General features: G+C 48.2%; 2 protein-coding genes across 2 annotated transcripts; one reads left to right on the forward strand and one right to left on the reverse strand.

The window, feature by feature from the left end:
• Positions 1–6188: 6188 nt before the first annotated feature.
• Positions 6189–100570, reverse strand: Shc4 (SHC adaptor protein 4). Its single transcript, XM_013154740.3, has 12 exons — positions 99581–100570; positions 81668–81738; positions 61080–61143; positions 55740–55859; positions 44742–44795; positions 40667–40718; positions 31725–31848; positions 29963–30134; positions 28247–28307; positions 25920–26102; positions 17295–17548; positions 6189–6897 (listed from the first exon to the last, which is right to left on the reverse strand). Exons 1-12 carry the CDS (start codon positions 100163–100165, stop codon positions 6742–6744), a joined length of 1896 nt encoding a protein of 631 aa, XP_013010194.1. The 5' UTR covers positions 100166–100570; the 3' UTR covers positions 6189–6741.
• Positions 47852–49580, forward strand: Eid1 (EP300 interacting inhibitor of differentiation 1). The gene has a single exon (XM_005008699.3). It carries the CDS (start codon positions 47943–47945, stop codon positions 48522–48524), a length of 582 nt encoding a protein of 193 aa, XP_005008756.2. The 5' UTR covers positions 47852–47942; the 3' UTR covers positions 48525–49580.
• Positions 100571–121343: the final 20773 nt, after the last annotated feature.

Raw genomic sequence — 121343 nt, forward strand, 5'->3', positions numbered from 1 at the left:
GGAAATTAGGGCATGGCAATGCTGCTGGACAAATGGGCGTGGCCTGTCAGTCTCGGAGACCTGATGCCAGCTGGGGATTGCTGACTTCAGTTTTTCTGACGTGACAGCAAGCCAAGCCCTGAATCTGAAACCAATCTTCTGGCATGAGATTGAGCGGCCTAAATCTGACATCAGAAAGGATGGTGGTCACTAAGCTGCTGACTGCTGTGAACCTTTCCACCTGTCCACCTTGCATTCCACAAGGCATAGCAGTTCTGTTTTCGACTTTACCAGGCCACACTCACTTCGCAGAGCCTTTCTTTGCAAGGCACTTTTTCTTCATGACCACTTCTTTTGCATTTTTTTCTTTTCCTTTTCTTCTCCTGTTGCCCTAAGTAAATGTTACACTTTCACATGCATCAGTAGTCCCTTCCAGTTCTCTGAACAGGGACAGTAAGAGCCTCACAAGGACCACTGGTAACTACAGTTCCCTGTAACAGGTCAGATGCCTGAGCTGCTCAAGCCCCTCCTCATGGAACCGGCCCTGTTCACAGCCATTGTGACCACGCTGCCAGCAATGCCCACCCAACACCTCATCTCAGTGATACTTGGTTAGATCAGGGGTGCACACCTGACCCAATCCAAGCCGCTCATATTCCCCACCCAGGTAACCAAAACAGAGCTCTGTGGAACCATGAAAGCTGCGGGCCACAGGGAAGAGAAACAGGCTCTCACGATGTGTTTCATGGGACCCACACAGCCACTGTGGCCATGCTGTGCACAGGCAGGGCTGGGTAAACATTGTGAGCTACTGCCTCTGCAGGCCAGGAATCTGCCTGGTTCCTGTGCTTTGAGAAGCCTAGCACTTCAGCCTAGCACTTTTCCTTGGATTCAGTCATATCTGAGCCTTAAAATAGCTTTTAAAGTGAGCTGATTTCGGTCAAGTAGAAGGTGAACACTGGTTCCCCCAAATTCATGTGCACGTGGAATCCAAGAACATCACCTTGTTTAGAAAAAGGGTCTCTGCAGATGTAAGTAATTAACATGAGGTCATACTGATTAGAGTGGACCTACATCCTTGGAAGAGGACACAGACCCACAGGGACAGTGCTCTGAGTTGTGTTGCCACAAGCCAAGGAACACCTTGGCTGTGCGATGCTGGAGAAGGCAGAGACTGCTCCCCAGAACTCTGGACAGAGCAAGGCTCTGCAACACCCTGATTTCCCACTTCAGCGTCCTCAACTAAGAGAGTAAGACTGCACTGTCTTAAAGTACTTTGTGATACTTGGTTCCAGGGCCGAAGAAATTAACACAGCAGGGTTACATTTCTCACAGGCAACACACAACTAAGATGCAATTATAGTGATGGATTCTACATGAGCAGTCTAGACAGTGAGCTCCAAATAGGTCCACAGCTCAGGAGTGGACCCAAGAATCTTTCTGATGGGCCGATAAATGCCACAAATGCCCACGCCATTTCTTCAGTTATGAGAAAATACCATGCAAATTTATAGGTTTTTACTTTTACATACAACTAGGAATCCACCAACCAAGATATTAGGGCTTACTAAGGTTTAGAAAAAAAATTTTTTTTTTTGAGACGGTCTCGCTATTTAGTTCAGGTTAACCTCGAACTCACTTATGTAGCCCAGGCTGGCCTTGAACGCTCAAGTGCAAAGCAGCTCCTCATCCACACTTAAAGCTGACTGGATTCTCACTGTGGGATGACGATATTAATAGTGGCATTGCCCAGGAGGTCGTGGCTTTTAACTGCTGTTATTTCTTAATTATTAACTCTCTGTGCTTGGCTTCATAGCCACACAGTAGGCCGATTATTGTTTATGGAAAAATATTAACAGTGCAATGGTACAATAAATAAAAGGGCTTTGAGTAGCAGCTAGTAAGAAAGTGAGAAAGAGGGTCAGGGAAGAGGGAGGAACCAAGCAAGGGGGTGACTCCAGGAGGAGCGCTGGGCCCAGCTTGATCTCACAGCAACCTCTGAAAAGTCCTCCAAACAGAGACCAGAGAGCTGAGCTTTTACACTTTTGCACCAGCTGTGGCGGTGGGGAAGGGCGAGGAGTGAAGTACACAGACACCTGCTGGTTTCGGAGACCCAGGGAAAACCCAAGTCCATCCTCAGAAAGAAACCATGGCAGTGCAGAGTGAAGACATTCTTTCAGAGGAGTCAGTACATCATCCTTCTCATGGGCCTGTCCAGTCTCCTGCGTCTTCCCCCAGCTCCCACTCTGGGTCCTCTTCCATTTGCAAAAAGCCCCCCATCTCCCTGCTTCCTGTGTGGGCCTCTTTTCCGAGGGCTTTTGGTTAATCACACCCACAACCCTAACCCTAACCCTAACCCTAACCCTAACCCGTCCGCTGCTAATACCATCACAGGGTGTCAGGTGTCTGCATGTAAATGTGGAAACGACACAATCAGATCATAGAACCCTCCACCTGTTCTCCACCTCTGAACTTTTATTATTTCAAGAATGTTCCATAAATATAGTTCTATAATATGTAAGCTTTGGGGGCTGGCCTTTCCCCCACTCTGCAATTCCTGAGAGCCTGGCCCAAGTGTGTCTCTCACCAGTTCTTTGTACTGCTGAGTAGTATTCTGTAACACAGATGTACTATGGCTTCTTTAACTCTTTATTTATGAAAGGGCATCTGGGTTTCCAGCTTGGGGTTGTTCTAAACAGAGCTGTTATGAATATTCCTGTACAATTTTTCTCTTCCTCTTGCTCTTTGTCTTCCTCCTCCTCCTGTTTTTCTTCTTTTTTGTGATCAATTCCCAACAGTGCAATTGCTGGGCTCACTGCTAGTTGCATGCTTTATTTTTAAATAAACTGTCAAACTGTCTTCCATAAGGACTCCACTACTTTACATTCCCATCTGAAATATGTGCTCTACTTTCTCTCCCTTGTGGAATTCTGAGAGTGGGTAGTGATGCCTGCCATGGTTTCAATGTTCATTTTGCAACTACATAATAATGTTGAACGTATTTTTATGGACCTATTTGCCATCTGTTTATCTTCTTCAGTGAAATGTCTGCTGGTTTTGCTATTTTTTAGATTTCACTGTTGAGCTGTACATATTCTAGATATTTCTGTGCCTGATTCATGGTTTGAAATTCCTGTAGCACTGTATCTTCTCCCCGTTTGCAACTTACCTCATCTTTTAATCAGTGTCACAGAGAAAAAACTCATAATTCTGATCAAGTTCAGTGTATGTTTTCCCTCAATAGATCATGCTATATACAAATTCCTTCTTAGACATGATTGTCTATGTGCAAAACATCAATCAACCAAGAAAACCACCAAAGCAAAACAAAAAGAAATACTAAACTCCCCCCTCCAAAACAAAAAAATTAGCTAGTAGAATTGAGGAGCAGGTTGATCAAAGTCCAGAGGACACAAAATAAATATTCGTTAATATTTCTATATACTATGTCAAATATTTTCTTCCATGTTTTTTTCTGCAAGTTCGACAGTTTTACACCTTACACTGATGTTCGTAATTCATATAATTTGATGTTTCTGTTAGGTGTGCAGGTCATTCTCTTGCTTTAACTACTCCCATATCCTTTGTTGAAAAGCTCCGTGCTCCAGCTGCTGAGTCACGTTTGAGTCTTTGTACCTATCTGTTGGATACCACTGGGGAGTCCTGACATCTCTATTCTGTCCCATTGACACGTGTGCTTTTCTCCAGCAAAGCTACTGTCCTGATTACTGCAACTGTGAAAGTCTTGATATCAGGTAGGCTGATTGCTCTGGTTCCTCTGCTTGCTACACAAAGTCCTGCTGGAATTTTGATGAGATGCGCACTAAGTGTGGGTATCAGTTTGGGAAGAACTGACATCTTTATCACGTTGACTCTTCAAGAACATTCGGGTCTCTACGTTTATTCAGATCTTGTACTTCATTAACCAGCACTCTAAGCTTTCTGCATATACTGTTAGATTTATATAGAGTACCTTTTGTGAGCAACTGTAAGTCATATTGCTTTTGAAGTTTTGGGTTCTGTTCTTTGGGGTCTTGTGTCCATTGTTAGTATGTAGAAATACAAATGAATGTTTATCTCATGTCCTCTGAACTTTGATAAACTTGCTTATTAATTCTAGGAGCACCCCTGCATGTTTCTTTTCATTTTGGGGTGTTTTTTTTTAAGATTCCTTTGATATTTTGTACAGACAGTCCTGTCATGCAAGTAGCATGGCTTTATTTCTTCCTTTCTAATCGGCATGCCCTTGTTTATCTTCGTTGTCTTCCTGCATGGGCTGTGACTTCCAGTACCATAGTGACCAGGAAAACAGGCAGCGGACATCCTCGTGCTATACTGTGTGTGCTCGCTTCCTCTTCCAGACTCTCACCTATGCTTTCCCACCCTCTCCTGGCCCCAGGAGGCTGGTGATCAAGGAGCACCTTGCTTGGTCTTCAAGTTCCCTGAGCCACAGCAGGTCCAAGAGATCAGAAAAAGCCATCTCTGTCACACCCATATACAGCTCCCTCTCCAGACTCTGAGCGCGATTCCTGGGGGGAGGAGAGGCGGCAGGCACTCACCACCTTCTCCCTTGGGGTTTCCCGGTACTCTGCCCACACCTTAAGCTCTTCCTTTATTAAAGTCTCCCCAAATTACCCAATTTCAGTGGCCATCTGTTTCCTGCCAGGACTTTGACACCCTACAAATGGTAAAATTTCCAAATCTCAGACACCAGACACAGATGGTCAATTGTCACAAAGACATAATTATGTATTTGTTCTCTGAAAAAGTCATTTACAGGCATTTATAGGCAAATGGATTTCCACTGGAAAACAGAAGATAAGAAGCTGCGGTTAAAACAGCAGGCAGACCGTTCTGTGTCGTTTCACTGTACCTGTGGTGTTTGTGAGGACAGTATTTACCACCCACCTGCACACCACGGACAGGAGGACAGGATGGACAGGACGGACAGGACGGACAGGACGGACAGCCGCCTCTGCATCCAGGCCTCCTGCTGCCCAGTCAACCCAAGCCCACTGCCCACCCCGTCTCTGCTCCCACAGCTTCATTACACACATTTCTCATATCCCTACTCTTGCTGAGTCCCTTTATGAGCAAAAATGATCAAGAGCTCAGTGTTGGGAAACTGGTAATAAAGACACTATTTTCTAGTTGTGTACAAGGAAACAAAACCAGCTAAGGTCTATGGCAGGAGAAAACATCTGGAAGCCTTTCCCCAAAATATTAAGAGTTCAGTGTGCTTAGCGCAGATACGATAACCATAAAGGTTAAGCTGCACTGCTTAGCCCAGTGAAACGGAGTTAAGGCATTTATCCAGATTCCTCAGGATAAAACAAATAAGCAGACAAACATGGCCCTACAGTGACGGCCGCATCTCCGTACACAACAGCAAGGACACGTGTATTAATCTACAGTTTCTGAGAGGCTTGGGAGGTCAGCTACGTGACTTTTGATCCATTTATCCTCAGAGGATAAACACAGACTAAAGAAGAAAACAATGTTTAACTAACTGTACAGGCTGCTTAGCAGTCCGATGTTGAACAAATGACCAACTGGCTTATCGTAGGCAGGCACAGACGACATTAAGACGCAAGTGAACCTCGGGACCCACCCACTCCAGCTCTCTCATTTTAAACAAGAAAAGTGTAACCCGGAGTGGCTTAACAACTTGCTGAAGGTCACAGAGCTGGACCCCGCCTGGTGGACACTTACTCTGTTATCAGTAACAGAGTTGGTCTTCCTGTAGGGACCTTTCCAACAGCTCATGCAATGTGTTTCCTCTCTCCTGCAGTTTGTCTGATCATATCTAGAAAAGGTGCTAGGGCACATGTAGATATCAAGACTGTCATTTGGTGGTATTCAATCCCAAGCAAAGTTCCCTACACTTTTACCTAAATTCTGTGCTTCTGATGAGGACAGATCCAGTTTGATACTGAGTCTGAAGAACCCTGGTTTGGCCTGGCATCTTTTATAAACCCAGGCCCTCAGGGCCTTGAGGCAAGGACAGTGGGAGAAGATGATGAGAACAGAAATGGCTCGTAGGTCCGGCCAGGTCCATGTATCACGGGCTCTGTGCAAACATCCACATAGCAAAGACTGAGAAACAGCAGGCCAAAGAATACGGGCCCCAGCCCTTCACCAGAAAGTGGGGCAGACCAAGGAACAGACTAACACATTCAGCAGCTTCCATTCCACTGGCACACAGACAGTCTGAATTAAATGTCGTATTTATTTTAACACTGCAGTCAAAATGCTACTAAACAGAAAATGTAATAAAGTCAACAACTATCAAGGAGATTGCTTTTTTTTTTTTAGCCAGGAAAAAATCTGTTTTTGGCAAATGGTTCTGTAGTTATAGAACATGAAGACACCTGGAACTCACCTCCCCCCTAGGAAAATGCCCCCAAATTATCAGGGTGAAAGGCACATACCACTGCCCCAGCAGCTCAAGTTGTCTTTAGCATGTGAAATTTTAATTGTGCTTTTTAGCTTGTTATCGATACAATGTGACTTTAGAAAGTGACATCCGTGCATATGTAGTTTCTTTTCAAATGTGTCAGTCCTCTTCCTTTTTTTCTCATCTTCACCTCCTGAAGATTTGTTAGTTCTTTGTTTTATAAAAGATCTAGTTATTAGAGTCTCAGAAAAATGCACTTCACAGTTTGTGCTCTATTGAATTTAGAAACAAAGTTTGAGTTATCTTTCTGTCATCACATAAAACAGAGCTTCTTGAAATAGCACCAGAACGGTGCTCCAACGCTGTCATTTCTTGGAATGCAAAAGTGCGGGATTATTTTCTTTTCTCACTGGTTGCTTAAGGGTTACTTCGCTTCCGGAAGACATGATTGGCAAACTGTTATCCATATGGTATCTGATAAGGTGCCCCACATTATCAAATACGTGGTCCTTGGTCCTCACCTTGAAAAGGAAGTAGAAATACACTTAAGTTAAAGAATAGTAGTTCTTGTTAAAGATGTAAATAATCAGGAAAACCACACATATCCAGAAAGCAGGTATTTTGATGACTAAAGGAAGGTTTCTTTTCAACACTATATTCCTTAATAAGTAATTTTCTCATTCTCCAGTCTCGTCCTAAAGCAACCATCCTGACAGGCTGGGATAATGATTATCTCTTGTCAGTCAGCCCACATTTGCAATCTGCCTCTTTGCAGCATCAATGTTTAATATGTAGCACCATGTTACCATTTCTGTGCATATTTAACATCTTCCTGCATGAGTCTGAATTCCAGGATCACAGTGTTCTTCCCCCCCCCCCCTTTGTCTATGGGAAGCACCGCCTTCTGGAGAAGCCCCACTTCTCCCTGGAGGCTTAATACAATCATGTCTCCTCCAAGACCCAACCCTGGACCTCTCTAGTGGGGGAGTCCGTGTCTCCTTCCCACTGGCCTCACATACTCCCTAAAGATCTGTCACATGGACTGACTGCATGCTGAAGGAACTCACCTGTCCCATGCCAACCTTCCACTGCCAACTTCCTCCCCGGAGTCCCTGTATCCCCACCCTGTGCAAGGGCAGAGACATATCCTGCTCTCCCTCTTGGCTCTGGCTTGGAAGCCTTTTGGAGGGAAGCCGGGGACCACGCTGCAGATGGACAGTGGGCAGCCAGGAGGCGCCCTGGGGTATAATTCCGTTCCCCCCCTCACAAGGAATCTCTGAGTTCTGCCTAGACATGGGGTCTTGGATGCTAAAACTCTATACACTTACTGGAATAAATAACAGAATTTTAATACAAACTCGGAACTAGATAATGGTATGGCAGTGGCACAGAATTTCTTGTCTTCCACTATTGTACTGTAGCTTTAAGAGAACACCCCTAGTCCTGGTGAATCCATGGTCTCCGATTGAGAAGGGCAGAGAGGCTTCAATTACAAATGGTGCCAAACCTTGTGGGACCTTAAAGATGTAAGGTCCCCAATGCACCCCAGTTCTGCTGATCAATGCTGCCAGACTGTCCTTAACTCCAATTCATTCTGAGCCTCCTCTATATTTCTCCTGCCTCCACTCTGTGTGTGGGTGAGCACAGAGATAGGGGATTAACGAGGATTGAATGTAAGCCTTCACACTGAGCTACACCCATGGCCCTTTGTATATTGATTGACTGGCTGATGGATGGATTTAGTTGGGGTCTCACTAAGTCACTAAGTTTGCCAAGCCTGGGTTCAAACTTGCCATCCTCCTGCCTCAGTCTCCTGGACTGCATGTGCCCCGGGCCTCCTGCCTCTGTTCTCATTTAAGCTTTCACTGCTCTTGATCCGGAAGCCCCTAACTACTTTCTCTGTCTCTGGTCTCCCCTACCCTACTCAACCCAGATACAAATATCAGATTAACCTTCCTGGTAGAGGCTGTAAGCAGGCTGCTCTCTGGCCAAATACACTGATGTTATAGTTAGGGATTAGTTCGGGCCGGCCATATAGGGCCCTAAGTGTTTTTGAATTGGAAATGAGAAGAGTTCGTATAATACTTTAATTCTGCATGGTTTCTTTGGAAGAATCAGCCCTGGCCCCAGAGGTCTCCCCTGGGTGTGGCGGCCACAGGACACACCTGGGGCAGAGGGACCAAGCCCACCCACCCCAGCACCTGCACGGGCCAGGCCTGCAGACAGTGTCCCCATAACTGCCCTTACAAGCTTTTTAAAAATTATGATAAAAAACCAAGCAGGACTCAGCATGTGGGGCAGTACTGCTAACGAAGGCCGCAGGCACAGCTCTGGAACTGCCCTAGCACCGCTCAGACTCTGTGCCCGCTGGTCAGCACTTCCTGCTCTCCCCGCCCCACGCCTGGTACCCACCACACCACTTCCTGTCCCTGCGGGTCTCACTGCTGCAGGTACAGAAGTGCAGTAACACAGTCTTTGCCCCTCTGTGACCGGCTTAGGTGGCTTCACAAATGCTCTCAGGTCCTTGAGAACATGGTAGCACATGACAAAATTCCCTTCTTCCTGTGTCTGAATAGCATTCCGCTGCATGCACACGCTGTGTTTTCTTTCTCTGGTCATTAGGTGATGGACCCTCACGTCCCACTTCTCTTGGTTGCTTTTATGGCATCTACTTTGGGGATCTAAGAAATCACAGCCAAGGGCTGGGGATTTAGCTCAGCAGCATAAGTGCCTGCTGCCAAGCATGAGATTGTGAGTTTGATCCCCGGTTCCAAAAAAAAAAAAAAAAAAAGAAATCTCAGCCAAGTCCAGTGTTACAAAGCTTGTCCTCAGGTTCTTCCTAGGAGTGAGCATGAAATAAGGGTCCAGTTTCATCCTTTTGCATCCATTTGTTGAAGCCTTTACTCTTCCTATGGCACTTTGTTGAAGATCATCTCTAGGCTGGTTACACAGCCCCAATGGTCTAGATGTCTGTCTTCCTGCCAGTACCATGTTGTTTTGATTAATACAGCTTGCAATATGTTTGGAAATTGGAAACGTAAGGTCTCAAGCTTCCTTCTTGAGACTGTTTTGGCTACTCAGGGGTTTTTTTGTTTGTGTGTTTGGTTCTACACATACGAATTTTAGAATTTTTTTCTAAGTATATAATATGCCATTAGGAATTTGATAAGGACCTCAAAGAATTGCTATGTTTAGTATGGACATTTTAACCATACATCTTCCAGTCCATGAGCATGAGATGTCTTCTTTCTATTTATTTTTGTCTTCTTTGGTTCTTTTACCAATATTTTGTAGTTCTTAGTCTAAAGTACTTCAATTCCTTAGGTAAGTTTGTTCCTAAGTATTCTATTCTTCTGAGTGCCATTGTAAATGAAATGATTTTCTTCATTTCTTTTTTTGGATAGTTTATGATTGGTCTATAGAAACCTAATGAACTGTTGTATATTGGTTTTGTATTTTGTGTAATTTTATTGGCTTCATTTGTCAGTGCTGACAATTTTTTTGTTTAGTCTTTAGGATTTTCTAAACATACAGTCACGTCATTGTCAGGGAAACAGTTAATGTGATGAGAGTCATCTAGATTGTGTGGGTTCACTGGGTTAATTTGGCCACACGCCATTTCTTACAAGGTGACAGCTGGCTGGCCCCCACGTTGGGAGAGCCTTGTGTGCTCGACAAGAGTGTCCTTGGTCCTAGCTTGACCCAAGTCACTTGCAATACATACCAAGGCCAGCATGGCACGGAGCCTCCTTAGTGTGAGCTCTGCACACACCGCTGGAAAGACCAGAGTGCAATGTGGTGTTTTCCCTCTCACTGGCTGAAGGTTCCATCTCCCCAAAGGATTCCCCTTCATCTTTGGGGCTGTCCCCTGCCTCACTCTATGGCAGCATTTGACTGTTTATATCTGTAGTACTTTTATAATAAACTCACCTTCATCATTTTTAAATGGTTACGTGGCTCTTCTCTGTTCATGTGGATCGAAACTCAAATTTCTGCAGCAATGTATCTATGGCTCCTTGCTGTCCCAGCCATCTGCAAACCAATACTTATACTTTTCTTTCTTGCGGATTTGCATTTTTTTTTCTCACCACAATAGCTTTGGATAATTCTCCTAATACCATGGCTACTAGAAGTGGTGAGAATGGGTATTACTGTCTTATTCTTAATGCCAGAGAAAAAGCTTTCAGAGTTTACCAGGGAGTATGCTGTCAGCTGTGACATTTTGATATACACCTTTATTCTGTCAGTTAATTTCTTTCTATTTCTAGAGGGGTTTTTTTTTGTCTTTCTAAAGTGAAAATACTAGATTTTGTCAGATGCTTTTTCTGTATCTATTAAGAGGAGTATGTGCTTTTACACTGCATTCCATTCATATGGAATCTCACATCAAGTGATTTTTGTGTGCTGAATCAGCCTCACATCCCAGTAATATGTGGTCACGGTGTTTGATTCCTGCAGTGTAGTGTGTAATTCCACTGTCTTTGTCATAGTGCCTTTCTCCGGGTTTGGACTCAGGGATTATACTGGCCTCCTGCAATGAGGGAAGGCATTCCTTTCTCCAGTTTTTTGGAAGTGCTTGTAAAGGACTGATGTTAATTCTTTAAGTATTTGATACAATTCATCAATGAGCTCTCCCTTTTTGGCATATATTTTATTACTGGCTCACTTGCCTTACAAATTTAAGAATTTTTCTCATCATCTGATCTTGTTTTGTTGTATCTTTTTAGGAATTTATTCATTTCTTCTAGGTTATCCAATTTGTGGGCATCTACTTGCATATAGCAGTCTCATAATTCTTTATTATGTAACATCCATTGTAAGCTATTTCCTTTCATTTTCAATTTCATTTGTGTCTTCTGCTTTTTCTTAGTTATCTTAGCCAACAAGTTGCCAATTTTCATGATGTTTAAAAAACAACCAGTAATACTGATTTTCTTTACTTCTTTTCTTCATTTCATTTACCCTTCCCTGTTATGACTCACCTATGGTCCAAGTGACCCTCAAGGATCCCTTATGACTAACGGCCTGGTGCCCAGGGTACATGACTGGGAGGTGTTGTAGAACCCCTGGGAGGCAGCTGTACTACAAAGCCCCTAAGTCACACTGGCAGCTCACCTTCAGAGGCTATTCTCAGAAGACTCTTTGACAGTTCTCACAAGGACTGCCCAAAAGCCTGGCTTTGGCCCCACAACTCTTCTCTGCTTCTGGACGAGATGTGATTATTGCTTTGTCCCTGCATGGACAGCCACCATGTGCCATGAAGTGACAGAGTCAAGGGACAGTCACAATTATATTCTGTCAACCTTCAGCCTCCACCCTGTGCTAAACGAAATTTTCTCTGTATAAAGTTAGCTGCATTGTGTCTTTATTCCTAGTAATGCAAAACTAATACATTTCCCAATCTTAAGTATTTCCTTCCTTTTGCTAAATTTGTGCTTAATTAATTCTTGTTTTGGGGTACTAATTTCAGTTGTTTGAAATCCTCTTTCTTTTTTATGTAGACATTTACCACTATGAACCTTCTTTTCATTAGAGCTTTTGTGAGCATCTCATGAATTTTGCTATATGTTTTCACTGACCTTAAGATATCCTATAACTTTCCTTTTAGCTCCTTCTTTGAGCTACTGCATATTCAAGTGTTACTGAAATCCAAACCATTTGTGAAAATACTAATTTTGCTTCTGCCATTAGTCTTAGTTCCAGTCCACTGTATTTGGTATGATTTCAATCTTCAATTTGTTAAACTTATTTTGTGATCTACCCTGGGGAAGGCCCTGTGTCCCTTTGAGTAGAATGTGCGTTCTGCTGTTGTTCTGAACACGGCCGCTGGAGCCATCTGAGCTGTGGTTTTATTCAAGTTCTCTGTCTTCCCATTGGTCTTCTGCCTGACAACCTATCCTTCACTAATAGGATACCGAAATCCTCTGTATTGTGCTGTTTTCTATTTTCCCCTTTAGTCTTAAGAATGTTTGCTTCAGGGCTGGGGATTTAGCTCAGCGGCATAAGCACCTGCCTTGCAAGCAGGCGGTCGTGAGTTCGATCCCCGGTACCGATAAAAATGAAAAAGACAAAAAAAAAAAAAAAAAAAAAAAGAATGTTTGCTTCATATATTTGGGTGCTCTGCTGTTGGCCTTCATGTACATTTATAAACATCTTATCTTCCTGATGAATTCATCCTTTTACCATTATATCATGTCCTTGTCTGCTCTGGGGGGAACTTTTTCCCTTGGAAGCCTACTCTGTCTGATGTAAGTATGGTCACCCCTGCTATCTTTTCACCATCTTTATATGGAATATCTTTTTCTGTCTTTTCAGTTGCAGCCACATATTTGGTTCCTTCCATGTAAAGCTGGTCACCTGAATAGCAGCACATAGTTGGATCTTTAAAAAAATCCACTCCAACTGGGGATTTTAGCTCAGTGGTATAAGCGTCTGCCTGGTAAGCATGAGGTCATGAGTTCAATCCCCGGTACCAAAAACAAAAACAAAAACAACAAAAAAAACCACCACCAGTGTCTCCTGTGGTCCGAGCCATGTTGGAACTTAGGACCCTGGGAAGCCAAGCAAGCAGCTCGCCTCCCTTGTAAGTGGCTGTGGTATGGCAGACTACGGCCCCTCCAGGGGGAGAACCACCAATGTCTTCTGAGATCCACACCATGTTGGAACTTAGGACACTGGGAAGCCAAGCAACTAGCCTGCTTCCCTGTGAAGCAATAGTGAGCCTACTGGTGCACAGCCTAGAGTCAAACATCCCACTTCCCCTACCCCGCTTCCCCTGTCCTCCCATTAGCAAATGGGAACCAGAAATCTGAGCATCTCCTGGGAAGTTGACCATAGCAAATAAGGGGGATTTCCTTCTACCATCTCTTTGAAGGCAAAAATTTTTATTACTGTTTTGCTTTATTCTGGTTAATGGTACTGCTCTATTCAACATTCTATTTTGATAAGTTTTATAATGTTCTGTATTTCATTTTATTTTGATACAAGTGATTGAAAGAACAACTATTGTGAAGATAACGAGATATACTGTGATACCTATTGTGGTTATCCCAGTAACCTGCTGATAAGTTCTGTATCAATTTCACTACATGGTCTCAATTGGCTTTGTTCTGTCTTGTTCTGTTGTATTTTACTATTTTTAAACTTTTAAAAAATGGTTGAACGGTTAAAAAAATCCACTCCATCCTTTGATTTGCAGAACTTAATCTATTTACATTTAAAGTAGTAATTGCTAGGGAAGAATTTATTTTCTTCCATTTTGTTAACTGTTTTCTGTGTATAACAGATTTTTTCTCTCTCTCTCTTTTTTTTTTTTTTTTTCTTTTTTCCAGTACCCAGGATCGAACTCACAACTGCCTGCTTGCAAGGCAGGTGCTTATGCCACTGAGCTAAATCTCTAGCCCAGGTTTTTTCTCTCTTGATGTCTCAGTGTTTCATTGGTTTTTGGGGTTGGGGGTGGTGGTGATAAGCTTTGATTCCTTTGTGAATCTTCTACAGTTATTTCATGTGTAGTTACCATGTGGCTAACGTAAAACATTGTATAACAATGCACTTTAAGCTGATAACAAATTAACTTTAATGCCATGCAAATAGTCTATGTTTTTACCACACACATGCATTATGCTGTTGATTTTACAAATTATATCTTCTCTTATTGACTATCCATGAACCTATCTTATAATTTTTTATACTTTTTTCTTTTAACATCTACACCAGAATTAAGTCACTTATACAGCATCATCACAGTATTCGTTTTCTTTATTTGTCTGTATATTTACCTTTATCAATGAGCTGTCTGCTTTCATGTGCATTCATGCTGCTGTTTATCCTCTTTTTTATTTTATCTTGAAAGTCTACTTAGCATTTCTGTAAAGCAGCAGGTCTAGTGGCTGTGAATCCCTTCAGATTTTGGTTATCTCAGAAAGTATTTCTCCTTCATTTTTAAAGGCTACCCTTGATTTTTGGGGACTCGGTGACAATGTGCCTTGTTCCAGTTGCTTTGGATTCCTCACACTTGGTGTCTGCTGGGCGTCTTGAATCGTGTGCATTTCTTTCTCCAGGTTTGAGAGTTTTCAGCAATTATTTTTTAAATAAACTTCTGCCTCTTCCCCTCACATGTCTTCCTTTTTAGATTCCTATAGTACATTGGGTTCTTTAGATTTTCTTCATTTTTTTTTCTCTTTTTGTTCCACTGTGTGGAGTCAACTTGAGTGACTCCCCTTGAATGCAGAACAATTGCTGCAACTTTGATTATACTGAGACTTATTTCCTTATACTGATATGTAGAGAGCTGGCTATGGTATTTCCTTCTCTCTTCAACTGGCTCTAAGCATTGCAAATAAGGCTAGCAGAGGTACTGATGTGTAATCTCCACAACCATCAGACAGTCTCCTGTTTCCTCACATTATGCTCTCTCTAAAATATATAAACACAGCGGGATGGTAGAGTCATCAGCTCTTGGAATGTAAACTGGATATGAGCCTCAAGGTAAAGAGGCTATGAGTCCCCAGGGCATAAAAGTTTACATATCGGAAACTGAAGCAACAGCCACCAAAAACAATTCAATTGCTGCCTTAATTGAATTATGGAAATTGATCCTTCTGCATATCCTTTTATCTGTACATTTTGCAGAGATGCTTTTCTCCCTACCTGGCCAGCCAGCTCAAGTTACTGACATAATTCCCACCATCCTCACTGTCACTCATCCCCGAGCCACTCCCTTCTTCACAAGGTAACAAATTCTGGGAGAGGGCTAGGATCAAGGCCCTTGTCCACCCATCCTCAAAGGGACTGGACTTAGGACCCCTTCACTGCCCTTAATTTGGAACATGTCTTGGTGTCTTTACTCTCGCCGTGTGTTGCATTGGAGGTGGTAGATTGGAATTAACTTGCTGGGATTCCAATGATGTCTCAATGGGATTACAAGTGTAACTTTTTGGATTGTGTGGTAAACTGGAAAGGGGATTATGATACTTGGATAACTGTACTCAATATTTGGGATTACAATACCTCTGGACAATTTCAGAAGAATTACCTTTGAGTTCACTGATTGTTCCTTCTGTTTGATCAAGTCTACTACTGAACTCCTCTAGTAATTTTTCAGTTCAGTTACTACGTTCTAGCAGCTCCAGAGTTTTTGCTCTGCTCCTTTTTCTACTGTCTTTCGCATTGTTGATTTCTCTATCTGTCCATGGATTGTGTTCTTGAACTCATACAATATCTCGGTGATAACTGCTTCAAATTCTGTATCAGGTACTCACATACCTCCATTCTGTAGGAAGAGTTCCTAGACATTTATCTAGTTCCTTCCTCTGGGTCCCTCTTCCCTGGCCCTGGGTGAGTCTCACAGCTTGTATTGGGATGTAGCCAACTCTCTCACCCCAGCACCCCAGTTTCACACATGGAAACACCTTCTCAAAGCAGCTCCACTGCGACCCTGGAGTCCTCTGATCGCTGATGGGGGAGGTGACTTCCCTGGGCCTGTGTTCAGCCTCACAATCAGAGCCAGCCAGGCCCAGAGGAGCTGTAGTCCCTCCTCTCCCCAGTATCTTTCTGTGGCACCTAAGTTCTCGGCCTCTGGAGCAGCAGTTTAGTCACTGGACATCCAAGCTATGCTGACCTCCCACCAGCGCCGCAGTCAGGCAAGTCAGAGTCCAGGCCACTGGGAAGCACCCTAAGAAGCTAGGATGCTGGACGCACACCTCACTCCTCTTGTCCTGGGAGAGAAGCCACACACGGTTCACCTCCCCAAGGCACCGAGCTAGGTTAGCTGCAACACACTATTCCAGCGCCCTTCTTCCCTCTCAACAGCTTCCAGCACCCCAGTGATGATGGTTCTGTGAGCGCTCCACGTGAGCCAAGACAAAGCAGTGCCCCCAGCAGCAATGCTTTGAAAAAGTGGAGCCCGGGGACCCACTCTCCACTCTGCTCCGCCCCCTCTAGGAAAAGGGCCCTGAGCCAGAAGGTCCTTTCTGTGTGGCTGGGTAAAGTGAAACTGCTCTCCTTAGCAAATTCCCCATGAGAGTTCTGGGCTGTAGGCCCCCTGGGGTGATCTTAACTGGGCTCTAGAATTCTCATAAAGATCTGTGGGTCCACAGAGAACCGGAAAGTTGGGGTTTCTGTTAGCCAAGGAGAGCTAGGATGTTCTCTTCTGATGATGGCCCTGGAACTTTCTCCTGCTGCTGTCACATTGCACATAAGGATTTTATCATTCTCCTGCTCCAAAACTGCCGAGATCACCAGGTCTGCAAATGAGACCTTCAGTCTCTATTCCCACCCCACATGACAGCTCCAACCGACCTTTCCAGGACTGTTATCTGTCAAAGGCATTCTCGGCTCTAGCCAAGTGTCTTCTATGGACTGAATACCATCCTATTATTTAGTCTGCTCCTATGGCTCCTTTCCTAGACTCCAAACTTGCTTTTGAAATTCTCTCTTCCAGGGTTTATCTTACATGACAGACCCTATGCAAAGCCTTCTCGGTTTGCCTCTACCAGAACAAACTCTATCCTGATAAACACTGCAATGCTTCAGATGAACCACCCTTATCTCGTTCTGCCTTACTATTTAGACACCTGCTCTATGGAATTCTAAGCATCCTATGAGCAGGAAATTCTAAGCCTTCTATGAGCAAGAACCATTTAAGTGGTAATGAGCAAGGCAGAAGTGAACACCCACGAGGTAGGTATCGCTTAATCGGAGGTATCGCGACTGGATTGAGAGGCAGAAAGGTCTCCATCTGCTACTCCGGGACCCTTCCCTTAGCTTTTGCTTAGCATTTCCTGCTCCAGCTGGAAGGTTCAAGAAAAAATAAATGCACAGCCTTGAGCATCACACAGTAGCAGATTTTGGACGCCATTCAGAGAAAGCCTAACAGACCCACATGCTGGGGAAGGGGTGTGGAAGAAGATGAGGGTACCTTGCCTTCGGGGTCCACCAGGAGGAGGTGCTTTGCCTGGCCACCCTGCAACCCGCTCAGCACATACTGGCCAGGGGATGTTGCGCTCTCTCGAACCAAAAAGTCCCCATCTTTCACCAGGAGGCTCTCGGCAGCCTTCCTGCTCAGCCGGCCGTGGTAGCAGTCTTCGCTCCACAGCTGCTGCCTGATGTGCAACAGAGGGTGGGAGCCGGCGGGCTGGGCTGTGGCACCTGGCTGCACGGTCTCCGGGGCCCCTGGAGTCAGAACACAAAGAGACATCACTGCCTGGCCACCTCACCCATCTGTCCCTGCAGTCATTCAGCAAACAGGACTGGAGGGCCTACTGCATGCCGGGCAATGCTGAAACAACGGCCCCATCTCCCTCTGATTTATCGAGAGACCCAAACACGGCCTTTCGCATCTGTCTGTCGCTCAGATGTAGCTCTCCTTTAGACCAGAGATGGAGCCAGCTCCCATTTTGTGACGGCAGAGTGAGAATCTATGTCCTCGAGGCTGCATGTGAGACAGGAAGAGGCTCACGCTGGCCCTGGACCACAGATCCCTTCCGCAAAATAGGAACAGGAACTTTGGACTGTGCCCGCTCCTTAACATTTAGCTTTTCTCTCCATTATGTGACTAGGATTGCATTCAGGGCCTTCAAATTGAGCTATATCCTCAGCTATATATATATATATATATATATTTAATTTTTTATTTTATTTTTATTTTTGGAGCCAGGATCTCACTAAATTGTCCAGAATAAGCATGAATTTATGATCCTCCTGCCTCAGCCTCCCAGAGCCCTGGATTATAGATGTGCGCCATCATGCCTGCCCTTCTCTGTTAAAACTAATTTACAAATTGCCAATGTGTTTTGACACATTCTTCAACCAAAAATTCTATAAAGCTATGCTAAACCTCCTAGCACTCCTATTAAAGGACCTTTCTGCTGCCTGTTAACCTACCTGGACAAAACAGAGCTGACCAGGTTAAAGGAAGTGTGCACCAGCCAATGAGGCCTGGCCACAGCAAGGCCCCGGGGCCCTGTGGAGTAAGCGTTGTTCAGCGTGAAGAGCTCTGGGAAGGAGGCAGTGTCGTTCATGAGCCCGCATCATTATCGGTTACTAATAGTTACTGTGCTAATAGTTACGGTGCTAATAGTTACTGTGTGACTCCTGTTTATTGTGACAGCACTGCGAAAACCCACGAGTACTCTGTGCCACCTTTCTTTCAAAACCCAAGGGGCTGAAGGATGATCTTCAGAAAGGTTAAGCGACACAGAGTCACCCTGCTAACACGCTGCAGGTCTGGGGTTAGAAAAAGGACCGTCTGACTGCAAAACCTACACTCTCACCTATACACTAAGATTTATACCCAAGGCTCTGGCCCTGGGTATGAAACTATTTCCATTTTTCAAAACCTGCCCCTGCCTTCTTCCTCTGGAGTAGCCACGACATCCCCAGCAGAGGGCCCAGCCATCAGAACGGTGTGCGGCATCTCCAGAGGAACAGCAGAGATTCTTACACTGAGTTCAGAGAAAACCCATCACATCTGATGGAATTTACCGGGAAATAACCATAATATGCAAAGGGCACTTTGTTTAGAAATTCACTCTACTTTATTAATGCAAAGGACTCTTTACAGCCTTATGCAATGATCTCAGCAACGAGAAATTCCTCTGACCTTTTAAGCTTTACCACCTGTACAGAGCCATTCTGCAAAGTCCTGCACAGGCCACCAGGGCCCTGTGGTCGCAACACCGTCCTCCTGTTAATGTGGTGCAGTTCTGTCCCTGCTGAGGGACTGCTTTCTGCATAACAGTTACATGCAGCAGCCTCAAATATCTTTTAAAAATATCTGTAAGTGTACTGACTGGAAACAATTTTCTTCTACAAATAATAAAGTGTTTCTACTGTTGCCAGAAAAAGCCTCATGAAATGTGTCCAGACTTGATGGATGATGTTGTGGTTGGCCACGGTGCCACCCACTCTCAAGCACAGTGGAGAGGTCTAAGGAAGAGCTCTGCGTGTGCATGGGTCACAACACGCATGCATGAGTGTGAGACTGTGCATGTGTGTGTGTGTTGACGCACACATGCTAGTACGCAGTGGATTCTGGTTCATCCTAGATGATGGTGAGGGGCTTTTGCACAAGGACAAAACAAACGAGAAGCAGACATTATATCATCTCGGAAAAAGGCAGCAGGTCCTGGGCCAGCCAGAGGACGAGTTCGCTGTCTTCCTGACATGGTTTCCCAGTTTAGCATGGGGACGAGACCCCACCGTGCTGGGAACGTTCACCGCTCCAACATCTGCTGAAAATCGAATCCTGCCAACAGCAGAATATGTGGCTTTTATTTTTCTCATCTTAAAAAATCATTTTGGCTAAATTTTTTACATCTAGGAAACAGAAAAACAAAGAAAATCACATATGGTGCCTTCACTAAATATAAACACTCTTAATACTATGGCACATTACCATTTCTTGCTACTGTTCTTAAACAGAGCCGACTTTGCAAACAGTAATCATAATCTAAATGTAGTTATTATATAGTTTCTACAGGGAATTTAATAAATTATTGGCTTTAGGTATTTTCCTAGAAGCATTGAAAGCTAAGGAGTACCACTCTAGATTTCAGTGAAACTTTCTACCCCACAAAGTTGACAGAAAGCATGGAAGAAAATCACCAGTCATCTCAGAGCTTCTATTAGCAACTAAAGACATAGTGTTTGCAATCACAACTTCGAGAAGGTGCAGGACGGACATGGTTATCAGCACCCACACCACTCTGATGGACAGAAAGTCCAAAAGGGAGAACACAGCTCTAAGATGCAAAAAATATATAGAATATGCAAAAATCTGGATTAAACATTGTAGGTAACTTCAATGAGAAAGGAAGAATGAGACATTCTCAAAGAAAACTAGTGTGATCTGGAACTATGGCACATGATAAATTCGGTTTTTAAAAAGCAGTATTGACCACTGTATTGATTACGATAGTGTTGATCATTATACTAAGAAAGAACTGGAAAAATTTAATCTCCACTCATAAGAGAATATAGTATCAATTATGATACATTGATAAAATGGAACCATGGAGCAGCTGACAGCAGTGAAGATCAGAAGCTAATACAGACAATGCTCTAGAACGGAAAATCAGAAGGAATGAAAGGGCCTTGTCATGGCTTTCATTTCATCTTTAAAGGAGATGGTGAGGTAGACAAGTAGTATCAACCACACATGACTATCCTGAAGGTGATCAGAAGAAAGTGGTAACAACCAGGGACTTGGATATAGTATCAGGGCATGGGAAGGAATATTTACTTATTTATGTTTGATACCAGAAATCAAACTCAGGACCTTGGGCTTGCCAGGCAGGCACTTATGCTGCTTATCTAGCTCCCTGGCCTGGGAAGGAATTTTTACTATTTTCCTTTTACATCATTTATTATAATAATTTCTGTTCTAAGCATATGTACTACTTTTGAATTGAAAACAAGAAAACTATCTATAAACCAGGCCTGAAGGAGCATGTCTGTAATCCCCGTACTCAGGGAATCCAAGGCAGGAAGAGAGTGAATTCAATCCAGTGACTTAGCAAGCCCCTGTCTTCAAATAAAAATAAAACCAGGCTGTGGGTGCAATTCAATGAAGACGTTCAATTCCCAGTATCACCAAAATGCAAAAGCATAACCTGCCCGTAGAATAGAATGTATACAAAAGTCATGATATCCACACAGTTAAAGAAACAATCAGAAAGACACAAAGCTGCCTTGGGGCTGGGGGACTCTCAGTTTTCCCGACAGCTGCCCTTTCTTCTCATGCTAGGATTCTCTTTCTTGTTGGAAGGAACCCTAAATACTGTCAACTGTGGTTTTTGCAGCAGTTACATTTTGTAAGTTGCCACAAACACTGAATTAGTGAAAACTATGGGATGCTTCCTAAGAGAAAGACAGGGTTGAAGTTCTTACAAACCTGAGTCAAAATGTTTTCACTGATCAGGCAGTTTTACTGCATACGGGTTTACATTTAAAGTCACCCTGTTCAGTACATACTGGTTAATGCTGAATTTATAGTCAGTCAATCGACTTTATGTGTAACTTGGATTTTCCTCTGTAACACACACCACAATCTCCCATGCAGGAGGATATTTTAACAGTGAACTCACCAGTAAGTGGCACAAAAGTGTAAAAAGCATGGTGCTAAGTGGACCACAAAAGGACATTTGTTGACAGGATGAGAACCGGAACAGGAAGGCAGAGCTTCTCCTTATCTGACCTTAGCTGGGTGGTGGGCATTGGAGGTCCTGAAACTTTTATTGCCCTGCGCATGTCTGCAGATGACGCAAAAGCTCTGGCAGCATTGGTTTTGGAGTTACACTGACATCTGAGAGAGGAAGCCAGTTCTCAAACGGAAATCTGTGACTACTGAGAACTGACTATACATTGTTCATGACCAAGGCTGACTGCGTGTGTGAAAATTGCACCACAGAAATTTTTGCACAAAAATGACAAAATATAAATTTCTTTCACCACTGAGAGGAGAAAATCAGTGTATCTTCATAAAGTGCCCAAAATTAATAGAAAAATCTTGACATAAAACATTAAAGGATGAGGCTCAGATGGTACCTAGAGAAACTGTTTATAATCTAAAGGAAGAATTTCTCATCTATGAGGACATGCTACCAAGACACAGCAATTGGTACGTCGTGGTTAGTATCCTGGTACAGAACAGGAAAGCAGCCCAGTGGAAACTTCTGAGGAGCAGCCTGGAAGTAGACTCACGTACACAGCAGGAGCCTAGCCTGCAGAGTGGTATCAGGGAAAAGATAGATTATTTACTCATAGGATTTGGAAAGTTGACTCCTGTGGATACAATTAAGCTGGACTCCCTATCTCATCTAAAATATGAAGGGGCAAGTGGAATACATATTTTATGGTGGAAATAAAATACAAAGCTGGTAGAATAAGATGGGTAAAGAAAAACATTAATCCACAGAGTACAATGCATAATAAAGATGAAAATGGAAATCAATGAAATAACAGAGCACATTAAATGAGTACTCTGGAAAAATAAAGTCAATAAACCTAAATGAGAATTGATCAAGTGAAAAAGAAGAAAACTGGTAATAATGACTTAAGAAAGAGCTCTTACTCCGTATCCTTTGAACAATGAGACCCAGGCATGGTGGTGCACACCTGTATTCTCAGCACTTGGGAGGCTGAGGCAGGAGGATCACCAAGGGTTTGAGGCCAGTCTGGGCTACATAGTGAGCTACCCTGAACTATATACCGAGACCCTGTCACAAAAAACACACGGGAGGACATTAAAGGAACACTATGTAACCCTTCATGTGGCTAGGTTCTAATCTAATAAAGTAGAAGCGCGCTGCTTTGGGTGCTCTCGAGGCCACGGCAACACCGAACTGGCTGCAAAAGAGGTGACACCTCCAAGAAAGGCGCCTTGTCCCCTGGCAGGGAGGAAGACCGAAGCCTGGAGGGACAGCCCGGCCCAGGCCCACAGGTGACAGCAGACACCCCTGTCCTCTCACGGAGCAGAGCCGGAGCTGAGCAAACCGCACCTCACTCCCAGCTAAAGGGTGACTGTCACCCCACGGACCTGCCGGTTCAGGCCTCCCTTCGGTGACCCTGAGCCCACCAGGTGCAGCCGCCTCCCTCCCATTCATCCCTCCACGAAGGGCGGGCGTACAGGGCACGGACGCCTGGGCAGATAACGGGACCCCATCTACCCCGAATAACGCATTTGTGTGGGGTGTTCGCAACAACCCCTCTCAGCAGAGGGCAGATGTGCTGAATGTGACAGGAAGAGCTGAGGGTGAGCTGAGGCGGGGAGGCCCTCGTAGCAGAGAGGCTGCCTATGGGGACCCAATGGCAAAGGCGAGTGACGGAAACCAACCGTGAGCAGGTGCAAAATATTAGCACAGCTACAGGAGCCCCTCTGCCGAGCCCACTCTGGTTCCGTTGGCAGGGAGACAGGACAGATCGAGGGACCTTGAGCACAGGCTGCAGAGACACTGGGCTTGCAGCTCTGGATCGGTTTTCTTTTGGTCTTTGTATTGGTTTGTCTATTTAATACTGCCTGGGTCAGTAAGCAGTTGTCTGGATTTAAAAAAAGCTAAGTGTGCTTGAAGAGACTAGAGGAGTCTTGGTGCTTTGAGACAGGGTCTTGGTATGTAGTTGGGGCTGGCCGGAAGAGGACTTTTTCCTTTTTCTTTTTTTTTCCTTTTGGTACCGGGGATCAAACTCATAACCTTGCGCTTTCCAGGCAGGTGCTTCTATCACTGAGCTAAATCTCTAGCACTTTAGAGGATTCTTAAGGAAGAAGGAAGGAGAGAGGAGAAACCATGATGAGGAAGAGATGTAAGATCCATGTAGAAAATTTACAGAAAAAATATGCATGAAGTTAATCATAACATTTTCTTAAGTCAACATTATTTATGCTTCTGGAGTTGGCTTTTTGGGGGCAGGTGTAAGGGAGTGAGGCTACCCTTCGCCTCCAGGGGGCAGCAAGGAGCCCAGAGGGACCACAGTACATTAACTCCTAAAAGGGCCCGAAGAGCAGGAGAGCACAGAGGCCTCAGCTGTGGGATGAATGCATGAAATGTGCTTCACCAAAGCCGGGAGAGGGAGAACGGGTGGAAGAAGGGAGCCGGAGTCGGGGGGCGGGGGGGAGGCAAGGAACACTGAGGTTGCAACGCTGGATGTGGCAGAAATACTTTACACCTAATCAACAGGAATTTTGCATGGATTAACCTTGCCTTTCCCTGTTAGTAAATTCTCTGTGACAAAAGGCAGTTTCTACACTTGAGTTATAAAGCTTTTTAATACTGAAGACCTGGTTATAAAAAGGCTGAAGTTGTGAGTGGAAGACACCTCAGATCAATCCGGGTTTTTCCCCTGCGCTGCTCTCTGGGAGCCCAGGAAACGGAAGGGGCTCCTATCGAGGCGGAGCTCTTACAGTTACTTCTACAACCACCCCTACATTTTCACGCAGAGGACACTTCACACTGGACACTCTTGAGAGGGCCTCCTGCAGAAATGCAAATTCACTCCCTGTCCCATCATCCCCCTTACAAGATGCCCTGGGTGGTGGACACAGAGACGCACAGATCACCCTCCAGAGGAGGACCAGTGGCCCCAAACATAGACGTCAACCTCCAGCCAACAAGCCATTCGGGGTCTGCCTCAGCAGCCCAAGAACTGATCCTCCCTGGAGTCCACAGATTTGTGGCACTGCAGAGCTCCCAGAGGGAGAGAACCTAGACACCAACAGGTGCTCTGCAGGGCTGGCCCAGGCTTCTGCATGCAGCCCCTATGGTCCCACCTCCCACTTCCTCTACTGCTTCCTGAGATGGACCCTCATGCAGCCTGCATCCCAGGCCACATCTCAGGGTCCACTTCTAGGGAAGCTGGTGGTCACTTGGCTGACGAGATAGGCTCTCCCACTCTAGTGAGTCGGGGCAGGGTGCTGGAGCCCAGGCCTGACACCATCTCCAGTTAGATTTCCTCCCCCCATGGCAGCCATGCTGGCTGGACAGTTGCCCTTGGCAGTCTGGAGAAACTTCCTGGGCTGGCGAAAGGCTTTTCTCTGGGACTGGCTTCCTGACTCTGCAACAAACCAAATTTGACAAGAAACCAATCTCTGCACCAGTGCAACAAGCTTCGATATTTTATGAAAAGCAGTTTTTGTTTTTATTTTTCAGTTGATTGTAGGCTTTCGGTTTCTTTTGCTTTTATTTATATTTATGCTCATGTTTATGTGTTTGCCCCAAAGCAATCTGGCAGGAGGGTGATGCTTGTCTTGCTGCATGTCGCCCACTGCACAGGCTGAAGGAGGAGGTGTCTTAGTTTGGTGCCATATGGACGACTTATCAAAGGGTTTCAAAATGAACAAAATTAGCGCCATCACTAAACAGAATAGAAATGGTGGTCATTGTGCCTGAAGCACACAGATTCAAAATTACCCTCGGCTTTGACAACCCTCCCTCCCTCCAGCAGAACACAGGACAGGAACCAAAAATGAGAGTAAATTCAAAGTATTTGAGGGAAATAGTCATAATCAGTGTGATAAAACCTTGAAACCCAAAATATCTCCATGAATTTGTGCTGTTATTAACTATAATGAGATAAAGAATCCTTTTACCTCCAGAAACCTGAAGCCAAGGAAATAATCGTTAAAGTGAGAGAAAGTCTAACAAGTTAAATACTGACACCCACAAAGGGATGTTCAAGTCCTAATCCCTGCGATTTAGGAATGTGACCTAAGTGACAAAAGTCTTCCCAGATATCACGAAATTAAGGACCTTGAGATGAGATAAGCCTGCCTATACCAGGTGACTGCTGTCCTAAAGGAGAACGTGGAGGGGCCCTGAGACCAGACACTTGGGAGGAGGGGGATATGAAGACCCATGTGGAGACCCAGGGGACCAATGCCTCTCCCTGGGAACTGCCGCAGCTACCAGAAGCCGGAAGCACTGTCCACCTCCAGAAGGACCCAATGCCACCGATCCCTGCTTTGGAACTTCTGGTTTGGTAACTGGGAGAGAACTGAGTTCTGTGGTGGAAGACACCCAGGAACCATCCTGGATGAGGAGGAGGTACTCACTTCCGTGGTGCCACGAGCTCTCAGGGGGCCGGGCTGTGCCCTGGCTGCGGGCTGAGCCAAGCGTGCTCTGCAGTGCCTGCGTGTTAATGTAGCAGGGGTCATCACAGAGTTCCAGGCGGCAGGACGACAGCTTCATGAGGGCAGCGTCTCGCTGGGCCTGGGCCCCTGGCTCGTGGGCATCACCTGCAGGGGTCGGCAGTGAGTAGTTCATTATAGTCTCGCTTTGTGGACAGCACGTCATGTTTGAGAGTGGACAGGAAGCTGGAAGTCATGCTCACCACCAGCAAGGACCGAACAGGACCCCTAAAGTCAAGGTAAGCAAGGCACCGGGCTTTGAGGCAGAACCCCACTCCTTGGGTTTTCTCTCCCTTCTCTGCTCCATCCTTCGGGGACCAACTGCTTCCAAAGCGGGCAGGAGCCTAGCGGCAGATCCAGAGGTGAGGAACCACTCATCCCAGCCCAGAGCTGGGGAACCCGGGGACCAGGAAAGTGCATCTGTCACACTAGGCTTGAAGATTAACTGTTCAACCCCTTTCCAAAAAAGCATCACTTAATTCAAGCTTCTCCCTGTGAATTAAGATCATTAAAAATAAATGAACAAATAGCATGCACTTCTCAGGAGCAGGAAGTCTGGCTTCTGTTGGTTCCGGCCTTGTCTCTTGCCAAGCTCAGCAGAGCACTGATGGCTGGTGTTTAAGTGTTTTTACTCAGTGGAAGGATTCTACCCTGAGTTGCCTCCTCTCCTAACCTCTGCTCTGTCCTATTCTACGCTCCGGGGCGGGGGTGTGCTTTAAATTGTACATCTGACCCTATTTCTCAGTGGCCTTTCCACGGCTTCCTGCCCCCAAAGGCCCAGCTCTCTCCCTCCTCCTCTCAGGAATGCAGCCAGGGGCCTCTGCTTTCCTGGCAGTTTACACTTAACCTTGGATATCCACGCTAAGAGACCCGGGCCACTTGTTTCCCTGAGGATTTGTTCAAGATTAACCCTGTGTCCAGGCTGTGCGTCCCATGCACAGGACTGTGGTCTGCTCCGTCACCAGGGCTGCCAGGTGTGTGAACCCAAGAACCTGGCATCACAATCTCCCCAGTCCCTGGAGGTTCGATCTCTGCACCTCACTCTACTTCCAGACAGACAGCTCCTTCCTGGGATGCCTGGGCTCGAACACTGATATTTCCAGCTCCGAGTGCTGCAGGACACCAAGAGGCCGCCCCCCACGCAGCGCCACCCCGCTGCCTTGCTGCAAGCTGCATTGGTCCTTTCTCTGCTTAGGTCTCCAAGCGCCTCTGACCTGGTCCGGGGAGGACAGGCCTCACCGGATGTCACGCCACGGTGAGCGGCGCCATGATTCTTGCACATCACAGAGTGGGAACCCAAGAGTGCCAAGCAGTCTGGAGACCACCAGCTGGAGGCTGCCTCCCATCAGGCTGCCTCTCAGTGGAGTGGCTCCTTCCTGTCCAGGGTGTGTGGCCATGTACAGGGAGGGGCTCGACAGGACGCCACATTATTTGGGTGTTTGGTGGCATGTTAGAGAAATCCTTTTCTAAGTGATTGGCTTTCACAAACGGAAGGAGGCTGAGCTACACATCAATGTTTTGCTTTTCGTTCGAGCTCTGCTTTTGCTGCAACATCACAACTGAGGTTCAAATGGATCTTTAAACCCCAGGTCTATTATATTGCTTTATTTATTTATTTGAGTTTTTTGAGACAGGGTCTCATTATGCAGTTCAGGCTGACCTTGAACTCACTGTGCAGCCCAGATTGGCCTCAACTCACAGCGATCCTCCTACCTCAGCTTCCCGAGTACTGGGATTGCAGGCATGTACCACCATGCCTGGCATGGTTTTTTAAAAAGACAGACATTCTCCATGTTCCTCCCCAAGGTGTGAACAGCCACACCCAGGCCTGACTAGGGCACAGGCTGACTCTGCAGGCCTGATCCAAGGCGTCTGCCCTGCTCATCATGACCCAGAACTTGCTGCCCCCTGCCTCCCTGGGAGGGGATGAGCTGCCCTCTCAGCCTTTTCCCAGCTGCAGTGACTCAGACTGCCAGGCCCAGGGTCACTCTTGGCCATGCCCTGGCTGATGACCGCACGTGACCCCATATAGCAAGGCAGGGGACACCAGTGTGGGGAAGAGCCCTGAGTCTCTGCTGTGCCTCAGTAACACCCCCATGACCTGAGCCTATGGGAAAGCCCACAGCGGAAGGAGTCTGGGTTTCATCCCCTGCACCTCTAGCTTTCCCAGGTGTCCAAGAGCCGGGGTCACACACATTCACAGCCCCAAAAAGACAGGGGAGGGTGACAGACGGGGACAGCGCTGCACCTACCTGCTGCCCTACTCTGCTCCAGACAGTTCTCGTACACACTGCTGCACTTGGAGCTCCCAGGCTGCAAGGAAAGCAAAAGGTGAGGCAATCACGAGGACAGGATACATTCAAGACGCTGAGAGAACACTGAATTCCCAGCGGGGTGGAGAAGACAGCTTCGCTCTCCTGTCGGCACAAGAAACTCAAACGCCACAGCACGGGGAGAGGGCTCCAGGCTTCCAGTCCTGCTTTGGGGCTGCAGAGGTGGCTGGACCGGGTGTGGGTTACAAGGACAGCCCCTGTCCTCCTTTCTCAGGGTTCTGCTTCTGCTTGGGAAGCCATAGTAGGGGCACACAGGGTCAGCCAGACAGTGATTTTCAGGACATTTTTATCAGCACTGCAGGGCTAGAGGGACGAGCATGATGCCGGAAATGGCATTCAGAATCTTCAGGTCTTGTAAGGACTGGAACTTGGAAAGGCATAGCAGAAATGGAAACATTTCAGTAAACTCCCATGATATGGTCATGGTGAACTCATAGGTCTCGAAGGCTGAGTTAATCAGAAGCCCCCAAATGGAGCCTGGGTTAGCAAAAGCCTGGCTGTGCCACATCTCCTGATGGTACCAGGAAACCATCAGGAGAGGAACGGGGTCTGGGGTCCGGGAGAGAAGGCTGAGCTCAGCCTTGCTGTACATAAGCGGCTGCCAGCCCGAGGGCCAGACCCAGGCTGCAGCGGCAGAGGCAGGGGTGTGGGTGCAGCAGGGACGAGACGGGTCCAGGCAGAGCACTGGGGCGGGTGTGGGTTATCAGGGAGGAGGTGGAGGAGCAGATGAGGATATAAAAAGAAAAGGCTGTGAAAATATTTCACAGCTTCCTGTAAGATGGATTGACAGATGACAAACGGCAACATATGTGATAGGGAAATAGAATAAAATGTTACTTTAGAATCTAGAGGGGGAGAATGTGAGGGTTTGTTGCAAAATTCAACTGTTCTGCACCTGTGAAAACATTCATGAAATGTTGGAGGAAGAGAGAGAGAGCACAAAAGAGAGAAAAAGAAGAAAAAAGGAAGAGGGGTAGAGTAAAAGAAAAAAGAGCAATAACTAGAGATTTGGGGAGACAGTGACAAGATGAAAATGCTTTGCCTGCTGACAGACGAGATCTCAGTTTAAAAAGGCAGCCAACGGATGTCAAATGGTGCAATGTGGGCTTTTCAAGCAGGGAAAGATTTAGCAACCCAACAACTGCTAGCCACAGTGAAAGCAATTTCTATCGAGCTGTCAAGCAGAGTGCAGATCCCAAAAGTATAGGGCAAAAAAATAGTACAGCGTAGCCATGAAAGCAAAGACCCAGGCTCCTGAAGTCTGTGAGTGAAAGGAACAGGAGGGGAGGCAGGCACGGTAATCGGGGCCGCAGGGGTCCACGATGATGTGCAGTCAACAGAGGGTGAGTCCCGGGCAGAAGTGAAGGGACATCAGAGGACACAGAGGTGGTGGGAGGGGAAGACAGCAGGCAGAAGGTGGGGCTGGGAAGTGGGGGGCCAAGGGGAAGGTATGGGGTCACCCTCCTCGGTCCAGGAAGGTGAGCTCTGAGTCGTCCACTGGCAGACTCTGGCCAGGCTGCACCCTCTGGCCACGCATGTAAGGTGGCTGCAGGTGGGGCATCCACAAGCCCAGCCTTTGGAGATGGGGGTGAGGGGGATCCCACTGCCGCTTCCCAACAGCAGGACCTTACTTACTAAATAGCACAGCTTTTCACAGCGAATGGGGCAGTAGGCCATCCGCTCTGGGGATTGCACTCTGACTCGGACATCAGACACCCCGCCGGCAGGTGGCTGCTTGCCTGGGACCTCATTGTAATATTCGTGATCTTCTCCCTCCGGAGTGTGGCCGTCGATCTGCACCTCCTCACTGCGAGGAGAAAGAGAATCCCTGAGAGACAGGCAGGGTTCAGGTGCCTCTAAGGGATCGGTAGTGATTGGATCACCCTGGAAAACCCTGCATTCGCGTATTAGGTTCACAGCTGAGCTCAAGTGACAGCAAACATCTGGGCGGAAGTAGCCATGGCATGGTTTAGATTTATGGAGGCAGAGGAGAGTAGGGCCACAGAGCTGTCCTCTGTGGCGCCCCAGTGACAACGACGATGATGATGGAGATGACAAATTCCCTGAATGCAAGGAGTTCTTGTCACATGATCATAAAAAAGCAAAATCTTCCTGGGCATCTCTTCAGTGGTCACATTTAGGAAATGTTTTACCCAAAGAAAACTGACACATTGTGCTTTGAGTAGGGGTCCTGGCCCAGTTTATTAAACTGAGAGAGAGTGGTGACCAGCTACCTGCTCTGCCTACTGCCAGATGTGGGGAGATTTTCATAAACACACAATGGGTTTGAAAATTGAAACAGGGTTTAAAAAAAATAAATGAACCTTTCTTCCAAATTAAAGAGTAATACATGTTTCTCATAAAAAGAATAAATCGAAGCATTTTGGAATAAGCTTACGTGTTCTGTTGGGCTCATGACAAAAAAACACAAAGATGGTACCAAGGGGCAGGTGTCCTGGGGGAACCTCCGCATGACCAATGCAAGTAGCTCCCTCCCCCTTCCTACCGAGACCACCTCCTGAGGGAGGTCTCAGGGCCACACAAGAGGACTACTTAGGGAAACAGGGTCTGGCCTCCAACTTACAGCGATTCTACTGCCTCAACCTCACACGTGCGGGGATAGTAGGTGTGCGTCCCCACGCCTGGCTGGAAAATGCATTTCAAGGCACCCAGGAGTTTCATTGCTCCGGGGTGAACTGTGCAAGCTGCAGGCCTCGCTGGAGCCCAGTGGTGGGGATGAGCAGCCAGCAGGGGCCCCTTTCATTGTGGACTTTCTGTGCTTAGACCCCTGAGTGGCTAGGTCACCCTGCTCGCCAAGCCCCCAGGTCTACCCAACACCAGTGAGTGGCAGGGGTTTCCACCAGGGACATTCGAGTCTTCTGACTTTGCTCTGTGTTTTTGGTTTAGCTTTTTTGCTTTTACTGATACACAAAACAAGTGTGGTTGAAGCCAATCTGAGATGTTTCTTACATTTGGTGCCTCAATCTGGGTCAACACCAGAGACACAGGGATGATCTCAGCTCACTTTTGGTGTCCCCTTTAATCCTGTTAGGAAGCAAGAGGCACTGCCTGGGCAAACATGGATGGAAGGCTGAGGCAAGGCGACTGCAAGTTTGAGGCCTGCCTGGATGACTCCGTCAAAATAAAAAAGGGCTGGGGATTCAGCTCAGTGTGAAGGCCCGGAGTTCAATCCCCAGTACCACATGTGCACATACATGCACAGACACACACACATGGAATGGAAGAAAAATAGTACATGTCACTATTGTTTTGAATTGAAGCTGTACCTATTAGGTAAAAAAAAAATTGCTCATTACATCGGTCTATTTTAAAACATAGTAATTTAAAGATACATATAGAAATCGCAAGTCAAGTAATTATCAAACGCTTGACTGACCTTTCACAAGACACATTCAGAGACGGATTTGTCAAGTACTGTCTGAATCGAAGTTCGAACGCCTGCCCGATGGTACCGATGACATCCTGGGCTGTCCCACTGTGACACTCCAGTATGTGGCACGCTGTGAGAGATGCACAAAGAATGCCACACAGTGTCAGCAAGAGAAGCCTGTGCCAAGTCACAGCGCTTCCAAATCTGACTAAAGGAAGCAAGTTGATGAACTCTGCTGAGTTTTGAAATGATATAAAGATGACCTCATTTTGCACGTGAACCAACGAGAAAAACACATTCCTAACTGGCACCTAAATACCTCCAAACACAAATGTCGGTCTTCAGGCAAAGTCCATTTTCTGCAAACGTGGCCTGGCTGATGGCGAATTAATAGCTACGTGGTCCCTCTGGAATTCCACGCAGGAGACCTGAGGGCCGAGGTCTGACGGGCAGATGGCTTGAGGTCTCATCTTTGCAATGTACATTGCACAAGACTGAAGCAAGAGAACTTTCCAAGCCTGTGCGCGGAATGAAGAACGAGGGACTGGTGAAGAAAGGGATTTGGGGATACACCTTCCTCTTGCCCCATATTGACCGCCAGTGATAAGTATGGTGTCCCCAGCTTTGAAATCCCACTAAAGCACCATCTCCAGTATCCATTTGGTGAAGATGCTTAAGTTTTCATTACATTCTTCTCTGAGAAGCAGCTATTAGAAAGAAGCTACTTTTCATAGATAAAATAAACAGATGGTAGGGGCAGCCAACAGAATCTCATAATCACATGAGGTGGACAGTCTGCTGCTATGTAAAAAGAAGAGCTTGTGTTTCATCTCTCCTCTCGTAACATCGCTCTTAAGTTTATAGGGGATGGTGTACACTGAGGGCCTTGTAATCAAAAGGTTTAACTGACTGAAATTTCATGACCTTAGAAAGAGTCCTAAAAATGACATAAAGATAGAGGCAAAAAGTCATAGAAGAAAAGTTTTTGAAAGAACCCTTATGCAGCCGAAGAATTGAGGGGTGGGGAAAAGCTTGGTAATGGTTCTTTAGAAATAAGAATTGCTGTGAAACTTTTTCAGCTGTACTTTCAGAAGAGTGAAGAGAAAGCAGATGATGAGCTTAAAGGAGTGCAGAGGAAATTAAATACCAGGGAAAGCATCTTGGATCTTGTCACTTCAAAACAAACAGTGGAACAGATTACTAAAAAGGAAATCCAAGGGAAGGCAAGCTTGCTGCCTTTCAGGGATGGTTTAACGTTGTTACCATGGAAGCATGATTTTATGCTTTGCATTGTCTTAGGCAGGATATTGTATTTATTTAAGGAAAGGACGATCTATTTGCAACTGATAGAATTTGTGGAGCTGGTCAAGAGGATGTTGTAGTGGAACCTGTAATCATGTTTCTTTTTTTTTTTTTTTTTTTTTTTTTTTTTTGGTCTTTTTCAGTTTTTATCGGTACCAGGGATCGAACTCACGACCGCCTGCTTGCAAGGCAGGTGCTTATGCCGCTGAGCTAAATCCCCAGCCCCCCTGTAATCATGTTTCACAGGCTTATGTTACAGTCATCTCAAAGGGTCTCAGATATTCTTATTTCAGAAGTAAGACAACCTTTTTAAAAAAGATTTATGTCTCAATACTTTTCAAAGGGATGAGCACTTGTATCTTGAAACAGACTTAGAGCTAATTCTAGTTTTGAAAATCTAATTAAGAATACTGCAAATATACATCCTTCTGGCAAAAAAAAATTTTTTTTGGTCCTATCTTTAGACTGTCATTTTATATTTTCCCTATATTTTTTGCTATAGTAGCTTTTCATAGTGACAAACCTACCTACAGTACTTTTAAAATATGTGTTAAATTAATATGTTTCCCTGAGTCACATCAGTATTTCTGTTTTAAAAAAATTGCCTTCTTATAGCCACTGAGTGACAAATGATTGTTTTGAGTCATTTATGGAAATAGAGTCTTTCCTTCAGGTGTGGCTTCATACTGAGACCTGCAAAAGCTGCGTGGAAATGTACCCTCTAACTGAAGCAGGAGAAGTCCTGTTAGCTTATCCAGAGAGGTTATTCACTTGGATCTCTTTGTCATCTCACATACTAGTTGCCCAATTAAAAATCAAATCAAAGCCAGAAATCCTACCAAAACAGACACAATCCAGGTGATTTCATTTTTTCTTAGGGTTAAGAAGATGTTGAGACATCAAGATGTGGGAGACCTTGAGTGAGAGAGGCAGGAGATCCAAACGTGAAGGAAAAAGTAAGAAAAAGCAAACTTCACTTCTACTGCAAGAGATAGGAGAATGTGGATGTTCAAAAGAACTCCATGCAAAGATCCAGAGCTGAGTTCAAGCTGCAACAGCGTCACCCTCTGTGTGGCCCCGGGGAGACACTCCACAGCCAAGATGACACATGGGTTACCGGTGAGGCCCCTTTGCTTTATGGAGACCCCAGACTTTTTCCATCTCAGCAGCTGCGATCCTCTGAGAAACAGGATGAGACACGTGGCCCCCAGGATGCATGGATCAACAAAACATGCCCTCCATCCTCTGTCACTTCTGTCACACTTCCAAATGTTCCAGGCACTCAGCTTCTCTGATTCTGATTCTGATTCTCTGACTCTGGTCCTGCCTATCTGAAGGCTGATTCTACCGGCACAGTTTTCCGTTTCGCTTTGCACACCTCTGTTACTGACACATCGCTTTGCGAGAAGACTGAACAGAAAGAACACAGGAAAAAAAGCAGTGGTGCCTATGTCCCCCTGTGAAAGAGGGGACACTGGACAGACAGTTGTCCCGGGACAGATTTCCCTGTTTCCTCACCTGCAGGGAAGACTTGGACTTGAACGGTGCCTTAGATGCCACTCGCAGCCACGCTGATCTGTGAAAATGGTCTTTGGTAGGGCGAAAGACCTCACAAAATCACACACAAGGCGTGAGTGAAAAACGAATGACTACTTAGAGCTTTCCCAATTAATTACAGTAAAAGGTGCATTGCCATGAGTCCTCCTCAAAACCCTGCTCCTCCCTGTGGACGCACTCCGGCCATCACCCTCGCCACGGTCTGGGCTCCTCTTTCGTGAGGGCTCTCTAGTTGCGCTGCCCTGGCTGCCTCGCCACCTGAACGGATTCCAATGTTCTCCTCTCTTGGGTATTCCAACTTCAAGGAGGAGCCGGAAGTCACACGGTGCCAGCCTGGTGATTGAGGGGAAGAACGCACCCGGACACTTTTAGGAGCCTGTCTTTCCGTGGATGGGCCTCTCCACAGTCACCAGGCTGTCTCATCACACCTTAAAAGTCACTCATGGAAGATGACTCCAGCAGTGCTTCAGAGAGTGGCTGAAGTGACGGGGTGTATCCGGCCAAGGGCGAGTACTGCGTGGGGGCGCTTCATGGCCATGTGTCCATTAAAACTTTAAGAATTTAAACATAAACCACGCATTCTGATCACTCTGTACAGTAAGTCACTTCCCAGTATCTCTAAGAACTCAGGAATTCCTGATCTCCAGCTGAAAAGAAGAAAAGTATCTAACAAGTCCCAAGTACCCCACGAAAACCACATGATTTCAGTGACCCGGTCACTTTGCCAAGGGGGTGTAAGCTTTGCCCTCCCTGACTATCTGGGTGCATTTTACCCTTGGAGCTGCCTCTGGGACCAGCTGTTACCTGAAGCAGTGTTTAAGAGAACCCTTGATTCAGTCTGTCTGTTTCATTTTCCTTTGGGCTCCTAGCTGGGTGTTCATGGATGAGAGGATGAGAATTATTCTTAGAGGTAATGGTCCTTGTTGCGAGTTTCATTTGTTTCCAAAAGGCCAATTTTTGGTTCTTATTATTAGAACTGAATTCAAATGGTCAGCTTCTCAGGTCAGCCAGCAGATGGCACTGAGGTACTGAACCGAGGCATCCACGCTGTAGACGGAGCAGAGGCAGAGTGGTGGCCGGAGAACCACAGTTACCTGTCCCTGGTTTGTAACCCTAAACATCAGTACTGATGGATGGCTCCTTAAACCAGTCTTCGGGGTTTTTAAAGCTTTCTTGGGAGACTCAGAACCATGGCTTTCTATATCTAGATAGCTCGGGGAAGCTGGGGCCTCTTTCTAGACTAAACTGAGAGAAAATATTAAAACCTGCCTCGCACCTGAAGAAGCGAGGCAGTCGTGTATTTCTTCATGTGCAGGGGAAGGTGGTGATGGTCACTGAGCAAACCCAAACATTCTTACTCAGACTTGCCTTTCCTACCCTAGAAGCCTTCGGGGCTAGGCTCCGAGCCATGAAGGAAGAAAGTGACAGCTGCTTTGCTTGGAAGGCATTAATGCAACAAAGGAGTCCAGCAGACGAGGGACAGGGGGACATCCAGGGTCATGGCACGCAGACACTCCACCCAGCTCCCCTTGGCGTTGGCCTCCTCCCCTCTGCTGGTGCACGAGCGTCAGCCTCCTAGGGTGAGCCGGTCTGTTGACCAGGGTCTGTGCTCCCTTCCCAGGGCGTGACTGTCCTATGCCCTGCCTCTTTCATCGGGCCTCCTTCAATTTTCTCTCTCCCTGGGATCCTGCTCCTTCTCTTTCCTTTCCCTCAAGACCTCCCCAAGGCTGTGTAACATCACCTTCTGGGCGTCATCATTTTTACTCAAGAATTCAGAACATTTTTTTCCTTAAATAGAATAATTATTCATTGCAAGACTTTTAGAAAATAAAAAGGCATTAAAGAGCAAAAAGTGACATGAAATCTCATTGTCCACAGACAACTACTGTTAACAATTTGGCGTGTGTTTTTCTATTCGTGTATCTATACCCAGCTATCATGCAAAATTATCCTACAGTCCTACTATATATGTATTGTTCCATGTCCTGCTTTTTGTACTTTAATAGGGTTGTAAACATTTTCTTCTCGACTAGCACTTATTTTTCTAAACTAGTCTTACTATGCTGAAGAGTAATACAACTATAGGTTCTCTTACACGATTTTCTTGTTATGGATATGGAATTAATTCTACTTGTCTTATTAGATGAACAAGTGACAATCTGTATTGTTTAATCTTTGTGTGTACTCTAATGCTGCCTCAGAAGAGAGATTGCCAGTTTAAAAAGTGTTTACATTTTTTTGTGTACCAGGAATTGAAGTCAGCACCTTGCACCTGCCAGACAGGTGCTGTACCACTGAGCTAAATCCCCGCCCTATGCTTACATTTTAAAGACTTTGATGCAAATTGTTAGCTTGCTCTGTGAAATCTCTTAATCTATGTTCTAATCAGCAGTGTTCAAAAAGTACTACTCGGGGCTGGGGGTTTAGCTCAGCGGCGTAAGCACCTGCCTTGCAAGCAGGCAGTCGTGAGTTCTATCCCTGGTACCGATAAAAACGAAAAAGACCAAAAAAAAAAAAAAAAGTACTACTCTAAACCACATCTCACCATTTTTTAATGTTTGGAACCTGTCCTTCTTACTTTTCTTTTTCTTTTTTTTTTTTTTTTTTTTTTTTGTACCAGTACCAGCACTGAACTTGTAATGTTTGGAATCTGGAGATAAAATATGATGTCTGATTATAACCTGTGTGTCCTGATTGCTGGTAAGGCTAAGCCTTTGATTTTTCTAGTTTCTCAGGCCCTTAGAAAGTCTTTCTGTAAAGCATCCACTCATTGGCCGGTGACATCCGGTCTGTAACGAAGGAATCCTATCGCTCTCCACCTCGAAGGCTTGCTGTGAGGATGACTGAGTACATGTGGCTGGGTGCTTCTCACAAGGCCCAGGATATGGCTCATGCATGACAACTGGCAGCTGTTTTCTCTTTGTCCTTTCTATCACATTCTTGTTTTTTCCTACTGTTAAGAATCTCTGCGTCTTCACTGGCAACACACTCCACAGTCACGAAGAACAGTTCTGCTAACAGCAGTAACAGACGCTGTCCACTGCGTATTTCCTATGAAGGTATCTGCTGTCTGTTCCCAAGCCAATTTTCATTTCTCTTCAGATAAGATCTTGCTAAATCACTGAGTCATCCGGACTGGGCTTGAACCTGTGATCCTTCTATCTCAGCCTCCAGAGTGAGGGGATGATGGATGTGTGCCACCTCTATCTGGCTTGATTCCACTTCCTCACCTGTCCTCAGGTCTAAGTAGCCATCAAACACCATCAGTCCCCAAACGTGGCTCACACGGTCTCTTCCTCCTCCAAGGCCATTTAGAACATTCCCACCTTGGCCCAGCACAAGGTTCTCTGGGTTGAACTCTGTTATTCCAGATTGCTTTTCAGACACAGGTGCCAGAAAGATGATCATAGTACAATATTCGTAGGATGACAGAAGCTACAATCAATTTCATAAGCTTCAAAATCATCGGTGGTGCCCGTTGCCCTGCTGGCTGGCCTGCGACGCCCTCCATACCCCTCTGGCTGCCTACGCCTGTTCTTTTCTTCTTCTGCAGTCCCAGCTCTACATGCACACTCACACCATGCACGCTCACACCATGCACGCTCACACCATGCACGCATGGGCTGGGGCTCTCTCTCCCCAGCCTCTATCCATCCTTTCCACAGATCCTGACTGAGAGTCTATCTCGTCCAACCTGCTGTTCATTTGTTCCCTCTCCTTCTCCATGGATGTCTTATCGGCTGGATTTACCTCTTTCATTAAATAATGTGTGTGGTGGCAGAATTATTTCTCTCCCATAAGGACCAGCTCAACCTTGCATGTTAGGATGGGATCATTAATTATCTGTGGCCTCAGAAGCCTCCTTGCAGGGCTTAGGAGTCCAGGGGCTCAGCCGGTGGGCGGGGGGATTTAACACCAGTGGACCGTGCAGGCAGGGGGCATGCTGAGAACACAGCAGCTTTGCACAGGGATTCCTAAAACAAAATGAATGGGTGGTAACAAAAGCACCAGAAAAAGAGGGATGCATGATGGGGAGAAAACTGACTTTAAAATCCAAGAAAATTATCCTACAGATCTAATTGTCTATCTCGTCAGAGAGACCCGTTTTCTTAAAGCAAGGGAGAAGAAACAAAGGAGGAAAGAAAATGATGCTTTCCGTATGTCAGCTCGGTTATTCAGCCCAGCAGTACTGGGACTGCCAGGGTGTCCTCACTCCTGTTTACAGGACAAAGAAGTCGAGGTTGGCAGATGGAAGTGATCAGCTGGATGGTGACAGTGAGCAGTGAGGTGGTGCAGAAATTATTATTCCAACCCAGGTTTTCTGTCTCCAGCATGGACAGTGTTTCCTCTTGCCTCTTTCGCTCAAGTGAGGAGGGAGATTTGCAAACACATGGGTCCTTCCCAAGCAGCCAGTTTTGATCTCTAACCCTGCCTCGCCACTGTGAACCTGAGGGCAGTGAGATGTCCCGAGATGTTCAGTGATGATGCCAGGGTCGCCCCTATCTAGACTTCCTGGTGCATTTTTTTCTTCTTTCCACTGCATCCTTCGCCATTCTGAGGGTTTCTCAAACCCAGCAAGTCCAGTGGGACCCTGAGAAGCCGCTCTCTGCTGCAATGTGCCCGGCACTGTCCCAGTTGCTCCTGTGCTGGTTCCTGTCCCTCCCGCTACTCCCTGACCACTGCCCACTCTTTGTTACTCAGCGTAGAGTGACCTGGCTGTGGTGCAGACTCTGGCGGTGGTTTTGATCTGCCTGTTCCTTTCCGCCTACCAGGTCCACATGCTCTGAAAGCTCTGCTTTGTAAACAGCTCTCTCCACCCATCCGCTGGCAGGATCAGTCCCTACTTACTGCTCCTTCCTGTCTGCCCTCTGGATGCCCTTCAGACCCACTTGCCTCCTGTTCATACATTCTGCACTTCAGTGCACTCTAGTCCTTTGCTTCTCAGTGTCCCTGTGTGCTTCCAGCTCTGTGACTTTGGCTCTTTCAACATCACGTCCCAGGCCACGTCCACATAATAAATGTTTGGGGGCAAACTCCATCCCTGAGGTGATAGAGGTTACCAACTAACAGGGCCAGTTAAGGAGGAGAACTGGCCCGTGTTCTGCTCCCTGAGACCAGCCTGAATGTTCCAGAGCTGCAGATGAGAAGCAATACTAACCAAGTCTGTCCAGAGAGACCCAACCATCTGAAAAACTTCAGGCAGTGACTAGGAACACGGCTGGGCAGGGGTGTCTTAAACAACCTTGCCAAGTCCCAGGATGAGGGCTGTAAGCAGTAATTCCATTCAATAAAACAAAACCGCTTCTGTGCACCACCTTGGTGCTAGGCATTGAGATGAGTGCTCGGGAAACAACGGTAAGAGAAATAGGTTATGTTTGGGGCTGGGTTGAGATTTTAGCCCAGTAGAAAAGGTGCACCAATCATATCAGCACACAAAATGAGCAGGAGGGCGAACATGTAAAACAATAGAATGTGAGGTTCACAAGAGGAGAAGTAAGCGTTGTGATGCAGCAGGGTGGGGCAGGCTAATGGAGACAGGAGATACAAAGGGTCGTCAGAGGAAGAGACACTTACAGGGAGATCCGGCAGACAGAAGCTGAACACTCAAAAGTGACATTTAGGGCCCTTGAACATCAAGTATGCAGATTCAACACACATGTGCATGGACGTGTGTGCGTGTGCACATGCACACACACACACACACACACACACACACACACACGAGGCCATCCCACACAGATAACCTCACTGGGTTGGGCCTGATGTGCAATTCATTTGTCCGCTGGAGACATGGCTGCCACCCTGGCTCTTATGAGCACCCTCTCTTGCAAGCACACAAAGACATGAGCCTTTTAGATGACAATTTGGTCCCTCAAATGGCCAGGATTTAAATCCCACCTCTACATTTTCTTCTACTTTGCTGAGCTGGCAGAGCTATTTATTTCTAAGTGACATTTACACAGCGTTTTTAGAATCCATTCTAGCACTCTAGTGACACTTCATGACTCTGTATTAAAAATAAATGCTTAGTATATTTTAAAGTTGGCATACCACAGCTCTTAAGAAATTCTAGAAGCTGTTTTCCGTACCTCGTTGATTAACTGGATCTTTAGCTACGTAGGCAACATAGTCTGTAGTATCCTATTTAAAAAAAAAAAAAAGGGAAAAGGATTGCATTTAAAATGAATGAACTGTACTGGAATATATTTAGAACATGATCCTGAAGCAAGGACTTAACTATGAGTATTTCTGCTTAAAGAGAAAAGCTCTGAGGAAGAGCACAGTTGATACTACGCAGTTTAACAATGGTAGCTTTCATATTCTCTGCCCTGTGGGGAAATAAACTTTAACATTAACAGTGCAGAAGCAGGGCCGGGGAGACAGCTCAGAGGTAGCTCACTTGCCCGGGTGTGGGGGTACCTGGTTTCAATCCACAGCACGTGGCACCTCAGTTCACAGACCTGATTCTTGGACAAGAAATCAAATCAAGCTCAATGGTTAGGTTCAGTGTTGACCTGACTGGGAAGTTTTACTTGGTATTTGTCCACTATGGTTTGCAACTTGGAATCGCACAGAGAACTGAGTTGGTGAACCGAGGTATCACTGTACCACACGAAAAACTGGAGGGGGCGCTGGGATGTAGCTCAGTGGTACACTGTGTATCTAGAATGTCGGAAATTGAAGTATTGGGGATTACACAGTCACCAAGCAGCCTTAAGTTAGGATGCGCCGTGATGACGTTTACTGTCCAAACAGACACCATGTAGAAAGTAAGCCGAATACGGGAATTGGTGGGCTCCAAGGTTGTTCACTTGCATGTCTGTGTGCAGCACCAGGTAACTTAAGGAATAATAAGGCAAAACACAATGCATTTATTTGATCAATATAGAGAAAAAATCGTTGTTTTTTTTTTTTTTTTTTTTTTTAAAAGAGGACTCATGAAAAACAAGCAGTTCAAAAAGAGATCTGCTGTGGCCTTGTTAAACAAACAGAACCTGGTTGGTAATTCCAGCTTTTACTGAAAACAGTAAGTTGATGAATTGTAAGGTTTTAATAATTCAAGATACTTTTTGTTATCTCAGTTCTCAAAAAAAAAAAAAAAAAAACACAACAAAGCAAAACAAAAAAAAACACGCCACTTTTAGATTGGAAAGAGGACTCTAGAGAGGGAAGACGCCATCAACAGGCAGGGAACAGAAGCCTGGCCCTGTAAGGCCCTCAGGAGCTCCGCTTAATAACCCGAGGGGAATTGCACAGGAAGCCGGAGCTTTCTGATTACACTGGTCTCAGGTTTTCTTTAAAAATAATGCACACCTGAGTAAATTTCTTATACAAAAAGGAACTTGGGAATTTTCTCAATAAATAAGGATGAGTTTATGAGCTTAGAAGCGAGGAGGCCACAACTGCTGCTGACTTGTGGACTCTTAAGAATGGTGCAGGCGGCCTGAGGACAGTAATTGGGTGCTGGGCAGGAAAGCGGCTGAGGGCCCTCTTTGGAGCTCGGTGTCCTAGTCCTTAAAGCAGTCACCACCACCCTACCAGCTTTACAATTCTGCGGCTGGGAGAAATAGCAGATGGAAAGAGTTTATGATGTACTTAATATTCGACGTGCTTGCAAATTTTGCGTTTTTGAACTAGAGAAGTAGTCAGAGTGACACAAGCCTTCCCAGGCTGTCTTCCAGGCCAACAGAAGGAAAACAAACTGTTAATGAGCAGAGAGTAAAGGTGCAGGTGAGCAGAGGCCACAGGTAAGGAGCTACCCTGAGCACCTAGGCAAGTGGGAGGCCATCTGGGCCGCAGGACCGTGACTAACTCAGCCTCCTGCCTGAGCCATGCCCCGGTATCTGTGAGGCTGTAAACAACCTCAGGGCGGCTCCTAAGTGAACATGGAGGCCTGCTGGTGACAGTCACCTTTGTGACTATGGGCCCGGCCTTGCACAAACACTGCACACACATGGTCTTGCTCCCGCAGACGGGGACAGTGAACGTCAGAGAGGTGCAATAAGTGAGGTGGACCTGAGCCCAGCACCGGGCAGTATGCAGATCTGTCTCCCCACCAGAGGTAAGACTTCACAGCGAGCATGTGTGTGTGTGTGTGTGTGTGTGTGTGTGTGTGTGAGAGAGATAGGGGATCTGACGCCAAGGCTTGGGATGGACCCAGATTACTATTTTAATGGGAATCAGTAGGCTTTCCCTCCAGAGGTAGAGAACCCAGAGGTTCCACTCAAGCCCCGCAAATAAAAATTTTCCCACAATGGTACAGATTCCGTACCGTCTGTGTCTGGTAGCTCAAGTGTTTGGGTGAACTGCAAGAACTAAAGCACTGAAGGTTCCTGAAGAGCGGGAAGAGCATTAGGGCTCTGGAGAACGTTATCACAAACCATTCAGGACGTGCTTAGAGTAAATATTTGTGCGCAAGTTCCAAAAGGACAGCAACCCTGGAAACTGACGCAAACACCATGATTTTTCAAACTACACTTACAGAGCATTACTCTAGGTCTCTTAGAAAAGTCTGCTGAGCTCCTTCACAGATGACCGAGCTATAATGGCTCAGGAGGAGGAAAGCAATGTTGGTGTTCTTCAGCTTGCACCCCCAGACCCTCCCTGATGCCCAGCCTTGGTGTCTCCATTGAGGCTGGAGGGAAGGCTGGGTGGATCAGACCTGACCCACAATCATCATCTGTGGATTCTGGGGTTTAAAAGGAATGCTCCTCACAATTTGGTTTACTTTTATTTGGTGACATCAAGGAACTAAGATAGTCCTTGGAAAATAACTGCATTCACGGCAGAATGGTGAGGAGCGGAGAACCCTTAAGGGAAAACACAGCATCCCATATAAGCAAGCAAATAAGTAAAAACAAAGATCTGAAATCTTGTAAAGGCTTTTTTTTCTCACAGTTCAGAAAGAAATTCCACAGGCAGATTGTCCTGGGTTGACAGGTTTGAATACTCTGAGACCCTGGCAGCCAAAATGAAAACAAGTGATCTCCGAAGTGCTTTTAACACTGGTCTAATTTAAGTGGCACTTAGCTATATATTTACACACAAAAAAGACACATTAACAGGCAAGTGAAAGAATTTGTTCCAGTTTTTCAGAAGCCAGCATAGAAGCAGTGATTACCTAGGATAACTTTGGAAATTTATTTCCCTCTGGGACACAGTTATTTTTTTTTTCATTTTAAATATTTCACATATAGTTTAAAATAACTTTAAGCTTTCTAGTGCCTTAAATCAAATGCCAGATTTAAGGATTTTTTTTTCCTACCCTTCATGCATGGTTTAGGCTTCTCTGTTATGTGTCTCATCATTTATGACTTTAAATTTTACTCATCAATAATAAGTGAGAAACTGAACACAGTGGAAAGAAAAAGATCAGTTATTAAACTGGGTGTGGTAGTTCATTTCTGAAGGGTATGACGGTGAATAGTATTTTGCAGAGACAAAGATAATACATTCTGTATAAAATAAGGTCTGCACACATTCTCCATATGTCTCCTGACATTACTGACGTTCAACCATTGTGAAAGTCACACTCTGCCCTGCCCTAGACTTCCATGTGTCTACAGGTACAAGCAAATGGCCTGTAATGTCACAGGTGAGAAAAATCATCCTTCTTGTCCCTTGGTTTAGACAGACTGAGCTGGTAATGTAGCTCAGTGGGCACAGTGCCTACCAGGCAAGTGAGTTGGAATCCTGATACCAAAAACTAAAGAAATAGATTTCTTTCTTCAGCCACAGGCTCCCTAGCATGACTGCCCCTCTCTGACACAATTCCGTGGGTCCAGCACTGTAGTATGGAGTCAAGGAGTGACATCCGATCTGCAGAGCAGGCAACAGGGACCTCCACAGCATCACACAGCCTCTTGGTAGAGAGGAACCCCAAGTTCCCTCTCCGCAGCTCCTTCTAGATTAAGCAGAGGTGCCTTGGCTGACAGGGTTCGATGACAAGTTGACGCCACCAAGTCCAATTAACCAGTGGCGTCTGTGCTGAGGATTCGAGGACTGCTGCCACCAGCACACAGATGGTCTTGCTTCTGGTGACCTGGACATTCATCATCAGTAAGAAGCTTAGTGCAATACTGTTGACTCCTCTACTAATCCAAATAGTTTTACATTCAGTCCTTTTAGCTCTTACACAAAGAACTCTTAGGAATGCATACTTACAGGATCCCCGCCAGAAGCAAAGGAAATAGATTGCATATGATGACTTGCAATTATCTGAAACACAGAAAACAAATCAAACATGCACGATGCCATCAGGTAGGAGCCCTGTAGTACACAGACTAACAGTAACGGACCTACATTTGCTTACTTTGGGAACCACCCACCCACATTCTGTAATAGTCCCTTTTGTTTTCCTTTTTTCCCGGAACCTTTCATCTCATTTAAAACCTAAAGTTCAGGAGGGTTTGCAGGCCTATCTCGCTGCCCCTCCCACCTTGTAAGTTCAGCCAATCAGAAAACACCATCTGCCTGGCTACAGAAGAGCCAATGAAGAGGGTGTGAGGGAGGAACCCAGATGGATGACAGGAGAGAAGGCATTTCTTTAGGCTGCCAAGGCCTATGGGAGCCCCAAGTTTCTGGGGATCATCTTTTGCTGCAATTAAAGCCTTTCTCCCCGGAGAAAGTCAAAGCTGAGAGTTAAAAACAGAAAAAACTGTGGTGGTAACATTTGTTCCACTGCTTTAACCAAAAGATTTCCCCCTTATATATTTATTTTTCTCTTTATGTGTATTTTTAAGGGATTCACCACCAAATATTCTAAGTCACTAACATTTATATTTCTAGAAGACCAGAAAATTGAATGGAATTATGGAGCCAAGAAGATTGTCTCTTTTATGGGAGAGTCTCATTTACTTATTTGGAAACCACAGTGTAATGTGGTTTGCAGAAATTATTTTTCATACTGTTTTAATAAGGGTTAATTAACAAGCATGCACCTATTAATTAGTCTTGTTTTCATAACTTTGTGGTGGAATCTACTAAAGCTGCATACATAAGATGACTAAGTGATTCTATTCCTCCATGCATATCCAACAGAGCTCAGTATGTGCAACAAAAGACAAGATAGACGGCAATTACCCTGTTCGTAACAGCCCGAAGCAGGAAACCATCCCATTTACGATCACTGTGATATCCCAACAGTGGGGTACCACACAGCAACACCATGTTTTGTCGAGCAAAAAAAGCCAAACACAATAGGTATGTTCTGCATCGTTTTATTTATTTACATTCAAAATCTGGCAAAAACTATTTCACTGTGTTTGAAATCAGGCTAGTGGTTACTTCTGGAGCACAGGAAGAAGAGGCTTTCTGGGATGCTGCAAATTATACTTCTTGATGAGGGCAGTGGACCCAAATATGTTCATTTTGTGATAATTCAGCTATTCATACATTTATGCATTTTCTATCTTCATATTTCAGTAAAACAAAATCAATATACAAAGATGAATGTCATTCTTATATGTCAACAATAGCCAATCAGACTCTTTATGGGGAGCATTTGTTAAGAATATACCTAAGTATGAAAATAAAAACAAGGCAAACCTTTTTTAGAAAACTTCAATGAAGGATATAAATAAGACCTATAAGTGGAAAGATATATATCACCTTAAGGATGAGAAAATACTATAAAAATGTCAATTCTCTCCTCTTAATCTATAAATTCCATGTACTTCTAATAAAAATGTTACAAATACCATTCATGGAACTTTTCAAACTGATTCTAAAATTAATGTACTAACTAAATGTACAAAACTAAATGTACAAAAACTTCAATAGTAATTTTTTAAAAGAACAAGCAGACAAGATTTCCTTTATCAGATACATTAAACTAATTCTAAAATTCAGGTTTAAATGTAAGTGTAAAAAAAGATATGGCGGGGCTGGGGATTTAGCTCAGCGGCATAAGCGCCTGCCTTGCAAGCAGGCAGTCGTGAGTTCGATCCCTGGTACCGATAAAAATGAAGAAAGACCAAAAAAAAAAAAGAGCTATGACAATTTTTAAAGACAAGGTTTTCCTTATCAGATATCAAGACACACTGAAGTAGAAAAATCGGTCTTAACAAAGTGACATACAGAAAAAAACCTTAAATATGATTAAATAAAAAATAACTTTAAAACTTTCAGATGACAACACTTAAGATAAACACCACGCAGGGAGAATGTATTTGTAAAATGTGCATGGGATTATAAAGAATACTTCAAAATCAGTAACAAAACACTCATCATAAGATCAGTTAATTCACAAAAGAAATACTAATGTTAGACATACTGAAAGATAATCTTTCAAGAAACTAACGCTATGGAAAATAAGATGTCATTGATTGATATGGTTGCTAGAATTCAATAAAATCACATGCAGTGAGGGTACCTTCAAGCACCCACTACAGCTAAAACTTCTACAGTAACTTTGGAGAGCAACTGGACAATATTTATTAAGCTAAAATATGTAAAACCTACAATTCTACGTTTCCACTCCTAAGTATTCTAGAAAAATACAGAAACATGCAGATGTTCATTTATTCATGGTTCATAATAATCAAAACTGTCCTTGGTTAGGTCGAATACAGTATATTTACACAAATGAAAAACCAAAAGCAAACTCAATCTTCACACTCCCGAAGCTTTTATCTTACAGTGTGAAAGCTTCACACTCCCGAAGCATTTATCTTTCAGTTACATAAAACGCGAAGAAAGATAAACGAGACCCAAATAGTACTTTCTTCACAAGTACAGACACGTTCCATGAAAAGTCCAAAGGGAGAGGATTTAAAGAATAAACACCGAACTGATACAGTGGAAAATCAGCTGCTGGGAAAAGGAATAGGACTAAATATTTCTTTATATCTTACAAAATATGTTTAAAAATCAAGTTTTTAAGTAACCAAAAGAGCAGAACAGATCATTTCTCAAAGAGTTTATCAGTGGGAACCGTCAAGACCTAGAGATGCGCGGTGGGACCGCAGAACATCGCACCCCGCAAGGCAATGGGTGGGGGACGGAGAGGAGGGGACAGCGGAGGTGGGCGGAGCCTGGCGCGGGGCTCCTGGGTCACCATTTTCAGGTCCACAGCATGGCAAGCAACGCTATGGTGAAGCAGCGTGCACACCAAGTAATGACCCTGCCTACATCTCCAGACAACTAGCCTGCCTAAAGCAAGTAACCCACAGAGCCCGGGGCCGGTTCCTAGGGAAGCCGGAAGCAGCTCCCGCCACCGCTGAGCGCCGTGCCGGAAGCGGGGGATAGCGCGCCTGTGCGCCTTGAGTGACGCAACTGGCGTCGTTCGCGCACGCGCAAAGCCGCCCGGCCGCGCATCCCTGCTTCTGGCAAGAGCACTCCGCTAGTGGTCCAGCGGTGTCAGCCATGGCGGAGATGGCCGAGCTGTGCGAGCTGTACGAAGAGTGCAACGACCAGCAGATGGACGTGATGCCGGGCGAGGGTGACCTTCCCCAGATGGAGGTAGGCGGCGGCGGGAGCCGGGAGGCGGCCCTGAGCGCCCCCCGCAGTGGGGCCGCGCTGCTGCTGGAGGAGGAAGGCCCGATGGAGGAGGAGGAGGGCGCGCAGCCCATGGCGGCGCCGCGCGGGAGAGCAGGCCTGGCCCGCGGAGCCAGCCCCGCAGAGCAGCCGGGCCTGGGCCTGGGCCTAGGTCTGGAGGGCGAGGACGAGGCCGAGGAGCTGGATGATTGGGAGGATGACTACGACTACCCGGAGGAGGAGCCGCTGAGCGGGGCGGGCTACCGCGTCTCGGCCGCCCTGGAGGAGGCCAACAAGATGTTCTTGAGGAGCTCGCGGGCGCGGGAGGCCGCCCTGGACGGCGGCTTCCAGATGCACTATGAGAAGACCCCCTTCGATCAGCTCGCCTTCATCGAGGAGCTCTTCTCGCTGATGGTCGTCAACCGCCTGACCGAGGAACTCGGGTGCGACGAGATGATTGACAAAGAGTAGTCATCGGAAGCCCAGCCCAGAGGAGGACACGAAGATCGGAGGGGAGATCCAACATCCGCCGCCTTCGGGGTTTATTCTACATCGTTCTGTGCCAATGAAAACACTTGATCTTCACACAGAAGGGTTGGGGTTTTTGTTTTTGTTTTTGTTTTTCAGAGTAGAAGACAAGGACAGTGACTGCACAGTTGTGAGAAAGGAAAAGAAAAACGAAAGGCAAAGATCTTGGGACCGTTGACCGGTCTGCTTTCCAAGAACAGCCTGGGGCACCTATGGCTTGGACTTTGTTACCGATGTAGTTTATTTTCCTTGCGTTGGGGAAGATCGCTTTCATGTTTGTTTTGCAGTAAAGATGGTTTTGCAAGAGTAAATGACGACCAATACAAGAGCCCACTGATGGGAAATACGAAATGAAGCAAAAAGTGTGCCCACAAGATGGCTTGTTACTTGGAAGAAAGCCTACTGAGAAAACTTCAAATTCTACCCTGTGATCTATCCAAGTCGTAGTAATCAAAGACTAAATTTGCAGCATAAAATGAATCGATTATTCTTCATAATCCCAAAAGGATAAGCAAACTAAAACTATGTATCGCATGTGCTGTACCCTTAAATTTTGTGTTTCCAAGAGCATCTGAGATTGTACCTGTATCTTGATCATTTATAAATTTATGATCTTTACTTCAGGAAAATCCATTGTCATGACTATGGTATTTTTAAAAGTCAAAAAAATGTCTTTTTTAAAAGTTTCAAATTTAGATATTAAAGTGTATGTGGAAGTACAAAGAAAACAGGTTATTTCTAGTACCCTGATATACTAAGGATATTCTGTTAATGCTTGCTGTTTTTCATTTAACTTGACCTATGAAAGACTTTAGTTTGTATTGTAAGAACTGTTAGTGAAAATTGTAAAAGGAAAGCCCTATATCTAAAGACTGAACAATTAGCCTGACCAGAAATCCACCTCAATATCTGATGTTTCCCTCTGTCTCCTCCTCTAATTAAGATTGTTATTCTTTATGCACCAGCATTGAAGATAATAAAAATTTCTTGTTCTGTGTATGTTGTTTGTATCTCATACATTGTGTGCTACCTTTTATTGGAGTACAATATTGCATCCACTTTATGATTTAGACAACCAATATATATAAAAGGAATGACCCAGCTTGAAAGCCCAATTTATAGGTTAATTTCTGGAAGTTAAACAGTAAATTAAATATTGTCTTAAGAATTTACCAGCCCAGGAAAATCTGCCCTAGCAATGAGCTTGTGCTTATTTTATTGAGTTCCTGAAGCTCCTTGAACATTTTAGTTTCATCAAGCTATGCTGCAGAATATTAGCATGTCTTAGGATCACTAAGAAGTTCTGGTTGTTCCTATTCCATGGTGACAGCAAAGAACATCTCAGTAGAGCAGCACAGCAGAGCCTTGTTTTGCACTCATCCTGTCTTGGGGAAGAGATGCTATAAAACAGACTGTGACAAGGGTAATAAAAATCCGACACTAGCTTGGCTGGGAGGAGGAGGGAGAGCTGGAGCAAACAGGAAGTGAAACTGGTGCTGAACCCTCTGTCTTCCCATGTTCCACCTCTTCATTGCTCTCTCCTATCTGGTAGCTAAAGTCGATGTGGGTAGTGTACAGGGACAGTTGTGTGTCAGTGTAAATGAACAGTGCTAGGGCAAGGGATACTAAGGTCAGTGTACAATCAGCTGGCCTATTGCTTTCAACCTTCAGACAAAGATGGCAGGAAAGATAGCCTCAGGGAAAAACAAAAACCATTTTTGTTAGGGCTAGAAACTGACAAGCTGTGATTCTGTTTCTGGGATCAACTAGGAAATGAAAGACGTGATACCTGAAGGTTCATACTGCCAAGGAAGACCACTCTACGCTACTATTTTATACCCTAGGTGGCTGGTCCTGGATCTAAAAACTAGGCAATCAGTTGTGATTAAGCACTCATTTACTGAAGGTAACATTTTTTTTTAACTTTTGTCTTCTTTTTAATGTTAAAGTTGCCACAGATTGGAATCAATACCTGCTTCAAATTTGGTCTCCACTGGACTAGTAACTCAGTAAACTTAATTTCTCTGGCGAGAGTGCTAAACTAAAAATAGGGATAAGTAACTGGGTGCACCTTTCAAATTGTGAGAATTAAGTGCAGGTCATGTGTGTGCGTGTGTGTGTGTGTGTGTGTTCACTCAGGACCAAGAAAGGGATTCTGGGAAAACTCAGATACTGACTTCACAAGGGGAGGTGACGCAGGACGAGGCTGGGAACTGTAAAGAAGTTTGAGTGTTGAGACTGTGATAGGGAAATTTATTTTCCAGCATGTCCAGATCTAGTCCTATGTACTATGTTCCCTCACATCTGGAGTCTCTCATCAGCTGCCTCGGGCGACAGGTCTGTTTTGTTTGGCTCATGCTAATAAGTTTGATTTCTTAATTAAAGACCAACATTTCAATACAGACACAGCAGCTAAATACCCAGGGTTCCCCTCCCCCATTTGTTTGTTTGTTTGTTTGTTTGTTTTGCAAAAGTGGAATATCTAGCAGCGCCTGGCAAGGCCTTACGGCTAGACCTCACAGGGTTCACCTTTCCCCAGGGAAGGTGCCGCTTGTCAGGTTCCCCAGCACAGCAACACCCTTCATGGCTGTGCCTGAGTCAGTTTCCTCTTAGACCTGGACTGTTCACTTTGTCTGCCTGAACTCCAGATATCTGAAGTCTCTCTGAGTATCCATTTTCTGACTTTTTGATCTTTCTTAGGTCTCTTACTTTCTCAGTGCAGCAGCCATTAAAACGGGTGACATTTGTAGGAGGGAGGAAAGAGTATGAACGGGAGCTGACGAGACTGACGTTTTTGCTTAAAGCCCTATAATACTTACAACTCTCTCTTTTTATCCATGATTAAGGTTCACTTACTTGTCAATTGCAATCTGAAAATTTTAAGTGGAAAAGTCCAGGAGTAACTAAATTTTACTGCACACCATGTGATGAGCGGGGTGAGAGCTCATGCCACCTAGCTCTCTCCCACACAGTGGCCACATGGTGGAATGTGACTCATCCTTCCCCCAGTGGGTCCATGCTGTGTACACTACCCGCCTGACAGTCAGCTGGAAGACTTTTCAGTTACTCGGCCCACTGTTGAGGTACCAAGTGGAAGCAGCCTCACTGTATTTAATGATGGGTGCAAAGCACAAAGCACCTGGAAATTGAGTGTGACAGAGAAGCTGTGAATGCTTCCTTTAACTGAAAAAGTGAAAGTTACTGACTTAAGGAAAGAAAGCAAATCCTATGCTGAGGTGGCCAAAGTGAGAACAAAGAACATACATAGGATTTGGTATTTCTGTGGTTTCGGGCTTCCACCGAGGGCTTGAAACATATCCCCCGCAGATAAGGGAAAGGGGTACTAATATTAAAAAGGTCTGTCTCTTGAATTTGAAACGAGCCAAGCATGGTGTCAACAGGCTTTGTAATTCTAGCACTCTGGGAGGCTGAGGCAAGAGGATCACAAATTTGAGTCCATCCTGGGCAAGTTGATGAGATCTTGTCTCAAAACTTACATTTTTTTAAGGATAGGGAATGTAGCTCAGTGTGAAGATCCTAGGTTCAACCTCCAATGTCAAGAAAAAGAAAGGAGAGAAACTCCAACAACTTGTCATTCCATAATGTACTCCCTTACTCCAAAAACATGGCAACTGGAAGACATTATATGTTTTATTTAATGATATTTTCTCCCTCTGAGGGTCTATGAAACGTTTATGGGAGTAATGATTATAATTTTAATGACTGGAAATAAACGCGAGCACCCGACCAGTCAGTGGTACCACTTACGGGTATATCTGTAAACCTGAACATGTTTTATGTTTTCAGCCCAATGGGTACCTTAGAAGTTAGCAGAGAGAGGTGCGTTTGTGTTTCTTTGCGTGTCCAGGCCCGGCTTTCATTAATTAATAAATCTTTTCCTCGTGCAACATTCATGAGGTCTCTCTCCCCTGACCATTTTAACTGCCCTCTGGGGGACACCTACAGCTTCCTGAAGTGAAGGAGCCACCCTTAAGGGTGCAGAATAGCTCCAAATCAGCCCCTGGGCCTGAGAACGGTGAGAGCCCAGCTGTGGTTCCCACTCTTAACAGTGGGCTGAACCCAGCCCATTCTAGGCCGACCCTGCAGACAATCAGCAGTGAGTGGCCTCAAAGGCTCATCATGGATGCAGCAGTGGAAGCTCGCCTGCCTACAAGGCTCCAGCTCTGCCTGTTCTTCGTCTTCTACAGAGCTCTCAGGTAATTCAACTTCCTTATAAGAGGCAGGGAGAGTTCATGATTGAAAGCTTTGAGCCTCTATGGTACCAAGCACATGGGCAGAAACTAAAACGAAATCTACATCTTTAGATGATGAGGTCAAAACACATGGATGATGGGGGCCTCACCAGCCCAAACAGTTATGCATCGACATAGCAGTGGATCCCCTCTCCGGGGTAATCAACTCGACCAAGCAGAAATCGTTTGAATTCTTTCATGTGAAACATTTAGTGTTCTGTCATTGAATTTGGAAAACAAGGCAGCCCTCAAACCTTGTGCTTCTATATTACCGAAACTTTTAGAGTTGCATAGTTTACACTTTTCCCATTTAGTACTGGGGACATATAGGAAGAACCACTACCTCGACGCTGGCCCTGTGCTGACGGATTTATATCCAGTACCTCATTTAATCCTCTAAACAGCCCTCTTACACATTCATTGCTAAATCCATCCTGTCAGAAACCCCCATGCAGGGAGTTCCAGTTCACCAAGGACGAAAACCAAAGTTCAGAGTATTCCAGCAGCTGCTAATAAGTTGCAAAGTCATTATTTCACCCACGATGTGACCTCAAGCTTCTTAGGGTTTTATCACTACCAATGCACATTCAACCTTTCCGTGCATCTTTGGTCAAAGCATAGAGTAAAACCTTTAACACTCAGAGCCTCCAATTACTACATATCAGAGAGACAGAAACCAGACTTCAGCACATGTAAATAGCTGAGCACAAAGAATGCCATTTAAAAATTACAAGCAAGTCAAAAAGAGTATCATAGTTTAGTTATGTGGTTAGCCCGATGCCTGTGCAAGGTGCAATCAAAAAATATGGTGAGTATTTAAGTAAACATGTGTTACAGTAAAAGACACACTGCTGCGGGGTGGGGATTTAGCTCAGCGGTGTAAGCGCCTGCCTTGCAAGCAGGCAGTCGTGAGTTTGATCCCCAGTACAGATAAAAAGGAAAAAGACAAAAAAAAAAAAAAAAGACACACTGCCACGAGTTCCCCTCAAAATAGTGCCCCTCACTTGCAACACATTTATCCCATTGTCTGTGCCTCTTTCTGAAGCAGCTCTGGAGTCCTCTTTCCTGAGAGTCTGTAGCTGTGCTCTCCTGGCTGCTTCAGTGTTCTCAGTCAATTAAGAACATTTCCCTTTCATGATCATTTTGACTTTGGGGAAGACCCAGAGATCACAGAGCGACTGGTGAATAAGCTGAATGGGGGACACAGCGTCGTGTGTTTACGAGCCTGTCTTTCTGTTGGATGGACAGGGCAGCTCCATTCACTGGATTTTTGATCACACCTTATAAACACAATCACAAAATAAGACTTCCAGAACTGCTGCCACCAGAGAGATAGGATAAGTGAGGGGGAGGATTCAAGAGGGGCTTAGTGGCAGTGTGTTGTGGGAGCCAGCACTGAAAATATATACGTGAAGCGCTTTGCATCTAGACTGGAGATGGGGCGGTCCTGACAGGCCAGCTGAGGACTCTGTGCAAACAGAGTGAGGTGGCTTGGAGGAAGCCCACAGCCTTTGTAACCAGGAGGTAAGCAGATTTCCTGTGCTGTCCCGAGCGTTCCAAGCCTATCTGTTCTAGCCTCTGAGCTCAGCTGGCCCAACGCTATCAGCTCAAGCAGAACACGTACTCTCCTTGAACTGTCTTTCGAACTCCCTTCTGTTCTCCTTTAGTAAAGACACCTTTGTTCTTGTTATGTTTTTCAGACAGTGAGCTCCTTTAATAACTAGAGTGGCCATCAGCCTTCTCCTTGTGACTCAAGTCATAGGGATCAGCGCCATTGTCCCCAATATTGATTGGAGACCCCAATATTAAGTGAGGAACTACATGTGTGTTTTACTGTAAAAATGTTTTTAATTTAAATATTCTCCATATGTGTGGATCACCCATAGTATATATTTTGTATTTTCTTCAGCAAGGTTGTGGTCTTAGTTACTTTTTTCTTGTTGCTGAGACAAAATACCCAACAACCCAAATTAAGGGAGGAAAGGTTGATTTAGCTCACAGTTTGTGGAGGTTTCAGTCCATAATCTGCTGACTTCAAGATGAGGTGGCTTGGCAGAGTGGCAACCATTCACGGTGGCAGAAGGCAACAAGAGCAGAAAGGGAGGCGCCAACCTCTTTTCCTCCCTATATTGTATGCAGGCTGCCTGCCTTAGTGTGGGTGCAGCACTCACACCATTAATGCCAGGACTAGACCATGAATCAATCACAAACTCCAGATTCAGCCACCTCCAAAGAGCCCACCACCCCATATCCCCAGCAGGCTTGGGGGGGGGGACATCAAGACACAAACCATAACAGCTGTTCTATAAGAAATGAGGTTAAGAAATCAGCAAAAATTCAGGCATACTGTAAATCATTAAGAAAGAAAAAATCTTGTTTGCACCATAATACTGGAAAAAGCTTTTCCGCCATATGAGTTGGAGAAAAGCATCTTCTACTTAGATTTTAGTTACCTAGAACAGTTTCCCTGACATCACCTTTTCCCCTCTGTCCCTTATCAGCAACCCAGTCCAACATACTCAGTTATGATCAGGGAGTCCCTTTTCCCCTGGGAGAGCTGGCAGACATTCATCAATGACCAGACTAAAGGTATTAGTTAGCAAGTGCTGTTTACTATGTTCTTCAAACCTCTGCTCTTCATACAAAGCCAACTAGGAAGCAGCAAGTATGTACACACTTAAAAGCCAACAGTAATTTTGTGATGCTATTATTCTAATTACTGAAGATAATTTCCAATATGGCTGCCCCAAGATTTACGCCTACATTTTTGCGAAGAGTTTTGCTTTTCTATTTTGGCTTATTGAGCTGTGAGCATTCTCTGTCGGACACTTTATTTTTATCAGTACTCTCAGACTTCCCAAAAAACAGAGCTGCATCAAATGACAAGCAGCAGCCTCTGTCTTACCTGCTGGTTGTCGAGGTTCATCAGTGTGAGGCTGCAGGTTGAGATGGTCAGCTTTATGTTCATTCCAGAAAACTGGAGATTACTCTTTCCAAGAACTGCCGAGAGGAACTTAAGGGGAGCCTTTAAAAATAACAGACACAACACTGTGAGTTATGGATGTTGTTAACAGATGGGCCATGTTTTCTAGATGTTAAAAAGGGGCCTTCTCTATTCTACTTTATATAAATCAATGAGGTGAGTTGCTTTTTCATTTTAAAAATATTTTTTTAAAAAATTGGGAATGCAACAAATTCTTTTGTAAGTCAAATATTAGAGGCCCTTGAAGTTTTCTTGTCCTGTCCATCTCCCCAGATGCTTTGTACCTAGAAATTCCTGGGTGAGTCCACAGCAGCTGGGCTCATGTCCATCTCAGTACACATGAAATAAAGGAAAAGCCGAGAATGCACGAATCCTACCACTGAAGCCGCAGAGTGCTTCAGCCTGGTGGCTGCCCTCAAGTGACCCGTACTTGAAACCCCACCTTTGGTCACCTTTCTAGGTCACTGTTTTCAGACCAAGGTCCTTGTTAAAATGAACAAATATGACCTAGACTCCTTTCTCTGTTAATTCATGAATAAGCTGGCTTACCAGAATTTACAAACGGGAAAGAGAGGAAGATCCTGAGGAAAAGGAAAGTTTTGAAATTTTTGTTAAAGTTATTGTTTTGTTATTTTTTTGAGACAGGCTCTCACTCTGTGGTCCAGACCTTGAAATCACTACGCAGCCCAAGCTGACCCCAAAATGCAATAATCATCCTGCCACAGCCTCTTAGGTGCTGGGATTATAGGAGTGCACCACTACAGCAGGATAAAACGGAAATTCTTGACCAGGGATTTCTTAGAAAGAGGAGAGAATGCTTGGGAGTTTAAAGGCAGAGGTACCGATGCACAGAGAGGTGAGAGGTGGGACCGCACAGCTTCTTCAAGCAGTCCTGTCACTTAGCGGCTTATGACTTAGGACAAATAACCTTCCTAAGCCCCAACTTTCTTTCCTATTAAATGGGAAAGAAGGTAGATGTCTTGTTAGAGCTGTTGTGGTGTGAAGATTAAGTTAGATGGTAAGTGGAGTACAGTTGGTATAGCACTTGGCTGTGTGCATGCGAGCTGCTGTTATTACCATTACGTTTCCCAGTCTGAGGTTCGAAGAGACAGACTGGGAGACTAAGACTTGCACCCCTTGGCTGGAAAGAGCCAAACTGGGGACAGAAAATTGACGAGTACTTAAAAAAAAAAAAAGGATCAATATTTCAGGCCATCAATGGAAACACAATTTGCTCCTTTCCTGGCCTCACTTGTGTATTTACTCTTATTCGATCCCTTCTGGAACCACAGCAAGAGGTCAGGCAGACATTATTGGAATTCAGTGCCTAGGTTTCCATTTTCTTCCCCGGTGCCCTGCACATTCTAGAATGCAGTGAAAACAGAAGGTGTCCAAACAGCCTCACTCTCCCTTTGTCACCAAGCTGACCCTTGACGGTGCCTTAACAGTGAAGACAGTGCCTGTCTTCCCTGTCATGCTGCCCTTGGCCACAAAGTTTCAGGATTCTTTTGTCCTCTAAGATGATGGCATTTAACAGCAAATCACTCATTTATTTCTGCAGAGGTTTTTTTTTTTCCATGCTAGTTTTTTTTTTTTTTTTCATTGTTATTAGGGCCCAGGAATTTAGCTCAGTGGCACAAGCACTTGCTTGGCAAGTGCAAGGTCGTGAGTTTGATCCCTGGTACCAATAAATAAATAAATAAATAAAATTGTTATTAAATACTAATTGGATAATAATACCAGCCTTGACAAGCATCTGGTATTTGTGAAGAATGTTCACACACATCTTAATCTTGCCCTCAAAATAACCTTAAACTTGGGAGAAATGCTCCATGCATGTTTATTGCAGAGAGGAAGACAAGAGTCCTCCACTGTCACAGAAATGACCTGAGTGCCTGTAGGCCACAGAACAGAGCATGTGGTTTCTTGTGGCCACGCAGGATTGGCAGGGAGACAGCCTGGCTTCCACCAGCCAGGTGACCCAGGGACCTCTGGGGAGTTGGCTGAGGGCCTCCGGGGGGGGGGGGAGCCTCTGAAGCCCTCTGGTGACTCAGTTTACACAGCTGGAGTGACACTACCATTCCACTCTTCCCCTGTGCCCAGGCCTGGCCTGGGAAAAGCGCAGCTCAGCAATAAAGCAGAGGACCCGGCGACATCCTAACAAACCACGCTGATTGTCAGTGCTGTGTCTTAAGTGGAGAAGAGGGTGGGACTGTGGGGCCCTGGCCTGGGGATGGGTGGCTGCCGGGTGGAAGGAGAAGGGAACAGAAAGGAGAGGCCGAGCATGGCGGGGGAGAGCGGAGGCTGGCTGGGTGGTGCTGGGCCCCATCCCACAAACGAGACCAGTAGTTGCCCTTCATGAACGGGTCTGTCGGTACTGACACAGCAGTCTGGCTCTTTGGACTCTGTGTTACACAGGCCCTCAGGAACCTCCGGTCCTTTTGCTTAGCAGATTTTGGCTCCCTGAGCTGGGGACAGATGCCAGGCCAGACAAGCAGAGAGCATCATGGGTAAGGGTGTGGCTCCCGCAGGCTGACACCCTGGTCTCCACCCACTTCAATCGACTGGGCCACTATGCAAGTTCCTTAACCCCCAGGGGCCCCAGTCTCCTCACCTGTCAAATGGTGATAATAGGACAGGTTCAGGTTTTTGAAAATTTATTTATTTTCTGAGATAGGGGCTTGTGATGTTGCCCAGACTGGCCTCAGCCTCATGCCTCAGCCTTCTAATAGCTGAGGTTACAGATGTGAGCTGTCAGGCCTGGCTATTTGGAGGTTGTTGTTGTTTTGGGGATTTCCCCCCCAAATTAACAAGGTATTAAAAAAAAAAAAAGCAAGCAAGAAACAAAGCATAGCTGGGCATGGTGGTGCATACCTCTAATCCCAACACTCAGGAGGTAGGTTGCCATGAGGCTGAGGCCAGCCTGGGCTACAACAGTGAGACCCTCTCTCACAAAGCCACACGCAAGGGCCAGGGATTTAGCTCAGTGGCTAAGTGCCTGCCAAGCACAAAGTCGTGAGTTCAATCCCTGGTACCAATAAAAAAGCCAGAGATACATACAAAAGCCTGGTATCAAAATTTATGCAACACTGCAAAAGCAGGGTTGGCAGGGGAATTACAGGCATCAAACCTTACACTAAAAAAAGGAAGATTTCAAGTAAAACACCTCACTTTACAATTTAAGGGTCTAAGAAAAGAGCAAATTAAACCCAAAGCTGGTAGAACAAAGGAAATAATAAAGGCTAGACACCAAAGATTTAGAGACTAGAAAAGCAGTGCCCCTGACCTAGGTACTTACAGGTAACAACGGCTAAGGTGACACCTGGATCATCTGATAAATTCACCATGTGTTATGTGTAGGTTTTTGTTTGTTTGTTTTGTTTTTACTACAGTCAAAAAAATTTGGACAAGAATAAAAATGCAAAGTTCTGGGAAGAGTCCCTAGGGCTATCAAACCACATAGTGTGTGTTTAAATTTTAACAAATTTAGAGTAGAAGACACATGGCTGTGAACCCCTTCTAAACACACCTATGCCGGTATTCCCGCCAACGCCACCGTCTAAAGCAGTTTCGGGAGCTCTCCTGTGTGTCTTTCTAAAGTGGTGAATGGAAGGCACCAGGGCCACCCAACAGAAAGCCTGGCTTCTTCAAACATGACTTTGTGTCTCACCCACCTTATGCACTGGTCTCACGCTGCAACTTCCAGCTCTTCCCCAAAGCCACAGTGACCGTGAAAGGAAGCATTCTGAACTGTTTCAAGACACGGAGGAAGCCAGGACAGCAAAGCTAAAGACACTCACAAAAGAGGACTTTCAGAGCTACTCCAGAAAGCGGCAAGAACGGTTGACCAGTGCGTTTGAATCAAGGAGGAATATTTTGAGAGAGATTCACAGCACTATGCCTTTGACTATAATCTATTTTTAAACATTTAAATATTCACTGTGTTATTCAATCACTCCTTAAATGAAGTACTCAATCAAATGAAGGAAACGAATTTTAAAATTTCTGTTTTTTTTTCATGGGTGTACCTTCTGGAAAGTTGATAGCCAGGTTTCTTTTCTTTTGTTTTGTTTTGGGGTTTGGAGATCCCTATTCCCAAAATAAAAGTTTTCAATGAATGAGTCTGTATGTTAGGATCCTCCAGTTGAAGTACCCTATTCAGAGATGAGGAGGAGAAGGAGGAGTCGTCATCTAGATGTGGCTTTGGGGTCCTGAGTTCCATCAAAGAAGCCAGTAGTAAGAAACCCTCCCCAGAATTCAGGAGCCAGAGTTCCCAAACCCAGTGGCTCCGCTGAGTCACGCTGGGTGACCCTGGGTTCAGCCCTATGTAAATGAGGAAGAACAGTAAACACAGACTGAGGCAGGGGACACAGAAATAAAGCACTAAGCTAGGACTTGGCAGTCTCGGTGACTGTGGCCAGTTGTGTCCTCCATCACCCTAGTGACCGCTCTTCCCTCAGACCAGCCTGGGGCTGGCAACACGAAAGGGGTAGACCAGATTCTCTCCAAAGCGCCCCTTCTTAAACTGTCCACTACTGTAGGATTTGGATTTTGACCTCGAGAGCCTTCTGCAACTCCTCACTGGGCATTTCATTCTAGAATTAACAGCATTGTAGCGACGGCAATACGATCAGCATAAAATCAAAGGTCTCATATATGTATATCACACTGAGGTACACTCCGTGGACATGACTCCATTCTTATATAACCCTCAGAAAGTGCTGTTTGCTCCCATCTTACAGATGGGGAAATTGAGGATCCAGTGAATAAGCAGCTTGTCCAATGTCACACAGTTACGGGATGGCAGAGACGGGATTTCAACCCAAGTACATCTGGCATTTGAACTTTTGCTTTCTTTCAGTGTGAACGGTCCCTCCCCCTCAGGTGTTCTGACCTCACCTCTCTGCCTGTTGTCACTTGAAAACAGACCAGAAAGTCTAAAAAGTCATAGAGTTTAAAATGTAAATCACATACGTTATACAACACCAAAACCGGAAGACACCGAACTGGCCATGTGGTTGAACTGCATAACCTCCCAGGACAAGCCCAGCATCTCGGGGAGAGAGGGACACCACGCTGAGGGCAGGCAGGCACCCTGCGTCACACAGTGGGGTCAGAGAGCACCTCTGGGTGCAGCTCTGGTATCACACCCCCTAAGGAAGGCCAGGCAGGACCTGGCCTCACAGAGTGGGACGAGCCGGCAACTCCTTCGATGCCATCTGTGCCACAGTTAGAAAAAACGTAAACCACATCAATATTTACCTTTCGCTTTTTAATGGCTCCATGGGCCCCGGGCACAGCTTCGCACAAGCGACTTATTGCTTCCCTGCGGGACAGAAACCATAGAAAGACTTAGCATGTCTCCTGCATATGCCAAGCGTCAAGAAAAGTTAGAAAGCAGTGTGACCAAGGCCAACACAAAGGACCGTCCTTCCCTCTGCACCTCTGCAGGAAGCATGCTGCTCATTCTTGGTCCAAACCCGGGGAAGTGTAGCAACATCCCAACACCAAAACACTGCTTTACAACAAGAAAACCCACTATTCACTTTATTCTATTTCCCCCACCTTAGATTTTTGGATTCCTTTTATTGGTACTGGAGTTTGAATCCAGGGCTGTTGCACTGAACTACATCCACAGCCCTTTTATTTTTGAGGCAGAATCTTGTCGAGTCGCTAAATTTTCCAGGCAGGATTCAAATTTGCAATCCTCCTGCCTCAGCGTCCCAGAGTGCTAGGGTTATAGGTGTGCACCACCATGCCCACTTCAGATATAGTCTTTTCTGCTGTTGATTTTCTAGCCAAAAAGGAGGGGCTGACCTTTGTTCTCATTTTTCATGACTTTATCTTTAGCAAAATCTTCACTGCAGTGAGGATTATACATAAAAAACTTCACTGAAAAATTGAATAGTATAATCCAGCTACTCAGGAAGCTGAAGCAGGAGGATTACCAGGAGTTGGAGGCCAGGCTGGGCTACATAATGAGCTCAAGGCCAGCCTTAGCTACATAGGGAAATCCTGCGTCAAAAAGAAAAACAAAACAAAACAAAAAATCTTAAAGTATTTGAGCACCAATGGTGATTGGATATAAATGAATCTGACAGCAGAGGAAGTCCAAAATGAGCACTTTAAGGTGGGCTCAAATGGAGTCTTATTGACCAAGTCACTGCCACCAGGTATTGATCGTTCATGTAGTTTTACCGAAGAAGAGAAAATCAATATCAAATTTCCTCCTTTGCTCATTTTTCTGCCCTTCCTATCCGTGGGCTTCCTGAGAACAGCAGCTGCCCTAATGGATGCGGAGGAGGAGGAGGAGGAGATGCCCACTGGCCTCCAGAAATGCAGCTCCAGCTAAAAGCTTGTGTCTCAGGACCCACCCGGCTCTGACTCTAATCAGAAGCCCAGCCTTGTGGCTTTCGATCCATGCATTACAGCCTCTTTTCACAAGGCAAATGGAGAGCTTGCTGCCTCTCTGGGATCCCCGGGGACCTCCGTTCAATTAATAAACCGCACACACACACAACCCACCCTGCCGCGCTGCCACTTTTAATGTATCAGACATTACGATGGTATTTTCTACAAGATGTTTTTTTATTCCCAAAGAAAAGGGAGTCACCTTCAAAAAAAGCAATGCAGACATGTGACTAAAAGCTGATTACTGTAGGCTGTCGAGCAAAACAATGCTCTTATAGAAGATGCTGGAAAAGTACGGAGAATTCTCAAAGGTTCCAGCATTGCTCATGTCTTATATTCTGGTCTTTTTTCCCTGGATAAATGGAACTGTTTTCCAGGATGTTTTCTTGTGCGATTTTTGCATATTTCCCAGCCACAGAAGAGCAGAGCTGGTCTTTGGTTTGACATATTTTCAGGAGTCGGCGTTTATTGTTTCTCTAGTATTCAGCCTTTGTTCTCTGAAGCAGAACACAGAGGGCTTGCCTTAGCCGTTTGGTTGGTTGATTGATATTTTCTGTCATTTTAGTGATTATTCAATAATAGATGAGACTCACATAATTGATCCAATTTGACCTCTGGGTATTGCCAAAGGCACTAGCCCCGCACCCCACTGTGTTGATGACATTTAAATAAGAGCAGTATAAAAAAGGCTGATCTTTTGCTCCGGGAGAGCCTTTTGGGGTGCTTCGTAAGTGGTTGGAAATAAAAGAGAAATGAAGGCAGACAACGCTGATGCCAAGTAGAACGTAATGGATGCAAAGATAGCAGAGTCTCCCCGCAGAACTGAGTGAAAGGGAGCCTCAGCGCGGCTGCTCCCAGGGGCGGGGAGAGGGAAGCCGCCCAGCAGAGGGAGGCTGGGAATCCCAGACAGAGAGACAGACACGCCAGGGCACCAAGGGTGCCCCGTGACAGTGCTGGAGCTCAGCAGACGCCACGAACCTGGCACTATCATGCATGCCGGTCAACCTAGCTACTCGGGAGGCAAGAGAATCAAAAGTTCAAGGCCAAGGGCTGGAGATTTAGCTCAGTGGCATAAGCACCTGCCTTGTACACAGGTGGTTGTGAGTTCAATCCCCGGTACTGATAAAAAAAAAATATCAAAGTTCAAAGCCAGCCTGGGCAGCTCAGACTTTGTCTCAACAAACATTTTTTAAATTTTTATTTTATTTATTTACTTTTATCTTTTTGAGACAGGGTTTCACTATGTAGTTCAGGCAGGCCTTAAACTCACTTTGTGGCCCAAGTTGGCTTCAAAATCAGAGATCTTCCTGCCTCAGCCTCTTGAGGGCTGGGATGATAGGTGTGTTGCACCACTTCCAGCCTCAAAAAAAAAAAAAAAAAAAAAAAAAACCCAAAACAAAAAAAACCCCTACAATCCTCATACCTCAAATAAAAAGAGAGAGGGAGAAAGGAGGTGAAGTGTGGAAGAGCAACACTGAATAAGAAGTAGGAGATACAGACAGGTGTACAGTCACGTGCCCTACACTCTGGGAGGCTGAGGCAGGAATATCAGAAGATCGGAAGTTAAGAGTTCAGCCAGGGGAACTTAGTGAGACGCTGTCTTAAAATGAAAAATAAAAGGGGCCAGGGGTGTATCTCAGTGCTAAGGCCCTTGGTTCAATCCCTAGTACTGGAAAAGAAAAAATGAAACCAAAAAACCCCACCTCCCTGTTTGTACAAATCTCAGTCTGAAAGGGTCCACTCGCCCCCTCCCCCGCCACCAGGAGCCCGGCTTCACTGCGGCCTCTCCAGTTCTGCTTTCTTCACCGTGAGAACGAATCTGAGCACCCAGCCCTGGACGAGGGCGGAGGCCAGCATCTTGTCACTGTCCTTCACAAAGACCTTTTCTGTCCCGGCCACTGGGGCGGAGGACCGCGGGCCTCGCATTCCAAGAACAAACGGTACTTTCAGGGTAGCTCTGGCCTCTGGGCCACACCCTCCCGCCGGAGGCGCTGACTGTGCAAACGCTGAAGGAGAAGAAGAAACCAGGGCGAGAGCTTTGCAGCCACAGAGGCGGCTCCGGAGACCCAGGGTGGCACCTGCACCTGCGCTGGGCCAAAGTCCTGTCCTACCCGGGCAGGGGTTCACCCCGTCGAAGATTGCTCCCCCGGGAGCCTGAGCTAGCAGGAGAGCGAGAAAAAACACCCAGCATCAACAGTGGTCACTTTGTTTATTGTTTCCCCACAAGGAGAAGAGTGGGCTGATGTAAGAGGAGGAGAATGCACTTGGAGATTTGCTTTTAAGACCACAAAGCCCCGCCTACGCTGTAAGACCAAAAAAGATATTTTGTCTGTCTTCACGGAGTTCAAACCGATCCTCTAACAAAGCCAGCTTTCTTAGGAAGGCTTGGCCCCTGCAGTTCTCAAATTATAATTTTTCTGTGTCTTTAACCCTTAAGCAGTTAAGCTCCTCTGGAAGCAATGTTGCCTAACTGCTCCCCACGTTTTGTTTTCAGGTTTGGAGACTTTATCACAATCCTAGACAAAGTGGACCATTGAACGAGTTGGGCTGCCCAGAGCTTCCTCCAGTAACAGGCAAAGCCAGGAAAATGTGTAACATGAAAGGAAACAAAGAGCCCAGCTGGAATGATGAGAAATAATGTTTCTTACATCTCCCACCCCACCACACAGGCAGAGTCTTACACACACACACACACACACACACACACACACACACACGCAGACACACATGTGTGTTCTGGTTTTGTCCAGACATAAAGATATAAAAAAAATTTTCAGCACAGCAAGAGTTTGCAAAAATCAAAGTCAAAACTCCCCTGGCAAAACTATCCCTTATGTGGCCCTCCAACAGGAAATCGTTAGAGAAATCCATCCCTAGGGTCTAAGGGCCAGGCTGTCACCTGCTCGGCTCACATTGCTTTCCCACTGGGGACCACAGACAGCCCTGGGGGGTGGTCGCTCCCATTGTGCTGGGGAAACCAGTGCCATCTTTTGGGGGAATCTCTGTCTCCAGGACATCAAGGCTTAGTGATCACTGTGCTCAGCTTTGTCCAGCTTGGTGAAACCAAAGCCATCGAAGGACACCTGGGAACCAGAGCCTGTTTCCTGGCGACAGACGCATAATGGGTACAGTCAGTGCCCATAGAGCAGTGAGAGAAGCTTGGCTTCCACTCCCTTTGTGCCCTTATCAGGGGGTATCTCCTGGGCCTGGGAGGGGGCGTCACCTGCTCACAAAATGCACACTTTTGTCTGGGGAATGGGCGTCTCAGGTCCCAGGGCCAGCAAACAAAACCTTCCCGCTGCCAGCAGCATTTACTGCTAAACCGACTCACCACACTGCTCTGTCCACCTGAGCTCTATTTAAATCCAACCCTCAAGCGCGTTTGCAATTTGACCCAATTTGAGAGCCGTAGGACGAGTGGTTCTGTCTACCCTGTGGCTGTGATACAAACTCAAACCCATTCATCCAGCCTATGCCAAGTGTCCCATTTCCCCACAAGTCTCCCTGGTGCCCAGAAATTAAATGCTGATGATCTCCTATCCCCTTAATGATTTCCTATAGTAAAAAAACACACGTGACATTCAAATATCTCACACTCTCAAAGTGATAGCTTATAGGATTTGTAAATGGTTAAGTGTTATTGTAAATGGTTAAGTGTTATTGTAAAAAAGAGAGGAAAAGAAAGTGGTCTAAAGGATATAACTGCGGGGCTGGGGATTTAGCTCAGCGGCATAAGCACCTGCCTTGCAAGCAGGCAGTCGTGAGTTCGATCCCTGGTACCCAAAAAGACAAAAAAAAAAAAAAAAATCTGAAAAAGGATATAACTGCATGTATATTTAAGTGTGTAGGATGGAAAACCTTATTACTGAGTTTTTGTTGGATCATTGAACAGAACTGTCTGCAATCTCACTGTATGACTGTCTACTTGTATGCTTTAATTTTGTAATTTGGACAACTGTTTCTAAGATGACAATATGTAATCTATTAACTAGAGATTTCTTACTGTATATTTTTTTGAAATTCTGTATTACTTGTACCCTCTTTTAAAAAAAGCTTATGAAAATGACAATAGTTTCATACAAAATATAAAATTTAAAAAACTATGCTCCTTTAAGATAAGCAACTCATCCGGCACTCAACCCCTATAACCAAGAGAGGAAAGCCTGGCTACTGTACCAGCTGGCAGCAGACCTTGGCATCACCCAATTTCAGAAGGCCTGGGAGGCCAGGCAGTGTGCCCCAAGAGGGCAGTGTGTGAAGCTGTGAGTGTGAAGCCAAAGGTGCAGTGGAAAATCCAGAAGTTTGGAAAAGCCAGGAGCATGAATTGCCTAAGGAAAGCTGTGAGGAGGGGGCAAGGCCAGCCCAAGAGACAAGCCCTGAGAGCTACAACCACCAGAAGCGTCATGGAGGTGGTGTCACCCAAGCACTCTGGAGCTCAAAACCAGATTGCTTCAGATGCTAAACACCAAACTCCAGGACTTACTGTTTGCCTTGCTGGATTCTGGACTTCCTTTGGTCCCATTCCTTTGTATCCCCCTTGGTACCTTTGGAATGGAAACGTTTATCTTATGAATATTGAAAGTGTTTCACTTTCTTTGCGTTTGTACAGGGGCTCACAGCTAAGAGTTTGCCTTAGATCTTGGAGGAGACTTGGGACTTGGCCTTTCCAGCAATGCTGAAACTGTTAGGACTTTAGTAATTCTGGTAGATGGACTAAATGCCTTTCCCATAAAGGGATATATGGGACCAGGGGAGGAATATTATAGTTTGTGTTTAGATGTAACCCCAAAGCCTCATGCAGCATGGAGGTAGCTGAGTCTAATGTTTGTGACTGGTTAGTAGTTTAGCGCTGTGATTGATGGTGTGAGAGCTGCACCAGCCTGGGGCAGAGCCTGCACAATACAGAGGGAAGGAGGTGTGCTTTCCCCATGTATTGTCCTTTTCACTCTTGTCCTCGTGGCCACCATGAATGGCTGCCCCTAAGCCACGCCACCCTGCCATGGAGACAACTGAGTATGGACTGAAACCTCCAAAAACCATAAACTAAATAAGTCTTTCTTTCCCTAGATTTGAGGGTTGGGTATTTTGTACATCTGTTCAGACAAAACATCCAAAATGCTATAAAGGCGTGCATTTTGGCATTCTAGAGTACCCTGATACTCAGTGCGATCACTTAAGGTCAAAGCTTGTTTTTTTAAGAAACCAAAACAGATCCAATTTAATCAGCCACGTTGTTCACCTCATTTTACTCTAACTGATGTGCATCTACTTCCAAATATTAGGCCAATCTGTCAAGAAAGACAACCCAGTTCTATTTAACATTATTGAAAAGTTAGTCATCAAGCTGTCTACATTACTGAGAGGGACAGCAAGTGCAAAACGAATGCAGACTTCCTCCACTGGTTTTTAAAGACGAGTAAGTGGCTCCTTCAAAGATTTTCTGGGCACATATGTTACAGGTTTCCTCTGGGAAGCCCATTATGGGTGTACATGAATGTGTGCATGTACATGTACCTCACCTCTGAAAGGACCTGATACCTGGCCTACTCAGTTAAATCCTATGGCCAAGAACGGCAGGCCAGCCCTGACCTCCTCATCTCCAAGAGTTCACCAACATAACCATTTAGGTGTTGACTAAACCTGGAAGTTTTTACCATAAACTGGGAGCTGATGAAGATGCAGACTTCTGGGCCCGCTTGGAGAGGTTTTGATCCTGGGGTCCCCGCTCTGTTCTCCGTGCTTCTCGCTGCTTTGTTGTGAGCCACGCACCTCCTCCACCCACCTCCCCTGCCTTGGAGCCGCTAGGTATGGACTGAAACCTCTGCAAAGCGTGAGCCAAAACAAATCTCTCCTTTCACTTGTGGGTGTCAGGTATTTTGTCCCAGCAATGAGAGAAGTGACTCAGACAGATGCCAAGACATCAGGTCACCTGTTCCTGAAGACTACAGGAGAGGCGACTATACTGCCTCTCTATTTCCCATCTGGGAAAAGACCCATTTCCAGCTTAGCTGGTCTGCATGTGTGATGGCTGCACGGTCCAGCCATCTCCTCTGCCCTCTGCTTGCCCACCTGCCCACCTGTGGAAAGTGCTCTTCCTGGGGAGTACCTAGAGGTGCCGGACCCTCGATCACATCCCCCCTTTCACCCCAGGAGGGGAGAGTGACCCACCTTCTCCCTCCCTGAGAGACAGGGTGCATCCGCCCTTCAATGCGCTTCCCGTCTACGCAGTGGTTCTCAGCCGTGCTGACATTGGAGAAACCCAGGGAGCAACAAGACTTCAGTGTGGGGAGCAGGAATCAGAAGGGTGCTTTGGACAAAGCCTCTGGAGACTCTGATTTCATGGTGCAGGAGGTGGGTTAGGGGCAGGGAGGCTCAAATCCTCTCTTGTGTGTTACTGGCGCTCTTGGACTGCAAAGCCCCCCACACATACAGAAACAGTGTGCAGAGAGCTCTCCAGAAAATAATTCTGGGCTGCGTGAGCCACACAGTTCTATGAAACCACTGGACACTGATGCTGTAGCTGGCAGGGCAGACAGACAAACAGCATGGACAGACAAACAGCATGTTTATGATCATGTCAGTAACACCATGGACCCTGAAATATGAACTCAGTATCATCTGTGCATGTCACAAAAAATTCTGTCTCTTCAACCATTTAAAAATACCAAAATCACTCGTGGCCGGCAAGGTAGAAGGCTGAGTTTGGTCTGCAGATGATGGTTTTTGGACCCTTGCTTTACACCAAAAGCAGGGACATAACCAATTAGAGCACAACCTTCTCATTTTTACAAATAAAGGTTATTTGCACTATTTTGGGCTTGGTCTGTCCTGCAAGGATCCATGTGTTAAAGGCTTGGTCACTGCCTGCAGCTCAACAGGAAGTTGGAGGAGGCTTCAGGAAGCAGGGCATGGTAGACAGAAGTGAGGTCACCAGGGGTGTGGCTTTGAGGGAGATATGGAGACCCCAGCTCCTCTGTGAGGGGAGCAGCTGAGTGCATTCCTCCACCACAACACTAAGCCCCCAGACAACAGGCTAACCAACCAGGGACTGAAATCTTCAAAATGTGAGCCAGAGCAAACCTTTCTTCTTTTTTAAGGAGATTGTCTCAAGTATCTGTTACAGTAACAGAGACTGACTGACACATTCTCATTCAGTTTCTCTGCACAAGAAGTTGAGCATTATGAGATGGGTGTTGTTATTATGTCAATGTAAAAATTACAGAACACCTTTCATACTTCAAATTATCATATTCTATTCTTTTTTGTGTCTCCCTACTAGTGTTCAACACATGGAGAGAGAAAAAATTCTTTTTTTTAATATCAAGGAACCTCATTCAGATATACCACGGCATGATACAGTGCCAAGTGCTTGGTGGATACACAGATAAATCAAAGCATAAAACAACAGTAAATGTTAAAGGAGCAAAATTTGAGTTCCTTAATTTATCTATAACTCTCCTTCCTTATGATAATGGAGAGCAAAGGAAATGAGCTAAGAGGACTCTGCAGGGAGCCAGAGTTTAAACTCTATTGTCGCTCACAATCTTTGTGACTTTGTGAATTACGTAACTATGCACATGCTAGCCATGTTCCTAATGGCAATCTGCTGTAAGAACAGGGCAGGAACAACACTCAGCACCCAGTGAAGTATTCTGCACACTATATCTGGGTTGCTATAGGTAACATTTTGCATAACAGGTCAAATTATGTCTATCATGCAAATAAAATGGCTAGTATGAGTTTCTTTTCTTTTGATTTTTTTTTTTTTTTTTTTTTTTTTTGAGACATCTTGCTAGGTAATCCAGGCTGGCCTTGAACTCACCACATAGCCCAGGCCATCCTCCAATTTACAGCGATCCCCCTGCCTCAGCCTCCTGAATATGCTGAGATTACAGGCTTGTGCCACCACGCTCAGCTAAGGACTTATGAAAGATGAACCTGTATTTTATTTTCTGAGCTGCGGATAGCAGACTACGTCAGAGGCACCATCTGCTCAACACATGCGTCTCTTACTCTTTGCCACTTTAAACCAGTTTTTAAAGCTTCGCGTCTCAGTTCTGTAAATATGTTTAGCCATCTCTAGGACACTGAGAAGGAGGCGTGATCTTGTCCCCTCCAGGAGCCAGACCCCCTTCAGGCCCGAGGTCCTGATTCCTCCAGCTGGGGAGGGGGCGTGCTCCCTGCTGAGAGCTCCCAGCTGACTTCCAGCCTCAGAAATGTCCTCCCCTGACATCGGGTATGTGGCCTGGGCGTCCCCGGGTGTCCCACACCCACCCACAGAGGCAGCAGACCTCTCCTACTGCTCGCTATGCAGGCCCAGGGCCTGGTCCTCTGGCATCGATTCAGGTCCACTCAGCAAGCTCAGGCTCCATACGGCCCAGGTCTCTGACCTCTCACCGTGGCTCCCCTGGGTGGCTTCTGCACTGAACTTCTCCGCCTCCAACTTGCTAAGGAGCTGCGGCCAAAGTCCTGACGCAGCCTGGCAGCTGCCTATGTGTGTTGTCACCAAGGGCTTCCACTTCCAGAGAGCCCAGGGTACCACAGACCAGGATGAAGAAAATCATTTCCAGAGCATGTCTTCCATGTGACGCAGACAGGCCCCTCCTGGGACAACTGGGTCACACGGGGCGACAGGTACCAAAGCTGTGCTCACTCCACCCAACACTGGGCAGCTTTCCGGAGGGAAAGGAGAAGGAGAAGGAGACGCAGAAGGAGACGGAGGCAGTTGGTCCTACAGGTGGGTAGGTAGTCACCAGCTGTCCCGCCTCTGCTTCAGCCAGAAACGCCTTTTTATCAGAGAAAAGACGTTTTCGAGATGGGGTCGCTTCTGAAAGGATTCTGGATGTCTCTTCTCCAAATTAGATCATTAATTTCTCTATCTACTTTTTTAAAAAACAGGAAATAACATATGTAGTGTACAGATACAAATTCCCTATAATGAATGTGATCACTATGTCTACCTAACCTGCACCAATAAACTTAAATATAACATGCAGAAAAAAGAAAAAGATGTACAAGAAGAATTAGAACTCACTGCCCTAGCATTTCCCAGTATTCTCACTTTCCTTCCTTAAAAATTAAAACTTCCAGATGGTTTTTAGGCTTCTTGGGGAAATACCTGTTCAAAACTAAGGCTTTCCAGGTGGCCCAAATGGTGGCCTCATTTTGAAATCACTGGACAGATTGCTCTCCTAATATTCTGTGTTGTTGAACCAAGCCACTACATATTAGCTTGAGAATACCGTCTGGAACATTTTTTTTCTTCTGGTAGAGACCCTGAAAAGGATATTAAAATCCAGCTTTATAGGTGTCTTTATGAAACCCTTCCAGAGAGCACACACAGATGTGGAATCCGATACTTTAAATCCAAGTTAAGCTTCTATATCTAAGGAATAAATGTCTTCCTAACCTGTCACTTCTGGTTTTCAGTGCTGCCCTGAGAGGTGTCCTTTGAAATTCTCTCTCTTTGACACACAGGGCACAAGGGCCAGGGAGATCTGGCTTCCGGTTTCACAATGTAGGGACTTCCCAGGTGGCATGGTAACTTCTCTAACTTCTTGGTCGCAATGTTCTCACAGGGAACACAGGATTAATAAGCAGTACTGTCTTTCTTCCCCTGGTCTCCCACCCCTACCCAGTACAAGAGAGCCACAGGGCTGCCACATTGCCACAAAACAACTCCTATCCTGGCCAAAGACCATCGGTTCAGGATTAGGCCCTAATCACAATTCTTCCTTGGGGTTTGGTATTTGGGACCGAGAGGGACAGACACAGATGGGTGAAACTGAGGCCTCTGGAGGCTGACAGTCTCTGCTCATGAGCTCATGAGCTCCCCGGCACCATGAGCTGCCCCAATGTCCTTTCAAGAAATCTTCCTTTGCTTAAACCAGGCAGTGATTTAATGGTGAAAATTCTCTCAGTAAATATAACCATGGTAAATGGATGCGCACACAAGCTCAAATCAAACTAATTCCTGCTCAGGCTTAGTAACTTAGAAAATGTGCACCATAAATGATAAAAATAGGTTACCAATTAACGCCCACCATACATTTCGGTTTTTAGACATAGGACTAGAAAAATCGTTACAGCTTGTGTCCACATGTGCCCCAAAGCCTCAGGTGGTCATAGGTGGGGCTTTTTCAGAGGCAGCTGAATCTAGAGGAGGTGATGCTGAGGTTAAGGGTGTGTAATTGCTAAATCGATCCACTGACTGGTTTGGCACCTCCCAGCAGCCTAGATAAAATATACAAGGGGCAGAAAGAAGCTGCTAGGGTCCTTTGTTGCTTTGCTGCCTCCTGCCTCCATGAACTGTTCTCTGCCAGCACCCCAGCCAATTATGGACAGAAACCTCTACAAACTGTAAGCCAAACAAACCTTTCTTCCCTTTAACTTTGGGCATCAGGTATTTCGTCTCAGCAATGAGAAAAGTGACTAAGACAAAAGCCATCCACCACACTGTTTCTGTTGGTTGTCACTAATTTTTCTGTGATCCTCTATTTCCATCCCACTCAGCAATCTCCACAATAAATCCACTTTACTTTTCCTAAGTAGGTTTTTAAGAATCAGACATCCCCCGGGGATTTATAGTAGCAATGACGATGATTGTGGTGATGTTCTCACAGTGAAAATAATTCTATCAATTTAATTAAATTTATTTTTCAACTGGTCCCTGAAATTGTACGTATCAGCAAGCCGACAGGCTGCCTCCATATATATACACTGTGATGCTTAAATCAGGCTGAACACATCTGCTCCTCAAACTGTATTACTGCTTCATGGTGATCACTTTCTAATCGTTTCTTCTTGCTTTTTGAAATGCACAGTGCACACTGTTTGTAAAGTCAGTAGCATGCTGGGAGGTCTTTCCTATGCATACCTTAGTACCCACTGATCAATTCTCCACTCTCAAGTTCTGTAAAACCAAGGTGTTCATACTGCATGGGTGAGTGTGTCCTGAGAACTCATTGTTCTGTGCCTGGTCTCCTTCACTCAACGCCACAATCTCCACTTCCATCCATGTTGTCCCAAATGATAGGATTTCACCCTTTTATGGTTGAATAGTATTCCATTGTGTCTTTGTACCATAGTTCCCTTATCCTCCCATCGCTTCATGGACATTGAGGCTGTTTCCATTTCTAGGCTGTTGTGAACAGTTCTACAAAAGACCTGGGCGTACATTGGTCTTCCACAGTGATTTCACTTCCCTAAGACATATATGTAGGAGTGGGATTACTGGGTCATAAGATAGTTCTATTTTTCATTTTTTAATAACTTCCATACTGTTTTGCATCACAGCTATAGTAGCTTACATTCACTCCAATAGTGTCCAGACTTTTCTCCCTCACCAGCATTTGTTACATGATGTGTTTTTTGTTTGTTTGCTTGCTTGTTTTATTTTGTTTTTTGCTTTTATGTTTTCTGTAACAGCCACTCCTAGTAGGGTGGAATGACGTCTCACTGCAGGGTTACTGTGCATCTCCCTGAGACTCAGTGATGCTGAGCATGTCTTACTGTGTCCCTTCTTTTCAGAAACATCTGCTTAGCTCTATTGCCCATTTTCTCACCGATTGTTTGGGGTTTTGCTGCTGGCTGCTGACCCTTTGTCAGATGTGCAGTTCGCAAATGTTTTCCACCCACTGCATACACTGTCTCTGCACTCTGTTGTTCCCGTTGTTCTACAAGAAGGCTGTTTAATGACTTTTTCATGGTGGTGGGGATTGAACCAACGGCTTTGCTCATGCTAAGCAGCCCCTGTCCCACTGAGCTGCAGCCCCGGCAAACACCTACAAGTGATTCTAGGGGCTGGGGATTTAGCTCAGCGGCATAAGCGCCTGCCTTGCAAGCAGGCAGTCCTGACTTCGATCCCCGGTACCGATAAAAAGGAAAAAGACAAAAAAAAAAAGTGATTCTAAACATGACTTACACTTGCTTTTCTATCATTTCCCACCACCCTATTCATAGCCACCACAGCAGGTCCCTAAGAAACACGAAGTGCTATAGGAGGAGGAGGACAGTGATTGGATTGGAGCTCAGTGAAACAGCTGTGTGGTCTCAGGATGGCCATTTGCCTTCTCTGCACCCAGCTTTGGCTGCTTTAAAAGGTGGAATGATAGGGGTTATAGGACCCTCCTCTCAGTGAGGGGGCTGGCTGTGCAGGTGACAGTGTATTTGTTACCTTTCCCACTGCTTATACAAAATACCTAAAACTCAAAAGTTAAAAGAGAGCTTCATCTGGGCTCCTGGTTTCAGAGGATTCGGTCCATGGTCAGCTGGCCCCAGGGCGGAAACATCATGGCAGCCGATGTGGTAGAAGAAGGCTGCTCACGTCATGGCCTGTGGAAGCAGAGAGCCAGGAAGAACCAGAGAGGAAGGGGCCAGGGCCCAAACTGTCCCTGAGGTCCCTCCATTACCCATCCAGACACACCCAGAGGTGTCCTTTACCAATTTCCTAGACATTTCTTGAGCCAATCGTGTTGACCACCAAGACAAATCATCACGAAACGGGAACATGGCTGCGTTAAGACTCTAAGCCTCCACCTGTGAGGCAGGACATGTTCAAGGTGACTGGATGTTGGGGTGATATTGCTGGCCTGGGGTAGCGGGTAGGTGCGTTCAGAAGAGGCAGTCATGGGGACGTGGACTGTAGGCTGTCTCCTTCTCGCTGGCTCCTCCTGGGTACCCTGCTTCCTGTCTGCCATGACGTGAGCAGCTTGTTCCCCTCTGTGGCCCTCTGCCCTGCTGGTTTGTCCTGCGAGCTGGCCCACAACGGACTGAAACGTGAGCCACACCAAACCTCTCCTCCTTCAAGTTGTGGGCATTGAGGACAGTGCTTTGGCCCAGCAACAAGAAAGTAAGACAAGAGGCAGCGGTGTGACATGCTGTGCTGTCCTGCCTACCTCGACCCTCTCTGTCTGCGTGGCTTTGGGCTGGGCTTCTGTCTCCCATTATGAACCTTTACCAAGCCCTCTCCATGGAGGGGCTTGCTAGAAACAGCATTCTCTCACTGCCTTTGCATCCTTTTAATAAAATAAAATGAATGTATATAACACTAGATCCAGAGGCCTAAGTCTAGCAGCTCTGAAGTTTACCTTTAACCATTTTAAATGTGTGGTGGCATGAGGACATTCACACCACTGTCCATCTCCAGAAGGACTTCCATCCTCTCACCCTGAGACTCCAGGACCACCAAACATGGGCACCCTGGCAACTGTCACCCCACTTCCTGCCTCAGGGTGTGCCCAGAAATGCTCTGTATAGTATGACTGCCTATCTTCTTGGGAGAAGTTTCCATTGAAGTTCCTTGCCTACTTTTTCAAATAAGGTTCTTCGGTGTGGTCGAGTTGTAGGAGTTCTCTATGTACTCTGCATACTAACTCCTAGTCTGATATACGATTTGCAAGCATGTTTTCCCATCTGTGAGTTTCCTCAGTGAGTGTGTGCCTCGGCCAGGGATCTGCTCCCTGGAGCCCGGAGTCTGCTGGGTGATGGACGCCGTGCTGAGGGCTGGGAAAGGGCGGGGGGGGGGCACCCCCACTCCCTCCCTGCGCCTGCCCTGGACTCCACTGTGCTATCAGACCCCTTTGCAATCGAGCAAGACCGTTTATTTAACCTCTACATGTTTAAAGACTACTATGAGGAGTTTAGCTGACTATTTCTCTTGTCTTAATAGTCTGAGAAGTGAGCTCTGAATCCAAAGTAGGTTATGGGAACAGCAGAGCAGTGAAACCTGTGACTAGAAAAGGTGGTCACTATTTCTCTGTCTGCGTGTCTGTCTGTCTCTGTTCTGTTTTTCATTCTCCCTTTCTCTCTCTCTCTCTCTCTCTCTCTCTCTCTCTCTCTCTCTTTCTGCAGGTATCCAGCGAGGGCCTCCTGATATTCACATGCACATGGAAAGAAGGATTTCCACTTACACAAATGCTTGCCTAGCAAATTCCAGTCACCAGTGTTGTGTCTCTCTGCATGGTTTATTGTTCTAACAGCTGAGGAAGGTCATGACCCTTGGCCCCGGGACCCCAGACACTGCCATCTCAGCCCAATCTTTTCCGAAGGTGAACAATGGAACTCATTCTAACTAGTTGCATCCATCCCATCTCACCCTCAGCGCTGGTCTGCAGTCCTCAGCGAGACTACCGTGAACGAGAACTTCTAAGTGCTTGACTTTATTTTTTTTTTCTTAGCTGTCTTCTCAATACATCTCTTTATGGGAGGGTTCCCATGCCTGACGAATTAGCAGAGGGAGGTTTTTTTATTTCCCTCTGGTGTTCTTTAGCTCGTGTCATTTGGATGCCAAGCCCAGGCATCACCCCGAAGTCTCACCCTAACTTAAACCAGACCAGCAGGCTACGCACTGCTCAGTTACCCCGAGCTGTGCGCATGAGGCCTGCAAAGCTGGAACCCACACTGGGAAACTGGGAAGAGTGCCTGCCTGGTTCCAAACTAACATGTCACAGCGGAGCTGCCTAGGTGTGCAGGTGTTTGCCCCTGCAGAGAACCTTTTTTCTGGATGCTCAGGTCTCTTAAAAACCTCTGAGGGCTGGGGATTTAGCTCAGTGGCTTAAGGTGCAAGGTCCTGAGTTCAATCTATGGTACCAAAAAAAAAATAAAATAAAATAAAAGCCAGGCGTGATGGCACACTCCTGTAATCCCAGCACTCGAGAGGCTGAGGCATAAGGATCGTTGCAAATTTGGGACCAGCCTTGGATACAAACTGAGTCTAAGGCCAGCCTGAACTGCATAGCGAAACCCTAGCGACAAGACCAAAAAAAAAAGAAAAACCCACACGGCCCCAGGCAATCGAGAAGCACAGCTGTGCGTCCCTCTCTGAGTAGCCGCCTCCTCAGACCTGTGACATTCAGATTCCCGATCATCAAGACAGTGAGTGGCGTTTACAGAATCACTGCTTGGGCGCTGTGGAAAGATCGCCAGCAGGAAATGAGTCCAGCCATGGCATCCTGGGAATCACCGCCTCCGAGTCCTTGTTGTCTGGTCCAGTCCTGAATCACCCACATGGCTGCTGTCTACACCCGAAGCTCTAGAACACCATGCCATCCACGGGCAGCCAGACCACACACTCAGCCTCAGCCCGCTGCAGCTGACTAGAGAAGGAGCCCTCAGCTGGCTGGGAGGCAGCACCTGGGCTCTTCCCCCAGACTCCAGGGCGGTGATCTTGCCAGGATGAATCCACCCTGCGGCAAGCAGCACCCCAGCACCCCCGGTGCCTCCTCCTGGCCCTAGAAGGCCATGGCCTCTGGTTCTTGTCCCTGAACCTGGCTTGTGTGTCCCATCTGACACCAGCATTCGGGGGTCCCTACCCAGACCCAGCATCAGAGGCAAGAGCGGGATTTCCTTCTTCTCATGATGTGGGTTCTCTCCGGCTTTAAGGCACTTGGGGTTATGTCTGTTTGTTTGTTTTGGACTTTTGGTTGTTTGAGACAGAGTCCTGCTATGTAGTTCAGGCTGGCCTCAAACTCACAGTGATCTTCTGCCTCAGCCTTCTGAGTACCAAAGTTATAGGCTTGCACCACCATGCCTGGCAGGGCTTTATGTTTTAATAAACTGATTTCTTACACATCTGCATGCGTCTGGGGAGAAGATGTGCACCCTGCCACGCTCTCACCAAACTCCCTGCTGGATGCTGACACTGTGAACCGGTGTCTACACTGTCTCCTCTCTCTTCCCAGATGTTCTTATAGCTGGATCCTCACCTTATCTGATCTTAGCTCAGATTCTCCTCCTCAGACAGGGCTTCCTGGTCACCAAATCTAAACATCTAATACCACCCCTACCCTCCAGCTGCCTTAAATCTGTCACACCACAGTCAGATGAGGACTCCTCCCCAGAAGCTCAATCCAGAGATCAAGCCAGACACCCGCCCTCAGCCACCCAGAGTGGTCAGAAGTGCAGTCTGCATGGCAGAGAAAAGCAAAGTCTGCCCCTGGCTATTTTCTATAAAGTACAGGAAAGTTTAAAGCTTATGAGATTTTTTAGAAACTAGAGATAGAGCTGGCAAGAACGCAGAAGCACCCCATTCTTCAGCAAGACAACCTCGTGTGCACGTCAGAGCCGTGGTAATCCTTCAACTGTGCGACCTGAGGATCCTAATTCTAGACTTTGTCCTATGGAAGTAATCAAGAGTTGGGCCGGGGGCGGGGGGGGCGGATTTAGCTCAGCTGGACAAGTGCCTGCTTGGCAAACACGAGGTCCTGAGTTCAATCCCTGGCACCAAAAAAAAAAAAAAAAAAAAAAAAAAATAGAAGAGTTGGGCCGGGGATGTAGCTCAGCAGCAAAGCACCTGCTTGGCAAGCACAAGGTCCTGACTTCAATTCCTGGCACCAACAAAAAAAAAAAATTAAGAGCCATAAATAAGTTGTCCGTCGGTTCTATTTGTCACAGTGGAAAATAAAAAGATGCTACACAGCTGTTAGAATCTTTAGAGAGAAAACAACCCACAAGTCTTTTGATGCTGGTGGACAAACTAAAGGCAGCCTATGCATGCAAAAACAGAATAGTATTCAGCCTGAAAAAGGACTGGTGTTGTGACCCAGGCCACGGCACGGATCAACCTGGCTAATACTGTGCTAAGTGAAATACGCTGGACAGGACAGGTCAAATAGATCTGTCCAGTGCCTAGGAATTTAAGAGCAGTCAAAACCAGAGAGACAGAAAGCAGAACAATGATGGCCAGAGGCTGTGGCGAGTTGGAGAAACAGAACAGGGAGTTAGCGATTAATGGGCATGGAACTCTAGTTTGGGGAGATGAAAGATTCTGCAGATGACGGTAATGGTGGCTGGAAAATGACAGAGACTCAGGGCCACGGATAGCACGCTTACCAATGGCTGCAATGGTGAAATTTTCCTCTACGTATTTAACGTTATAAAAATAGGAGTAAGAAAATCCCCAGTATGGGAGAGATAGTAGCTAATAGTTTCTAATATCTGTAAAGGAAAAAACTCATTGTAAGCTTATGTAGAAACGATAAGACCGGAGAGATGTTCCAATCAGACTGTTAATAGGCCCTCTCTCTCCGTGGATTATCAGTAACATTCTCCTTCCTACCTTCCTGTGTTTCCAAATGTTCCAAATAAATGTGCAGCATTTTTATAACTAGGAAATAAAATAAAATTTAAAGCCCTCTTCCTCCCAGTCTGTCTCCTACCCTGCACTGTGATTCCGGGAACAGCAGAATGACAGCCTGTGAGTGGATGGTGCGTGCATTTCTGCACCGCAGCCTGTGTGCCCAGGAGAATAATATTAAGTGCCAGGAGGACAGATACTTTGCTCTGTTCTTGCTGGATCCTTAATTCTTGAACATTTCCAGATACTTAATGGGCACTCCATAAATACTTCAGTGAAAAAGTATGAGTCAAGGAATTAGTGGGTGAACAAATGAAGAAAAAGTCACACTCCGTGTCTCCATCGGTCCCTGCTGCCATAATAAAACACATCAGACCGAGTGATTCATATATAAACCATAGGAACCTTTTTGTGTGTGTAGTTCTGGAAGCTGGAAAGTTCAAGATCACAGTGCCAGCAAAACTCACCGTCTGGCAAAGGCTTGCTCTGGGTCATAGACAGAGATTCTTCACACCCTCACATGACAGAGAGCAAATGGCCCCTCACACCTCTTCTATAGGGCGCTGTCATGGTTTAGATCTTTCATGCCCCTCACAGTCTCATGTGTTCAATGGCGAGGCTTTTGGAAGGTGACTGAAAATGGGGGCCCTGTACTGGGTTGATCCATGGAGGAGTTCTTAGCTGAAGGTGCTGGGAGGAGGTGGGGCTGATTAGAGGAGTGGGTCTCCCTTCTTTCTCTCTCTGCGTCCAGCCTGCCATGACTCGAGCAACTTTCCACTACCCAGGCCTTTCCACCATGCTGGTCCTGCCTTGGAGCTAGCCAGCCAGGAACTGGAGCCAAATAAACCACTCTTCCCTGAAGGTGCAGCTTTAGGGTACCCTGTCCCAGCGATGGGAAAGCAGCTAACACAGGCACTGGTCTCATTCCTAATGGCTCTGCTTTCACGACTCAATCACTTCCTAAAGACCTCAACTTGTGATAATATCACACGGTGATTGTCAACACACGAACAGGGTGTACAATCAGACCCTCACACTCAGGTTAGGACAGTGGACACCCACCCCAGACATCAACTCTTCTTCCTATCTTTAGGGCACTCAAGATTACAGGAAGTTTTCTAGAGTACAGATAATCAGAAAGAAAAGAAGCCTGAAATGTCTCCAAATACTGTACAGTTAACAGGATGAGGAGACTACAAACTATAAAGTTAACTGACAGGCCTAAGACTGGGGAAGGGAATCTAAGCAAGAAAAGAAATGTTACAGCCGTCTCCGAACACTGGAAGGACAGTTGGGAAAGGGTTGCGTTTATTCAGCAAATGTCCACCAAGCTGCAGGGACTGAGGGAGAATCCAAGTGTGTCCCCCCAAAATGGGGTTAGATTTCCTGTCTTTGACTCCAGAGGACTTGGGGAGACATTTGGAAAGAGATCTGAATACGTCATAAGGCACAGTCCAAGTCGGTATTTCTTAAAGCACATAACAGGGGCGTGTGGGTTGTTCACTTGGGTTACAGACAAGAAAAAAATGCATTCCTGGGCCAAAGAAGTTTAGCAGTTCTTCTGAGATGAAGTCCGACTTCTCAAATCCGGCATCACGGATGCTGTTCCTCGGCGTGGGAGTCCACGGGATGAGCACATTACCCTCCCTGCACGGTGACAGTGCTTATTAACTGCAGGGAAGTGGCCTGCAGCCCCACTCCCGAAGGGACACTGAGGCATGCCCCTGAGACACTGGGCACCATGCACCACAGACGCCAGCCTCCACTCTGTGCCCTCTGCCCACCCAGTCCCTTCTGCTCATCCTGTCTCTACTTCCACACTCTTTCCATCCTCACTTTGAACCTGGCTTTGATGATCCACCCTGTACCCTCCTACCCCGCACCTGAGCTCTGCCTGGCAAGGGTTCTGGCTTCCTCCCTGAGCTACTCAGGGCCATCCTGGCAAAGCTCACCCTGCCTCAAGTTTCCTACCCAGCTCACTGTGCAGCAAAGAGGGAGACTCAGACCAGCTCTTGGGGAGGGAGGGCACACACAAAAGACAGTCTGGGCTTTTTGATATTCAAATATCTAGCCTGCTCTTATTTCCACAACTTCTGACAGAGCTGAGATTCTGCAATGCTTATTTCTAGGTACAATTTTAAATACTTAGGCACCTGGGAAACCAGGTGTCTGTTTCTGCAGACTCTGGAGTTACTCTTGGAACTCGGGTGCTTTGCCACAGAGGTAAATGAGAAAAAGCCACTCATGAAACGTCTCTGGGGCAGGCCCTGCTTCCAGCCGCATGAATAAAACCCCACCCTGACGTTGCAGGTTGCATGAAATCCCTGCAGGAACAGCGACTGTCCTGCAAGCTCCGTCCTCTTACCTTGTAACTTGAGTTCTCATTCCAAAATCCAGGGACCTCATTGACTGCAGCACCTCAATGCAGCCCATGTACTAGAATAAGAAGAAAAAAGGAGGATTACAATACCACCAAGTTTTTTCTGCACCACACCGGGACTTCCGGGGAAGTCACTTAAATCAGCTCCGGTCATCCAGTTACATCTGCACATGCAGAGGACCACTGACATTTCTGACCATTCCTGGGCACGCGCCTTACACCTTAGGCTGGCTGTGAGACATTGGCTTAATCCAAACTGTAATATCAGAAATGCACAACTCTGCCAAGTGAGCACAGAGACCAATGGAGGATCTGTGGTTACGAGTGTGGGCTGGGGGCCAGACCCTGCGAATTTGCATCAGGGCTCTGCCTTTTCTTTCCTGTGCAGCCTCACCCAACTGTTCACCTTTCCTGGATCTCAGGTTTTGTCACTAGTAAACCAGAAATATAGTTAGAGTCATTGTGAGGGGTACCGTATTTCACAGATATAAAGCTGTCAGAACTGGATGGATGGGTAGTTATACATATGGATGGATATATGCATGTAGAGGTACCCAAATATTAGAGGAAGAAAAAATAAATAAGAGATAAATAATGCAGGGTTGCCAGATCTCATGACAAGCTGTAACAAGTGCATAAATACCTAGCACACAACATTTGGTGACACGAGATTTTACCATCCTTTGCAAGATCACTGAACTGGTGAAGTCGTTCAGCAAAGGAAGAGAGCCCCAGCCCACACCTGGGACTGCAGGCTGAGCCTGAACTGGCGGGGGCGGGGGCGGGGGGGGGGGGACACAGCAGTTGTTCGATTGGAAAGGCAGCTCAGCCAGGGAGCCCCTAGATCCATCGCCTGGGTGGGCGGGGCAGGGGAGGCTGCAGGGGCAGAGGCAGAAGGTGGGAAGTGTGGGGGGAGCAGGACGGTCCTCCCAAGGGGAGGAAGTGGTGACGGCCACGCGGAGGGGAGGAGGAGCTGCCAGTGACATCAGCGGAACACACTGAGGAAGGCTCCTTGGTGGATGCGTCTTGGAGAAGCTGTGAGGGATGAGTCGGGCTGAGTCAGACCCTCTGGCCAAGGGGGTACAGGCAACAGCAAGGCCATCAGCAGCCCGGGAGGTCAAGAAGGGGGAGAACTGTCTTGAGACCCGCTGGCAGCTACCTCGGTGGTGGGGTGGCCGGGAAGTCACAGGGAGCAGCTGAAAACTGCATTCCAGCTCCTGGAGATGAAAGAGACTGGGGATGCAGGCCGGGCCTCTGTAGCTGCTCTGCCAGGCGAGGGAGGAAATCCCGTCTGCAGAGCCTGGGCAGCCTTGGCCTGGGCCAGTCAGGAGAGCCCAGAAAGGGGATCCCTTTCTGCTGGGTTTTGCTTTGCAAGCCTTTCAGCCGCCTTCTGCTTGGAAATGATCAAGCACCATGGAAAGATGGCAGCAGCAGGGGCCCGAGCCCTCACCCGCACCGCACCGCTCACAGGGCTTCTCAGCAGGCGCTGTCACCTCTACTGCTAAAGTCCAGGGACAGCCCATCCTGCCTTTTTCCACACACCAAATCCAGTGTCCTGGGACTGGGGACAACACGCTGGCCTGGACATTCTCAGCCAGACCCGTTAGTCACACTCCTCCCAAGGCCTCTGGGATAGACTCAAGGACCATCCTGGGTTCCATCCCATCACCCTGGACTTCCTGAGGCTTGGGTGATGTCTGCAGGTTTCTTTGGAGTAAACCATAAGGCGTTATTTGGAAAAAGAAGTCAGATTTAGGGGGTGCGCTAGAAAACCCGTTTCAAAACCTGTCACAAAAAAGAGGCTCCCAGGGCCCGTGCTCCACACACAGGTGGGTGGAAAGTCTGTGGCCTCCTCTTGCCCCTCGGCCCCATCAGCCCCAGATCCTAATCTAGCTCCCTGCTGAAGCAAATAAATAACAGAAAGCCATGAGACATGAACCAAGAAGGCAGACAGGGTAAGGATGACTGGATCAAAATATTAAAGTGCTGATACCTCAAAGAAACCCTGTCCCTCAAGACCCCCAGGCATGCACAAGCCTGCGAGTACACAGCCCCCACCTGTGTGTGACCTCATCCCCTCCCCAGCAGGCTCTGGAGGCCAGGACGCTTCCTCCAAGAACCCTGTGTGGTCAACGTCTCCCCCTCTAGGAGTCCAGGGGACCAGGACTCCTATCCATCCCCTGCAACGCAGCCTCTCATATCCCAGGACTTTAGGAGACCCAGTGCCCACTCTGCAAGTGTTTTACTTCTTTCACTTAACTCTTGGAACTCTTTTAAAATAACTCTTACTTGGGGCTGGAGGTTTAGCTCAGCAGCATAAGCGCCTGCCTTGCAAGCAGGCAGTCATGGGTTCGATCCCCGGTACCGGTACTGATGAAAAGGAAAAAGACAAAAAACAAAAACACCTCTTACTGTTTCTGAGTGTCCTGTTTGATTCTTTGTCAGGAAGGCACAAATCTAAGAACAAGTCTCCTGTGACAGGGTGCCCACCCGAGCACATGGTCTCCTACACCAGTGGTTCTGGGCAGAATGAACACCCCCAGGTCTGGAAACACCCACACCCCCTGGGACAGACGCTGTGGTGTTGCAGAATTAGTGTCACCATCATCTTTCTCGCAGCTGAGTCACAAAAGGGTTTCTCAGTGCTGGAAGGTAGCCAAGCTCCTGTGTCTTTCACTCCGCACAATGAATTTCCAGAAGCTGCTTTTTCACCTAACATTTAGCCCCAAAACAAACTGTAGGTTACTGTAAAGCCCTGGGCCCTGGTTTTCTGGCACCCACTCACCCCTCAGCCTGGTCCATCCCTTTCCCCGTGCTCTTCCCCGTCACCCCTTTTCCTTCCATTCCTCAGATTCACTCAGTCTTTCCCAAAGGTGGGCCTCAGCACCACCATCCTGGGCGCCTGTCTTCCCCCTGCTCTGCAGCTCTGATTCTTCTTTATCCTTTAGGCTCCAACCTAAGTGACACCACTCACAGATCCCTCCCACCCCCTTCCCCACAGCCCCCATGTGCCACCATGTCACTGAAATACCAGCTGGACTTGATCATTTTCTTGCTTGTTCCTTTGATTAGGAGCATCCTAAGTGACAGACCAACCACCACCATAATCCACCACCTGGCACCTGCTGGGTACTCAATAAACACTGTCTGGAACGTGGGGATGGCATCTAGTGTCCAGCTCTACCAGCCTTTAAAATGAGCAGGGAAGGACGCTGAACTTCTGAGCAGCCTCTCCACCCAAGGGACAAACAGGGCAGTGCACCAAGGTCTCAAGAGGGTTGGCAGTATTGGGCTGGGGACAGAGCCAGCCCTGGACAACCCAGTGGGTAGAGGGAGTTTCAGGAGAATAAGCTGCATTCTGAAGAGTTGGGGGACAGAGACAAGGGAGCCAGCTAGGGCAGAGACACTCTAAGCCTGCTGAGAACCAAGATCCATGTGAGGGACAGCATCAGTGTGGGGACACCTCCCAGCCCAGGGAGATGGGTCAACAATGGTGGCATTTGGCTTTCAATGAGGATGGGGTCTTCAGCACTCTGGGAGGAAAGGAGAGAGGACCCCAAGCCTGGTCCTTGATGGCAGTATCGCCAACCCCTAGCCAGGGTGTTGGGATCCCCTTCCCTGCTGGTTATCTGCCCTGTCATACTTGTCTGTCAGCAGCCTCCCAGGGGACACCTTCAACCACCCTCGCTGTCACCAACGCAAGGTCTGAGATGGCCTGAGATGACAGCAATGGCACAGTTCCCCTGCCGCAGGACGATGGCCCCAGAGCTGGGGCCGAAGCTTGTCTTCCCCTGCTTTACAGCCCATTTTACTTAAGGCCATGTGGTGAGGGCTGGGGAGGGCGCGGTGCTTAAAAGGCTTTGTCCACTGCCAAGTGATACCCTCAGGAGCAGAGAGCAACAGCTACCAAGACCCCAGGGAGGACAGCTCAGCACAGGTGACATAAACCGCAGGGAGGACCCCCACTCACTAAGGAAGTGCAGGGCGGCATAAAACACGGTCTCTGTTCTCAGAAAGACACCCCGCAAAGATAGGACGACCAGGGAACCAGAGGACCTGTCTGTCTCCGGGAGGCAATTCATGGCACTTTAACAGCTCCCTTTAACAGATGAGGGATGAAAGCCGGTGACAGGACCAGGCCTGGCTCCATCTTTCACAGAGTGAGCTAGGGTTTATTTCAGAGTCCGCAGCCCAGGGCTGGGAGCCTACAGGACCGAATGAGAAAGGGAAGGTGGCAGGAGAGCAGATGAAGAAGCGAGCTGCTCTCCAGGGCGCAGGCAGTCGTGATACACTGCAAATGTGCACTAATAAAAATTAAAATTTAATTTAAAAAAGAAAAGGGGGACCTGGGAGGAAGAGGGCGTGGCTGCTCTGCAGGGTACCGGTTTCCTTCAGGAGTTATAAAGATGTTCTCACAGTGGTGACAGCTGCACAGCTCTATAAACATAAAAACACCCACACAATACTTCACACGCTTTATAGGGTGCGCTGTACGGCACATGAAATGTATCTCAATTAAACAATTACTGGGGTCAAGGGTATAGCTCAGCAGCTCAGCACCTGCCTGGCAAGCATGAGGTCATCAGTTCGATCCCCAATACAAAAAACAAACAAACAAACAACTACCAACTAAAGGTCTGTGAGTGCGAGTGACCTCTGGCAGGGATGGGTAATGATCCATGGGCGAGGCTCTGAACTTGGTACCGTTGTGTGAAAGCTTGCCCAGCACCTAGAGGCAGGGTTTGGGGCTCTCTCTATGGGTCGAAGGACCAAAGGATCTGTTTCCACACTGGTGCCCGCTGGGCTGAGGGCTGCCTGGCACAGGGCGGGCATCTCTGTCATCTCTCTGCCCAGCGCCGCTCACAGTGCGATCAGTGATTGATGTGAATGAATTTGCCGAGAACGATGTTCAGGAAGTCTCAAAATAGCCTGTGTAGTCATGGCACTGTCTGTAACCTGCTCCTTCTTAAGGTCTCTGTCACCTGTGACAGGGACCCTGGGCCACGCTGGCCGAGGTTCCTTGAGGCGGGTTAGATGTGGAACATGGATCACATGGCGAGGAGACAGACAGTCCTTTCCCTTCCTGCACAATGCTAATCAAAAGAAAACCCAGGCAGTGGGAGTGGGACCTGTCCCCTGGGATGGGGAGCAAGCTTAGAGGGAGATCAGGCAGGGGACACCCGCTCAGAGACCCCAAACCAGAGGTGCTGAAGCCTCTTTCTCCCCATCAGTGTCCGCCCTTTCATTTGCTCTTTAAAAATCCAGACAGCAGCTCAAAGCTCCTCCTTCTACCCCCTCCCCAGAGACTGTGTGGTTCCTGCAGAGGTGGGGTCTCAGCGGCCAGCGAATGCCCACCAAGTTCTTCCTCAGGGTTCACTGGACAGATCACCCTGAAAGAAAGCTGTGTCCTGCTGGTTTTCCCGAAAGGAGATCTCGCTCTGCAGGACCCCTGCTCAGGCCAGAAGGCAGCCGAGGCTGTCACCCAAACCTCGCCCTCCCCAAGCAGGGTCCCCAGGGGCTCCACTCCCCCTACAGGAAGCACAGCTGTCGGATCTGGAGCACCCCTGCCCCTAGACCCTCCCCTCTGCTCTTCGGCTCTCCTTTGTCTACTTTCCACCCTTTCCCTTGGGCATGTGCCAGTCGTCAGTGCCCATCCTCAGCTACTTCCCACCTCCTGTTCCCTGCACACAGTAGGATCTGGATGAGGCTCCTCACTCGGCCTCCAGCGTCACTGTGGGAGGCCCGTGTCCCTGCACCTTGCTCTGTTCACTGGGAAGCCACCCTCAGCCCAGGCGGCTGAGTGACAGTGGCAGGAGACATACACATGAAGTGAGTGCGAATCCCAGAGATGCCCAGGGGACCCATCAGTGCAGAGTGACCCGGCCTGTCTGTCCCGACCCGGACAGCACAATGGCTGGGAAATCACAGGCACTAGAGGCATGCCCAAAGCCTCCAGGTCCCGGGCTATGACAGTAGCAATGGCTTCCCCATCTCACAGGGTTCCTGCAAGGCTCTGATGCAGTGCACAGCCAGGCTGGGCACAGTGACGCGTGTCTGGAAAGAGCTCAGCCTGTTGGTGACAGGCGGTATGGTGGGGTGGTAGTGTTGTTTTTCCTGACTGGCTTCCATTTCTCCTGTCTCTGGTGCATAAGGCTCAGTGACTTCCAAGAACACCTGGGTAGAGGGGCACCAGGGGAGACGAGGGGCTGTGGGGTGCAAGGGAGGCCCCTTGGCCAGCCTCGGGGGTCAGGGAAGCTCCATCAGGTGAGGGCAACATGGCAGGCAGGGCTGGAAGATGGATTCAGTGGGCACAGGTGAGACAAAGGCTGCTCCAAGCACCCCAAGTCCCCCAGTAGGCCTGAGTCCAGAGACGTGGCCAGCAGGATGGGCAGGGGGTGCTCTCTGTCCTCACAGTCCACGGAAGGCACACGCGGGTCTTGTCTGCCTTTATGCCCTCAGAGCCCAGGCGCACACAGGAAGCTCTCAGGGAACCACACCGCAGGCACCTCAAGCTGAAGGCTGACGCCAACCTCTCCTCATTCTTCACGAGTTTCTGAACTGTACTTCCGCCCATCCCACTTCTCAGATCCAAATAAATGAAAGCTAAAAATATAGCCCAGGTCATGAATCATAAATGAGATGGAAACGCAGTGACTCACGGAAATTAATCTGCTTCCCAGGAGAGTCTTGCTGAATGTCCTCTGCTCTGAAAGGTTGGGCAAAAAGCCAGCACCCTTGCTGCACCGACAGCACCACTGGGAGGCTGCCACGGGGGCCTGTCAGTTACTCCAAGGCTCCAGGGCAGAGAACCCAAAGGGCGTTGGCCCTGAGCATCCCACCACGGAGCAGCAGAGAGACAGGGCCAGATAGAGATGCTCATAAGGGTGTCGAGGTGTGTGCCCCTGCCACAGTCTCAGTGGCTCAGTGTGTCTGCCATCTCAGTGGCTATAGTTATTGTGTCAATAGCTCAATGTGTTCACCATCTTGTCAGCTATGGCCATGTTCTCAGTGGCTCAGTGTGTCCGCCATCTTGATGGCTATGGCCTTCGTCTCAATGCTCAGTGTGTTGGCCATCTTGATGGCTATGGCCATGGTCTCAATGCTCAGTGTGTCTGCCATCTTGTCGGCCATGGCCTTTGTCTCAATGCTCAGTGTGTCAGCCATCTGTTAGCTATGGCCTTTGTTTCAGTGCTCAGTGTGTTGACCATCTTGTCGGCTATGGCCATGGTCTCATTGCTCAATGTGTCTACCATCTTGATAACTATGGCCACGGTCTCAGTGCTCACTGTGTCCACCATCTTGTCAGCTAAGGCCTTCATGTGGTTTCTGCCATGGCCAATGTGATACCATAGCTTAGTGAATTATTCCCATGGCTTAGTCAGTGATGGAATAATTATATTTTGTATCCCTGTCAATTAAGATGGGGATCTAATCTAACAGCAGTGATAGTATGTGTATAGTCTCTCATGATTCCTTAAAATGGAACATCTTTTGTTTGTTATGACTGTGTTTCTCAATTCTGAATGCCTAGGAGATTAAATAATTACATCCACAGCCCAGCTCACACAAGTCTGACTCTGCCTTGAGTACTCAGCATGCAGAGTAGTTGGTCAAATTGCCCAATTATTGCAGCAAGTTGTACCCCACAAACAAGAGCATAAGCAAGTACTTCCACAAGGTAGATGCACATTAGCAGCTCCACCAAACTCTCCCCCTTTCCCATACTCAGAAATATCTGCACCCAGCCTTGCCCTCTCAAATACCCTTGAACTGCACTCTTGGCCCTGGTTATCACATTGAACTGATGGCAGTAAAAACCTGAACTCTTGGGTAGCAAGATTTATGTAACTGAATTATTACTGAAACCTGCCATTTAAGTAAGCTTTACTGGGAAAAAAAGGCCAACTGGAAAAAGCCAAAACATTTGCCATGTTTAATCAGACTTGTTGTCCCCAATAGGACTGGATCATGGTGGATTCATCTTCCCAGCCCTCCAGGGTTTACCATGCCAGGTGGTCACACCTCGAGGCCAAAGAAACTCCTTTGCCCCATGAGTCCTAACTCCGGGTGGTGTGACCAAGGAGTAACAGAGCTTGAAGGGACCTTGGAGAGTGTCCCTTCCACCTCCTTGATATGTCACAGGCAAAAGATGGAGCGGTATCACACAGCATTCAAAGGCAGACAGCAAGAGTCGGCCCCAAGGCACAGAAGCCAGAAACACAGTAGAGGAGAACCAGAAGGCGACTCCGGCTTCTCAGAAGGAGGCCACTAGCTGAATCTAGGGCGGAGAGAGGCCGGGAAAATATCCACTGGAGTCTGGCACCTGTTGGCTTGAATTGGTGGCTTCAGGGAGGACAGAAGTAAGGGCCAAAGCCAGGTGGCAGACGACAGGTAAGAACCGATGCGAGTGAGGCAGCAAGCCAGGGAGAGAAGGGCCTGGGTTTTGTTTTTGTTTCGAGGAATCAGACTTTAGCCAAAGAACGAAGAGTAGGAAATCAACTAACCAGCCTTCCTGGTAAGCTGCACACGCCGCATGGTCCAGGGAGGGAAAGTCAGATAGCGCCTCCCCACCCTGGCAACGGCTGGTCCGGAGGACAGGCGGAGCTGATAGCAGCTAAGGCACATAAAGTGACTAAATGCTTGTGCTGTTTGGTTGATTTTGCTGACCTGGGGCCAGAGGGCTGAGCATCTCTTGGGAGGACGACAGGATGCAATACAGCAAATATGCGGGATTTCCTTCTGTCTTTTCTTTGAAGTCAAATATTGTTTTCACTGTTTTGCTTTGTTCTGATTGTTTTTGCTTTATTCAATATCATGTTTTGGTTGGCTTTGTTGTGTTTTGGTTTGATTTTGCTATACTTGATTGACTGGAGAACTATTTAAAGATAACCAGATATACTACGGCAGCTACTGTTGTTTTCCTGGTATCCTGCCTTGAAGTTCCGTACCAATTTTGCTGCAGTGTTTTGATTGGCTCGTTCTGTCTTGTTTTGTTGGCTTTTACTATCTTTAAAAAAAAAAAAAAAAACAAGGAGGAAAAAGTAGCTGGCGAGAGGTGGGATTTTAAGGATAGGACAGACCCACACGGGCTAGTGTGAGGGGACAGTGACATGGGGGATACTGTGAGTTCTCCATCCCTGGGAGGACGAGTGGAGACGCCAGTGAAACAGCCAAGGCTTGGTCCAGATGGGTTTGATTCTCTGAGCACCCAAATCAAGGAATGTTCAGGGTGGGGAGCAGCATTTGTGCTCTCTTATGTCTGGATACGGTATCTCAAGTCTCCTCACAAAGAATCAGTCAATACATTAAAAACCGCTGAGTGCTGGATGCAGGGAGAGAGGGCACACATGTGTAATGCCAGCACTGGGAGGCTGAGGCAGGAGGACTGCCAGAAATTCACGGGCAGCCTGGGCTATGTAGTGGGACCCTTTTTCAAACAAACAAACAAATAAAATCCACTAAATTATATGCTTAAAAAGTAAGTCTTATGGTAGGTAAGTTACATTTTAGGGAAACATAATAACTTAAAAGGTCTTAAAAATTATCAAGTTATTTTAAGGTCTTAAAAGTTATTAAGACCACAGATGTAGAAAGTATGGCATTTTTTTCTGAAGAAATGTTTTCGATCAAAATCAACCACCTACAACAAGGAGGAAGCATGCTATCTCCACCACACAGAAGTTTCCATGAATGGTTTTGCTTGCTTGTTTGTTTTTAGCATTGGGAATCGAACTCAGGACCTCGGCTTCTTGCCAGGCAGGCACTCTATCCCCACCACCTCCCCCTCCGTATGTTTTAAAGACCAATGACTAAAAGGGAGGAGCGTCAGTTATCTGCACAGCTCACGGGTCGCCTAGTGACTGGTGTCAGTTCTGGGAGCTGAACACCAGCCGCACACACACACACACACACACACACACACACACACATGCACATACACATGCACACACACTTGCATGCACGTCGCTCCACCCAAGTGATGATCCAGCCCCTGCACTGCACGTGGACAGCATCGCCTTGCTGGAGCTGAGCTGATGGACCTTCTGGGGCACAGAGCAGTCTGCACCCCCAGCTTCCTGCCACTCCAGGATCCACACTCACTGGACCAGGGCCAGGGCCAGGGCCAGGGCGCCCAGAGCAAGGCCTCCTCCTCCTTCTCCTCCTCCTCCTCCTCTGCTCCATCCTCCTCCTCCTCCTCCTCTGCTCCATCCTCCTCCTCCTCCTCCTCAACCTCCTCTGCTCCTAGGTGACGTTTTAGGTGGGAAACAGCGCTGACATTTAAAAGCCCTGTATCTGTGCCTCCCTCCTCTCATGGGGACAGGGACTGCCTGGCCCTCAGCCTCTCCCCTCCCTCCTGCACCTCCTTCACTCACAGAGTGGTCTGTTCCCAGCGATTCCTCCCCAGAATGCACTGTCACTCTTTCCCCCACCCCATGGAATTACCCCTGTGCTGTTCTCCACCTCCTCCCACCATGGAGAGGCCAAGCCAGATATCCCTCGTCCTGGCCGAGGCTGTGACCCCTCAAAGGGTCCCCTGGGTGAGGCACCCCCTCCTCCAGCCCCAGGAGTCAACACTTGCCTCTGCTCCACATCCAGACTCCAGATCCAGACAGCAAAGCCCGGGGGTCTGTGGAGTACCGAGCCCCGTGCTTCCCAGTGGCCTCTGCTGTGGCCGAGTGAGCATCTGTGTGGTCTTTGCCAGTGTCCCATGCCTGTGTCCATGCATCTGGAAAACCCCCTAAGGTTAAGCTTCTACCTAGGCCTTTGGACCCCCCTGAGAGCCTCAAGAGGCTTTCCCTGTCCACCCAGAATGACAGTATCTCCACCGCTCCATGTGGACAGCCCAATGTCCCTGGGCCTCTCCTGCCCCAGATCATAACCACTGTGCTTCAGACACCGGCTCCCACGGCACTGGCAGAGGAAACACAGCATGAAAGTAGGGTGCATGAGGGCGTCAGAAAGACGTAGGCGAGGAGCGCATGGGTGTGGGCACCCCAGGGTGGGTGGGATTTGTGTTGGGGTGGGGGTGGGGTTCTATCCTCTAGGCTACAATGGTAGAGGAGGGGGGAGCAGGGTGGTCAGGGGCCGAGCCCGGGACCTGGCCTGGTTCTCCTCTCCCGAGTCTACCAGGGGTCTGACCAGCCTCCTCCTCCTCTCCCTCCCGCCCCACCTGCAATGCTCGCTCATCCCCAGCACCTTCTCCTCATCCTCCCCTCAGTCCCAGCCGCACTGGCTCAGCCTGGACACTCGGCCATCAGGCACCCTGAAGGCACCGACCCCAGCCCCTCCCATGCCCTTGGCTCCCTGGGCACCCTTGCTTCTGCTCCCGTGGGCTCACATTTCCCCCCTCTTCCTCTGCCTCCCTCTGTCCTCGCTCAGCTCCTCCCCCGTCCCCGTCCCCTTCTTCCTGGACCCTCGGTAGCATCTCGGGCCCTGTCACCTTCCCCAAATGCACCGCTGTACAGGTCACTCCTATTTAACAGCACACCATAGCACTCTGGAAACCCAGTGTGCCAGCCCCACTGCAGCTCTGCCAGCATCTTATCTCCCCCATGTCACTTGCCTGTCCAAGCTATAGCCCTCTCTCTGCCCTCACAAGCTCTCTGCTCTCCTGCCTCCTGGACCAACCCATTTCTCAGACCCTGAGCTGCCATCCTCTGCTTTGGAGAATCGCTTATCCCCACTGGGGAAGGCGCTTTCCCTTCTCCTCCTGGCCAGCTTCACAATGCTTTACTCTGGAAATATACCATAGCCGGACTACGGCCACTTCACTCAGCATCAAAGGGCAGTTTGTAGCACAGTGCATGGCAGGAGTTCTGCTATCAGGGTTGAAAGATGGGTGCTGAGGGAGGAGGCAGGGGAACGACGGCTTTCTAGAACTTTACACTAACTTTCTAGAACTTTCAGAGCTAGGGGTCATGACTCATGCCTCTGATTGCTGCAAGTTTGAGACCCGCCTGAACCACATAGTGAGACATCGTCTCAAAGAACCAAACCAACACAACACCAACAACAATGAAGTTCCATCACCCATTTCACCATTTCCAATAATGACTCCTAAAATCAGGGCCACATGCCACGGGATAAAGGTCTCAATTCTGGGCTTGGTCTCAATTCTGGGCTTGCTCTCACACCAGGTCTTATTCTTCAGGAGGAAGCCTGCAGCCCCAGGCAGCCCATCCCCACAGCTCCCAGGCAGCTGAGAATGTAAACCCTGAGTGGGGGCCGCAGGAGTCTTCCTAGGTGGGACACGGGTGGTGAAATATAACTTCAGGAAGTTTGTGGATCTAACAGAAGGGAAGGAGTGGGGAGGTGGGTGCAGGCCTGTCATCTCAGCACCATGGGAGCTGGGGGCAGGAGGGTGGCACACTGGGCCCAGCCTGGGTGAGCTGGGCACAGTGAGACAGCTGCAAAAACAAAACAAAATAAAATAAAAGGCTGCGAATGCAGCTCAGTACAACGGCCTCGGGTTCAATCCCCAGTACTACAAAAGAACAAGAAGGCAGGAAGAGAAGAAGGGATAGGAGAGGAAGAAGAGAAAGGAGAGGAAGAGGAGGGGAAAAAGAAAAGGAAGAGGAAGAGAGGGAAAGAGGAAGGAGGAAGAGAAAAGAAGTAGCCGTTTCTGTATAGTAAGACTCCATCTCAACAAGATCCCTCTCCCCTTGAGTAAAAAGACAGAGAAAAGTTTCCAAAGAACTGACAGAGAAGCAAACTTCGGGCCCACAGTTTCTTCACCCTGTGGCCAGCCTGTGCCGTCCTGATGTCCACACAGCTGGGCAACTCTGTCTAGCACGTGCAAGGCCCCCTCGGCTGAGCAGCAAGGCCCCCTTGGGATGTCACCCACCCTACTCAGTGTCCCCCTATGCAGAAGCCCAGCGCTTGCCCTGGGGGACACTGCCAGTTTCTCTAGCAGGGACCCCCGTGCCTGTCCAGGTGCCAACCTGACCACCTGTGGGCAGACAACAAAGTGGGGGTGCAGGCAAGGCAGGCTGGACCCCTGAGCTGTGTGTCACTAAGGGTGACAGGACAGGGGCACCAAGGATGCAGGCAGATTCAGTCCCCTACAAGGAGGATACAGTCCCCACAGCAGAACAATCTGGAAGGAGGAATGAGAAGCCACATTGAGGGTGTGGTCCCCAGAGGCACGAAGACAAATGACACAGGGTACAGCCCAGGCCCACTGCGGAAACCTGGGTCCCACAGGCACAGCGACTTCCTGGCACTGAAGGGCTGAGCAGGTGACAGGAAGCGCTCGGGGCTCTACTGTGACCTGGACCGGGCACCGGTGCAGCCTCAAAGGTGGCCATGCTGGAAGTGTGGGGTGGCAGGGTGAGTGGGGGCAACGGGGCCACAGGGCAGAGGTCAGGCAGTGCTCAAGGGACCCCAGGAAGCATCTTTCTGCCTGCTGTCTCTCCACGAGCCCCCTCACACAACCTGCAGCCACTGCCCATGCTCTGAGTTAACATATCAGGGTCACAACAGGGCACCCCAAGTCCGGGAAGCTCTGCCTCCAAAGCAGTGAGCTAAATAAACTCTTCGCATAGGCGGGGGACCCTCGGTTCACAAACTTCACCCTTTCCACGATTCTGGTCCCAAACCAAATTGGACAAGAACTAAATCAAATTTCCCCACAAGGTCAGCACTGAACCTCACCACGGAATGGGATTCAGTTCTCATCCGACTTGGGTTTGCAGCCAGAACTGTGGAAAGACTTAAGTTCCAGAACCGAGGTCCCACCGTGTTACTCAGCCTCGGGTATTCTGTGATCGCGATGGAGAACGGACTCCTGCAGGCTCTGGGCCACTCTTCCTGCCCTCTTATCTTCTCAGTATGACCTTGATACAGTTTTCCTATTAGGGAAAAGTTTTCATTTCGGTGTTTCAAAAGCACACACAGCCTATGAACCAGAGAGGCGTCTGGCTGCCAAAGAGACATGGGGCAGGAGACAGAGTGCGGTTAGCCGTGGAGTCAGGAGGAGGTTCCCTACATCTCAGAGCTGGGGTCCCTCAGCGGCAGAGTGAAGGCTCTGGAGGAGCTGATTGCCAAGTCTTCCCACCCTGGCATCCCCGGGAGTGACACCTAAAGAGAATGACACCTACTGAGGCACACAAGGCAGAAGGATCGCCATGAGCTTGAGGCAGCCTGGGCTACAAGTGTTCAACACCATTTAAGTCCTTATCTCAAAGCAGAGACAGAGGCAGAGGCAAAAGGACAGAGCAGGTCAGACCTGCTAGGGTTTCCCTAAACTCTAGCAGAATCCATTCCCAGGCACCGCCAGGAAGAAGCAGGCAGGGAACTAACACTCTCCAGCCAGGCTGTCAGTGTGAGCTGAAATTCCCCCCCCCACGCCCCGCCCGGGGTGGAACACACACAGAGACACACGCAGACACACATGCTACCTGCCTCGAGAGGCGGGAAGCCTTCCTCACTAGCTACAGGCGTCTGCACCACGATCCAGCCTGGCTTTATCATTGTGCAAGTCGGGGGGACATCTTCCCAGGAACCCCAGAGTTCCAAAGCCCTTCTTTCAAGGACAGAGACAGCAGGCAGCGCCCCCTCCCCTTAGGACTGCAGCACAGAGAGAACAGAGAAGGACTTTAACCTGGACAGCCCGGCCGACTGCTCCCCACCTGCCTCCCCAGCACCCTTCACCCCCACTCCAACAGGCTTCTCCACTCCCTTCTGCCCTGACAGTGCAGCTGTTAAGGGCCTGGAAATTCTCCTTCCTGAGTGTCCTTACGAGAGGGGATCAAAATACAGTGAGCGCTGCTGAGGGCCATCCGATAGAAAGGCGTTCCTGAGAACATCACAGCGCATCCTCATCCACCTTGTTCACCAGGTCTGGCACTGTGTGACTTCAGGCTCATCCCCAAGGTCAAGATAACCACAAAAGGGAGGCGACCTAAATCCATTCTGGACATGGAGGCAGCTACAGTAACACAACTGAAGACGCTCTGGAAGGAGGACTCCAGAGCTGCTCCAGAACATGGCAAGAACCGCGGGACAAGTGTGTGAGAAGGCGGGAGGAGGATTTTTGAGGGGGATCGCGGGAAGTGTCTTTCATTGTCACACACTTTGTAAAGCCTTTAACGCTTATTTTTAGAGCATACCTCAGGGTCTTTGGGTGCAGATGAAGATCAGCATTTGGTACTACTTAATGGTCTTCACCCACCTTACTACTTTACCCAGACTGGGACCCACCCACCCCATGTCTGGCTCAGGGCCTCTCGAAGAATGGTTTTCCAGGTTTTCTTTCCCAACAGCCCTTCGGGGTGCTCGAACTCCAAGCTTAAGTGCAAGTCACCCAGTATCAGTGCTTAAGATCTGTACAATGCTTTCAACAGCATTACGGATTCCACTTCATTGAACCAAAAGGAATCATTTTTTAGAAAGGTGCTCTAACCCCAAGTCAGCTTCACCTAGACTAGGTGAAAAATAGCTTCCATCCTGCAAAGAGAAACGAGGCAGCAGGACGCAAGGAAGAGCAGCCATGAGGAGCCACCAGTTTCCCAAAACAAAAAAACCCAGCCGTCTCCACCCCAGCCACAGCTCCCCCACTTTAGCACACCTCACTACCTAGGGCCATGGGAAAGAGCCTCTGGGTCCAGTCGTTTCCCCTCTAGGAAGAAGCCCTGGTCAGTCTCGCTCACCGGGGCCCAGGGTACAGAGCAGAATAGCGCCTACCCACCATCAGCTCACAGTCTGCACTGTGCAGGGGAGGGAGTGGGGAACAGTCCCAAAGTGAGGACAAGGAGGCAGCCAAATCTGTCCTCCAGCCCCCAAGATCACCACCCCAACTTCCCAGATCCAAACCGTCATCACCAAGCCAAGCATCGATTTCCACTTTCCTCTTGCTTCTTCCCACCGATGTGCTGTGCACATGGGAAGATGTTTTTTCACTGTCAGTTAATGGATTTGCACTTTGTTTTTTGTTCTTTTCTTTTTTTAAAATTTATTTTTGTCTTTTTGAGACAGGGTGTCTCTGTACAGTTCAGGCTGGCCTTGAGCTTACTCTGTAGCCCTGGCTGGTCTTGAACTCAAAACAATCCTTCTGCCTCAGCCTCCCGAGTGCTGGGATTACAGCAAGCGCCACCATGTCCGGCTGCATTTTGTTTCTTAAAAATTGGTTCACACCTCAAAAGAGTGGTGAGCAGCAGAGTGTGGGCCAGGATAGACGTGGAGGGAACTCAGGAAGAGCAGTGGGGACCTGGGCTCCAGGCCCACCCGCTTCCCATGCCCACATGTGACCTGACACAAGGCCTCCTGTGGGGATCGACTTCCCCATGGAAACACTGAACACAACACCTCGATAAATGCGGTCGCTCCCCACCTGTCACCATTAGGAGTGGAGGACGGTGGAGGAAGCCAACTCTTACGCATGTCTGGACTTTGAAGAGAGGTGTCTCAGCCAGGTGTCCTGGCTGTTGGCAAAGGGGCCCAGGAACCCTTGGGTGACACGCGAGCGCCCCTCACCCTATCTATGGCTGCTGTTCAAGCCTGCTCCCTTCGAGACCCTCCAGGCTCACTGCCTGGCCTCCCTGTAAGGTCCTGATTCTGGCACGCGATATGCACTTCCTGGGCCAGCAGCAGGTCCAGCTGCAGGTCAGCGCACTCACCAGAGTGCAGGCCTCCTCCACTGTCTCCCCACAAATGCCCCCTTAAACAGCATTGCCTCACTGTCAGCACCAACTCAGCCCCAGTCCCCTTCCTCATGCACGGTTTCTCTCATGGGTGTCACTCGTGTCCTGCCCGGCCCGAAGGCCAGAAGTTACGCTTCCCTCTTCACAATCTCCCACAGTAACAAACAGCAGCCTGACTCTGGGCTCCCACCTCTCGTTTTTTTTTTCAGTCGTGTCAAATAAACCAACAGATCGAGCCTTTCTGAACTGGTTTCGTGGAGGAATGATGGGCAGATTCCTGTGCACCCCCAGAGGACCTCAACCTCCTCACTGGGCACTGAAGAACCCCTGCTCCCTCAACTGTCCCCCCACTCAGCCTGCCCCCCTCTCCTCCGTACACCCCACTCCACATCCCCTTTTCGTTGAGCTCAGCCCAGCTGGTCCGGCACCCCGTGCTGCCACCACAGTGACTTGGTACCTGCTCCTGCCCGAGACCTGATGCATCTTCTACCATGCACCCTCCCAGGAATGGATCCCAGATCGCTGCCACCTTAACCCTTCGCTGAATTCCCATGCATCCCAGATGCCAGGCATTGTTCCCCTTCTATGAAATTCGCCTGCACGGGCTGAGCTGGGAGCTCTAAAAGGACAAGGGTCAGGAGCTGTTCCCTCAGATCCGGGCTGGGCCCAGGCCCACACAAGGCCAGGGAGAGCCCCGGTGCTGCACAGAGCCAGAGGACAAGGCCTCTGCTTGCTGTGGCGCAGGTAGAAAATAAACCACTCCATGTGCGGTAAGAGCTAAGACTACTTCTAGCACAAGCTTCAAGACATCCCTGCTTTGAGAAGTGTTCCTTACAGGCCGACTCCAATGTTTAAGTACGAAAGGAACCCTCAGGTCTGCTGTATTCACCCAAAACACCACAGCCAGAGGTACAGACCAGGTCTGGATCACTAGCAGACCTGAATCCCCTACTCTCCCCAGCGACAGTGCCAGGTCCTCAGGGACAGGAGGTGCCGATTCTGCTGCCTCCCGCATGGAAGTTGCCCTACACCAGCAGTGACCAGGGCCTTCCTTGGACCCCTGCACTGTCCCGGGACCCTTTATGTGTCCCAAGGGTCGCTCAGTGCGAAAGGTAAAACGCCACTCACGCCAGGTATCGGTGGGGAACTCTGAGACCGGCTGATCCGTCCCTCTGCCGCCCGCACGACGCCCCCTGCCAGCCTTCAACTCCCCAAGCGCCTCGGGCCCCGCTGAAGCTCGGCCGAGGGGCGCACTTACCCGCGCGCGGTAGCTCAGGCCGGGTCCCAACAGGTGCTGCTGCGGGCACGGCGGCTCCTGCCTAGCCCCGGGGGTCGGCTCTGCGGGCCCTGGCAGCGGGCAGGGTTCGGGGGGCAGCGGGGTGGCCCTGCGCCCTGGCGGGCCCGGCGGAGGCGCGGGAACGGGATCGTGGGCGCCGCGGGTCCTGCCCCCGGGCGAGGCCGGGCTGCCGGGCGCCGCGTCCTGAGTCTCCTGCAGCTTCAGCCGCGGCACCTCTTTGGTGCCCCCCAGGCAAAAGTTTTTCAGGCTCAGCAGGGCGGCTGGATTGGCGAGCTTCATGCTGGCCATGCGGGGGATCAGGGTGCACAGTGGGGTGGGGCTGTCCGGGGCGGGCGAGCAGGCGTCCTCAGGGGGCTCCGGGGCGAGGCTGGACGGCTGCGGGGCGCCTTTGCTCCCGGCCGGGCCCGGGAGGCCGCCCTCCTCGGCGGCCTGGATGGGCTCGTTGCGGAAGCGGCTGTACTTGGCGCGGTGCAGCATCCCGGGGTGTCCCGCGAGCCCTGCGCACAGCACGAGCCCCGCCAGGCCGTCCTGGCCACCGCCTCGCATAGCCTCGCTGGTCCAAAAGGGGTCCTTCCCCCGCGCCGCCGCGCTCCCGCGCCCTCCCGCCTCGGCCTCCCCAGCCGGCCCGATTGTCCCTCTCCGGCTCCGCCTGCTCCGGGCTCACCGCCCCAAGCCTCGCAAGGGACCGGGCGCAGACTCAGCCGCGCTGCATCGGGAACTTTCAGACTCGCTCCCGCGGGCTCCCCTGGGGCGGGGCGGCCTGCAGCCCTTTAACCCTTCGTGCGTCCCCGGGATCGCTCATTGCAACAGGAAAAAAGCTGTGCATACGAGCTCAGGGCCCTGCTGCCCGGAGCCCGCGGGTCCTGTCCGCCGCGCTCATGCACCGGCCCGGAGTCCCCTCCTGGCCGCAGCCTGCAGCGCCGGGGACAGCGGGCGTCGACCTGGGCCTGGCCGCCCCGCCCCGCCCTCCCTCCTCCTTTCCCTTCCCTCCCCGACTCCTCCCGCAGCTCCTTGCAGGGCCGGGGGCCCGCGGATGGCTGGGGCGTGCAGCTCGCTGCACAGAGTGCTGAAATTTTTATGAATGAACTTTGCCGAATGGAGCCTTCTCTGCGCGCCTGTGCGAGCTAATAAACCCGTGAATGGAGCAGAGAATAGCTGCCATTGACGGGCGGCCTCGGAGGAGCTCGGCTGCCGTCCAATCAGGGAGCGGCTGGTGACTCAGGCACTATAAATACGCTCAGCTAGTAGCTGAAAGGAAGGCAGGGGGAGAGAGTGGCGGGAGTGGGCTAAGGGAGGCAGCCCTCGCTAGCTGGCTGGCGACCCCCAGCAGCTTCTGAACTGTTCTCTTTCCCTAGAGCCAGGAGAGCCAGGGATCTGCTACACTGTTCCTGATGTGAGGACACTGGGTACATGACTCCCCCGGGAGGGCAGGTTGCATTGTTCTTAGAAACAGTTCTCGTGCTCTTTTTTCATTTTATATTATTGGTTACATCTTCTGTCTGGTACAGTTTCCCGACCTCAGCAAAGCACGCCCTGGAAGCAGAATGACAAGGTCTCTGCTGGGCCCACACGACACTGGCTTCCTTTTTAGGAGGTGCTGAGGTGGGGAAGGGGCGGAGGAAAAGCTAGTAAGTATCTGAAGGCAGCACAGCAGCGTCCCCTGGGCCCAAGGCGCTGTCTTCCATCACTGTTCATTCATTCAACTGTCAAGACTAAGACTCAAGCTGGGGAAGGGCAGAGCCTGGGCCTTGAGCTGCACCCCCTCGCACATATTCATGGCCGATGACCCAAGCCCTGGCCTGGGGACCTGACCAGGTTAGGACCTGCAAGGCTACCGGCAGTCAGGGAGGAAGGCAGCCTTGCCAGGCTCTTGCTCTGTGTCCTGCAGGGATGTGCTTCTCCCAGGAAGGCCTGTCTGGACCTGCCTACATTTTCCTTTCAATCCTTGCTGACCGTTTTTGGTCCAGACACCTCCTCCTAGCAAATCTAAGCTGCAATGGCTCCACCCTTCAGAATCCACATCCTTGGGGCTGAGAAGGCAGACTCAGGGCAAGTATGCCAAACAAGCAGGGCGGTGTCTCTTCCTCCCTGTTGCTTCCTTTCTTCCTGAGCCCTGTGCCCTCTCTTGCTTACCCAGGGCCATCATACACACCTGCTGTGCTGCCTTGACAAAGTTATTACTTTGAAGACTATTACTTCTCTGTGCCTAATTTCCTCCTGTTAGCAGCAGCTGTCTGAGGGTGGGGGTCAAGAAGAGTTTGTGAGATCATCATAATGGTTGCAAGGCCTTGTGGAATGCTCTAGATCAGTCAGTGGCACCAGGGACAGTTTCCATGGAAAACAATTTTCCTATGGCAGGGGGGATGTTTGGGATGATTCAAAGGGGAGCAAAACCTAGATGTCTTGAACACACGGTTCCCAGCAGGGTGCAGGCTCCTTTGAGAACCAGCTGGTGTGAGGGGAGGTGGAGCTCAGACAGAGGTGCAGGTGATGAGAAGCAGCTGGAAACAGATAATGCTTTACCTCTGCTCACCTGCTGTGTGGGCAGGTTGGTCTCAGAAGCAGTGGGGCTGGAGGAAGCCCTGGAGTTTGTTTCCTACAGATTCTAGAAGGGTTGGGAAGTCAGATCAGCCATAGTGAGTGACCTAGCAGAACATTCTCCACCTCCTGTCTTCAGCTCTCCACAGCAGGGTTAGAAGAGTTCTGTGAGCTGGGCTTGATGGGAGATTCTGGTTGGAGTCCAGAAGACTAGAAGGCTGAGAGAAATGCAGGCTCACGAGATTTCAGTTGGGAATAAGCACTCCATGAGCAGTTAGAATCAAAACCATATGTGTTATTCTCTGGCAGAAATTTTGTCCACATTTTGTTCATGTCCTAAGATTTTGTGGGAGACCAGGATTGAGGATGGCAGACTACTTAAACTGACAAATGAAATCTCAAGGAAGCCCAATGTTCAGGCTGCCACATGAATCTTGTCAGGAGAGTTTAGCCAGCTCCATATTGAGAATTAAGAGCAAATGGCACAACTAAGTAATTTTAAGGTTCTAGTTTCCCCAGAAAGGAAAACCCTGAAATATTTTGGTGGAGCAGAGCGTGGTTCCTAAAAAGATTAGCATTAAAAACAAGCCAAGTACTTTGCATCAAAATAGGAAAAGTGCTTTGAGGACATCCCAGGAATCTGCAAGAGCTGGAATGTCCAAACATGAAAGATTTATTTTGAGAAAAAAGTGCTAGGGAACCCAGCTCATGCAGGGCCAACTAGAAAAGACCTTGCTTCCCTGGACCTTACCCATACCAACACTCAGAGGCTTCTGCAGCCATGATCCAAGGAGGCCCAGCTCTTGCTCAAGCTGGCAACAGACCTTGGCATCATCTACATAGTATAGATTACAAGAATTGTAAGACAAAATGCCTGACACCCAAAAGGCAGGAAGGAAAGATTAATTTAGCTCAGAGTTTGTGGAGGTTTCAGTCCATAACCAGCTGGCTCCAGGGCCGGATGGCGTGGCACAGGGGCATTTCATGGTGGCAGAAGCCCACAAAAGCAGCAAGAGCAAAAAGGGGGAGAGCAAGCTTCTTTTCCTCCCTTACACTGTAAGCAAGCTCACTGCCCAACAGTGGGTGCAGTGCTCACACCATCTCCCTGCCCTCCTCTTGCACAAGATGAGGATGTTTACAAAGTAAAGATCCTGACTCCCTGCTGTGTTGCTGAGTTAAACTTCCAAACTTCTGGGTTGACACAATGACTCAACCATCACAGTTGGTCAACAGCTATGACTCTCTTGGGCTCTCATATATGGTTTTCATCAGTAACAGTGCTTTGGCACCAATAAAGAACAATAGCCTAGATGTTGCCGTTGAAAATATGCTTCCTTCAGGGAACCAAACTATAGAACCTCTTAATACTTCAGCTTGTCATTCAGAGAAGCAGTGGAGGAAATGGAAACCGCAGTTGAGAAATTACACATTGTGGCAGAGAGTTTACAAACTAGTCACTGAACTTTTCCTGCAGCCTGTGGATTCAAGCAAGGTGGGTGTCGCCAGAGCTCTCTACAGAGATGTGATGTGATTGCTGGGCAAACCCCAGTTCTGTTGGTGTTCTCGATTAGGAGCCCTCAGAAGCAAAGAAAGGCACCAGTTCTGAAATCTCCCCTCGAGTTGCTTCCTGAATTGTATCACAAGGAAGAAGTGCACGCTTCCTCCATGAAGAGCTGTGCTTTGGATGCTGATGCATCATCTGATAATGTGCCATGTGAACATCTGACTGAGAAAACACGAAATTGAACGATCCATTTCTGAAGTGTGCCGCACTTCTGCTGAAGAACGCTGGAGAGTCTGTTCCTTTCACTGAGCCCCTGAAAGCTTTGGATTTTATGCAAAGCAACTAAGGGAATTCAGGGACTAAGGGAATTCTGAAATAAGCAGAGACAGCCTTGGTTTTTGTATATTTGTGATCTTATGTCTTAATGTTGTTTTTAAGATGTGATGGAAAGGAATGAATAAATAAATAAATGGAAAAAAGAAAGAGTAAGCATTAGCTTGGGAGTTACCAAACCAGCTGTAGGATCTCTCTAGGTTATCTAACCTCTCTGAGACTCAGTCTTGTCATCTGTAAATTGGCTATGATATATCTATCTACTGGGCACTTACTCAAGACCAGGCCTAAACTAACTGCTTCCCACGGAAGTTTCCCAGCCACTGCACTAAGCACTCACTGCCCATGTTGCAGGGCCAGTGAGGGTCAGGTCTGGGGAAGATCTGAGCGCCAACTCTCATCAGCTCATCCTTGGCCCCTGGAATGGAATCCCACAAAACCAGTCCCAACCCTATGGCCTGCTAGGTGGGAATTCTTGCTTTTTTCCCCTTGGAGATCTAGAAAATTCATCAGAAATACTCACAAGTAAAAATATGAATAGTAGATTTAAAAAAAGCCATTACTGTCACTAAACCATCAAAGAACCATTCACCCCTTTCATGGCACCCACTATGGAGGTCTCCTTTGCTCAGAGACTCCCTGTCCCTTGACAGGTGCCTTCTTTGGGGCAGCTTCCCAGCAGGGGGAACACAGCTGGGGCTCCCTGGGCCTACTCTGTGGACCGGGGAGCACAGGAGACAGGGAACTGAGAGTGGGCTGTCCAGGGCCTCAGCAGAACCCAGTGTGGAGCATTGCTGCTTTGAGATTGTGATGGTTTATGCCTGTGTGACCCCCTAAACACATGATCAGAGGTGGCACCTTTGGAAGGTGACTGGATTATGGGGCTTTACAGATGGGGTCTGGTGGGAAGACATGGTCACTAGGGGTGTGGCCTAAAGTGGTCTTCTCCCTTCCTGTTTCCTCCCTGCTTCCTGGCCACCATGAGGTGAGCAACTTCCTTCCGCCCAGCCCCTTTCACTGTGCTGTTCTGCCTGGGAGCCAGCAGACCATGGACTGAATCCTCTGCAAACTGAGCCAAAACAAATTCCTCCTTTTATTTGTGAGTATCAAGTATTGTGTCCCAGGAATGAGAAGGTGACAGGCAGGAACCAAGGACAGCAGAGTCATCATTTCTGTCACAAAGGAGACCAAAGCCTGGAAAATGTCCCCAAGCAACCCCAGAATGCATCTCACTGCCGTCAGTGAGGGAGGGAAACAGCAGAAACCCCAGAATGGGGAAGATCCTGTGAACAATGTTTACATCAAGTTCTTGGTGTGTGGCGTTGAAGGCGCTTTCCTCTCCATCCTTGAAGTCACTGGAATAAACTGACAAAGTACACAGGGGGAAGAGCTGGGGTGCCTGGGTTCATTTGAGCAGGATGTCCTCTGGGAGGGGGCTGGACCTGCAGCCCCAGATCTGCAGATGATCTCCAGGCCACGGCCACTGTGCCTGGCCCCCAGGTCTTCTTTCTGTGGGGAGACCTCAGAAATGGAGGGGACATCAGGTGGAGAGGCCTCTGTGACCTCTGCTGTTTGTGTCACAGTTTTTTACAGCCATGCTTGTGACCATGGAGTTTGCAGGTTTTTTGGCATAAACCAACTCAAACTGAAGCAATCAAGTAAGTTTAGGGCAAAGATTCCATGTCACATGGCACAGACTGAGCCCACTCGTGAGAAGCCTGGAAGGGGTGAGTCCAAGAACCAAGCTTGCATCTCACAAAAACTGAGGTAGGACTGTTCCCACCCAGATTGTCACTGACCCTTGAAGCAACACTGTCCTGTTTTGTTTTGTTTTGTTCCAGTTCTGAGGATCAAATCCAGGGAACACTGCACTACATTCCCCAGCCCCTTTAATTTTTATTTGGAAACAAGATCTCACTAAGACTGGCCTCGAACTTGCAGGTTTCCTGCCTCAGCCTCCCAGAGAGCCGAGACTGCAGGCATGCACCACACTACGATGCATGGCTTTGTCTTTTGCTATCTAAATGGAATGCTTTCCATTCACCCACGGCCTGCAGCCCTGGTGGGCAAAGTCTCTCTGAGGCTTGCTGTGGACTCCAACTTGGTGTCCTGGAACCAGGACCGCTTAGGAAGGCAAAGGAAAACACACATCTTCCTGCTTGTTGAAAGTAAGATAAGGATAATGTACTTGGAAATGCCATATAACAAGTTCAAGATGATGCAGAGGAAAAAGTTGCAAATAATAAAAAATCCAAAAAGCACAGTAGTTGAAAGTTTACTCTCCTGGAGGTGGGAAACCCAGGGCTGTTTCAGCTCTTGTCATCCTTAACATCTGTTCCTCTTTCCTGGTCCCAAAACGGCTAACGGGGCTCCAGGCATTTCATCTGCATCCTAGGCAGCAATATGAATGAAAGGATGGAGAAGGATATGTCCACTCTCTTAAATCCTGGAAGCTCCCTATACTGCTTCCATTTATATCAGGAGTCAGAGTGAGTCACATGGGTGTACCCAGCTGTGAGAGAAAATGAGTCTTTGTCACCTGAGAATGAAGACGTCTTTTGTCTGGGTACATGACTGGGGCTCACAAAATCACAGTTCCACTCCCGGGGAAGAGGAGAACGGATGTTGTGGTAGAGCACATGTTGCTTATTTTCAGAAGACTTTCTGCTTAGATAAAATTTAAAGCTAGATGAGGATAAAAGAGTGTCCTTGGGGTGCTGGAGGTGATGATGGTACACACCTGTAATCCCAGCACTCAGGAAGCTGAGGCAGGAGAATCACTGTGAGTTCAGGGCCAACCTGAACTGCATAGCAAGATCTTGTCTCAAAAAAAAAAAAAAAAAGGAAAGAGAAGTCATGCAGGAGTACAAGAAGCCAATTCGCCCTTTGTGACCAGTGCATGGGCTGAGACTCAAGAGCACCCCCACACCCACCCAGGAACAACCAGCTTGGAGGATCACAGACTGAGTGCCTAGCACCTGAGGCACAAAAACAACTAAATTCTTGTTGTATTTGACTCTGCAGGCCTAAGGCCAGTAGTCTGAGCATCTATATAGAGGGTAACAATATGCAATATAGCAATATGGGGATTTCCTTCTGTACTGTTTTTAAATCCAATGTAGTTCTCACTGTTTTGTTCTGATTTATTGTTTTGTTTTATTCAATGTTGTTTTGGTTGGTTTTATTGTTTTATTTTGTTAGTTTTAATTCTTGTTGAAATTTTTAAAAAGGAAAGAAAAAAAAACAAAAAAGTATCCATCAACACGGCTGGGGGGCGGGCCCCTTTTTCTGTGCATGTGTGCGCGCGCGCGCGCACACACACACACACACACACACACACGTTTCTAAGCAGCCACGCGAAGCAGGTGCTGCAGAGTAGGAGTTCGCATCTGCAGGGGTCAACTGGCCAGGAAGGAGCCGGCGGGAAGCAGTCCCTTCCTTACGTGATTCAGTGGGGAACACGGCAGAGGCAGGGCCCTGCAAAGAACGAGATGCTCCTGACCTGCAAGAGCAGGCAAACACGTCCTTCAGAAGCTTCCAGAAAGGCGTGTGCCCAGCCCACGCTCTGGTCTCAGCCTGGCAAAAGGCCACAAGGCTCCTGCCCAGGCCACGTTGTGTCGTCGAAGCTGAGTGTTGGTCATCTACTCAGGGAGTGGCAGAAAAGGAGTCAGGGTCTTGGAACTGGGAACGCGACACGGCTGTGAGAGAGACAGGATGTGGGGTGGCTCTGAAATCAGGCACTGGGCGGTGGATGGAAGCATTCTGATGCACGTGCCTGAAAAGGTTAGATTTCCTTGAGTGGAAAAATGGACATCAAAGGGGCTTTTGGTGAAGTCTCCACAAAAGGAAAAAGCAAGAAAAAATAAAAACAAAAAACCTGAGACACGAGTCATAAGAAATGAGAGGAAGGGGCTCCCTGCTATCCAGGGGCAGAACTGAGAACTGGGTCCCGCACTGGCGCAGCTTGACCCCCAACCGTGGTGTCAACCTGAATGCGTTTAGGAACACCCAGATTAGTTTAGCGCAGTTCCAGGCATGTCCGTGGATGATTGACATACAGACCTGCAAACCGAGAGAGAAGACCCACCCCGGATGTAGTGGCATCGACCAATAGAGGCACCAACCAATAAGCTTGTAGCTTGCATGGAATAAAAAGGGAAAGAAGGATGGTGCCCTTTTGTTTCCTCCAGTTTCTTCAGACTTGTAGCACAGACTCTTCAGCCTTGCACTGTAGACCCTTCGGCATCCACGTGGACTTGAACCAGACGCTGCAGTGAGCTCCAGGCCTTTGACCTTTGCTGGATCCTCTGGCTCTCCACCCTGCCTAGTGAACCCTTTCTGTGTCATATATGGTTAACACGTGTCCTACATTTAATATGCTGTATTAAATCTGTCCCTCTAGTGAACCCTTAACTGCCAGACATGGGGAGCACGATTTGTGACAGATGAAACTGGACACAACACATGCCCAAGAAAAGTGTGGCAGGTCTTACTTCTTGCTGCTTTTAGTAAATTCTGGGAAGAAAGACAGGAGGAAATGTCAAATACATGGAAATATATTACCAGTATTTGATGGTTTGAACACGCTCAGATTACCCAGTGGGCAGATGCTAAAATTAAAAGATTCGCTGCTAGTGATGTGTGGATACAGGAAAAGCCCAGAGAATTACATCTCTGAAAGATCAAAAGGAGTCAGTCATAGAAAAGGCTCTGAGAGACATCAAAGGGAAGGCTACAGACCCCCTCCGTCCACCTGGACAGCCCACCGGGTAGGCTCTCAGCCCTACCAACCCAGGGCAAAGCTGGAGATCTGGGTACCCAGGGACGGTCTGGTCAGACACAAGACTCAAGCCTCCTGTCTCATGTCACAAATCCCCGCAACACACACAGGGCACCCCTAGGACCGCCCCCCCCCCAGATGGCAGTGTCAGCAGCAGCTGCTGGCTTGTGCTGAAGTGGGCAGCAAAGGTGACAAGAGAAAAGGTCACCAACCTGCCCCCAAGTCCTCGGGCAGGAAACGGTGATGAAACACAGGCTGCCTTTCCTGAGAAAGGCAGACACACCAAGAACAGGGCCACCAGCCACAGAGGACAGGCCCCAGGGCTCCTGGCAGACCTCATACATTCAGCCGGGCTGTATTTGCAAATTACTTAAAACCTTTATTACTCCACGTCTGCAGCATGTAATCATTGCATTCCTGGTGGGGACCGTGTCTGTGTGTATAATACCCCTTCCTTCCATGACCCCCATTTCTACATTTCTTGGTCCCCTTTCCCTCTGACACAGGTCTACCTCCCACTTTTTCGTTCTTTTTACTCTGCTCTTTATAGTTTTGGTCTTTCATAAGAGAAACTGTATACTATGTAAGCTGTGTGTCTGGATTACAGAACAGCATGGCCTCTGGTGCATCCATTTTCCTACACGTGCCTCAAGTGTATTCTTCTTTGTGGCTGAGCAGCGCTCTGCTGTGTGTAACACCACACATTCTTTATGCACACATCTGCTGACAGACATGCAGGCTATCTCCAGGACTCAGCTGCTGTGAGCTGTGCTACTACAGACATGAATGTGCATGTATCGTTCTACTGTGACACCTTTAATTCTTCTCAGAAGGTCTCCAGGAGAGGATTAGCTGGCTTGAATGGAAGCTCTAGCCTCAGTTTTTTGCGAAATGCCCACTCTGGTTTCCACAGTGTTGTGCTAATTTACATCCCACCAACATGCATCTGTAACATACTTGAAATCCATGACACTTGTGTGCCCTTAATCTTTCCCTTTGGAACCAGAATGCCTACATCTGCATATTCTAAGAGCAAATAATTTTTATTTTTCACTTCTCAGATCTGAGGCAGAGTGGGCTTTGTCCCTGGCTGGGTCACTGCTGGTGCCTGGCTCACACCTGATTCAGGTGACTCAGATGGTAAGATTCATTCGAGACCTCTGATCGGAGGCGGCCGAGATGAGACTTTGGGCTTCGAGTCAACGCTACGATAAATTGAGGACCTAAAGACCTGGGGAGAGCAGGTGAGTGTATTTTTGCGCTTAAAATGGGGGTGAATCTAGTGGCAGGAGGATGCCCGACCCTTGGGAAATTAAGATCAAGATAGTAAATGTTTGCTTAGTGTAAGTTGCTAAATTTGTGGTAATTGTTAATTGCAACATCAGTAACTAATGATACAAGTCAGGGAGAAAGGAGTTTTGGTTTTATTTATTTATTTATTTTGGAGATTGGGTCTCACTAGGTAGCCCAGTCTGGCCTTGAACTCTCTTTGAAGCCCGGGCTGCCTTCCAGCTCGCTGCAGTCCTCCTGCCTCTGCTGAGTCTGTTCTCCATCAGCTGCCTGTAGGTAGGACTCTAGGTCACCTGGGATAGGGAAGCACCTCAGACAGACCTGCTCTTCACTCCTGATTCAACCTTGGACCTGCTGACGTCTCTGAACCTCAGTTTCAGCACTTGTTTGTGAAGATTTCCATCTGTCCATATCAAAATAGCCATCGTTTTGAGGTATGTGGAGGAGAAAGGGTTTGATAAAGCTGTATTTACAAAGGTAAGAGTTACATAAAGTTGTATTTAAATACTATCTTTCATTTTAAGATTAGCCCTCTCCCAGCACTCAGGAGGCTGAAGCAGGAGGATCTTTGTGAGTTTGAGACCAGCCTGGGCTAACAAGTCAGTCAAGGCCAGCCTGGACTGCATAGTGAGACCCTGTCTCAAAAAGACAAAACAAAAAACAAAAACAAAAAAAAGATTGGCCTCATATTTTGTGGATATGACCATATTTTTTCTGTAATGGTAACTGTCAATGGTAGACGATTTTTTAATGGCATTTTGTGATACAATAAAAACTTGATAATCCTGCTGGGCACAATAGTACATACCTCTAGTCCCAGCAACTCATGAGGCTGATGTAGGAAGATAGCAAATTGGAGGCCAGCATGAACAATTTAGAGAGACCCAGTCTCAAAATTAAAATAAGAAAGGCTGGTGTTATGGATTAAGAACTGGTGGTCAGCTTAACACCAGCTTGATTACATCAGCATGGCATTGAGCGAAGATGCTCTACCTGAGGGAAGTGGCCAGGATAAATAGGTGGAGAAGAAGGAGGCATTGTGGGTTCTCCTATGAGTTGCTGTCTGAGCTGTTGGTTCTCCTGGAAAAGCTCTGGTCCTCACATCGAGCACTGCTTCCTGGCTCTGGAGGGGAAGACATGTGCTGCCTGGTCTCCAGAATGAACTTGCCATGCTGCTTCCTGGCACGTACCCGACTGTGCTTGTCGGAGGAGGACTCAGAGCCTCCATGTCGCTGAGGACAGCTGTGGTGGCTTTCAGGATAGCCCTGCTCTTTGTTGTGAGTGTGACTTCTCGGCTCCAACATAGAACCCTCATCCCACTAGCACAGCTCCTTCATCCTGCTGGCATGGACTTTCCGGCTTCCACCGCTGACCCTTGGGCCTTCCCGGCACGGATCCATAAGAGAGACTGGTGTGAGTCCTTCTTGTGGGCTCTGGACCGCCAGTTGGACTCGTGGGAGGCATTGTCCTGAGCTCTGGGTTTTTATCTGGATTCATGTGGGACATTGCTGTGGGATTTAGGCTCTTGACTAAGTAATCTATATCTTTGGTGTTGCAGATAGATTTCCTGCATTTTCCTGTGTTAACTCCCAGTGATCATTATAAAAATATTATAAACTCCATGCCTTGATCATAATTGTTCTCTGTGTACATCCCCTGACTACAACAGCTGGGAATGTAGCTCAGTGGTCAAAGGCTTGCCTCACCATGCATAAAGTACTGAGCGAGTCTCTGCCACACACACACACACACACACACACACACACACACACACACCCTCTGTCCATCTCCAAAGTGCGTCTGAGCTCACTCTGGGGACTTTAGGATTTACTCGATTTCCTCTGAGCTGAAGACAGACACGCGCAGTGAACTGTTATTACTGTGTTCTTCCAAATCGTACAGTGAGGAAAACACAAGAGGGAGGAGGGGAGCAGCAGGGAGCAGGAGCCAAGGGCCTCAGCACAGAAGGCTCGGCGCCCCCAGCCCAGGTAATCAAAAAACAGGGCAGTACACACAGCTTTCTGGACATTTAGTCTCTCCCCACTGTCTCTGTTTCTGTCTTTGTCTCTGTCTGTCTCTGTCTCTGCATCTCTGTCCTCTGTCTCTGTCACTTTCTGTCTCTGTTTCTCTCTGTCCCAGTCTGTCTCTGTCTGTCTCTATTTGTCTGTCTCTCAGTCTCTGTGTATCTATCTGTCTGTCTCTGTTTTGTCTTTCTGTTTATCTGTTTCTCTTTGTCTCAGTCTCTGTTTCTTTATCTATCTGTCTTTCTGTTTCTGTCTCTATCTCTGTCTCTGTCTTTCATCTGTGTGTCTTTCTGTGTGTTTCTCTGTCTCTGTGTCTTTCGTCTGTCTCTGTCTTTCTGTGTCTCTGTCTCCCTACCTCTCACAGTGACAGCTCTTGCTATTGTAGCTCAGTCTTTTCACACGTGTATGAGGCTAGGCACGGTGGTACTCCCAGCACTCTGGGAGGCTGAGGCAGGAAAATCATAAATTCAAGCCCCGCCAGGGCAACTTGATGACTTAGACCTCATCTCAAAATAAACAGTATGGAATAGGAGGCCCTAAGTATACCTCATTATATGCCCGTTCCCCCTGGACCCTTCGTCCAGCTTTCCTGTGCATTTGAAATTTTCACTTTAAGGTGTGCATGCAAACAATTTCAGATACGGGAGCTCAGATCCCAAGCTATGGCCTAGAAACCCTGCTCGACGTCCACCCGGTTTGCGTAGCGCCCCCTGGCCGCGATGGTGGGCACTGCACCCAGGACACACTCCCCTCCCACCACTCCATTGGGGGTGACAGGGAAGGGGGCAGATGGTCCCTTTGGGTCCAAGCAGCCCAGCCACCCCGTCTGGGTCCTTCTCCTGGTCCTGGTAGCCAAGCCCAGTGGCGGAGGGGAGGTCACTGGTTTAAGCTCAAAGGCTGCAGCCTGCCGCTGGGCCTTTGCTCATCCCTCCTCTGCAGCTGGTGCTGGGCATCCACTGGACCCTCATGCCTGGGCGCGGGCAGTAGACATGGGCAGGGGATGGGGGCAATATGATGTGGGTGGGCAGGAGCCCCGAGATGGCCACCATCGTGATCTGAAAGGCCAACTGTTCCTCCAGCCTCACACGGATTTGGGGCCACGACCGGAACGCACAACACAACCCAAGTCACAGTGAGGACTCACAAATTCTGCTCTGTGTGATGCCAGATTCTTTTCATCTTTCGAAACAAGAACACATTCATCCACGCACTTTGAAACAAATGAGTTTAAGAACCAAGAAGTGGCAAACAAAACCAGGAAGGAAAGTAGGGCAAAGACAGTGGTGATATGAAGCAGTGTTTTGACAGAGGGACCAATTAATTTGCTGGAAGCAATCCTAATCCACCAACTTCTTCCTGCTTTGTTTTGTTTTTAGTTCTTTTGAGACAGGGTTTCACTGTGCGGCTCAGGCTGAACTTGAGCTCACTGTGTAGCCCAGGCTGGTCTCAAACTCACAGTGATCCTCCTGCCTCAGCCTCCCAAGAGCTGGGGTCACAGGTATGCGACACCAGACCCATCAGTTGGATTCTGAGCTCTAGAACAGATTGGACCTGCTCATCTCTGTGATCCATATGATTCACTGATGAAAACAGAACTTCTCAGCATCACCACTAGAACTTCAGGAATTCACTTTGAAAGTTTAGCTGTTGTTTATTTCTGTCGGCTTCCGTTTTGGGGGAGGGAAAGGGTCAGCAGTACTGGGGCTCCAGCTCAGGCCCATGCCCACGTGAGGCAAATGCTCTGCTCACCTCCCCGTTGGAGCCAGGATCCCACCGAGTTCAAGCCTCCGTGAACCTGTGGTCCTCCTGCCTAGTGCTTGGGTGTCTTTTGTTAGCACACACAGCCCACTGCAGATGCAGTCAGCTGGCCCCTGACTCTTCCCAGAGCCGCTGTCCTGGGCCTCCCTGCACGTGGCTCTGGGTCAGGTTGGGACCCAGCTCGGGGGTGGTCAGTGGCCACCACCATGCTGACAGGGACCCAGCAACCCAAGGCAGTGACAAAGCAGGGACGGGAGGGAGGAGACGGTGCAGAACCAGTCTCCCGTTCCCCTTGTCACCCACCACGCCTTGCGGCACTGTGGGTTACAGTCAGCTTCACCCTGGGCTTGTGCCTGGCAAGTCTGCAGGTGCTGTGGTCCTGCTGGGCGGTTGCTGGCTTTGTGTTCCCGTTATGCTCTGGGGGTGCCCCAGCATCACAAACCATGCATTATCACTGCATCTGTAACGGTGATCTGTGCTTAGGGGTTTTGCTTTGCTTTGCTCTTTTTAAACAGGGTCTCCCAATGGAGCCCAGGCTGGCCCCAACCTCACGGCAATCCTCCTGCCTTAGCCTCCTGAGTACTTTGAGTGCCCCCCAAGCCTGGCTCCTGCTCCCATTCAGACTATGGGTTAAGTGGTACCAACAGTTTGTGACCTGCAGAATGGGCTCCATGAATGAAGCCCATTGACATAGTAAATGTTAATCATTGTTTTATTTGAAACAAGCATAGCAGGGAGCAGAAGCTTTAGAAGCATCATGATGCCCTCCACCCCGTGGGGCAGCAGCCAGTTTGAAGTTGACACTTCCCCAGCAGCTATTAGCAATGAGGGGTTTCCAGTGGGGGCGCAGCCATGTACCTTTATTTTTGTTTAAAACCGTCCTTTTCACGTGTGTACCTGTCCTGTGTGCCGTGGGTCACATTTGTCACGGGGATCTGCACCTGTGCATGACACACCGTTCTCCTCCCATCCACTCCCCGACCACCCACAAAGGCTGTTTCCGGTTTTCCTTTCTGTTCTCCTCTCCCTCCCTTCCCTTCTGCTCCTCCCTCCATCGCGCCCTTCCCATCTGAACATGCTCTTCTTCTGCCCCCGTACCTTCCTCCATCACACTTCTCATTTACCCTTCGGGTCCCTCACACAGGAGAAGCCAAGCATCAGTTAAATGTGCGTCTGATTTACTTCCCTTGAGGTTATGGTCTCAAGGCACATCTGTTTTCCTGCAAAATTTAAATCTATCCTTTTTTGTGGCTGGGTAACACTCCACTATGTAGAAGAACCACACCTGTTAATCCATTCCTCGTCCATTGTTTCCAACATTAACTGTTAACAAACTGTGCTGCTACCACATGGGTGCACGCTTGTCGCTGTATATGATGTTTTCAGTTCTTGTAGAAAAACACCCAGAAGGGGTAGCTGGGTTGAACAGGGCCTCTAGTACCAGTATTCCGAGGCATCTCCACACTGATTTCCACAGTGGTTGCACCAGTCTGCACTCCACCTACAGTAAGCAGGGAAGGGTTCCTTTTTCCCCCAGCCCCTGCAGCATTTGTGATTGCTTGCTTTCATGACAGCCATTGTCTCCAGGTGAGGGGAATCTCAGTGTTGTTTTAATTTGCATCTCTTGAAGGACCAGTGATGTTGCACATTTTTCATGTATTTATTTGCCACTTGTATTTCTTCATCTGAGAAGTGCATGTTCATCTCAGATGTCCGTTTTTGGGCTGGGTCTTTAAACCCGGGACACCTGATTTTTCGAGCTCTTCGTGTATTCTGGATGTGAGGCCCTCATCTGAAGAGCGGCCGGTGGAGATTGATTCCCACATGGGGCTGTGTCCCTCACTCTGCTGCTGCCTTTTGAAAGCGTCTGTTTCCCAGAGCCTAACCCTGTCTCACAGCTGCAGGCCCCTCTGGAAAACCAACACCCTGCAACACTTCGCTGTGGCCTCTGCCTCTGAGCCCAGTTGTAGTTGAACCTCGAGGTCTCTGCAGAGGCCGGGGCTGAGATCCAGCTGGGGCCAGAGTCTGCTCACCGCCCAGGGCCCCGGAAGTATACTCGCTCACCATCCCGAAGCGGTTGTCCAAGGCCAGGTGCCATGAGTGGGTACCCATGAGGGCCACCTCATTGTGCATCCTTGAGGTCACCTCTGCTCCACACATGCTAAGAGAGTCTGCTCCCCACTCTCTTATGACCAGGACATTGCTCTGATTAGTGTGAAGGGTCCTCCGAATGCAGTCACTTTCAGGGTCAGTCACCTGTGTTTTTGGTGGAAGATGCTGATCCAAAAGGCTGGGGCTGTGTTCTCCTCTCTGCCCCAGAATACACTGGGAGAGCAATCCAGCTGATTTCTCAGCCATAAAATGAACCTCTGAATTCTGAGTGCCTAGCCAGGCAGCCAGAATCCCAGCATTTGAGAGGCTGAGGCAGGAGGATTTCTGTGAGTTTGATGCCAGCCTGGGCTACCCAGTGAGGACCAGCCTGAACTGCATAGTGAGACCCTGTCTTGAACAAAAAATAGAAAAGCTCAAAACAAAAACAACCAGAACAACAGCAAAAAGACAAAGAGCTGAGTGTGGGGAGCACATCTTTCTCCTCAAGCTTGGCAATTCAAAGTTGGAACAAAGCCAGTGTGTCTTCCTAACACCTGTGGGCAGAGCAGGACAACACTGGCCTTCAGTCTTCCTGGGAGGACGGACCCCGTCCATCACTGTCGTGACCTACACAAGGGACCTCGCACCTCTGCTGACAAGGACACTTCCAGGGCTGCAGGAAGAAAGCTCAGGAAGTTGGGCCAGGTGTGTGGGGCTGTGGAGCCGGGCCTTCCCTGCCCCGGACCTCAGTTTCCCCGCCTGCCATCAGAGCTTGAACTGAGTCAGCTCTGCAGGTCTCTGTGCGCCTGGGTTCTGCCTCCGGGAAGCCCAGCTGGGGACAGTCTGCACTGGCCCTGACTGCCCTGCCTGCCCCTCTGTCCCAGGTGCTTCCTCACTGGGATTAAGGTGCAGGTTTGTTGACTCCCGTTGGAGAAGAGAATCCTCAGGACATATCAGCAGTGGGAGAAATCGGGGTGTGAAAGCAGGTACTGAGGGAAACGGAGGGCAGGCGGGGGAGGGCATCCACGGGTCTGGGGCATCTGCAGGACGGGACTGGGGTGCGTGTGCTGCCCTCTGGGCACCGGCTGAGGCTGTGTCAGGCTGCAGAGCATTTCCAGGTCTCAGGCTGGGGCCTGGGCCCATGCGCGCTGCCCAGGGTGAGTGCAGGCCGGCTGGGAGGTAAGATTACAGGTGAAAGCACCGCCCGGAGCCCTGTGGGCTGTGTGTCTCTGTAAGGGGAAGGCACCTAGAAGGTATTCTGAGTTTCCTGGAAGGGAAAAAGGCTCCAGGAAGTGTGTCCTGAAGCTGCAGTTTGCAATTCTTCTTCAAAGCAGAGTTTTTAAAAACCTCCAATGTTTTGCTTTTGGTCTCCTTGCTGCCCATCTCTGTTTCTCTTTTCTTTTCTTTTTCTTTTTTGGTACCAGGGCTCCAACTCATGACCTCACACTTGCCAGGCAGGTGCTTACGCTGTACGCTGTTGAGCTAAATCCCTGGCCACCTTTGTTTTTCTTATCTCACCTCTGCCTAGGCAGCTGGAAGCCCCAACAAGTGAGTCCTGAGGCAAAGGCAGCCAGCTGCCTGGGAAGCAGGAGTCGGGCATGGAGAGACTCTGTGTGTGTGTGTGTGTGTGTGTGTGTGTGTGTGTGTGCACTCAGGTCACCTGTGCAGCCAGGAGGGGATGCACGGTCTCACATGCGAACCTCCCCAGTGCGAAGGTATAATGAGATATTTTTTTTGCAGTGCTGGGATGGAAACCAAGGCTGGCAGGTGCTCTGCCCCGTCCCGTAATGAGCATTTAACAAGGTTTCTCTGAGACACGGGTCCTGGTGCCAACACACAGTCATGCACACATTGCTCAGCTCAGCTAGAGCACTGAACTCGGCCCTGGGCCTACAAAGGCTAAGTGCAAATACAGCAGGCTTTGTCCTGTGGCTTAGGTCTCCCCATGTGATGGGGGCACTACAGAGAGGCCCTGAGCAGAACTTAAAATGAGCCCATTGGCTTTCTGTCTGCCCCAGGCCTACATCCCATTTGTTGATGGGCAGTATCAACCATAGAAATCATAGAAAGTGAATTGCTGGTCCTGGCTGAGGCCTGTAGTGGCCTGTAATGTCCTGAGGTGTTGAAGGACAAGACAAGGCCACAACTGAGGACACCTGGCTCTCACCCCAATTAACCAGATAAAGACTGCAGCTGCAAGTATCTCACTGTAGTGAAGATTGACCTGGAGCTAATGCAACTCTCCTAACTTGCACAGATCCCTGCTTGGGGAAGTCTTTGTACTGACTCCCAAGGTCCTGCTCAGTTTCCTGGTTTCCCACTCTAGCCAAATAAATAAGGGCGCCCAGAGAAGTTCTCTGTCTCAATCTCCAGCGGATCTCGAATTCTGCTAGAGGGCTCTGATCGTTCTGGAGCCCTATATTCACACCACCTGTCTGTTATATTTAAGCCTTTGCAACCACTCGTCCACGGTTTATCTTCCATATCTGTGTCCTTGGGTGCAGGACTCTTCCCAGATGACCTGAACCAGTCTTGATTGGAAATGAAGCCCCAGTGCCCTCAGGGGCCTGAAGTCCTTGCCGGGAAACTCTGAAGGCCTGGAGAAGGGCTCGATTCCAGGCTGTGCAGGCCTGGGCTGGGCAGGTAGCATCAAAGTGCCAGTCCTTGCTGACCCTTTGTGCCTCCCATGCTTGTCCGCAGGGAGCTGTGCAAGAGGCAGGACAGGGGGCAGGAATTGGGGGGCGACCTGGGCCCTGCTCTCTGCATGAAGTTGGTGGGGCCTAGGGAGGAAGCTTCGGCTGAGCATTGGAGGGCATCTGACACTGTGGGAGGAGTGGGCCAGGCCAGCGTATATGACACCACATACACAAAGGCCACCTACAGGGGCCCATACTTGTGCCCAAGGAATGTAGGGTCCCAGGAGCAGCTTGGTCCCCAGTTCCCCGGCCTCTGTGCTGCAGGTGTCCTAGGCCAGGGGACCCTGTCATCATGGAGAGGGGTGCTGTCCTACACACTGAGATGCAAATTCAGCACCTCTGACTTGGCCCTCAGCTGACAGGCGTACCCTGTCCTGCCATGGAAATAGTCACATGTTTCCAGCCACTGCCATCGCCCTAGGGAGTCAGCAACCCTACCCCGGCTGACAGCTCCTGCCCTTTCTCGTGCCCCTTTGCACCCTGTTCTCTGGGTCCTCCCAGCCTAAGCGACAGCTGAGCATGCAATCAGCACCATGTGGAAGACCAGCTCCTGGGGGTGCACAGCTGCCGAGGAGCAGTGGCACCCTGTGACCAGACTGATCCAGAGAATTCCATGTTCCAGGGTTTACACAGGCTCCTCGTCTGCTTGAGGTGTTGGGGCCCGAGTCCTGGTCCTGCTCGCATCAGTCGTGCCCTTACACCAAGCCCCAGGATTTCCTGACTAATCCAGGACTAGCTCACGGGTGCTCCCTGTCGTCATGGCTGGGGTGGCTCTTAGAGTCACAGTAACAGAGCTGTTTTTATTCCTGTTATTTATGCTCTTTCCAAAGGCCCAGGGGTTTCACTCACTTGATTCCTGCTCAGTGTGTTAGAAACTGGCAGGAACCAGTGGATAATTCTTCCCAGATCCTGGCCGCCTGGTCAGGACCTCGGGCCCCAGCGGTGAGCACCAGGGGAAGGCCGAGGTGGGCAATGTGTGCCGCCCCAGAGCTGCCACCAGTCCTGTACCCCGGGTGGTTTCCTGTTGAGGGCTCTGGGGCCAAGGATCACCCGGCAAGGAAGCCTTCGGGGAGGCAGAGCCCAGCGAGCCAACAGCGGCATCAGCACCATGTAGGCCAGCGTTTCTATTTCGAGCAAGGGATGTCCACCCTGTAAATATCCGGCTCTGATTGCTAGGGAAACCAACTGTAGGTTGCTGACATGGTCTCCACCTATGGGTGAAGAGGGACACCTCGTCTGGCTGAAGGCAGCCGGCAGGGTCACAGATGAGACTCAGATTTCTCAGGACCTCAGGGAGGAGGTGAGTTAGGTAAAAGGCGAAGGGACAGTTCATGGGAAGAAGGTAAATGACAAACAAGCAGTGATTTGCTAAAGCAGTCAGTCAAGGGCTTTGGACTGGGCTCTACACCTCAGATGTCTGTACGGAGAGTTGTGCAGCCACTGGTGCCATATTCTGGTTGGTCGGTCCCTTTGGTTATTACTTATTTATCTATTTATTTAGTCTTTTTTGAGGCAGGGTCTCACTCTGTGGTTCAGGCTGGCCTCGAACTCACAGCGATCCTCCTGTCTCAGTCTCCAGAGTGCTGAGATGACAGGCATGCGCCACGCACCCGGCGCCTTGGTTGTCCTAAGCGAACATTCCTAGCACACCGAGCTCTTGGCAACTCACGGGCCTGGGCCTGGGTCCCAGCTGGCAAGCAGCTCCTCCCGGCTCTCTGCTCTCTGCTCCCCGGCCTCCGCGGCCTCCACCCATCTGCAGGGAAACCAGGCTGGGGTCTGTTGAGCCTTAGGAAAGCGTGCGTGTGGTCCTGCTCCAACGCTTCCCCACCCTCGGGCCAAACGTGGTCTGGGTTTCCCTAGGAGGAGCCAAGTCCCTCGGCTAAGGGGAGACCGAGGACCAGCGAGCCCTGGAGCCAGCGGCGCTATGGGGAGGACACGGAGGCGCGTGGGCTCCACAGCAGGAAACACTGTTCACAAAGGATGGAAAAGAGTAAGAGTAAAGATACCTGTGTCCTCCGCAGTCACCTAGAGAAGCTAGCAGTTTTCAATCAACGGTGATCACGCCTGCAGTGAAGCTCACTAGGCACGAGGCAAAGTCGCGTCTGCGTATTTTCATCCGGGTATTTGGGAGCGGGTATTTGCGAGTGGGTAGTAACGAATAGGTATCTGCGTCCAGGTATTTGCGAGGGGCTCTAGGCTGTCTGTCCACAGCCCACTTGCCTTCTGATGTTGGCTTCCGAAAGGGGAAACGAGGAGAGAAAAAACGAGCACACGGGGGCGACAGTAACTTCCCTCCTGTGGTTGAGAAGCCTGTGTTGTCAAGTTTTCCTTCTGACCAGAGCTAACAAAATTACCTGCTGACATTTCGTCATCCCTTCCCACGGCAGAGTGCCGTGGAGGGTTTGCAAAGCAATGCAGTTCCCCAGCTCAGGCAAAGAGAAAACTAAACCCAAGAGCTGGGGGGTCCCCGGCCTGGACTGACACTGTTCCTGCTAGGTAGAGACAGGCGCTGCCTCCTATCCATCCACTGGAACCCCACCTGGGAAGGCTGCTGGCTCCAAACATGGTGGCGCACACCAGCAACCCCAGCACTCAAGAGGCTGAGGCAGGAAAGATCGCCGAGTGTTCAAGGCCAGCCTGAGCTATAGAGACACTCTGTAGCAATAAAACGAACGAAATCGGTACCACTCCAGGCTCCGAACTATCCAAG

The sequence above is a fragment of the Cavia porcellus genome, unplaced genomic scaffold (genome assembly GCF_034190915.1).
Source record: "Cavia porcellus strain 051 isolate PalLab524CR breed Dunkin Hartley unplaced genomic scaffold, mCavPor4.1 scaffold_1, whole genome shotgun sequence".
Taxonomy (NCBI): Eukaryota; Metazoa; Chordata; class Mammalia; order Rodentia; family Caviidae; genus Cavia; species Cavia porcellus.

Excerpts from the sequence above, each read along its gene's own strand:
- Eid1 (XM_005008699.3), top strand. The coding sequence starts at position 47,943 with ATGGCGGAGATGGCCGAGCTGTGCGAGCTGTACGAAGAGTGCAACGAC.
- Shc4 (XM_013154740.3), bottom strand. The coding sequence starts at position 100,165 with ATGCGAGGCGGTGGCCAGGACGGCCTGGCGGGGCTCGTGCTGTGCGCA. Across the intron at positions 40,719-44,741 it reads TTGCTTCTGGCGGGGATCCT|GATACTACAGACTATGTTGC; the intron begins GTAAGTATGCAT and ends TTTTTTAAATAG. Across the intron at positions 31,849-40,666 it reads AGATCCAGTTAATCAACGAG|CGTGCCACATACTGGAGTGT; the intron begins GTACGGAAAACA and ends CATCTCTCACAG.